The sequence below is a fragment of the Mobula birostris genome, chromosome 8, assembly GCF_030028105.1.
Source record: "Mobula birostris isolate sMobBir1 chromosome 8, sMobBir1.hap1, whole genome shotgun sequence".
NCBI lineage: Eukaryota > Metazoa > Chordata > Chondrichthyes > Myliobatiformes > Myliobatidae > Mobula > Mobula birostris.
The window spans coordinates 3,378,462-3,498,374 of NC_092377.1; the positions used below are offsets into that span (position 1 = coordinate 3,378,462).

A 119,913-nucleotide genomic window follows, 5' to 3' on the forward strand; every position below is an offset into this window, starting at 1 on the left:
AGAGCCAGGTGTGGAGCAGAGAGCTGCATTACTGTACGGTCTGGAAGCTGCACTGTAGGTGGGGAGGCTCAGCAACAGGTGGTGAAGCCTGCCCAACACGTCGCCGGCACCAGCCTACCTCCCCTCCAGGACATGCACCGTATACAGAGAGGTGCTGGAAAGGGGAAGTAACATCATGAAGAACCCCAGCCACCCTGCTCACTCCCTTCAGGGAGGAGGCCAGGTAGCATCCACATCCGGACCACCAGATCTGCTGATCTCCACCCCCAACCCTCTAACCCACACCTCCACACTCCCAACCACCAACACTTTATCATTCACTATCAGTCACCTTATGTACAGACACTCCTGCGTCTAGTATCACTTCATGCACATACAATCAGTTTACAAGCCAACTTGTGTATTTATATTTACTGTGTTTACTGTTATAGTGTTCTTTACCCTGTCTTTTTGTGCTATATTGGATCTCAAGTAACAATTATTTAGTTCTCCTTTACACATAGCATCCACGTCAGGACCACCAGACCCAAAAATAGTTACTTTCTCCAAACAGTAAGGCAGAACAACACCATAGGATGTAGGAGCAGAATTATGTCATTCAGCCTACTGGGTCTGCTCTGCTATTCAACCAGGCTGATCCTTTTTTCCCTCCTTCACTTCTCCCCGTAACCTTTGATGCCATGGCCAATCAAGAACCTATCAATCTCCGCCTTAAAAAACCCAACGAAAGGTCTTACATTCTAGACCTCTCCACAGTTGCTTGTAGAAAAAAACTCCGCATATTCAGCATCCTCTGGCTAAAGAAATTCCTCTACGTCCGTTTTAAATGGACACCTCTCTATCCTGAGGCTGTGCCTTCTTGTATGGGACTCTCCCACCATGGGAAAACATCCTTACCACATCTATTCTGCCTAGGCCATTCAACTTTCAAAAGGTTTCAATGAGATCCCCCCTCGCCCTAAATTAGTCATAGTCATACTTTATTGATTCCATGGGAAATTGGTTTTCATTACAGTTGCACCATAAATAATTAAATAATAACAAAACCATAAATAGTTAAATAGTAATATGTAAATTACGCCAGGAAATAAGTCCAGGACCAGCCTATTGGCTCAGGGTGTCTGACCCTCCAAGGGAGGAGTTGTAAAGTTTGATGGCCACAGGCAGGAATGACTTCCTATGACGCTCTGTGTTGCATCTCGGTGGAATGAGTCTCTGGCTGAATGTACTCCTGTGCCCACCCAGTACATTATGTACTGGATGGGAGACATTGTCCAAGATGGCATGCAACTTGGACAGCATCCTCTTTTCAGACACCACCGTCAGAGAGTCCAGCTCCCACAACATCACTGGCCTTACGAATGAGTTTGTTGGTGTCTGCTACCCTCAGCCTGCTGCCCCAGCATACAACAGCAAACATGATAGCACTGGCCACCACAGACTCGTAGAACTTCCTCAGCATCCCAGCAAGTATAGGCCCAGACCCATCAAGCGTTCCTCACATGATAACCCTTTCATTCCCAGAATCATCCTCATGAACCTCCTACGGACCCTCTGAAATGCCACCACATCTTTTCTTAGATGAGGACCCCAAAACTGTTCACAATACTCAAGGTGAGGCCTCACCAGTGCCTTATAAAGCCTCAGCATCACATCCCTACTCTTGTATTCTAGACCTCTTGAAATGAATGCTAACATTGCATTTGCCTTCCTCACCACCTACTCAACCTACAAGTTAACCTTTAGGTTGTTCTGCACAAGGACTCCCAAGTCCCTCAGCATCGCAGATTTTTGGATTTTCTCACCATTTAGAAAATATTTTGCACATTTATTTCTTCTACCAAAGTTCATGACAATGCATTTTCCAACATTATGTTTCATTTGCCACTTTCATGCCCAGTCTCCTAATTTGTCCAAGTCCTTCTGCATCCTACCTTCCCCTCCACCAATCTTTGTATCATCTGAAAACTTGGCAACAAAGCCAACTATTCCATTATCTAAATCATTCATATACAGCATAAAAGAAGTGGTCCCAACACTGACCCTGCAGAACACCACTAGTCACTGGCAGCCAACCAGAAAAGGTTTCTTTTATTCCCACTCGCTGCCTCCTACCAATCAGCCAATGCTCTAATCATACTCCTAACTTCCTGTAATACTTAGTAAGCAGCCTCATGTGCAGTACCTTGTCACAAACCTTCTGAAAATCCAAACATCCACTACATCCCTTTTAGTCTCCTTAAAGAATTCCATCAGGTTCGTCGGGCAAGATTTTCCTATAAGGAAACTATGCTGACTTTGTCCTATCTTGTTCTGTGTTACCAAGTACTCCATAACCTCTTCCCAACCATTGAGGTCAGCCTGCCTCCTTCCTTTCTAAAGAGTGACATTTGCAATTTGCCTGTTCTCCAGAACCATGCTATAGTCCAATGGTTCTTCGAAGATCATTACTACTGCCTCTACAATCTCTACCGCTACCTCTTTCAGAACCATAGGGTGCAGTTAATCTATTCTGGGTGACTTGTGTTCCTTTAGGCCTTTCAGCTTTTTGAGCACCTTCTCCCTTGTAATAGTAACTGCACTCACTTCTCTTCCCTCACACCCTTCAACATCTGGCACACTGCTAGTGTCTTCCACAGTGAAGACTGATGCAAAATACTTAGTTCATCTGCTACCTCCTTTTCCCCATTATTATTTCTCCAGCCTCATTTTCTAGTGGTCCTATATCCACTCTCATCTCTCTTTTATATACTTGGAAAAGCTTTTTCTATCCACCTTGATATAGTTTGCTAGCTTGTTTTCATATTTCATCTTTTCCCTCCTAATGATTCTTTTAGTTGCTTTCTGTAGGTTTTTCAACAGTTCCTAATCTACCTTCCCATTAATTTTTGCTTTGTTGTATGCCCTCTCTTTTGCTTTTACTTTCCTTGTCAGCCACAGTTGTACTATTTTGCCATTTGAGTATTTGTTTTTGGAAGGCATCTATCCCGCAGCTTCCTCATTCACCTCCAGCCACTAACCCACCCCTCCGCATGTCCAATTACAACTACTTTATCATTTTCTGTCATAGTCACCTTATGTACAGACACTCCTGTACCTAGTGTCACCTTACGGACAGATTCAATCTATGTATATAAACTATTATGTATTTACGTATCTATCCTATTTTGTTGACAATTATTGTTGGCAGAATCTCAGATGGTGCTGAGGAGGCGTACAGGAGTGAGGTAGATCAGCTGGTTGAGGGGTGTTGCAGCAACAACCCTGCACTGAATGTCAGTCAGACGAAGGATCCAACTGTGAACTTCAGAAAGGGGAAGTCGAGAAAACACACAACAGCCCTTATTAAGTGAGCAGTTTCAAGTTTCTGGGTACCAACATCTCTGAGGATCTATCCCCGGGCCCAACATATGAATCCAATTAAAAAGAAAGCACAACAGTAGCTAAATTTCATTAGGGGTTTGAGGAGAATCCGTATGTCACAAAAGACAAATTTCTGCACACATACCGTGCAGAGCATACTGGTTGTATCTGGTATGGAGGGGCCACTGCACAGGATCGGAAAGAGCTGCAGAAAGTTGTAAACTCAGCCAGCTCCATCGTGGACACTGGTCTCCCCACCATCGAGGACATCTTCAAAAAGGCGGCATCCGTCATTCAGGGTCCCCATCATCGAGGACATGTCCTCTTCTCATTGCTCCCATCAGGGCGGAGGTGCAGGAGCATGAAGAGACACATTCAACGTTTCAGGAACGGTTTTCTCCCCCCGCCATCACATTTCTTAATGGACAATGAAACCACAAACAATACCTCACAACTTTCTCCACTTTTTGCACTAACTGATTATTTGCATATGTATACTAATTGTAATGTATAGGGATTTTTTACTATTATGCCTTGCAATGTGCTTCCACTGCAAAAGTACAAGTTTCACAATGTATGCCACTGGTATTAAACCTGAGATTATTTATATTTATTGTATTTTTATTATTCTGTTATCTCAGTGGATTTTTTTTGTGCTGCAGCAGATCCAGACTAAGTATTTAGTCTTTTTTTAAAAAATACTTGCATACTGGCAATGACATTAAGCAATCCTGAACCTTACGTGCTTGGTGTGTAGAGGCCAGATTCAATGTCACAGCAGCAGAGCGGATAGCACGACACTCAGTTCCGACGTCATCCTCAAAGTGTTTGTGCATCTTCCCTGAGGAATGTGTGAGTTTCCGCCACGTGTTCTGCTTTCCTCCCACAAACCAGTTAACAGCTTATCATTGTAAATTGTCCCGTGATTAGGACAGGGTTAAACTGGGGGTTGCTGGACAGCGCAGTTCCAAGGACCAGAAGGACCTATTCTACACTTTCCCTGAATAAACAAAAAGCATACTTCACTGCTGCCCTCCCCCTTCCCACGACAGATCAATGGGCTCTGTCGGGCCGTGCAATGATGGACACTGACAGGAAGTCCACTTTATGTTGTCAAGCATAGCACAGCATCTTACCCTGCTGTTAGATTATTAAATTGTTCCCCTGGACTCTTGCCCTCACGATCTGCCTCATTATGATTTGCACCTTATTGTCAACCTGCAATGCACTCTCTGTAACTGTTGCACTTTACTCTCCATTCTTGATCACTTTACCTTGCACTACTCCTTGCACTGTAGCAAATCTGTAGGAACAGGGGACAAGACTAGCTACACAGACAAAATACTGGAGGAACTTAGCAAGTCAAAGACCATCTATGGAGGGGAATAAACAGTTTGCGCTTAAAACCGAGACCCTTCGCCAGGACTGATATCCTTCATTTAGGCCCAAAATGTTGACTATTTATTCACCTAAGTTCCTCCAGCATTTTGTGTGTGTTGCTCTGTATTTCCAGCATTTGCAGAATCTCACTTTATTAAGACAAGCTTTTCACTGTACCAAGGTGTGTGACTGTAATGATCCAAACCCAATTTCCCTACATTATACCATTTATTAGATCTCTCCAATCATCAAGATTGAAGGTGCAGTGGACAGCAAGTTAGACCATCATGGCTTGCACAGGGATGTGGACCAGCTGGGAAAATGGCAGATTGAACCTACTGCTGCCAAGTGTGAGGTGTTGCGCTTCCAGCAGGACCAGCCAGAGTAGGTTTCACACAGTGAACAGTAGGGCACTGAGGAGTGTGATAGAACAAAGAGATCTGGGAATACAGATCCATAATACCTTGAAAGTGGTGTCAAAGGTAGATAGGATCCTAAAGAAAGCTTTTGGCATTTTGGCCTTCATAAATCATGTATTGAGTACAAGAGATGAGATGTTATGTTGAACTTCTGTAAGACGATGAGACCTAATTTGGAGTATTGTGTGCAGTTTTGTTCATATACGTACAGAAAAGATATTAATGAGGTTGAAAGAGTACAGAGAAAACTTACAAGGATGTTGCCGGGTCTGGAGGACCTGAGTTATGTGGAAAGATTGACCAGGTTAGGACTTTGTTCCTTAGAACATAGAAGATTGAGAGAAGATTTGATAGATATACAAGAGGCATGAATAGGGTAAACATAAGCATGCTTTTCCACTGACTACAAATAGAGATTATGGGTTAAGAATGAAAGGTGAAAAGTTTAAGCAGAACACGAGGGGAAGCATCTTCAGAGGGTGTGGAGTGTGGATTGAGCTGCCAGTGCAAGTGGTGCGTGTCAGTTCCATTTCAGAATCAGAATCTGGTTTATTAACACCGGCATGCGATGTGAAATTTGTTTACTTAGCAGCAGCAGTTCAATACAATACATAATCTAGCAGAGAGAAAAAAATAATAAATAAAACATAATAAATAAACAAGTAAATTAATTACATATATTGAATAGATGATTTAAAAATGTGTCAAAACAGAAATACTGCATATTTAAAAGGTAGTGTCCAAAGCTTCAAAGTCCATTTAGGGATCAGATGGCAGAGGGGAAGAAGCTGTTCCTGAATCACTGAGTCTGTGCCTTTAGGATCCTATACCTCCTACCTGATGGTAACAGTGAGAAAAGGGCATGTCCTGGGTGCCAGATGTTTTTAATAATGGACGCTGCCCTTCTGAGACACCTAGATGGGCCCAAGGACCTGCTTCTGTGCTGCACTTTCCGATGGCCCTTTGACTCTATGATCTAACCACCACCATCTATATCTTCTTTTGTGCAACATACACAAAATACTGGAGAAACTCAACAAGTCAGGCAGCATCTATCAAATGGAATAAACAGTCATTTCAGACCTTTCATCAGGACACGAGATTTCTAGCATCTGCAGAATCTCTTGTGGTTATATTGATTATATCTTTTTTGCGATCACCTCATGCCCTTAAGTGACGATGTCAAAGTTCTGATGTTTAATATTCCCAAGCAACGCCTGAGGCTCCATCAAGGGCTCTCGCCGTTACTTTGCCAAACTAAACTCAAACTCATAAGTTTAACTATGTGAGCAGCTTAACCCTTCACCCATCGCAGAGCAGCTACTGTCTCGATCTGGTGCACGACTCTTGACACCAGCGTTCAATGCATAGTCATTTCCATAAGATTGTTACGTTGCATGAAGTTGCTACATACTGACGGCTGTTAATCTGGTGCAATGGCCAACAATTACTAACATTGTCGCTGCACTGGTGCAGCTCTTTATAAATAGTCTGAATCTATAGGAACTGTACACTAAAGCTAGCAAGCAAGGATGCTTGGGGAAATAGGCAGAGTTGGCTGAGGTTGCATGTACAAGTAATCTATCTTTTTGTACTATCGGTTACCTCATACTATTTTAAAGGTTTTAGAGACATCTTTATCTGTAACTTGAGTAGAGGGTAGAGAGATTTAACAGGATGCAGCCTGGATTAGAGAGCATGTTTTACGAGCAACACACACAAGGTGGTGGGGGTCCTTAATGATGGATGCTGCCTTTTGAAAATTAGTCTGCATCCTCAGCAATGTTCCCTCTAATTTTTAGTAGTCAGTGTGCACAAAAATCTTATGAAGTGGAAATTTTTTTCCTGTGACAAAAGTACGTACGCACTGAATGCACACATGGGACAGTTTATGTAGGTTCACAAAATATTTGACATAAAAATTGCACAGAACAACAACAAAATAACACATATTTAAGTCACACACACACAAAAAAGTGCTGGTGAACATAGCAGGCCAGGCAGCATCTATAGGAAAATGTACAGTTGACGTTTCGGGCCGAGACCCTTCGTCAGGACTAACTGAAAGAAGAGATAGTAAGAGATTTGAAAGTGGGAGGGGGACGGGGAGATCTGAAATGATAGGAGAAGACAGGAGGGGGAGGGATGAAGCCAAGGGCTGGAAAGTTGATCACAAAAGGGATACGAGGCTGGAGAAGGGAGAGGATCATGGGACAGGGAGCCTACGGAGAAAGAAAGGGAGAGGGGAGACCAGAGGATGGAGAGCAGGCAAGGAGTTATTGTGAGAGGGATAGAGAACCCTATTCCTAGTGGGGTGGCGGGAGGATGGAGTGAGAGCAGATGTACGTGAAATGGGGGAGATGTGTTTGAGAGCAGAGTTGATGGTGGAGGAAGGGAAGCCCCTTTCTTTAAAAAAGGAGGACATCTCCCTTGTCCTAGAATGAAAAGCCTCATCCTCAGAGCAGATGCGGCAGAGAGAGAGGAATTGCGAGAGGGGGATGGCATTTTTGCAAGAGACAGGGTGAGAAGAGGAATAGTCCAGATAGCTGTGAGAGTCAGTAGGCTTATAGTAGTCTCCAGAGATAGAAACAGAAAGATCTAGAAAGGGGAGGGAGGTGTCGGAAATGGACCAGGTAAACTTGAGGGCAGGGTGAAAGTTGAAGGCAAAGTTAATGAAGTCAATGAGCTCAGCATGCGTGCAGGAAGCAGCGCCAATGCAGTCGTCGATGTAGCGAAGGAAAAGTGGGGGACAGATACCAGTATAGGCACGGAACATGGATTGTTCCACAAAGCCAACAAAAAGGCAGGCATAGCTGGGACCCATTTGGGTGCCCATAGCTACACCTTTAAGTTGGAGGAGCCATAGGAGAGATTATTCAGAGTAAGGACTAATTCCGCTAGACAGAGGAGAGTGGTGGTAGAGGGGAACTGGTTAGGTCTGAAATCCAAAAAGAAGTGGAGGGCTTGTCCTCACCTACCACCCCACCAGCCTCCGGGTCCGACATATAATTCTCTGTAACTTGCGCCACCTTCAACGGGATCCCACCACTAAGCACATCTTTCCCTCGCCCTGCTTTCCACAGGGATCGCTCCCTATGCAACTCCCTTGTCCATTTGTCCCCCCCCATCCCTCCCCAGCGATCTCCCTCCCGGCACTTATCCGTGTAAGCGGAACAAGTGCTACACATGCCCTTACACTTCCTCCCTCACCACCATTCAGGGCCCCAAACAGTCCTTCCAGGTGAGGCAAAACTTCACCTGTGAGTCGGCTGGGGTGATATACTGTATCCGGTGCTCCCGATGTGGCCTTCTATATATTGGCGAGACCCGACGCAGGTTGGGAGACTGTTTCGCTGAACACCTACGCTCTGTCCGCCAGAGGAAGCAGGATCTCCCAGTGGCCACACATTTTAATTCCACGTCCCATTCCCATTCTGATATGCCTATCCACGGCCTCCTTTACTGTCAAAATGAAGCCACACTCAGGTTGGAGAAACAACACCTTATATTCCGTCTGGGTAGCCTCCAACCTGATGGCATGAACATTGACTTCTCTAACTTCCGTTAATGCCCCTCCTCCCCTTCACAGCCCATCCCTTACTATTTTTCCCCCTTTTTTCTTTTTCAATCTTTGAGTTTCAAATTGATAAGCATAACAATGATAATGATACAAAGAGATCGGGATTACATTAATGGTTAGCGTATACAGACACAGACTCCGAGTAACATATTTAATTTAAACCTCCCAATCTCTTAATAACTGAACATGAAAAAGATTCAGAAAAAAGTTTTTACCCCCTACACTAAAAAAAAACAAAGACTGGGCTGCCCTATTTCATCGGTTAGGATCATTATCTGTCATTAACTCCGCTCCTCCATACACAAACAAAAAGTTATTAAAAAAGATTCCGAAAAGGTCAACTTACATCATATGAAAATGTTGAATAAATGGCCTCCAAGTTTCTTCAAATTTATCCGAAGGATCAGAGGTTCCACTCCTAATTTTTTCCAAGTTTAAACATGTTATAGTTTGGCAAAACCATTGAAATGTAGTAGGGGGAACGAGTTAACATTTCTTCAGTGTGTGCTAGACACACTTTGATACAATTTAAGGTGGTTCATAGGGCCGATATGTCTAAGGATAAGTTAGCTCGTTTTTATAGTCATATAAATCTTGTCTGTGACAGATGTAATTCTGAGGAAGCTTCCTTGACGCATATGTTCTGGTCTTGCCCTCTTTTGGAAAAATATTGGAAAGACATTTTTGATATTATTTCAGTAGTTTTACATAATGATTTACAACCTCATCCTATTACTGCAATTTTTGGATTACCAATGATAGACTTCATTCATTTACCCCCTTCAGCTTGTCGTTTGATTGTATTTGTTACATTAATAGCCAGAAGATCCATTTCCCTTTTTTGTCTCTCTCTTTATTCTCTCTCTGTCCCTCTCACTATAACTCCTTGCCTGCTCTCCATCTTCCTCTGGGCTCACCTCCCCCTTTCTTTCTCCCCAGGCTTCCCATCCCATGATCCTCTCCCTTCTCCAGCCTTGTATCCCTTTTGCCAATCAACCTTCCAGCTCTTAGCTCCATCCCTCCCCCTCCTGTCTTCTCCAATCATTTCAGATCCCCCTCCCACTTTCAAATCTCTTACTATCTTTCCTTTCAGTTAGTCCTGACGAAGGGTCTCCGCCCGAAACGTCAACTGGACCTCTTCCTATGGATGCTGCCTGGCCTGCTGCGTTCACCAGCATTTTGTGTGTGTTGCTTGAATATAACAGTGACTAGTGGGGTACCGCAAGGCTCAGTGCTGGGACCACAGCTATTTACAATATACATTGATTATTTAGATTAGATTACGAGAACACTCAGTCCTCTTTTTACTGTCATTTAGAAATGCACACATGCATTAAGAAATGATACAATGTTTCTCAGAAACATTGGTCAAACCAAAGACCAACACTGACAGAACCACATAATTATAACATAATAGTTACAGCAGTGCAAAGCAATACCATAATTTGAAGAACAAACCATGGGCACGGTAAATAAAGTCTCAAAGTCCTGAGTCGATCGACTCTCGAGTCCCCGATAGCAGGTGGCAAAAGGGAGAAACTCCCTGCCATAAACTTCCAGGCACCCGTCAACTTGCCGATGCCTTGGAAGCAGCCAACCCTGAGTCCATCCATCTGAAAACTTCGAGCTTCCGACCAGCCTCTCTGATACAGCCTCCCGAGCACCATCCTCTGCCGAGTGCCTTCAACCTAGCCCCGGCCGCTGAAACACACAAAGCCGAGGATTTCGGGGCCTTCTGCCCTGGAGATTCCGGTTACCACACAGTAGCAGCGGCAGCGAAGTGGGCATTTCAGAAGTTTTCCAGATGTTCCTTCGTACTGTCATGTCCGTCTCCAGCAAATCAGAATTGTGCACGGTCCCCTACTTGACAGAAAACAGACATCATCACCAAAGTGACCGCTTTAGATGAAGGGATTAGAAGTAACATTAGCAAATTTGCAGATGACACAAAGCTGGGTGGCAGTGTGAAATATGAGGAGGATGTTATGAGAATGCAGGGTGACTTGGACAGGTTGGGTGAGTGGCTAGATGCAGTTTAATGTGGATAAATGTGAGGTTATCTACTTTGGTGGTAAGAACAGGAAGGCAGATTACTGTGTGTCAAGTTAGGAAAAGGGGAAGTACAACGAGATCTAGGTGTCCTTGTTCATCAGTCACTGAAAGTAAGCATGCAGGTACAGCAGGCAGTGAAGAAGGCTAATGGTATGTTGGCCTTCATAACAAGGGGAGTTGAATATAGGAGCAAAGAGGTCCTTCTGCAGTTGTACAGGGCCCTGGTGAGACCACACCTGGAATATTGTGTACAGTTTTGGTCTCCAAATTTGAGGAAAGACATTCTTGCTATTGAGGGAGTGCAGCGTAGGTTCACAAAGTTAATTCCCAGGATGGCGACTGTCATATACAAACAGAGAATAGAGGAGTATTTCAACTCCTTGGACCCCCGGCACATGTGGCGTGGCATACAGGTCATTACAGACTACAAACCACCTAGTACTGTGCCCCCTTCCAGCTCTGCTTCCCTCCCTGATGAGCTCAATTACCTCTACGCTCGCTTTGACCGAGAGAACAAGCGGATCTCCCACCTGGTGAACTGCCCCTCTCACTTTCCACCTCTGATGTATGCACCACCCTGAGCAGGGTGAATGTACGGAAAGCAGCTGGTCCAGATGGAATACATGGCTGTGTGCTCAGAGTCTGTGCAAGGCAGTTGGCCCGGGTCTTCACGGACATTTTCAATCTGTCCCTGGCCCAGGCAGTTGTCCCCACAAGCTTCAAGATCGCCACTATCGTGCCAGTGCCGAAGCATTCCACTGCCACGGGCCTGAATGACTTCCGCCCAGTTGCGCTCACCCACATCAGTGCAAAGTGCTTTGAGAGACTGGTTCTATCACATCTGAAATCCTGTCTACCCACTACCCTGGACCCCCATCAATTTGCCTATCAAACCAACAGGTCAACAGAGGACTCCATCTCCACGGCACTTCACTCTGCCCTGACCCACCTGGACAGCCCCAATTCTTAGGTCAGAATGCTGGTCATTGACCATAGTTCAGCATTCAATACTCTGATCCCCTCCAAGCTGATCATCAAACTTCGCCAGCTTGGTTTCAGTTCATCCCTCTGCAATTGGTCCTTGGACTTTCTGACTAACAGACCCCAACCAGTTCAGTCAGACAACCTCTCCTCCTCCACTCTCACCCTGAGCGTGCCTCAAGGTTGTGTGCTGAGCCCTCTTCTGTACTCCCTTTTCACCTATGACTGCGTTCCTGTACATGGTTCTAGCTCCATAATCAAGTTCGCAGATGACACCACAGTGGTTGGCCTGATCGCAGGGGATGACGGGACAGCCTACAGGGACGAGGTCCAGCACCTGGCCGCATGGTGTGCCAACAACAATCTGGCCCTTAACACCCAGAGGACCAAGGAGATCATTGTGGACTTCAGGCATGCTAGGAGCCATACTCACGTCCCCATCTACATCAACGGAGCTGTAGTGGAGTGTGTATCAAGTTTCAAATTCCTTCGTGTTCACATTTCCGAGGATCTCACCTGGTCCCTGAACACCTCCATCCTGATCAGAAAGGCGCAACCGCTGTACTATTGAGAGCATACTCACCAACTGCATCTCAGTGTGGTATGGCAGTTGTCCCGTATCGGACCGCAAAGCACTCCAGCATGTGGTGAAAACTGCCCCAGCAGATTATCAGCACCCAATTGCCCACCATTGAGAACATCTACCACAAATGCTGTCTGGGCAGGGCAAAAAGCATTATCAAGGATGCATCTCACCCTAACTATGGACTTTTAAACTCTCCTCCCATCCAGTAGGCACTACAGGAGCCTCCGGCCCCACATCAGCAGGCACAGGAAGAGCTTCTTCCCTGAGGCTGTGACACTGCTGAACCTCACATCACAGCACTAAGCAGTATTGCACCCATATTGTACTGTCTCGGTAATTTTATATTTGTGTGCTGTAGCACTTACTTTTTATTTGCAGTTATTTTGTAAATAACACTATTCTTTGCATTTCTGGTCAGATGCTAACTACATTTCATTGGCTTTGTATCTCTACTCAGCACAATGACAATAAAGTTGAATCTAATCATATGTTGAAAGATTGGAGTGACTGGGCTTGTATACACTGGAATTTAGACGGATGAGAGGGGATCTGATTGAAACATAAGATTATTAAGGGATTGGACACACTAGAGACAGGAAACATGTTCCCAATGTTGGGGGAGTCCAGAACCAGAGGCCACAGTTTAAGAATAAGGGGTAGACCATTTAGAACGGAGTTGAGGAAAAACTTTTTCACCCAGAGTTGTGGATCTGTGGAATGCTCTGCCTCAGAAGGCAGTGGAGGCCAATTCTCTGGATGCTTTCAAGAAAGAGTTAGATAGAACTCTTAAAGATAGTGGTGTCAAGGGATATGGGGAGAAGGCAGGAACAGGGTACTGATTGTGGATGATCAGCCATGATCACAGTGAATGGCAGTGCTGGCTCAAAGGGCCGAACGGCCTACTCCTGCACCTATTTGTCTATTGAATTTGCAGCCCGCAGATTTCCTCGTGTTTATGTCTTACGAGGATAGGTTGAGCAGGCTAGTGCTTTTCACTTTGAAATGAAGGAGGATGAGAGGTGACGCTAGAGGTGTACATGATTATAAAAGGCATAGATCGAGTGGACAGACAGAGAGCTCCGCCCCCAGGGCAGAAAAGGCTAATCATTTAAGGTGATTATCCTAAATTTCCCAGCGTCAGTGATATTAACCCTGATTCTGAATGGACAAAAGTATAGGTGGATGGGAGAGGTAGATGATTTACAAAGAGAATGATGGGTGTATGAAAGACACTGCCACAGGTGGTGGTAGAGGTAGATATACCAGGAATATTTTAAAAACTCAAATTGGTAGATGGATGATAGAAAAATGGTGGGTTATATAGAAGGTAAGGAATCTTAAGACCAGTTTAAAAGATCAGCATGTATTTTATGTTTAACCAATACATGGCTTGCTTACTCCCAGCCTGCTGGATAAAACCATCTGCCCAAAGGCATTGGATGGGGCGAACTACTGATTTTGAAAAGGCAAACAGCAGAGGTGTAAGTTTCATGATCAACTCTTGGTAGTGCTCCAATGAGGCAGCTTTGTCAAACTCTCCTTCCCGCCAAGTTTATTTACCTAGTGAGTTCTCATTTGTGATCCTCACTGGCGTTTATATACCACCCGAGGCCAATTATAGTCCATGCTTCAGATACTGCGTAATGCCATCACCAAACAAGAAAGAGTCCATCCCAATGCATTTTAAAATCATTTCAATTAGGCTTGTTTGAAGAAATCCCTGCCCGTTTATCATCAGCATATAACCTGTAGCACCAGAGGTCCTAACACACAAGGCAAGGAATGCCAGACCACATCAAAGTAAATCTGATCACTCAGCTGTTCTTCTCCTACCTGCATACAGGCAGAGGCTAAAGAGCAAGGTTCCAGAGATTAGAAAAACAAAGAGATCGTCGCAGGATTGCTTCGAGTCGGTGGACTGGGGCATGTTGAAGGAACCATGAAGGAGTACACCAGAGCTTTCAAGACTTTGTTAAAACAATTGTAGGTAAGCATCCCCACAAAATCAGCCTTCAGCAACCAGAAGCCCTGGGTGTACCATGAGATCCACAATCTGCTGAGGGCCAGATCAGATGTATTCACGCCTGGTGACCAAGAATGTCACGAGGTCTAGGTACAACCTCTGGAAAGCCATCTCATGGGCAAAGTGGCAATTCCAGACTAAACAATGAAGGATGCTGAACAGATGTGGCAGGCCTTGAATGCTATCACCTCTTATAATCAAGCAATAAAGGTGACATCAGATGATGAGATGATTGATGGTGTGGATAGCCAGAGGCTGTTTCCCAGTGCTGAAATAGCTAACACAAGGGGCCACAGTTTTAAGGTGCTTGGAAGTACATACAGAAGGGATGTCGGGGCTAAGTATTTCACACAGAGTGGTGGGTGCAACTGGATCCTGGACTTCCTCACTTGTAGACCCCAGTCACTTGAGATTACAGTAGCAACATTTCCTCCACGAACTCTATTAGCATAGGTGAATCATAAGGCTGTGTGCATAGTCCCCTACTCTAGTCACTTAACATTTATGACTGTGGCCAAGCACAGCTCCAATGCCATATTCAAGTTCATTGATGACAGCATTGGGGTCATCAAAGTTGGTGACAAACCAGCAGTCCTCAGAGAATCAGAAATGAAAGGGTTAGCAACTTTGAAATAATAGCACAAATGAATTTAGAGGACACGTCCTGTGCATGCAATAACAAAGTAAGGCAGTGCCTCTATTTCCTTAGAAGTTTGCAAAGATTTGGCGTAACATCTAAAATTTTGACCAAATTCTATAGATGTGTGATGGAGAGTACATTTACTGGCTGTATCACCGCCTGGTATGGAAACACCAGTGCCCTTAACCAGAAAATCCTACAAAAAGCAGTGGATAAAGCCCAGTCCAACAATGGGTAAAGCCTTCCCCACCATTGAGCACATCTACACGGAGCACTGTCACGGGAAAGCGGCACCCATCAGGGACCACCACCCAGGACATGCTCTCTTCTCGCTGCTGCCATCAGGAAGGTGGTACAGGAGCCTCATCATTGGGTTCACAATGCTATTTCCCCTCAACCAGACCTCTTGAACCAAAGAGGATAACTGCACTTACCCCATCACTGAAATGTTCCCACAACCTAGGGACTCACTTTCAAGGACTCCATCTCATGTCTCAATACTCATTAACAAACAAGAGAGAATCTGCAGATTCTGGAGGAACCCTACAGGCCAGGCAGCATCTAGGAAAAGAGTACAGTCAACGTTTCCAGATGAAACGCAGCCCTGCCGAAGGGTTTTAGTCCGAAACATTGACTGTACTCTTTTCCTAGATGCTGCCTGGCCTGCTGAGTTCCCCCAGCATTTTGTGCTTCTTAATACTCATTGCCGATTTATTATTTCTTTGTATTTGCAGTTTGCCTTTTGCACACTGAATGAATGCAAAGTTGGTGTGGTCTTCCATCGATTCTGTATGGTTATTATTCTATTATTGATTTATTAAGTATGTCAGCAAGTAAATGAATCTCAGGGTTGCATATGGTGACATATATACTTTGATAACAACTTTACTTTGAACATTGTGGCGCAGCCCTCCGGTGAAAATGATATCGTATCCGTTAAGTAGAGGCCGTGGACAATTCTGATTCGATGGAGACAGACGTGAAAGCACAGAGGAACAGCTGGAGAAATTTCTGAAACGCAGGTTCGCTGCCGCTGTTACTGGGCGACCGAGAATCTTCCGAGGGAAGGCCCCAAAATCCCCGGCTTTGCCTGCTGCTGGCGACCGAGATTGAGGTTGAATCGTTCAGATAGAGATGGTGCTCGGTACTCGGTGCCAGAGAGCTCATCGGTGGCTCGAAGTTTTCGGATGATTCAGAGTTGGACATAGCAGGGACAGTTTTCTTCTTTCTGTCTGCATGAGATGTGGGACTTTCGAGAGACTTTGAACTTTTTACTGTGCCATGGACTGTTCTTCATCAAGTTATAATATTGTTGCACTGTTGTAACTATATGTTATAATTATGTGGTTTTGTTAGTTTTTCCAGTCTTGGTCTGTCCTGTGTTTTGTGATATCACACCGGAGGAAATATTGTATCATTTCTTAATGCATGACTAAATGACAATAAAAGAGGACTGCGTGTCCTCATAATCTAAAAAAAGGTCTGTAGCGTAATGCTCTATATCCTCAAAGTACAGGTTGAAAAGACTAGACAGAGTGAATGTGAAGAAGATGTTTCCAATAGTGAGTCTTGAATCAGAGGGCACTGTTTCAGAATACAAGGATGTCCCTTTAGAACAGATGAGAAGGAATTTCTTTAGCCAGTGGGTGGTGAATCTGGAATTCATCGCCACAGGCTACTGTAGAGGCCAATTCATTGGGCATATTTAAATTGTTGGTTGATAGGTTCTTGATTCATCGGGGTGTCAAATGTTATGGGGAGGAGGCAGGAGAATGGGGAATGAGGAATGAGGGATAATAAATCAGCCATGATAGAATAGTGGAGAAGACTCGATGGGCCGAATATCTTATGGTCCTGTTTGGAAATAAATGCTCAAACTGGCATGCTGTCCGTGTGATAGCTGGAGCTGGTAATGGGGATGCAAGAAACTGAAGTAATTGTGACACATCTTATCAGGAAAATTAGCACGATTTAGAAAGCAGGTATAAATTATGATCAGTAAGCCAGGCTGACCTTTTTCTCCTTCACACTGGTGGAAAATCTCAGCCCCTATTCCTCATTGGTATCTGTGGGTCCAATGAAACTGACTTCAGAACAGAACCTGCAACTTGAAAACTGCCTCAAAAACCACACAATACAGAAGAACTTAAGCCCAAGCTAATACCAATTAGCATAACGCAGCAGAATGTAGAAAGTAGAACAAAAAACAAGGTCAGATGCATGCTTGGTATTGGAAAATAAAATGTCTCTTGTTCCGACATTCTCACGTCTAGCTTCATCTCAGTCTGAATGACTCATATTGAAACTGAAGACAAGGGTTTCTTTGGTGGAAAGAGTGGGCTCAATGAGTAAGCAAATTAAATTTTATTACAAAAATCCTTTTCACAAGCAGTAACACAATTTCAGCATAATACAACTTTGCAGCTGGCCACCCCTTTCTGCGGGAACCGGTTATTCCAGGAGACGGTCAACAAGAGAGGACCCAACCACTGCCTAACACGAGCAAGATCATGCGCCTTCAAAGGGTCACTGATGTCAGAAACTTGACCGGCAATGACACTCCTGCAATGTCAGAACTAACCGCACTGAAGTTCAAAAGAGCCTACTGTAAACTTGCAAACAGCTGTCAGTACAGCCCTCCCCTCCCACCTGGACAAAGGGCCACTCTGGACCGTTTTACTGAACCTTGACCTTCACCCCTGTTGGTCACTGGTTGATGTAGCACTGGATAATCAAAGGGGCCATGAATTAGCGGGACACTGCGGAGCGAAGGACCAATCATACCGGAACTATTTGAATTTAAAACTATTTTAGGAGCAAGACAAGAAACGGAGTATGATGCAACACCGTCCCAAGAGGATCTTCAGAAGGAAGCCTTTAAGCAGGGTTGATGAGCCATTTTGATGATTTAACCCTTTCAACACTTTGACAACCTCTTGAACTTGTAGAGATGTATATCCTGAGTTTAACCTTTCCACTTCCCTACCCACCTTTGCCATAGGCAGTCCCAAGCCAGCTGCAAAAGGAAGGAGGTTGGGGCATAGGCAAGCAACTCAATCATGTTAAAAACCCAGAGCTACAAGAATGCCAACAGAAGCTCCAAAGACCTCATCCCTGGAAGAGGAAGGATCTTTGTGGATGGGCTACAGCTGGGGATAACTTGACAGTCCAGCCCAAGACAGAGGACTCTGATGAGTTTCTGTTGGCAGACTATGTCCCAGTAGGAATGAGGGGCTGAGAAGAATTTCCCTACCTCTCAAACCAGTAGACCACCCCTTCCAGTGTCATGGCAAGCTAATTATGTCCCCTCCACCCACACTTCCCAGGACACTGATGGACAGCAGGTGTACTCTGAAATCCCTCAAACTCAAGTCTTCACGACAGACACAGGCAATATTCAGCAGTGCAATCCTGAAGAAATTAGGGTGTGTGTGTGTGTGTGTGTATATATATATAAAAAAAAATGTTTTCCTTCTTGAACCAATGGAAATCCCCCCCTCCCTGCAGACCACAGGGGACACATTTACCGGATACCTACATCGAGCTCAAGCTCTTGAAGTGCATTGAGAATGATCCAATGCAACAGGGTAGGGAAAATCTAATTTCTACAAAAATTGGCCAATATTTAAGCAGTCACAGCATGTCCTTTAGTCACACCCCACTGTGCTTTGAAATCTGTCTGATGCACAGGAGGTGCATGTTGAAATTGACTACTTCAGATCAGGAAGATGATCTGATCTGACACCATAATCTGGTTGTCTTCCTGCATCTTGTCGAGAGCGGCCTGCACCTCCTCCTCGGAAAATGGAACCTCGTTTCCTTTGTTGATTGAAGCCATCAGGGTTTGCATTCCGAGGGACTGTGCATGTACAGCTTTGAAAGCATCTAACAGGGCAGCTTTGAACACCTTCAACCTGTGCCGGGATTAAAGATAGCATTAGGACCACAAAACATTATAGTCACCCGCAGGAACGTGCCCCAACTACAACCAACGGCAAGGGAAGCAACACTTGTTTGACCGCTGCACAACTTTCCTACTAGACAATCTGCAATCCATACATTCAAGAATTCAGCAAGCTGACTTCCAGCAAAAGTTTGGGGGGGGGGGCGGGGTTTGAGCTTAAAATCTGCAAGGTCATGTCACAGCTCTATAAAACACTGGTTCAACCATACTCGGGAGTGTCCAGTTCAGTTCTGGTCACCTCATTCACGGACGGGAGCAGTATGGACGACTACGGTTCATGTGCCAGTCAAAGGGAATAGGTACAGTAACAGTTTGGTAGAGACTAGGAACTTTTTCTGTGCCGTAGTGTTCAATGACTCTAATTTGGCAAGGGGGTGAGAACCAGTGATAGGGCTGAAGATGGGGCATTTGGAATGATGTTGCGATAGTTATGGGGGGTTTCAATCGAGAGAGACTGATGGATACTTCGATTCCAAGGAAATTGCAGTGTCAGTAGCATCACAAGTGCACAAAGATGCAGGCAGACCGGGAAAGTCAGGTTCATGCTGGATCCCAAAGGAGTGAACTTGCAGAATGCCTACAAGATGGCTTTTTAGGGCAGCCTGTGGTTGAGCTCACTAGGTGATCAGCTATTCTGGATTGGGTATTGTGTAATGAACTGGAACTGATTAGAGAGCTGAAGGTGAAAAAAACACAACCCTCAGGAGGCTGTGATCACAACATGACTGAATTCCCCCTGAAATTTGAGAGGGAAAAAACTAAAGTCAGATGTGTTGTTTAATCTAGGCCAAGTATGAGGTGTTGCACTTTGGCAAGTCAAATGAAATACAATATACAGTTAGGTCTCCTGATAGCAGTGAGCTGCAAAGGGTTCTTGGGGTACAGATCACTGAAAGTGGCTAAACAAATGGATAAGATGGTTACGGAAATGTACTTTGTTACAACCTTTGAAGGTCCTTCACTGTCCACAAAACTCAACCAATTTTGATAATCCACCCATCTACATTTTTCAAATTATTCATATACTGTATATCAGAGAAACCCAATACTGATCCTTGTAGAATACCACTGGTCACGGACCTACAACCAGAATAAAAGCTTTTAATGCCTGCTGCCTTCTATGGACAAAACCAGTTCTGAATCTAAACTTGTAATTCATCCTGGATGTCATGCATTTTTATCTTCTGATAAACCCACTGTGAGGGACCTTATAAAATGTTTATGAAACTCCATGTAGATAATGCCCACTGCCATATCCTCATCAATGTCCTTTGCTACCTCTATAAAAATCTCAATCATTTCTACCGGTTAGTGCTCTTAAGTGATATTACATTGAAAGAGCCCATACGGGTCATGTACAACTGCCTGTAGACAAACCAGACCCAAAGAGTCACCTTCACCCTGCCCAAAATTGCTCATGGCTCAAAAAGTTGGCCCTGGTCATTCTCGGTGAGGAAGGAAAACCAAACATCCTCCATTGTGAACACGAAGGTATCTGTGAATCCAGAGGTGGTGTCCAGATGCCGATGGACTGACCTTTCTTCACTTAGCACAGTTTCAGCAGCTCCATCACCGACATCCATCCGCTCGCCAGCATCAGGGGTCTTTGGAGTGCGCGGCTGGGCTGAGGGGCATAGAAAATAATCCGATTATTTTCCCAATTTAGTCACGTACATTCATGTTCTACATCCAAACTAAAGCAGGGGTCTTAAAAGTCCAGACCTATGTACACCACCATCATAACACAAGCCTAACTTCATCCTACTCCCAGAGCTGGTGGAGCTTCACCATTCGGCCTGAATCAGAACACAAAATACAAGAGCAAAATTAGGTCACTTGGCCCATCGAGTCTGCTCCACCATTGCATCATAGCTGACTTATACAGTTAGAGTTGTTTGGAGCGTTTTTTTTTTGTCTTCATGGTGTAATTTTTAAACCAGGATACTGACTCACCAGCAGTTGGACCTTCCAGATACAGGTGTATTTTTACTACAATCAATTGAAACACCTCAATGGTGATTTCTAAAACCAATTGGCTGCACCAGTGATGATTAGATGCGTCATATGGGGGGAGGGTGGAGAGAAGAGAGGGGCGTGTGAATACTTAATGTAATCAATTACTTTTATATTTCTAATTAACTTTGATCACTTTTTTTTTCCCCACACACTGACACAAAAGAGACTTTTGTCTGTTGATCAGTGTCAAAAAGCCAAAGTAAACTCACTGTGATTCAATACTGTAAAACAATAAAATTTGAAAACTCACAAGGGGGGGGGGGGGGTGAATACTTTTCATAAGCACTGCATGTCCTTGATTGCAGGTAGCCTGGTACCAGGGATGTGTTGGACATCAATTATGTTTCTCCAGAGGTCATATTGCTCGGGTTTCGTCCTACATTCCAAAGATGTATGCACAAGGGTTACTGAGCTGTGGGCATGCTACGCTGGGACTGAAGCATAGGCACACTTGCGGGCTCCACCCAGCACATCCTCAGTCTGTGTAGGTCGCTGACACAAACAATGCATTTCATTGTAGGTACACATGACAATGAAGCAGATCTTAAAAAGAAAATTAAATTGAAATCTTGTCTTCATTTCCGAGGTGTATAGTGCTGCCCTGTCTGTGTAGACTCTCATTCAGCAACAGGAAGCCCTTAATTCAGTGCATTGGTTAATTCACCTTACACACCCAGGTCAGGTAACTGTGACAACACAACGGTAGCTACTCAGTCTGTCTTTCACAGGGCACATGCTCCTATGCAGTCCTGAAGAAGTTAGTGACAGAAGAAGAAGAAATGAGAACTCACTGTCTGGAGCCTCCTCCTCAGCATCACTGAAGTCGTAGGGGTCATACTGCTCATCCTCACCCAGCTCCCGTCTCCGCTTTCTGCCTTCACCACCCTTCGACTGGGGCTTCCTCCTGAGAGTGCAAAGAATCAGGATCAGACACAGGTTTATTCCCATTGATCATACATCGTGAGACATGGGCAGCCCGGCTAGGACAACACCAGCAATCACCATTCGGGATTCAATCCCACCACTGTCTATGAGGAGTTTGTAGGTCCTCCCCATGACCGTCTGAGTTTCCTCCCCAGAGCTCGGGCTCCCCCCCCCCCCACACCCCCAGAGCTCGAGCTCCCCCACCCCCTCCCCAGAGCTCAGATTCCCCCCTCCCCCAGAGCATGCTATGTTGCTGTGGGAAACATGGTGACACTTGCACATCCTCAGACTGAGCTGGTCATTAACACAAACAACAAATCTCACTATCTTTCAATGTATATGTGACAAATAAGGCTAATCTTTGGTTGGGCAGCACAGGCTCACTAGGCCGGAAGGGCCTGTTACTGTACTGATCTTCTGAATCAAATAGCCAACGACAATCTCACTACCTGGGCCCCCAAATGCAAAACCGATACACAATGCAGAACCATGTGCCCATCCACATCAGCAGGATCTTTACCTCTTCTTGCTGTCGCCATCATCCTGGGTCACCTCCTCTTCCTCTGTCTCCACGTCACTCTCATCTTTGCGTGATTTCTTTTGTCTCTCCAAAACCTGCACACCATAGACGAGTGTTAGGTTTATGGGAATTGAGTGGCTTTTACAGGATAGACTACGTTTCTCTGCAGTCATAACCATTTGTGCTACTTGGGTTATGTGCTGTGCGTTGCGGGCTGTTGGTAATGTGTTCAGCTCCTTTAGATCAGAGAGCTTATGACAAGGTAGGTACAAGTCTGCTTCTTGGAGATGCCTGCCACCTCACCATCACACGCAGCTGTTATTGGAAGCTCTACTTTGTTGCAATGATTAATGTGGCATTTGTTTGCAGGAAACACAAACACAAGGTTCTGCAAATGCTGGAAATCCACAGCATCACACACAAAATGCTGGAGGAATTCAGCAGTCAGGCTGCACCTATGGAGGGGAATGAACAGTTGGCACCTCAGGCTGACTCTTCAAAACTGGAAAGGAAGGAAGCAGAAGCCAGAAGGTGTGGTAGGGGTGGCGAGGGGAAGGGGTACTAGGTGAAGCCAGGTGAGGGGTAAGATGGCGGTTTGTGATTGGACTCTAGCTACTTTCCCTATAGCTATTTTGGGCAATTTTGAATCTAGGTGGCCTACAGATAGTGAACACTGAACTGCACTGAATATGGACTCTCTCGGTTTTTGTTTTTATATTGTTTTCGCTCATTCATTCTAGTCACCATTTGCATGGGGGGGGTTTCTCTGAATGTGTTTCATGGTTTTCTTTGCTTCGTGGCTGTCTGTGGAGAAGATAAACCTCCAGGTTGTATACTGCATACATACTTTGTTAACTAAATGTACTTTGAATGGGGGGGATTAAAGCAAGCTTCCAGCTTCTTTTTACGTTGTACGTCAATGGATAACAGAATTGATGACTTATTACAAACTTCGTGGACAATATGAAGATAGGTGGAGGGCCAGGTAGGTTTGAAGTAGAGACACTAAAGGAGGACTTTCTTTGCCTATTCTCCTGATCAAAGGGGCAGATGGAATACAGTGTCAGGAAGTGTATGGTCATGTACTTTGGAAGAATAAAAGGGTTGACTATTTTCTAAATGGAGAGAAAATTCAAAAATCTGAGGTGCAAAGGGACTTGGGAGTCCTTGTGCAAGATTCCCTAAAGCTTAATTTGCAGGTTAAGTCAGTGGTGAAGACGACAAATGTGCTGTTAACATTTGTTTCAAGAGGACTAGAATATAAAGCAAAATGTAAAATTGAGGCTTTATTAAGCACTGGTGGTATTGGGAGCAGTTTTGGGCACCTCATCTTAAAGGATGTGCTGACACTGAAGAGGGTTTGAAGAAGGGCTCACCAAAATGATTCTAGGATTGAATAGCTTGTCAAACGAAGAGCGTTTGTTGGCTATGGGCCAGTCTTCACTGGAATTCAGGAGAATGAGGGGTGACCCAATCAAAACCTATCAAGTGTTGAAAGACCTGGATAGAGTGGATGTGTAGAGGATGTTTTCTATGGTGGCAGAGTCTCGGACCAGAGGACACAGCCTCAGAATAGAGTGGAGGTGAATTCTTTATGAATATTTAAGGCAGAGGTTGATAGATTCTTGACCAGTCAGGGCATGAAGGGATACAGAGAGAAGGCAGGAGATTGCAGCCGAGAGGGAAAATGGATCAGCTATGAAATGGCAGAGTAGTCTCAATGGGCCAAGTGGTTTAATTCTGCTCTGTATCTCACGTCCTTATGATAGATGGAAGAAGGGCTGAAGGAGGAAGCTGATGGACATGTAATTAGGTGGAGGGGAGAAAGCAGAGGGAGTGATGGACAGATAAGAGATGGAATAAAAGGAGAGCCAGTATGGGGATTGGAAAGAGAAGGGGAGGGGTGAGAAATTACTGCAAGTTAGAGAAGCCAATTATTTATGTCATCAGGTTGGAGGCTACCCAGACAAAATCCAACTGTTTATTCCCTTCTATAGATGCTGCCTGACCTTCGGAGCTCCGCCAGCATTCTATGCATGTTGCATTAGTTGACACATTTGCGCATGGTCACATGCTCAATTAGGAATTGAGATTCTATCAATTTTTTCACCCAGGCAAAGAGTAAAATGAAAAGCAAAATGAGAGTGTGTGTACCAGCAGATTGCTTCCAAAGAGAATGCTGCCAGTTGTTCGCACACTAGGCTGAGGGTACACATGCTCTGCAGCAGAAAGCCGTTTCTACTATTGGCTGATAGAACATACCCTAATCAGGCTATGATGTTGTGCCACCTTTTAACCTATTCTTAGGATCAATCTTGTCCTCGCCTCCTACACTAACCTGTCATCTGTGTGCATTTCTAAAGAGTTTCCAACATGTTTCTACTATATCTGCCACCCCCCACCCTCTTAAAAACCTGCCTCTGACATCCGCCCTATACTTTCTTTTAATCTCTTTAAAATTATGTAGCCTTATGTTAGAATTTCCATCTCTGGCTGTCCGCTCAATCTACGCCACTTATCATCTTGTACATCTGTATCAAGTCACCTCTCCTTCACTCCAAAGAGAAAAGATCCAGCTAAATAACCACTCCTCATTAGATACTGTCTCTAATCCAGGCCAATGGACACCTTCTCTAAAGTTCACATCGTTCCAAGAATGAGGCAAAGAACTGAACACAACACTCCACGTGTGGTCAAACCAGTGTTTTTAAAGAGCTGTAACATTACCTCAGGCCTTCTGAACTCAATCCCTCGACTTATGAAGGCCAAACCACCACACACCTTCTTAACAATTCCACCAACTTGCGTGGCAACTTTAAGCGATCTATGGACACTGAGCCCGAGATTCCTCTGTTCCTCCACACTAAGAATCCTGCTAATTTTCTCCTCAGCCTTCAAATTTAGGCAACTAAAGAAAAGCACTTACACTTTTCCATAGTCATAGAACACTACAACACAGAAACAGGCCATTCAACCCATCTAGTCCATGCCAAAATATTAATCTGCCATCCCACTGACCTGTGCCCAGACCATATCCCCACCATCTATGTATCTATCCAAATTTCCCTCAAACATTGTGATCAAGCTCACATCCACCTCTTCCGTTGGCAGCTCATTCTACACTCGCTCTAGAGTGAAGATCCCCCATCATGTTCCCCTTAAACATTTCACCTTTCACCCATAACCTCTAGTTCTAGTCTCACACAACCACAGTGGAAAAATCCTGCTTTCATTTACCGGATTTATACCCATAATAATTTTGTACACCTCTGTTACATCCCTCCTCACTCTCCTACGTTCCACGGTACTAAATGGAGCTTCACATTAAACTCAATCTGCCACTTCTCAACCGGGCTCTGCATCCTATCAATATCCTGTCGTAATCTATGGTAACCTTCGACAACATCCACAACTCCACCAAACTTCGTGTCAGCTACAAACTTATACACACGCCCTTCCCCTTGCTCATCCAAGTCATTTATAAAGATCTTATGAAAGAATATGTCAGGAACGCACTTGGACGAACACAAATGCTCACAAGCCTTTACCTTCTTGAAGTAAGCAAACTGAACCAGTTCGACAGCGGCTTCAGCATCTTGGAGGTCAATGGATTTGCTCATCCTGGCTTTTGCGTGGGCAGTCGACAACCTGATCAAGGTCTCCAGAGTTCGGGCAGTGACCGGTGAAGTCTAAGCGGAAAGTGTGGTGGGAGAGGAAAGACTGCTCATTAAAAAACCCTCAGCCCTTGGTAGAAATCCACTGCTGATCGCACCAACATGAGGTGCAGCCAGCACAATTGCATTAATTCTCACCGTCCACAACAGTGCACTGACTACAGGAGGAAACCTATTAAATATAAAAGCAAGGAAGTCATACTGACACCTCTGAACCTCCGATGAGGACTCTCTGAAGCTCAGGATTTATAAGGCATTGATCAGAACACACTTGGGAGTATTGAGATCAGTGTTGGGCCACTTATCCAAGAAAATATGTGCTGACATTGGAGAGGGTTCAGAGGAGCTGCCCCACCTTACCTCAACTTTTCTTTCTTTTTATGCATTTTTAATTTAGCTTACAATATAGTAATTTTTAAAAATGTATTGCATTGAACTGCTGCTGCAAAGTTTACATTTGTTGGTGACAATAAACAATTCTGATTCCTTACAAACACATGCAGTTGACATGGTGGATGGAAGGGCAGACAGTAAATGTTGTGAAGACTATGAAGGAGGGATTGATCTTGGAATAGGTTAAAAGGTCAGCACTACACTGTGCCCCAAAGGGCCTGTACTGTCCTATGTTCTATGACATAGTTACAAGAGATGGGCTGGGAGGTGGTGTCGTCTTGTTAACTGTGGGAGTGAGCGGATGCGAGATCAGTGAGGGTGATACACACTGTGTAGGAGACAGTGTCAGTACAGTTGCTGATGCAATGGAGAAAGGTGCCGGGGTAGGTTTGGAACAAGAACTGCCCTACATCAGCAATGAAAGGGCAGCCTATCAGAAGCACCACAAATCCTGCTAATCCTGCTAATCCACAGGAATGGGATCCTGTGAAAAGAACGAGAGATGATTTACATGATAATGAAGCTTAGATTGATTGGACAGCCAGAGACTCTCTCCCCCCCACCCCCGCCACCCCAGGACAGAAATGGCAAATACAAATAAGCATAGTCTGGAGGAAGTATGGGGGGGAAGAAGGGGTGCAGAATGTCAGATGTAGGCTCTTTACACACAGCCTAGTAGGTGCGTGTAATGTGTTCCGGGGTGGTGGCAGAGGCAAGTGTATTAGAGAGATTTAAGAGACTTAAAAAACACATGGTTGGTTGGAAAAAAGAGAGCTCCATGTAGGAGTGATGGGCTAGATTGACGTTGAAGTACGTTAAAAGGCTGGCCCAACATCACAGGCTGAAGGGTCCGTACTGTGCCGTGCTGATCTACGCGGCGACAGGCCCGTGCTGTCCTGCGAGGGGACAGGCCCGTGAGCTGAGTCTCCTGCTTGTATTATGCAATCACGCTAAACAAGGTAACTGGATCTCCCAGAGGAGATAGTCACATCAGTCACAGTGATCAGTAACCAAACAGAATAGGAACGAGAAACTGAGAAAGAACCTCTACAAAGCTCACACACCCGAGCCACATCGGAACTCATCTGGTCCTGGCTACGCAAGCTGGAGTACTCCTCTGCAATGTAGTTGGCTGCTTCTGTGGTGAGCACAGGTTTGACAATCTTTGCGACGTGGATGTATTTGCGCATGAACTCCATGCTGACGATCTTCTCTCTGAAACACAGGAAATTAAAGGGTTAACCTATGAGGAGCGTTTGATGGCTCTGGGCATGTACTCGCTGGAATTTAGAAGAATGGAGGGGTTATAACAGATGTGAATCTTAAGGCTCTATTCCCTAGTTCTCGTCTCACTCACCAGTGCAAACAACTTTCCTGTCTCAATTGTTCCATTTATAATTTTTGTTATTTATATAATATTATTGTCTTTCATAATTTTATATGCTCCACAAGATCCTCTCATTCTTTTTACTTCCAGCCAGTATATTCCCAGACGATTCTCAATAGGCTCACTCTGTCACCTCTGGAATCGACCTCATGAACCTCCTCTACTCTGCCTCCAAAGCCAGTACACCTTCCTTGCCCAAATTTACCCAAGCCCGAGACAGAAATTGTTCACCCACAAAACCACCTAACCTTTTCCTTTCCCACCTCTGTGCATTGTTGTAATGAACTGATTTGTTTTGTACCTCAGAACACAAGACAGAAAGCTAATCGTCCAATCTTGCATTCAAACCCGGGGATCTCCAGGATCATGTTTGGTTGGCAAGGTGGATCTACAAGTTACTTGCACAGAGGCAAGGCAGACCACTACTAATAACATGCCATACAGAATTCAGGTGAGGGTCGCCGGCTGAGATAGTGACCTTAGTATGCGAAGTCAGCTCTGGCACACTGGGAAGAGGCTATCTACTGTGCGATCCAACAGCCAGAAAGGCAGTCCTGTAACACTCCATAGACAGCGAACGGCATGACGAGACAAAGCAGTAGTTATGGTCATCCGCTGCAACCAAGGAGGTCGTGATCACCACCTGCACCACTGGAGCCGGTTGAGAAAGCAGAAATGTCTGCCTGTAATGGTCTTTTCACTTTAAAAATTCTCCTGCACAGGTTAAACACAATGGACAACACCACAGAATTCAGGAGAAACTTTACTCTGTAGCATAGGAAGCGCCTGTATCAGCTCACCGAGACAAAGTGGTAGTGATGATTGAGGGAGAACAGAACAGAAAGTGTCAATGAGTAATGACAACCACAAATACCAACCAGCAAGATCAAATGGCATGCTGGTGTGCCGTAGATAATTCAGTGAAGTGGTGTTGCATTGCCAACTCATTTGTTGAGGACAATTAATATACTGGACTAAACCTGAATTAGAGGGCATGCCTTAGGAGTGAGTGCAGAGGATGAGATGGGTGTACAAGATAAGAGGCATTGATCAAATAGACGGTCAGACTTTCTCCCCCAGGGCAGAAATGGCTAATACACAAAGGGCCACGATTTTAAGGTGAATGGGGGGGGGGGGGGGGGGGTGGAGGGGATAGACGTTAGATGCAAGTTCCTTACAGAAATTGTTGGGTGTGAGGAATGCCCTGAACATGGGTAGTAGCAGAGCCAGATATTAGGTACATTAAAGAGGCACACAGATGACAGAAGAAAGAGGGTTATGTAGGAGCGAAGGGTTAGATTGATCTTAAGAGCAGGTTAAAGGGTTGGCATAATATCACGCACCAAAGGGCCTGGACCGCCATATGTTTATACATTTACCCAGTTCCTTGGCCTCAACTGAACCTGCCTCTACCACATCTACAAGCAATAAACTTTAAACCCCAACCACACCCTGCAGACCAAAGTTTAGCCATTTCCTCCTTTTCATTTGAACCTGTGACTGCTCCAAAGGAGAACCTCCTGACCGGCTACATATGGGAACGCTGCCCCAACCCAACCCAACCCACCTCATTGTGCAAGCTTCTGTGAACATCGCCATTCAGGGAGGAAAGTCCTCCTCAGATCCCCTCACTTTTCTTCCCTCCTCCCCTGCTCAACGTTTCTATCAAGGGACATTCTAATGCAACTCTGCCGCAGTCAGTCCAAAGCCCAGGGCTGAGAGGGGAAGGGTGTTGGACATGGGGCTAGCAACCCCACCCCGTAAAAACCCAGTGCTATGGAAATGCCAACAGAAGCTCAACAGACGTCATCCCTGAGAGAGGAAGAATCTTTGAGGATGGGCCACAGCTGGACACAACCTGAAAGGCCGCTTCAGGACAGAGGACTCTGGTAAGTGGCTGTCAGTGACCTCTGCCCCGGTGGGTCAATATCGGTATATTTCAATGCTAATTCCTGCCCTTATTTAAGCCAAGCTGCTGTCCTCATCACATCGTATTTCAAGTGTCCACATCCCCGTTCAGTTTGGTTTCCCACATTCTCTGGCCCACAATAAAATTCTTAACCCAACATAATCGAGCTTCTACACTCTGGCCCTAATTTATGCCCTCTGCTTATCCTCTGACTAAACAAAAAATATCCAATGATTGTGACAGAATACGTGAAGAGAGACTGCAACATGAGCAACACACAAAATGCTGGACAAACATAGCAGGTTAGGCAGCATCTATGGAGTGGACACGTGGTCAAGTGGTTAAGGCACTGGACTAGCGACCTGAAGGTCGTGAGTTCGAGCCCCAACGAGACAAGGCACTTAATTACACATTGCTCTGCGACGACCCTGGTGCCAAGCTGTATGGGTTCTAATGCCCTTCTCTTGGACAACATTGGTGTCGTGGAGAGGGGAGACTTGCAGCATGGGCAACTGCTGGTCTTCCATACAACCTTGCCCAGGCCTGCGCCCTGGAGAGTGAAGACATTCCAGGTGCAGATCCATGGTCTCGCAAGACTAATGGATGCCTTTATTATGGAGTGGAAGAAACAATTGACATTTCAGCCCGACATCCTTCATCAGGACGGAAAAGAATGACTTACTCTGACTGCTTTCCCCTCGTCTCGTATGACTGTTTGTAAACTGCAGGGCTGTGTAAACTTGGAGAGGAGGCCTTTCAGCCTATATTCATGCTAGTTAAAAAGGCAGGGGTTTAGTTTTGAACTGCTCAGATCTTGTGTGTTGGGTTAACTGTACAACAGAGGAACAAAGTCTCGACTGGTATTAGTGCAGTTAACTCGAAGTGAATGTTATCAACGATGGAATCTGAGCCACTGATCTGATGTGGTTAATGTCAGCGTTGTCTACATCCACTATCAGATTGTAAATTGCTGAGCCGGTAACCATGCATCCTCTGAATCACTACCTCCTGGGCAACGTTACGCTGGCGTGCACTAAACAGCAGCAGTTATTTGTCAGCTCTTGGACTGAATCACCAGTGAGTGACTGTACAACATAAAAATCAACATCCTTCCCAATAAACTCAGCTCTAGCAGGCTCTGAAGTGGGAGTGGGAAGTGTCAGCAAGGTTAGAACAGGACAGGAGGCCCTTCTGGAGCGGTCTGCCCCATTAAAGTGATTTCCAAACACATTCAATACTTATTCTTTCACCAGCCCCCTCTAATCTGTACACTCTACTTATGAACTGCCTCAGCTTGGCACAGCAACTGCTCTGCCCGTGACCGCAGTGAAGTGCAGAGCTCTGGACAGAACGGAAATCAGCCTCCTCTCCATGAACTCTGTCTACACTTCTCACTGTCTCAGTGGAGCAGCCACATGTTCTCACTGTCTCAGTGGAGCAGCCACATTGAACCCATCCCACTCGGACATTCTCTCCTCCTCCCCCCGCCCCCCCCCCCCCCGCCCAGGCAAAAGCCTGAAAGCACACACCACCAGGCTCAAGGATAGCTTCTATCCCACTGTTAATCAGACTACTGAATGGACCTCTTGTATGATAAGATGAACCCTTGACCTCACAATCCACCTCATTACGATCTTGAAACTTATTGTTTAACAACACAGCCCTTTCTCTGCAGCTGCTACACTTTATTCTGCATTCTGTAACTGTTCTACCTCAAAACACTAATGATTTGATCTGTATGGAAGGTACGAGAGCAGCTTTTCACTGTATCTCTGTACCTGTGACAACAATAAACCAATTCCAATGTCCCTATAGCAAATCACAATCACAAGAGATTCTGCAGTTGCTGGAAATCCAGAGCAAAACACACACATGCTGCAGAAACTAAATTTAGGCAGCATCTATGGAGAGGAATGAACTGTAGATGTTTTGGGCCAAGATCCTTCACCGGGAATGGGAAAAGGGTCAGAAGCTGCAACTAACAGCATGACTTGTTGAGCTATAGAGATTACAAAAGAAAGATTAACTATTTGTTACATGTACATGGAAATGGAGAAATGCGACATTTAGGTCAAGGACTAACACAGGCAGAGGGTGTGCTGGGAACAGCAACAAGTGTTACTATGCTTCCGACACCAACACAACATGCCCACAACTCAGTAACCCAAACTCATATGTCTTTCGAATGGGGAGGAAACTGGAGCACCCCAGGAAACCAAAGCTGTCACAGGGAGAATGCACAAACTCCTTACAGACAGCAGTGGGAATTGAACCTTAATCTTACAGCTGCAGGCCATATTGGGCACTTGGGGAGAAGTTTGGAGTTCAACCTCGATTTCTTCTGTACATCCACACAGGGAGAGCGTGGACCTTCCCCAGGTGTTCCAGTTTCCTTCCACAGTCTAAAGACCTACAGGACAGTTTAATTAGTCGTTGTAAGTTGTCCTGTGATTGGGTTACAGTTAATCAAAACTGTGTGTTTGCTGGGACAGCATGGCTCAAAGGGGCCAGAGGGTTTTATTCAGTGCATAACTGTTAAATAAAAGTAACTGAGCAACTATTCAACCTCAATTACCAGTAATACAGTGAAATAATCAGCACAGGAGCAAACAAACTTGATTATCACTTTCTCACAGGCCCATTGGTTCAGAAGCTGACAAATGCCAAGTTAAACACAGATAACCACAATGAATCTATCAATCAAGGATGTTTGAAAGCAAGATGTTTATCAAAGTTCAAAGTAACTTATTTTATTAAGGTACGTGTATGTCAACATGTACTACCCGAGATCATTTTTGCAGGTAATAACACAAAGAAATACAATAAAATCAATGAAAAACTACAGTAATACTGACAACATGTAGAGCCCTTGAAAGTAAATCCACTGGTTGTGTTCAGTGATCAGTTCCGGGGCAAGATGATTGAAGTTATCGCTGTAGTTCAGGAGGCTGGTAATAACTGATCCTGAACTTGGTGTGGTACCGGAAGCTCCCGTACCTCCTTCCCGACGGCAGCAGTGAGAAGAGAGCATGGCCTGGAAGGTGGTCCTAGGTGGACTCTTGTGGCAGAGTTCCTGGTTCTTTCCTAGATTCTAAAACTTCACTATTTTCCGCAGAGCCCAAACAGTTCCCACTGCGGCGCCCAAAGACAATCCATAGAGGAGTTGCCTCATGGAACAGGTCCCTCCAGCCCAAGGAGCCTGCTATCCATGTGCCCAATTACCCCACTAAGCTGTGCACTTGTGGAACGTGCGAGGAAACCAGAACCCCACACAGGCAAGGGAGGAATGTACAAACTCCTTGCAGACAACTGTGGGAATTGACCCAAGGTTTCTGGTGCTGTAATTGTTGCACTAACCGCCATGCCATTGTGTCACCCGACTGCCCTCGTCTCATTACTACCAACAGAAAGGAGGCACAAGCGCCTGAAGACACAATAACTCAGCAGCTCAGGCAGCATCGTTGATTTTATTTTGGATTTCAGCACCTGCAGAATCTTGTGTTTATGAAGATCCTACCTCAACATTTTAGGAACAGCTTCTCCTCCATCAGATTTCAGAATGAACAACGAGCCCATGAACACCACCTCTACTCTTTGCGAATTACGTATCCAAATTTAATTTAATCTTCATTTAAAGTCTTTATTCTGCTTTGCAATGTCTTGCTACCTCACTAGTTTTGCTCTCCTTTTGTACCACTGGTTTATTTTTAAAATATCCTGCAGATGCTGAAATCCAGAGCAACACACACAAAATGCTGAAAGACTCAGCAGGGCAGGCAGCATCTATGGATGCTGGGACGAGACGCTTCTCAAGACTGGAAAGGAAAGGGGAAGATGCCAGAACGAATATGTGCGGGGAGGGGAAGGTGATAGGTGGGTAGGAAAGGTAAAGGGCTAGAGAGGAAGGAAAGTGAATGAGACTCCATTGACCAGAGAGGAGACAAAAACACAAAACAGCAGCAGACCACCAACTGGCATTGTAAGTCTGCGCCATTTAATAGGATCAGAGGCAGACTGATGCACAGAAACAGAAATATAGGCCGTTTAACCACTCAGCCATTTTCACAAAGCCCACACTCACTTCATTCCCCAGTCTCATCTGCAAGCCAGACAACTTACAGCAATTAGCCCACCAACGTACGCGTCTGAGGCAACACCCACACACTGACAAAAACACAACTCCACACAGACACGACTGAGAGTACAAGGCTTCAGTAATGCCACTGATCACCTGGCTGGCACACCAACAGATTCCTACTCTGTTTCCTCTGACAAACAGTCATAGAACCCTGCAGCACAGAAACAGGCCCTACATCAAACTATTGATCTGCCCAGTCCCATTGACCTGCACCCAAACCATAGCCCTCGAAACCCTCCGCAACCACGTCCCTATCCAGATTCCTCTTAAACGCTGAATCGAACCCACATCCACAGTCAGCTTGCTCCACGCACTCACCACCCGCTGAGTGAAGTTTCTACTCTTCTCCCCCCCATAAACATTTCACCTTTGACCGCTGGCTCTAGTCTCAGTCAAGCTCGGTGGAAAAAGGCCTGCATTTACCCTAGCTATACCACTCGATTTTGTATACCTTTATCAAATCTCCCCTCATTCTCCTGGGCTCCAGGGAATAAAGTCCTCACCTTGCCAACTTTCCCTGTAACCCAGATTATGTCCAAAGATAGCTAGGGGACCAAGCATTGAATGATCATGCAGTTATCAGGGGGCTTAACTTTTTGGTTATTGTAGGAAAGTATAGGGGGCTGACAGAAGCAAGAGCCTGCAGAGAGAATAGTCACAGCCTGTTCAGTGTCCCATATAACTCAAGCTCTCCAATTCCAGCAACATTTTCCTTGCCCTCTCTAGCTTCCTTCAACATAGTTAGGAACAGACAGCATTTAACTGCAGCAAGGGGAAACATGAGGCTATCAGGCAGGGACTTGGAAGTATAAATTGGGAACAGGTGTTCTCAGGGAAATGTACAGCAGTAGTATGGAAAACGTTCAGGGGATATTTGCATGGCGTTCTGCAGAGGTACGTTCCAATGAGACAGGGAAAGGAAGGTAGGGTACAGGAACTGTGTACGAAGGCTGTTGTAAATCTAGTCAAGGAGAAAAGAAAAGCTTACAAAAGGTTTAAAAAAAAAGCCTCAAAAAAACTAAATAATGATAGAGCTCTAGACAAATATAAGGGAAGCAGGAAGGAGCTTAACAATGAAATTAAGAGAGCCAGAAAGGGGCCATGAGAAGGTCTTGACAGACAGGATTAAGGAAAACCCCCAAGGCATTCTACAAGTATGTGAAGAGCAAGAGGATAAGATCTGAGAGAATAGGACCAATCAAGTGTGACAGTGGAAAAGTATGTATGGAACTGGAGGAGATAGCAGAGGTATTTAATGAATACTTTGCTTCAGTATTCACTATGGAAAAGGATCTTGGCTATTGTAGGGATGACATGTAGATATTAAGAAAGAGGATGTGCTGAAGCTTTTGGAAAGCACCAAGTTGGATAAGTCACTGGGACCGGATGAGATGTACCCCAGGCTACTGTGGAAGGTGAGGGAGGAGATTGCCGAGCCCCTGCCGATGATTTTTGCATCATCAATGGAGACAGGAGAGGTTCCGGAGGATTGGAGGGTTGCAGATGTTGTTCCCTTATTCAAGAAAGGGGGTAGAGGTAGCCCAGGAAATTACAGACCAGTGAGTCTTACTTCAGTGGTTGGTAAGTTGATGGAGAAGATCCTGAGAGGCAGGACTTATAAACGTTTGGAGAGGCTTAATATGACTAGGAATAGTCAGCATGGCTTTGTCAAAGGCAGGTCGTGCCTTATGAGCCTGATTGAATTTTGAGGATGTGACTAAACACATTGGTAAGGTAGAGCAGTGTGTGTGTGCCCCATCAGTCGTGGTCGACCAAGGGTACTGCGCCTCTGGTAGTCACTGGTTTGTTGAGCAGCGTCGACTTTGGCTATTGAGGTCGATCCTGGAACAGCAAGCTTTGCCACAGTTGCTACATGTGTAGGGCGTCGTGGAATTGTTGTTCGCTGTGCTCTCCGCTTCTCAACCTGACTCAGGATCACTCTTTCTCCTCGCTCTAGATGTTGCTGAAGAATACCTCGCCATTTTTTTGTGGTCATCTGCTGTATTCTCCCAACACTGTGTTGATTTTTAAGGCTTTCATGTCGCGCATGCAGAGGTCCTTGAAGAGAAGCTGGGGTCTACCAACGCTCCTCTTGCTAGTTCTCCATAGAGCAGTAGATGTAGTGTATATGGATTTCAGCAAGGCATTTGACAAGGTACCCCATGCAAGGCTTATGGAGAAAGTAAGGAGGCATGGGATCCAAGGGGACATTGCTTTGTGGATCCAGAACTGGTTTGCCCACAGAAGGCAAAGAGTGGTTGTAGACGGGTCATATTCTGCATGGAGGTCAGTAACCAGTGGTGTGCCTCAGGAATCTGTTCTGGGACCCCTACTCTTCATGATTTTTATAAGTGACCTGGATGGATGGGTTAGTAAATTTGCTGAATGCACAAAGGTTGGAGGTGTTGTGGATAGTATGGAGGTTGTCAGAGGTTACAGCAGGACATTGATAGGATGCAAAACTGGGCTGAGAAGTGGCAGATGGAGTTCATCCCAGATAAGTGTGAAATGGTTCATTTTGGTAGGTCAAATATGATGGCAGAATATAGAATTAATGGCAAGACTCTTGGCAGTGTGGAGGATCAGAGGGATCTTGGGTTCCGAGTCCATAGGACACTCAAAGCTGCTGCGCAGGTTGACTCTGTGGTTAAGACGACATATGGTGCATTGGCCTTCATCAATCACGGGATTAAGTTTAGGAGCTGAGAGGTAATGTTGCAACTGTATAGGACCCTGGTCAGACCCCACTTGGAGTACTGCGCTCAGTTCTGGTCGCCTCACTACAGGAAGGATGTGGAAACCATTGAAAGGGTGCAGAGGAGATTTACAAGGATGTTGCCTGGATTGGGGAGCATACCTTATGTGAATAGGTTGAGTGAACTCGGCCTTTTCTCCTTGGAGCGACAGAGAATGAGAGGTGATCTAATAGAGGTGTATAAGATGATGAGAGGCATTGATCGTGTGGATAATCAGAGGCTTTTTCCCAGGGTTGAAGTGGCTAACACGAGAGGGCACAGTTTTAGGTGCTTGGAAGTAGGTACAGAGGAGATATCAGGGGCAAGTTTTTTTTTAAAAAACGCAGAGAGTGGTGAGTGTGTGGAATGGGCTGCTGGCGACAGTGGTGGAGGCAGATACAATAGGGTCTTTTAAGAGACTCCTGGATAGATACAGAGCTTAGAAAGATAGAGGGCTATGAGTAACCCATGGTAATTTCAAAGCTAGAGATATGTTCTGCACAGCTTTATGGGCTGAAGGGCCTGTATTGTGCTGTAGGTTTTCTATGTTTCTATAGAGACCAGACCAGCACACAATACTCCACACCGTAATACAGCACGCAAGACACTTGCAACTTTCTACAGGTGTACCATGAGGAGCATTCTGACTGGTTGTATCACCATCATGCCAGTCCATGGCCTCCTGTACTGCTGTGATGATTGGAGGAGTAACACCTTATATTCCATCTGAGTGGCCACGAACATGAAAATCCATTTCTCAAGCTTCTGGTATTGACCTCTCCTCCCCACTTCATCATCCCCCATTCCCATTTCCCCTTCTCACCTTAACTCCTTACCCACCCACCACCCCCCTCTGGTGCTCCTCCCCCCTTCCCTTTGTCCTCTCATCAGATTCCCCCTTCTCCAGCCCTGTACCTCTTCCACCAACCCACTTCGCAGCTCGTTACTTCATCCCCCTCTAATTTCACCCATCACCTTGTAGTACTTCCTCCTCTCCCCACCCCCCACCCTCTGACTTCTCACCTCTTTTCTCCCCAGTGCTGATGAACGGTCTCGGCCCTAAACGTCAACTATTTTCTTTAGCTACTGCCTGGCCTGCTGAGTTCCCCCAGCAAATTGTGGGTGTTATTGCATCACCATCTGGTTTGGAGGCACCAATTCAGCCAGTTCCATCATGGGTACTCACGTCCCCACCATCAGGGACAGCTTCAAAACGTGAAGCCTCAAGGTAGCTGTCCCCAACACCCGAGACATGCTCCCTTCTCAGTGCTCCCATCAATGATGGTGGTACAGAATCCTGAAGACAAAGTCAGTCTTTCAGGAACAGCTTCTTCCCCTCCGCCATCAAATTTCTGAATGGACAATGAACGCTACCTCGCTATTTTATTCTGTTTTTGCACATTCTTATCGTAATTCATAATTATTATGAATTGCACTGTATTTGCCGCAAAATAAATTTCACAGTATGCCAGTAATTCTCAACGCCCCATCTCTTATACTCAATGCCCTTTCCAATGAAGGCCAAGTTGCTACCTCAGCACCCTGGCTACCTGTGTGAACACTTTCAGGGGACTCTTGTTCTACAATACTCAGGGCCCTCCCATTCACTGTGCATATCTGCCCCGCTTTACCTTCCCAAAATGCATCAGTGAATCAACTCCAATCTACCTGCCGTTTCTTAGACCATCTCTCAGATGACGCACATCTTGTTGTGACCTTAGACCATCACACCACCATCTGTAAACTTAATAACCATGCCACTGGCAGTACTATCCAAGTAAATAGCATTGGGTGGGAGGTCATGTGTTATGGGTGAAAGGTGAGAAGTTTAAGGGGAACATGAGGGGAAACTTCACTCATAGGGTTGAGAGTGTGGAATGAGCTACCTGCACAAGTGGTGCATGTGAGCTCGGTTTCAATGTTTAAACAAAGTTTGGATAGGTACATGGATGGTCGAACGTGGAGGGTTGTGGCCCTGGTGCAGGTCGATGGCAGTAGGCTGCTTAAACGTTTCAGCGCAGCCTAGATAGGCTAAAGTGCCCGCTGCTGCTCGGTACTTTTCCATGACTAATGACAAACCTGAAGTAGCTGTATCACTTGTCACAGGCACCAATCTGACTCAAGTTCAGTCCACTGTCATTCAACTGTAGACATGTACAGTATACTGGCAAACAATGCAACATTCCTCCAGACCTATATGCACAATACATACATAACTCACACACAACACGCAAAGTAATATTACCAGTAGTGAGCAAATTCATGACACAAATTAAAAAGTAAACAGTATAACGCTACTGGCACTTCATACGTGATGAGAGCTGGATGGTGACAGGAAGTTGAGCAGTCTTACAGCCTGCTGCAAAGAGATTGGTGGATGAGTGGGAGGGATCACGCCCTGGGTACACAGTATTTCTGATAAATATCTGATGGGTGGAGATAGTGCCAGTAGCCCTTGCAATTTGGCCCTTCAAACTACGCAGCCCAGCAATTCCCCAATTTAACCCCAGCCTAATTATGGGACAATTTACAATGACCAATTAACATACCAACCAGTACATCTTTGGACTGTGGGAGGAAACAGGAGCACCCAGAGGAAATCCATGCAGTCACGGGGAAAACATACAAACTCCTCAGGCGGGGGGAATTGAAACCAGTTCGTCTGCATTGTAAAGTGCTTGTTAATCACTATGCTACCATGCCGCACAAGAAACTTATGATCAGAGGCCTTGGGATGCCCAACTCAAACGATGAAGCGTCTGGTCAGGACGCTCTTCCACCAAAGAAGCTTTGTATCCAATTGACTAGCTCACCCGGGACCCCAAATGATCTATTTTGCAGACCAGTATACAATCTGAATCTTTGTTAAAATCCATAGATTTATTCAGCATGGAAACAATCCCTTAACCCAACTCACCCATGCCAATCAAAATGTCTGTCTAATCTGCCTGCATTTGGACCACAACCCCTCAAAGTTTGTCATTCTTTGTCTTCACCCCATCACCCCTACCAGGGCATCAGCAGCTCACCGGAGTCCTCTCTTGGGCTCACCTTTCGAGTTGTCCCCAGTTCTTGCCTATCCACAAAGGTTCTTCCTCTCCCAGGAATGAAGTCTTTGGAGCATCTCTGGTGTTTCTGCAACACTGGGCTTTTAAAACAGAAAGTGATTGCTAGCCCATGCCAAATCCTCCTCCTTTCACAGCCAGGCTTGGGACCGACTGTCCATGGCGGAGGTAAACCGTCCCCGTTCATGTACCCAAATGTGTGTTTTTTTTAAATCAGAAATTAGTGTGGCAGTTTGCTTATCGCTTTTACAGTGCCGGTAACCCAGGTTCATAAAAGGACCAACACTGGGTCATTTGAACTAACGAGTCTGCTCCACCATTCCACCGTGGCTTGATTTACTATCGCTCTTCTGCCTTCTCCCTGTAACCTTTCACCCTGATTTATCAAGAACCCATCTATCTCCTGCCACTGCCTGAAAGGAATGCATTTTCTGTACTGATGTTATTAATGAGGGCAGCTGGGGGGGTGGGGGAGGGTCCCTAATATTGGATGCCACCTTTTAAAACATTTACATGTTATGTCAGGATATCCTGCTTTGCAGTGAATTTGAGGCTTTCAGTTAGACACATGAATATGTAGGTGGCATAACACTATTACAAAGCCAGGGGCATGGGCTCCATTCACACCGCTATGCATAAGGAGACTGTACCATCTCTTCATGCCCACTTGGGTTTCCTCCGGGTGCTCTGGTTTCCTCCCACCTCCCAAAGAGCTAGTAAGTTAATTGATCACATGGGTGCAACTGGTTGTTGAGGGGGACCTCAAAATTAAACCCCACAAAACAATATGAACCAGTGCTGTATGAACACACCATGCAGAGAACTTAGTAAATTGTGTTGTTTCGCAGAAAGAACCGAGAGCTGTGGTATATTTAGTATTAGAAAGTCCTGTTCTGTGGTTTCATTAGAAAGTATCACTTCATTATAGATAAAATAGGACATTCACATGTTTCCGGAAGGTTTTGGCAATAGTGCTCAAAAGTGCACTTTCACATCACACACTCTCCAATTGACAAAATGAAGGACTGATCACCTAATTCCAGAGAATCACTTCATGCAGAGGAAGGAAACAGCTTCAATAAATTCAGCAAACAGTCCTGAAATGAGCAGTAAAACCAGCTCAGACATTCAATCCATTTCAAAAAACTGCGGAGTGCGGTAGAACAGAGGGATCTGGGAATGGATTGTTGAAAGTAATGTCACAGGTAGATGGGGTCGTACAGAATGCTCTTGGCGTATTGGCCTTCACACAGCGAAGTACTGAGTACAGGAATCGAGATGTTGAAGTTGTACAAGACACTGGTCAGGCCTGTTTTGGAGTACTGTCTGCCGACATGGTCACCTACCTACAGGAAAAATATCAGTAAGACTGAAAGAGTGCAGAGAAAATATACAAAGATGACTTGAGCACGAGCTATAGAGTAAGGTTGAATAAATTAGGAATTTATTCCCTAGAACATAGAACGAGGGGAGATAATATATAGGCAGGGTATAGGTGAGCAGGCTTTTTCTGCTAAGGTTGGGTGAGACGATGTCCAGAGATCATAGGTCAAGGGTGAAAGGTTAAATATTTAACAGGAAACTGGGTGGGAACGTCTTCACTCAGTAGTGAGAGAGTGGAGTGGTGGATGCGGGTTCAGTTCAACATCCATGAGAAGCTTGGATAGGTACATGGATAGGAGGGGTTTGGAGGGCTGCGAGATGGGTTGATGGGACTAGGCAGTTCAGCATGGACGAGAATGGCCAGATGGACCTGCTTCTGCTGTAGGGCTCTATGCGTCTAAAATGTCAACAGCAAATAGAGGTCAGAGCTCAACAAAACATTTGCTAAACAGCTAACAAGCTCAAAGCTCTGCACCTCCATCTAACTGGTATCATCATCAGCCCCAGGAGAGTCAGAAGGAACATCAAACCCCACTCCCACTACCTTTAACTCCATAACCCTCCACTCCTTTGTAGAAGCAGAGCAGACATTTCAGCAGGGAAAGAGTGCTCACATGTGCAGGCAGTACAGTAGGGTAGTGTTTAGCATGATGTTATTATAGTGCCTGTGATCATGGTTCAATTGCCACTGCTGGCGGTAACCTGGGCCACTGGCACGGTAACAGTGTCACTAATGCACAGACAGCCACAGGATAGTGTGGTTATATCCAATGGTGATTAGCAGGGAAAAGATGGACAGAAGAATTGACGTCCTGATGAAGGGTCTCAGCCCAAAACACAGAGCCATTATTCATTTCCATAGATGCTGCCTGACTTGCTGAGTTCCTTCAGCATTTGTGTGTTACATCCAAATTGGTTACCTGATGGTTAGTTCTGACCAGAAAAGCACAAATACACAGACACTGGGAGACCGCTGACAGTCAATTAACTCTACACTCACTCCTGCAGCTAGTAGACTTACTTTCGTCTCCTGGCTCCATGAAGAAGGTTGTCATGTTTTTCATAAACCTGAAGCTCCTGTTCCTCATCCTGCAAGGCATCCGGGTCCTCTGTCGCCAGGGCGTCTACAGCACTGCCCAACGGCAAAGCTAGAAGAACACATCACACGTCAATGAGTGGTGCCATGATATTCAGCCATACCAGTCAAACACACATTTACCCCTCAGCTTGGGCGAGACTAGAACTGGAAGTCATGGGTTAACGGTGAAAGGTAAAATAGTTAAGGGGAACCTGAGGAGGAACTTCTTCAGAGGGTGGTGAGAGTGCGAAATGAGCTACCAGCATAAGTGGTGAATGTGGGTTCAATTTCAACATTTAAGCCAAGTTTGGATTTATTTTAGCACCTGTCTTAAAGCTAGATTCTTTAAAGTAAATTTTAACTTCACCTCTCTTGTAAAACTCTACCTGTAGCCACATCAGTTTGTGGTTAATTTGTGGTTAAGTTGTTGTACAAAGGGGGTGGGGGGGAGGGCACTGAGGGTACCGCCCGGGGTGGTGGGGGGGGGGGGGGGGGGGAGGGCACCACCCAGGTGCAGGTCGATGGGATTCGGCAGCAGTCACCAATTGGGGTGTAATTCCCACTGCTGTCTGTAAGGAGATTGTATGTTAGTCCTGTGACCACGTGAGTTTCCTCCAGGTGCTCCAGCTTCCTGCCACATTCCAAAGACATATGGGCTAAGAGCTGGTAAGTTGTGGGCATGCTATGTTGGCCCCAAAAGTATGGTGGCAGTTGTGGACTGCCCCCAGCTCAGTCCTTGGGACTGTGCTGGACATTCACCCCGAACAATGCAAATTAACTGTATGTTTCCATGTACGCGTGATACATAAAGCTAATCTTTACCTTTAGGGGGAAATGGTATCTTTGCCTATTTGTAAATGGACACTTGATAAACCAGGGTACTCCAGTCGGCAGTAATACAGAGAAAGTCACAGCAGCCTTGAGGAGTGAGGGCAACTCCTTACTGGCAGACAGTGTGGGTAATGGATGAGAAACAAACTCCTCACCTCCTCCCTCCCAACCACTTGGTCCTACAGATTCAAGAACTCACCATCACCATCTTGCTCTCCTGCGGCTCTGTACCTGTGCATTCGCAGCACGTGTTCAGAAACCGCGCGGTCCTGCTCCGGGTCCATCTGGTCCAGCATGATGAAGAGCAGGTCAAAACGGGACAGCAGTGAATCCTGCAGGCCGATGTTCTCCATCGGAGTTTTATACTGGTTATACTGGGGGAGAAAAAGAGACACACACAGATCAAACAGGACAGCAGCGAATCCTGCAGGCCAATGTTCTCCATCAATGTTTTACACTGGCTATACTGGGGAAGGAGACAGTTCAACAGAAGGAAAGTGATCCAACCCTCAAGGAGAAGCAAACACTTGAGCAACTCTGCGATAGGACAAAGAAAAATTGATTAACTTAAAAGCAGTTCAGTTCTGGTTGCCTCATTATGGAAAGGATATGAAAGCTTCAGAAGCTGTAGCGATTTATCAGGATGCTGCCTGGATTAGAGCACATCGTATGAGGATCTTCTCATTACAATCAGGAAGGTGGTACAGGAGCATGAAGACAGTTTCATGAAGTGTTCGTTTACATACACATGCCGGTGGGAGTGTGGAACACACTGCCAAGAGTGACAGAGATATTACGGGTATGCAAAAGGCTCTTAGATAGGATCATGGATGAAAGATGAAATGGAGAGTTATGTGGGAGTGAACTCAGAGGACCACAACCTTGTCGTGGTTTGGAGATGTGACAGGATCCTGAATTACTCCTATGAACTGTGCTCGTTTGCCCCCATTAACTGTGCTTTAGAAAAGAGAGAGTTATTTAACATCGATATCTTGTTTTGAAGAGAGAGAGAGAGAGATGAAGACTAACTGTTGGACTGTCACTTTAAGGCACGAGGAAGAACGGGCTAACTTTTGGATTTCTGCTGAGTTGGAGAGAGAGAGATGGCACTGAGCAGCTCGTAAGTTGCTACGGTGACCTAAGGATTTCCAGCAGTGTGTTGATACTTCCCAAGGACATTTGCCTGCTTGTGATTTTCTTAAACAGAGAGAGGAAGGAGGAGATATTTGAGTGTCAGTTGATGCTCAGCACGGGAAGATAAAATAGGAGGTCAGATGATAGACCTCAGACACATGTTTTGGACACTGAATGAGCATGGTTGTGCCCGCAGAGAAAAGTGAGTTTTGGAGGAGCGATCAGTTGCTTTTGCAGTGAAAAGGAAGGGGGCTGTCCGTGTGTCCAACCTCGCCTGGGGGATAGCTCCACCACAGAAAACCGGTCCCCTTTGTTAAAGTCACACTCGGTGACTTTTAAAGGATTTCGGAGGACAACGAGAAGATCGACGGCATCAGCTCACCTGAAGACTCAAATCTCTCCATCACTACTCAACTCAATACCACGAACTGAACTTTACTCATCATCGTAAGACTGTATCTTTTTAGCCCTAGACTTAAAGAAGCTTGATTTTCATATATTTCCACACTTGATATATTTACTTATATATAATCATTGCTAACCTGTTTGATTTATCTACGTTTACATTACTGTATTGCATAGTCACTAATAAATATTAGTTTATAGCAATACTGGACTCCAAAGTGTTTTCCATCTCTGCTGGTTCTTTATTCCTGTCACGGAGTACGTGACAGGAGGCTTGTGTGCCTTAATGACCCAGACAGCAATGTTGGTTGGAGTCAGGGCTTTATGCTTTGGTTCTTAGGGTCACCCATGTCGAACGGGTGAAAGGGCAGAGGCCAGTCCACTGGATCTCTAGATTTGCGAGTTCATCTCAGTCCTAACAACCCTGAGTGGTCAAACAAAACTGTTAGGGAAACAGAATGAAGAATACTTCTACATTTGAGCAGCCAAAGACAGACAGAAAGGGAGAAGCTGCATCACTGTCCTACAAGCTAACAGGGAGAAAGTACATTGGGGGGGAGGGGGGTTAGACCAATCTTGGGGTAGGATAAAAAGTCAGCACATGGGCCGAAGGGCCTGTACTGTTTTATGTTCTATGATTCATTACTGAACACTAACAGCCTAATTACTCCTGATAGCAACATCTCCCTGCCATACCCATCCATTGTAACCCATGTTTACTAGGCAGAAGCTGGAGTTCGAGACAACGAGCACTGCCCTGCCATACCCATCCACCGTAACCCACGCTTACTGGGTAGAAGCTGGAGTTCGAGATGACATCATCTCCCTGCCATGTGATTCAGTGGTGAGAAGGCTACCTTTCATAGACAACACACATCTACAGTCATTATGATTTGGGTTCAACCAAGCAAGAAAGTTGGAATGTTCTGATGAGGAAACATCAATTGTGGTGAATGCTGTGTGGGGCAGTAATCATTTGCCAGTAAACAACAGATCATACACTTGCATAAAATTACATGGGCTTGTTCCAGTGGTAGCTGGGTGTATTGCTTTAACCACAGCTTTGAATTCCCATCACAAGCCCCAGGTCAAACTTCTCCAGAAGAACATCATGAACAAACTGGCAAATTCAGTAGCATTGTCACCTACTCCTTGAAACCATTCATCTGCACAAACTCCCTGCGATGGGGATCCTCCGAGCATCGCCCCTTGTGCTCTCCTCCGCACCCTCTCACAAAAAACCCCAAACCCAACTACTATCTTTCAAAAATCTGACCTCATCTAGTTCTCTCAAATCTTCCCTAACATCCCACTAGGCTGAAAGCTACAGCACATTAGCAAAACAAACCCAATTGTCTGACACAACATTCCCAAGTTGGGCAAATGGCTCCATAACTTTAGCTGAAGCCAAAACATTAGCCTAGGAAGTTTAATTATAGGGCATACTGTGTTTTCAGAAAAAAAACTGCTATAATAACTCAAAGCATATCAGCAGAAATACAAACCATGTTCTTAACCAGGGTATTACAACAGTCACAACTTATCACTAACATTACAAATAAAAACACTCAACAACTCTCCAAGCAACAGGATCCAGTAACAAGGCAGCCTTCCGTGCCTAAACACATTACTCACAGAATGAGAATATAAAGAATTAAAATAAAATACCAGTGATGGGATTGGATACCCTCACTGATATACCAAAGGTGCCACAGGTAGATAGGTTCATACAGAGTAGAGTGCTTTTGGCACACTGACCTTCACAAATCAGAGTATTGAGTACAGAAGATGGGATGTTATGTTGAAGTTGTATCAGACACTTGAGGCCTAATTTGGAGAACTGTGTACGGTCACTTACCTACAGGAGGATATCAACAAGATTGAAAGAGCGCAGAGAAAATTTCTGAGGATGCTGTTGGGACTTTAAAACAAAGATTGAATAGGTCAGAACTTTATTCCCTGGAGAAGAGATTCGCCAGAGGCATACAAATTTACGAGGTATTGATAGGGTAAATGCAAGCAGGTTTTTTTCCACTGAGATGAGAACATTTGCAGATGCTGGAAATCTATGCAACGCACACAAAATGCTGCAGGAACTCAGCAGGCCAGGCAGCATCTGTGGATATGAATAAACGGTTGCCATTTTATCAGGACTGAAAAAAAGGATTTTTGTTTTAAAGATTAATAGTTTGGCACTAGATGGGGCTGAAAAGCTTAGTTTTGTGGTGTAGCTTTGTATGCACCTGCAGAGTAAAAAAGTGTGACTGATTGACTCCAGCCTGCATTGGTACCACATGCCCTCACCTTTCCATAGACAGGATTGGCTGCAGCCAGCACGCTGCACCTGGCATTGAGCCTGGCGTGGATGCCAGCTTTAGCTATGGTCACACGGCCTTGCTCCATCACCTCATGGATAGCAGTACGATCCAGGTCAGACATCTTGTCAAACTCGTCAATGCAGACGACTCCTCGGTCAGCTAAAACCATGGCACCAGCCTCGAGACGTCGCTCTCCTGGGAGAGGGGCAGAGCAGACGATCAGAATTTCATGGCTGAACAACAGATGGATGTGGCTCCAACAGTTGGCAAATCAACAAGTAATGAGCATGAATGAACCACCCATGGACAAGTTAAACATCACAAATAACTCACTCCAACACTCAGCAGGGTTATAAATGCCAGCCTTGCTGGCATTGCAATCGCAAACTAAAGCACACAAGCAGCCCTCTTTCATTAGGAGTGTGAGGAGAATTGGGACATCAAAAACTAGCAAATTTGTACCATGGAGAGCATTCTGACTGATTGCGTAACTATCTTATATAGAGGGGCCTTAGAGAGAGGAGAGAAGGGTGCAGTGGATTATAAACTTAGCTAGCTTCATCATGGGCACAACCCACCCCTCAAGAAGATGAGCTTCATTCATCATGAAGGACCCTCACCAACCAGGACAAACCCCTTCACACTGGGGAGGAGGTACAGGAGCTTGAAGAAACTCCACTTTTAGGAATAGCTTATTCCCCTCCAGCAGCAGATTTCTGAACTGTCCAAGAACATTACTTCACTATTTTTTTGTTCCTTTTGCACTATTTACTTTTTAAATATATCTTTATTCTGATTTACAGTAATTTTGAATTCTACTACAGTTTAGCTCCTGCTAGGGTGATAAATGGCAGTAAAGTCAAGGGGAAAGTTCCAGACAAAGTGATCTGTTGAAGCTCATCAGTAGAGCTGGCGGAAGCAGTGAAGGTAGAGGAAAGCTGGAGTAGTGAGGGGTCCTGAGTCATCTTGCACTCCATGCCACTGACCCCTGACCTCAATCTGACAAGGACGGTGCAGTGGCTGCCCATGCATCAGCCTCCCCATGTTAAACAAATTCTCATAGGCGTGCTCCATTAAGGGAATGCACCCTAACATCCCAGATTATGTGAATCCCGGACTGATCTCCACGAACATACAAAGACTCACCATAGACAGCCCCTTAGTAGATCGTCATACTTGACCCAGGTGATCCTACTACTACCTTATGTTTATATGTTGCTCTGCACTGCTGCAGCAAAACAAAATTACAACTTGTCAATGGTAATAAACCTGATTCGATACCCACTTTGTATAAACAGATGAAAGAAAATCATTTCAGCGCCACTCAGCTTTTCTGCAGCAACAATGAAACTCCAAAGCCACCACCAAAATACTATGAATTAGATTTCCCCCTCTCGACTTAAGTTCATGCCCTCTCGTATTTGACACTTCCACCCCTGGGGAAAAAACCCAGACTAAGTCTGCAGACAATATGCAGATAGGCAGGTTGTTTTGAGAAAATAGGCTACAGAAGGACTTAAAACAGATTAGGAGAATGGGCAAATAAATGGTGATGGAATACAGTGTTGGGAAGTGTACGGTCATGCACTTTGGTAGACGAAATGAAAGGTTTGACTATTTTCTAAATCAGAGAAAATACAAGAAACTGCAGTGCAAAATCACTTGGGAGTCCTTATGCAGGATTCCCTATAGGTTAATTAGCAGGTTGACTCTGTGGTGAGGTAGGCAAATGCAATGCTAGCATTCATTTCAAGAAGACTAGAATATAAAGGCAAGGATGCAGTGTTGAAACTTTATAAAGTACTTTATAAAACTCTTGGAGTATTGTGAGCAGTTCTGGGCCCTCATCTTAGAAAGAATGTGCTGAGTTCACGAAAATGATTCCAGGATTGAACAGCTTGTCAAATGAAAAAAATTTTTTGACTCTGGGCCTGAATTCACTAGAATTCAGAAGAATGAGGGGTGATGGTGAAAGGCCTTGATACAGCATATCTGGAGAGGATGTTTTCTATGGTGGGAGAGTCTAAGACCAGAGGCCACAGATACAGAATAGAGTGGCGTCGTTTTAGAATGGAGATTAGATTAGATTCAACTTTATTGTCATTGTGCCAAGTGCAGATACAAAGCCAATGAAGTGCATTTAGCATGAGGAATTTCTTAGCCAGAGAGTGGTGAATCTGTGGAATTTTTTGCCAGACAGCTGTGGAGGTCAAGCCTTTATGTATATTTAAGGCAAAGGTTGATAGATTCTTGATTGGTAAGGGCATGAAGGGATACAGGGAGCAAGGAGGAGATTGGAGCTGAGAGGAATACAGAATCAGCCACGATGAAATGGTGGAGCAGACTTGATGGTTCGAGTGGCCTAATTCTGCTCCTATATCTCATGGTCTTATAAATATAAAGAACATGAGATTAAGAGTTAAAAATAAGTCCATAGGTTATGGGAACAGTTCAGTGGTGGGTTGAGGAAAGTTGAGAGAAGTTATCCCCTTTGGTTTAAGAGCCAGGTAGTCGAGGGGTAATAATTTTTCCTGAACCTGGTGGTGTGGGTGCTGAGGTTCCTGTACTTCCTTCCTGATGGCAGCAGCGAAAAGAACACATGATCTGGGTGGTGGGATCCCTGACGACGGATGCTGCTTTCCTGTGACAATGCTTCTAGTTGATGTGCTCAATGGTTGGGAGGGCTTTACCTGTGATGGACTGGGTTACTCTGTCAGCACCACTAAGAATTGTATAAACCTCTGTTAGATCTCCCCTCAGCCTCCAATCAAGGTTTGCCCAGCCTCTCCTGACAGCCACCCATTATCAATAAAGCAAAGGAATGAACCGACCGGCTGTGAACTGCAACAGTTTCCCCTTACTACACGCTATCACAATGATCACTGAACTCGCGCACGAAATGTTTTGTTTTGTAGCAGCAGTGTAATATACAGCAAACATAAATCATAATACAGAGTGTGTGTGTCTGAATACAAAGTGTAAAAAGGAAAGCAAGATGAGGTAGTCTTCATGGGTTCATTGTCCATTCAGAAATCTGATGGCGGAGGGGAAGAAACAGTTCCTCAAATGTTGAGTGTGTACCCCCCCTCAATGGTAGTGATGAGAAGAGGGCATGTCTTGGATGACAAGGGTCCTTAATGATAATGTCGCCTTCTGTTAGGAAGGGTTGATGCCATCAGGTTGCATGAACTACCCTGCTTCATCCCCCTTTACTGGGAAAATATCAGACCTCATCAGAACCTGAACTCTAACTGGTAGTTGAAGTGTTAATGAAATGGGAATTCATGTCACATTTTTATACAATAACATCTTTAGCACTTACCGCATATTCTCGGGAGGAAATAGATTTACTATATATAGGACATTTGGCTACACCCTGCTTCTCCCCGACCACCCCACCCTTAGCCACAGGGCTGGTCGGTAGCTTAGCAGCTGCTTAACACAGGGGTTTGTGGGCTTCACAGGCCGAGTCAGCAGTTCGCTGCCTATCCACTTGCCCTCGAGAAGGTGGGGGTGAGGGTGAGCTGCCTTCTTGACATGCTACAGTCCTCAAGATGACGGTAAGCTCACAATGTTGTCAACAACAGAACAGTACAGGCACTTGGGCCCATCACATTGTGCCGACCTTCTAACCTGCTCCAAAGTCAATCTAACCCTTCCCTCCACATTTCTATCAAGCACGCATCCCTTAAATGTCCCTAATTTATCTGTCTGTACCACCACTGCTACACAACTTCCATAGTCATGGAATACTCCAGCATAGAAACAGAGCCATTTAGTCCATGCTGAACTAGATATCTGCCTAGTTCATCTACCTGCACCCAGACCACATCCCTAGGCTAATTTCTCTTAACTGTTGAAATCAAGCCCGCATCCACCATTTGTGCTGGCAGCTCGTTCCACATTCTCACCACCCTGAGTGAAGTTCCCCTCATTTTCCCCTTAAAACATTTCTCTTTAAATCAAAGTATTAAGTCCTGGACATCTAGTCGGTCATTTCTAACAACCTCACTTCCCTTGGCGCTTTAAAAAAGATTTTTATGAGTGGAGATGCCTCTCTATCAAAGGAGGTGTATAACACTCCTTCCCTCCGCTAGCCTGCAGGTTACCCTTCGGCAGAGTGTAGCACCTGCTTAACCCCCAGTCAGCATCACGGGAAGTCATGAGAGCAACTGGTGCACATCACAAGTCACTGACATCAGGCAGACAATGTCTGAAGAATAGTGCTGATGGCTGGGGTCACCCGGCAGTGTCTTTACAAGACTAGAAGGTGGCAATGGTAAGCCATTTCTGTAGAAAAATTTGCCAAGAACTATCATGGATAAGACCATAATAACCAAAGTCATACAACTTGGCAGGTAACGATGATGGCCATTGCTAATCAATGTGCTAGGATACAGAAGCTCTGTACCGGAACAGCTTCAACGACACAGCATCATAGAGGAGAGGTGACGGCTCAGCAAGGTAACTGGTAACACTGCACCCTTGTGTGGCAGAAATAAACACTGCAAGCAGCAAAGACTCAGATTCCGGGTACCCTGCAGTTCCATTCCTCCAGCAGGAAAAAGCAGACTGTACCTACACTAAACTTCTGTACAGAGATTTCTTCTGAATTGCACGTAAATGCAATTGCGGAGAAAGCATGGCAGCTCTTCTACTTTCTTCGTAGTTTCTGCAGGAGGTTCTGCAGGACATCAAAAATTTTGACAAATTTCTATAGTTGAGTAGCAGAGAGGGTGTTGCCTGGCTGCATCACAGCCTGGTATGGAAACACTAATGCCTTCGAATTGAAAATCCTACACCAGGTCGTGGATTTGGCCCAGTACAACCCAGGCAAAGCCCTCCCAACCATCGAGCACATCTACGTGAAATGCTGTTGTCAGAAAGCAGCCACCCATCATCAAAAGATCCTCAACACCCAGGCCATGCTCTTTTCTCAATGCTGCCATCAGAAAGGTGGCACAGGAGCCTCAGGACTCTCACCACCAGTTTCAAGAACAGTTACTACCCCTCAAACATCAGGCTCCTGAACAAAGGAGATAACTACACTTATTGCCCATCCATTGAGACGTTACCTCACTTTAAGCACTCTATCTTATTTCATGTTCTCGTTATTTATTGCTATTTATTTATATTTGCATTTACACGGTTTGTCGTCTTCTGGACTCTACTTGATCTTTCATTGATCCTATTATAGTTACTATTCTATAGATTTGCTGAGTATGCCCACAGGAAATGAATCTCAGGGTTGTACGTGATGCCATACATGTACACTAATAATGAAATTTACTTTGACTTTGCAGTGAAACGGGGACACCTCTTTTTCCCATATAGGGCGAGAGAGAGCCTGCGGTATGTCGAATTAGGTGAACAAGTAGTCTTTGGGGTACTGTAAGTCTGTCTCCATGCATGCTTTGCTACACGCCTGAGTGCCCGGTGGGGGTCGCCCATGCTTTTTGCTGGTGGGGGGGTGTTGTTGCTTTGCTGCTGCTGGTGTGTGGGTAAGGAGAGCTTGGGGGGAGGGGGGGCTTTGGGGGTCCAACATTTAACTGTCATTCACTCTGGAGCACTCCTCTGTTTTCGTGGATGACTGCGAAGTAGTAGTATTTCAGGATGTATATTGTATGCATTTCTCTGACATAAGTACCTTTGAAAAGTATATACATAGACTGACTGTACAATATAAAGTGACACGAGGCAACGTGTAAGTCGTGGTGATTGGGGATGTGGTGGGATGGGTTACTGGCTGGAGGTGTTGATCAGCCTTACTGCTTAACATAGACTAGTACAGCACAGTACAGGCCCTTCGGCCCACAATGTCGTGCCAACCCTCAAACCCTGCCTCCCATATAACCCCCAACCTTAAATTCCTCTATATACCTGTCTGGTAGTCTCTTAAACTTCACTAGTGTATCTGCCTCCATCACTGACTCAGGCAGTGCATTCCACGCACCAACCACTCTCTGAGTAAAAAACCTTCCTCTAATATCCCCCCTGAACTTCCCACCCCTTACCTTAAAGCCATGTCCTCTTGTATTGAGCAGTGGTGCCCTGGGGAAGAGGCGCTGGCTATCCACTCTATCTATTCCTCTTATTATCTTGTATACCTCTATCATGTCTCCTCTCATCCTCCTTCTCTTCAAAGAGTAAAGCCCTAGCTCCCTTAATCTCTGAAAAGTAACTGTTTATGAGTCTGGTGGTCCTGACGTGGATGCTATGTAACCTCCCTGATGGAAGTGGGACAGTCTGTGATCAGGCTGGTGGGATCCTTCATGCTTCCAACTATAAAATCTCTGTACATCTGCCCATTTAACGAGCACACATTCACCATTGCCTCCAGGTCTGTCAGTGGGCAGACCAAACAACAGCTTACCGGTTTCCTGGTCAGTGGTTACTGCTGCAGTTAAACCCACCCCGGTGGAACCTCGGCCGGTGGTTGGAATTGCACGTGGTGCACTGAATAGCACATAACGCAGGAGCTGCGATTTAGCCACTGACGGGTCGCCTGTCAGGAGGAACACACAGGAGAGTAAGTTGCACAAACAGAAAGATACTCCATAATCAGTTGGCTATATCCAACATTTCCCAAACAATGCAATGTTTACAGAACACACAAAATGCTGGAGTAACTCAAGTCGGGTGGCATCTAAGGTATTGCCTAAATAGTCAATACTTCAGGCAGATACCCTTCACCAGGACAGGAAAGGGGGAGGGGAAGGAGGACCAGCTAGTAGGTGACAGGTGAAACTAGGTGGATAGGGGAGAAGGAAAGCTGAAGATGTTAGGTTGAAAATGATAAGGAAAAAAAGAGTGGACCATGGGGAAAAAGGAAGGAGAGGCACCACAGGGAAGTGAAAGGCAGGTGAGGAGAGGCAAGAGGCCAGAATGGGGATAGAAGCAGATGGAAGGGGGGAGGGAAAAAAATTATCAGAAGGAGAAATCAATGTTAGTGCAATCAGGTTAGAAGACCAGAATGTGAAGGGAAGCCATCCATGTCACCAATGTACAAACACAAAAAGCAAAGGCACGTGCACATGCACACTACAGATATCTTAATACCACATCCAACTGAATGCTCCCTTTATTTCAAAGGTAGCTGCTCTCTTTACCCATTTGCTCCATGTTTGAACCAAAGTTGCGACAAGGAGCAGGCTGGGCAAGGATAGCAGCTTTCCTGAGGAAATCTTCAATTACAATCCACAGTTCAAAGTACTACCACATGCAATCTTGAGATCATTCATCTTCTTACAGCCACAAAACAAAAACAATTGAATCCATGAAAAACCCCCACACAGACTGTCAGAACAGTGAAATAAACAAATGGTGCAAACAATTAAAAAAAAATAAAACATTAAACATGAACCACAGGGCAAAACCACATCACCGGAGGCAGGTCAGCACTGATGCGGGAGTAGACTGTCAAGACTTCAGCACCTCATTTCTGATGGGAGTGGTGAAAAGAGGGGGAGACAGGTCAGGAGGAATAGTCTCAGTGGAGGTCCTAGCAGGCACAGAGTAGTTCATCCTCTGCCCTCGGACTCAAAGCATTAACAGGACTCCCGATGAATGGTCTTGGCTGGCTTTCCATCCATCAATGCTGCTGGACCCGAGTTCCTCCTAAGTTTTATGTGGTTTTTCGGGTCTTTACCATTGAAATATTCTATGTAATACAAATTTCACAGCTACTGCAATGCAGATTTCACTTGATGATTTTTCATTTAACAAATACAGTAGGAGCATTTAAGAGCCTCTTGGATAGGCACATGATGTGAAGGAAATGGAAGGATATAAATATTGTGCAGGCAGAAGGGATTACTTTAGTGGGGCATTGGATTACTAGGCCAGCACAACATTGTGGGCCAAAGGGCCTGTTCCTGTGCTGTACTGTTCCCTGTTTTATAATTCCACTGCAGCTCCGTCTTTACAGTCAAGGATGGACCAACTCTGAAAGGGACCTGGCGTAGACGCATTGATCTTCCTTCCACACGACAAATGCTCCTCGAGAGGTGTGGGGGAGCAGCATGGTGGCGCAGCAATTAGCATAAAGCTATTAACAGCACCACTTCCTGCTGGTGTTTGTACATTCTCTCATGTCTGCAGGGGTTTCCTCAGGTGCTCCCACATTCCAAAGGAGCATGGGTTAGTCAGTTATCTGTAATTGGATGGCATGGGCTTATTGGGCTAGAAGGGCTGGTTACTGGGATGCATCTCCAAGTAAAGAATGACAAAGATCTAACCAAATGCTACCATCCAAGAAGCTCTGCCAATGACTATACTGGGGGTGGGGCAAGAACTCAAAGTTAACCTTACGAGCCACACGTAGCTCAGCCAAGATTAGCCTTGAAGACATCCAACAATACAACAGGCATACTGTACCTATTAGAAGGATGTTGATATCACCCCGAATCCGGCTGCCGTTCTCCAGGTGTTTCTCGGAGCCACCCAGCAGCAGGCAGAGAATGGCTTTCTTGATGTAGTCGTGTCCATGAATACTGGGAGCCAGGGACCTGGCCAGCTGATCAAAGATGTCCTAGTGCAGAGCAGGAAAACACGACGGATGTAGTCAGAACAACTAAGTGGGCAGCATGATAGCACAGTGGTTAGCACAATGCTTTACAGCACCAGTGACCTGGGTTCAATTTCCACAGCTGCCTGTAAGAAGTTTGTAAATCCTCCCCATTACTGCATGGGTGGGTGCCCTGGTTTTCTCACACAGTCCAAAGGCATATTGGTTGGTAGATTAATTGGTCTTTGTAAATTGTCCCACAACTAGACTAGAGTTAAATTGAGGGTTGCTGGTTGGCACAGTTCGAAGGGCCAGAAGGGCCAGTTCCGTGGTGTACCTCCATAAATAAAATTTTAATCAGTGCAAGACCAAAAGCTCATATGAAACTTTTTCTTCAGATTCAGATGTATCACAAGCAATGAAATGCATCATTTGCATGAACAAGTCCAAGGATGTGCTGGGGCCCCATGCTTCCAACACCAGTATAGCATGCCCACAACTCACTAATCCAAGCCCATACATCTCCTGGTTTCCTCCCACATTCCCAAAGACAAACTGCTCTTACAATGTCTTAACGTAAGCATGCTGCGCTGGTGCCAGAAGCACAGCAACACTTGCAGGCTACCCTGAGCACATCCTTGGACTGTGTTGGCTGTTGACACAAATGGTACATTTCACTGCATGATGTACATGTAAAAAACACTGTTAATCTTTTAAATCTTTCGGCTGGGGGAGGAAACCGGAGCACCCAGAGGGGACGAGGAGACGGGGAGAAAGTACAAACTCCTTACAGACAGTGGCGGGAATTGGGCCGCATTCACTGTAAAGCAATCGCGCTAACCACTATACTTCCATACCGTCCTTCATCAATACCCAATTTGACTGAGGTTTCAGCACTGAATATTCCTGATGTACATCAATGATTTGGACTACAGTATTAATGGATTTGTGGGTAAATTTGCTGATGATACAAAGATAGGTGGAGGAGCAGGTAGTGTTGAGGAAACAGAGAGCCTGCAGAGAGACTGAGATAGTTTAGGTGAATGGGCAAAGAAGTGGCAAATGAAATACAATGTTGGAAAGTGTATGGTCATGCACTTTGGTGGAAGAAATAAATGGGCAAACTATTATTTAGATAATAGTGGAATTCAAAATGCAGAGATGCAAAGGGACTTGCGAGTCCTTGTGCAAGATACCCTACAGGTTAATCTCCAGGTTGAGTTGGTTGTGAAGAAAACAAATACAATGCTGGCATTCATTTCTAGAGGTATAGAATACAAGAGCAGGGATGTGATGTTGAGACTATAAGGCACTCGGAGTATTGTGTGCAGTTTTGTGCCCTTATTTTAGAAAGGATATATTGACATTGGAGAGAGTTCAGAGAAGATTCACAAGAGTGATTCCAGGAATGATAGGGTTACCGTGTGAGGAACGCCTGGCAGCTCTTGGGCTGTATTACCTGGAGTTCAGAGAATGAGGGGGGATCTCATAGAAACATTCCGAATGTTAAAAGGCCTGAACAGATTAGATATGGCAAAGTTATTTCCCATGGTAGGAGATTCTCAGGCACAACTTCAGGACTGAAGGACGTCCTTTTAGAGCTGAGATGCAGAAAAATTATTTTAGTCAAAGGGGGGGGTGAATCTGTGGAATTTGTTGCCATGAGTGGCTGTGGAGGCCATGTCATTGGGTGTATTTAAAGCAGAGATAGATAGGTTCTTGATTAGCCAGGGCATCAAAGGGTATGGGGAGAAAGCAGGGGAGTGGGGATGACTGGAAGAATTGGATCGACCCATGATTGAATGACAGAGTAGACTAAATGGGCCAAGTGGCTCCTATGTCTTATGGTCTTATAATGGATGTCACCAAAACACAAAATAATATTGGCATTACTCTGGGAATTTTTAAACAAGAGGCTGAGCTGATGCTCTAAAGGATGATTCTGATTCCCAACACACTGCATTTTGGGTCCATCAATGGGGCAGGTTGGAGGAGCTCAAGCAGGACCAGTTACAGATCCTCACGGGAAAGTTAACCCAGCTTGGGAAGGACATGAAAAAAACCAGAAGGAAGAGAAACCAAGTAGAAATGGAAAATAGAAAAGTACAAACAGAATAGATACCGAAACAAAAGAATATTGGCGTTGCCGGATCTTGAGGACCTGAGTTACAGGGAAAGATCGAATTGGTCAGAATTTACTCCCTCTAGAACACAGGAGAATGAGGGGAGATTTGACAGAAGAACAGAAAATTATGAGAGGTATAGATAGGGTAAATGCAAACAGGCTCTTTCCATTAAGATTGCTTGAGACCAGAACTAGAGGTCATAGGTTAAGGGTGAAAGGTGAAACATTTTAAGGGAAACACAAGGGGAAGCTTCTTCACTCAGAGGGTGGTGAGAGTTTGCAACAAGCTGCCAGTGCAAGTGGCAGATGTGGGCTTGATTTCAACATTTGAGAGAAATCTGATTAGGTACATGGTTGGGAGAGGTATGGAGGGCTATGGTCCAGGAGCAGGTCGATGGGACTAGGCAGATTAACAGATCGTCACAGACTAGATGGGCCAAAGAGCTTGTTTCTGTGCTGTATTGTTCTATGACTAAGCAGCCAGAGGCAGAGAACTGAAACTGATAAAAAGCCAAATTTAAAGATAATATTTAAATACAGTTGCATACACTAATGGGCGAATTACCCAGTTATGAATGTGTAGCTGTTAAGAGCTAATTGTCAGTACAGGAACGTAGCAGCAATATTACTAAAGCCGGGAACTAAATATTCCAGAGTATTCAACATTTAGGAAGGAGGATGGGCTGACAAAAAAAAAGTAGAGTAGCTGTATTAATATGGGTCGACATCTGCACAGTAGCTTAAAACTATTTTGACACGTCCCTTTGTTTCGTTCTTCTGCTGCTAATCAGCCTCATTAATCTCTAAAACAGACCGACCGCTTCAAGAAAGGAACATCACCATGGTGATCACCCATCAGATGTGTTCTCCCTGCTCCCCATCTTTCCCCCACTCTCTCTGCAACTTAACGCCAAGTTCCATTCTCTTATTTACAGTTGGCAGAAAGGGTCTTCAATTTAAGCGTTAACTCTCTTGCTCTTTGTGTACTCCCTTCAGATTTCCAACGTGCCCAATTTCAGAAATAATGGCTGACCAACCAATGGGATTTTTGGTTGACGATGAACCTGGTCAGGAACCAGTGAAGTGGATTCTGGTTAATTGGGACACATTTGGGATCAGTACAGTTTGGCCCAATTAATTGGCTGCCCTAATTAGCTGAAGTTCCATGCAAACATTTAAAAAAATGTATTTAAAAAACTAATTTTAAACTGAGTAATGTATAAATAAATGAAGTACAGAACTAATTATACTACCAATACTACTACAGCACTATAAAACTGTATATTAGTCCTCAATAGTTAGAGGAATTCATCCAGTGTACGCTATGTTCTTTTGACTGACTATAAATGAACAATTGAGCCCATGTGCGGACCTTGTCAAAGGCTTTCTGAATATCCAAATAAAGACCCACCAATTCTCCTTTATCTAGCCTATTATTTCCTCAAAGATTTCCAGCTGATTTTTCAGATAAAGATTTTCCCATAAGGAAACAATGCTGACTTATCATATACCTCCAAGTACCCCAAAGCGTTACTCTTAATAATGAACTCCAATGGTTTTCCAGCCAGAGATCAGAGCAACTTGCCTACAATTAACTTGGTTCTGCCTTCCTCCCTTCTTAGAGTGGAGAGATTTGCAATTTTCCAGTGCTCCAAAACTATTTCAAAATCAATTGATTCTTGAAGATCATTAGTACTGCCTCCACAATCTCTTCAGCTACCTTTTTCAGAACCAGGAGATGTAGTCCATCTGGATAAGTGACTTATCTACCTTCAGACTTCTCAGCACCTTCTTGCAAATAGTAACACCAAGAATATCTGCCCTGACACATTCGCATTTCTGGCATTCTGCTAGTGTCGTCCATAGTGAAGGCTGACACAAAATAACAGGAATTCTGCAGATGCTGGAAATTCAAGCAACACACATAAAAGTTGCTGGTGAACGCAGCAGGCCAGGCAGCATCTCTAGGAAGAGGTGCAGTCGACGTTTCAGGCTGAAACCCTTCGTCAGGACTAACTGAAGGAAGAGTGAGTAAGGGATTTGAAAGTTGGAGGGGGAGGGGGAGATCCAAAATGATAGGAGAAGATAGGAGGGGGAGGGATGGAGCCAAGAGCTGGACAGGTGATTGGCAAAAGGGGTATGAGAGGATCATGGGACAGGAGGTCCGGGAAGAAAGACAAGGTGGGGGGGGGGGGGGGGGACCCAGAGGATGGGCAAGGGGTATATTCAGAGGGACAGAGGGAGAAAAAGGAGAGTGAGAGAAAGAATGTGTGTATAAAAATAAGTAACAGATGGGGTACGAGGGGGAGGTGGGGCATTAGCGGAAGTTAGAGAAGTCGATGTTCATGCCATCAGGTTGGAGGCTACTCAGACAGAATATAAGGTGTTGTTCCTCCAACCTGAGTGTGGCTTCATCTTTACAGTAGAGGAGGCCGTGGATAGACATATCAGAATGGGAATGGGATGTGGAATTAAAATGTGTGGCCACTGGGAGATCCTGCTTTCTCTGGCGGACAGAGCGTAGATGTTCAGCAAAGCGGTCTCCCAGTCTGCGTCGGGTCTCGCCAATATATAAAAGGCCACATCGGGAGCACCGGACGCAGTATATCACCCCAGTCGACTCACAGGTGAAGTGTTGCCTCACCTGGAAGGACTGTTTGGGGCCCTGAATGGTGATAAGGGAGGAAGTGTAAGGGCATGTGCAGCACTTGTTCCGCTTACACGGATAAGTGCCAGAAGGGAGATCAGTGGGGAGGGATGGGGTGGACGAATGGACAAGGGAGTTGCATAGGGAGCGATCCCTGCGGAATGCGGTGGGGGGTGGGGAGGGAAAGATGTGCTTAGTGGTGGGATCCCGTTGGAGTGGCGGAAGTTACGGAGAATAATATGTTGGACCCAGAGGCTGGTGGGGTGGTAGGTGAGGACCAGGGGAACCCTATTCCTAGTGGGGTGGCGGGAGGATGGAGTGAGAGCAGATGTACGTGAAATGGGGGAGATGCGTTTAAGAGCAGAGTTGATAGTGGAGGAAGGGAAGCCCCTTTCTTTAAAAAAGGAAGACGTCTCCTTCGTCCTAGAAAAATACTTCAGTTTGTCCACCATTTCTTTATCTCCCATTACTGCCCCTCCATTTTCCAGCAGATCAATAAGCATTCTCACCTCTTTTTTTACTCTTTATACATCTAAAACTTGTGTACCCTTATATTATTGACTAGCTTACCATTATATTTCATCTAATCTCCTTGTGGCTTTAGTGAAAATTTGTTTTGCGGCATCAGTACAGCGCAAGAAAAAAATACTATGAATAACATTAAAATGAGTGTAAGAAGAGCACAACAGTGAGGTAATGCTCACGGGTCCAGAGGGCTACTAAGCTTCACTCATTAACTCATCTGAGGATTGAAGTATTCATGTTACACTGTGTTCCTACCATTTAAGGAACATCAGCTGTCCTTCTGCGGTTTGAAGGGCATCTGTTTCATGAGATTATATTAAAAGTACATGCTTGTCATCACCAATTCCCCTCCACCACCCATCGTCAGCCCCTCTTACCTTTGAACGCGATTTGCTGAATTTCTTGATTTTGGCCACATCGTCTGCAGAAAACATGGGAGACACCTCCTTACTCATCATCTTGACATGGCACGCAATCAAAATCGTCCTGAAGAAAACAAAGCATTCATACTTACACAGGGTCCGTTCTCCTTATTATGCAAAGATTAGCTTTCCTTTGACAGAGCATGACAAACAGAGCAAAGGTAATCAGAAATTATCTGAAAAGAAAATCAGTATCAGTTTAAAATCACTGCCATATGCCGTGAAACTTGTTGCTTTTTAGTAATAGTACAGTGCAAAAGATGTATTATAAATTACAAGAAATATATTTTTAATAAAATATTACACAAAGAGCAAAAGTATTGAGGTAGTGTTGCATTCATTATCCATTCAAACGTCTGATAAGACCACAAGACATAAGAGCAGAATCAGGCCATTCAGCCCATCGAGTCTGCTCAACCTTTCCACTATGGTTGATCCTGCCTTCTTGCCACATCCTTTGATGCCCTGACTGATCAGGAAACGATCAACTTCCAACTTAAATATACCCACGGACTTGGACTCCACCGCAATCTGTGACAGAGCATTCCACAGATTTACTACTCTCTGGCTTAAAAAAAATTCCCCTGTTCGAAAGGGTCATCCCTCAGTTTTGAGGTTGCGCCCTCTAGTTCTGGATACCTCCACCATAGGAAACATCCTCTCCACATCCACCCTATCCAGTTTCAACAGTCGGTAAGTTTCAATGAGATATCCCTGCATTCTTCTAAAATCCAGAGAGTACAGGCTGACCACAGAGTCAGCCTGTAAATTACCTCCTGGGAGTCTTGGCCGAGGACTCCCAAGTCTCTGCACCTCTGATGTTTGAACCTTCTCATTTCGATAATAGCCCACACTATTGCTCCTTTAATCAAAATGCATCATCATAACCATATAGTCATACTTTATTGATCCCGGGGGAAATTGGTTTTCATCACAGTTGCACCATAAATAATAAATAGTAATATAACAATTACAGCACCGACACAGGCCATCTTGGCCCTTCTAGACCATGCCGAACTTTTACCTAGTCCCACCGACCTGCACTCAGTCCATAACCCTCCATTTCTTTCCTGTCCATGTTGTTCCTTTAATCAAAATGCATCATACATTGCCCACTGTATTCTATCTGCCACTTTGTCCAAGTCTTTCTGCAATCACATTGCTTCCTCAGCACTACCTACCCCTCCATCTATCTTTGTATCACCCGCAAACATTCCATTATCTAAATCACTGAATGTGAGTAGTGGTCCCAATACCGACTCCTGAGGAACACCACTAGTCAGTGGCAGCCAAACAGAGAGAGCCCCTTTTATTCCCACTGATTCCTACCTATCAGCCATTCTACTATCCATACCAGTATCTTTCCTGTAATGCCAGAGGATTATATCTTGTTAAGCAGCCTCATGTGTGGCACTTTATCAAATGCCTTCTGAAAATCCAAGTAAATGATGTCCACTACCTCTCCTTTGTCCACCGTTTGCTACTTTCTCCAACAACTCTTAACAGATTTGTCAGGCAAGGTTTCCTTTTACAGAAACCATGCTGACTTTGATTTGTTTTATCATTAGTTGCCAAGTACCCCGAAACATCCTTAATAATAGACTCCAACACTTTCCCAACCAGGGGTTACGCTAACTGGTTTATAATTACCTTTCTGTTGCCTTCTTCCCTTCTTAAAGGCATTTGCAACCTTCCAGTCCTGCAGGACCATGCCAGAATCAAGTGATTCTTGAAAGATCATAACTAATACATCCGTTATCTCTTCAGTATCCTCCCTCAGGACTCTGGGATGTAGTCCATCTGGCCCAGGTGACTTATCCACCTCAAGGCCTTTCAGTTTGCCTAACACTTTTCTTTGCAATAGCAATGACACTCACTCTTGCTCTGTGACACTCACAGACCTCTGGCACACTACTAGTGTCTTCCATAGTGAAGACAGATGCAAAAATACCCATTAAGTTCATTCTTTGTCCTCCATTACTACTTCACCAGCATCATTTCCCAGTATCAACTCTCACTTTTTTTTTTACTCTATATAAATGAAAAAAACTTTGTATCCTGTTCTATATTATTGGCTAGTCTGCCCTCATATTTCATCTTTTCCCTTCTTACAGCTTTTTTAGTTGCCTTTTTTAGGATTTTAACAGCTTCCCAATCATCCAACTTCCCACTCACTTTTGCTACTTTGCATTTTATGAATCCTTAACTTCCATATCTGCCACAGTTGCCTACCCCTGCCATTTGAGAACAACTACTTCTGTGGGACATACATATCCTATGCCTTGTGAACTATTCACAGAAACTTCAGCCACCTCTGCTCTGCCGTCATCCCCACCAATATCCTCCTCCAATCCACCTGGGCAAGCTCCTCTCTCATGCCTCTGTAACACTCTTTATTCCATTGCAATACTGATACACGAGTTATGCTTCTCCCTCTCAAGCTGCAGTATGAATTCAATCATATTATGATCACTAAGGGTTCCTTTACATTAAGCATCCTAATAAGACCTGGGTTATTATCTAGAGGGGAAGAAACTCTTCCTAAAATGTTGAGTCTTTAGGCTCCTCCTCGTGGGCAGCAATGAAAAGTCCCGAATAGGAACCCTGAACGATTGGTGTAGTCTTCAAAAGGTATCAAGGTGTCCTCTGGTGGGAAGCTGGCGGTGTTTACAGCCGTCTGCAACTTTTTCCCGCCCCTCCACACCAGACCCTGGTGCAACCAGTAAGAATGCTGTATATGAGGTGCATCTGTAGAAAATTTGTAGAATCTTTGGTGACATACCAGATCTTCTCACACTAATAAAATAAGGCTGCTGGAGGGCCTTCCTTGTAATTAAACGCATGAGAAAATTTTCCATGAAATTTAGTGTCACTATAACAATGGGTGGTGAGATTGTGGCATTCAGTCCCTGTTAAATGGGCAAGAATCTTTATTGGGAGGAGCAACTGCATAGGATCAGTAAAAGCTGCAACAGTTATATCATGAGCACTAGCTTCCCCAGCAGAGGACACCTCCAAAGGCATTCCTCAAGAAAGCAGAATCCATCATTAAGGCCCCTATCACTCAGCCGGCTCCATCATGGGCACTAGCTTTCGCAGCAGAGGACACATCCAAAAGGTCTGGCCTCAAGACAGCAGCATCCATCATTAAGGCCCCTATCACTTAGGACATGCCCTCTTCATGTTGCTACCATCAAGGAGGTGGTACACCAGCCTGAAGAGACACACTCAACGTCTCAGGAACAGCTTCTTCCCTTCTGCTATCAGATTTCTGAATGGGGAGTGAACCCACATCTTTTTATTTTTGCTTAGTGTTTTTATTTGTACTAAATTAAATTCTTTATATTTCTTACTGCAACGTATATTTTTATTATATTAAACTCGACTCCGATTCTACTGGTGTCGCCACTTTCAAAGAACGATGGACTTGCACCCCGAGAACTCAATGATACTGAAGCAGAGGCCATTGTTATTGATGTTTAACACTCTCAGAACAGTGAGGCTTAACAGGTACCATGGAAACACAACGCTATTAAAAGCATCGGATTTCAGATTTCAATCCCGACAGGATCTGTTTGTATGTTCTCCCGTAAGTGTATGAGTTTCCTCTGGTGGCCTGTTCCCTCTCACTGTCTAATTGGTCATTGTAAACTGTCATGTGAATGGGCTAGGATTGAATAGGTGGGTTACTGAGAGACGCGCCTGTTGACTGTACCACATTTTATCTCTAAATAAATACCCTATATGGCTCATGTAGATCAAGCTTTTGGTTCATTGGTTCATAACTTCACAAAGCCAAAGAGAAATTCTGTGTTGCTTTCAACCACACACAAGATCCTAAACACACAGGCTTACTTCAGTACAGTGGAGTTGATCCAGAAATGTCAAATCTGATGGAATGGTGCAGACAGAGATACTTAGACCTCAAATACACACGGCATCTAAGGGTACCATCCTAATATGAGCAAATGGGGTTAGTGTCGATGATGAAAAGGGTCAGTGTGGACGTGGTGCACAAAGGAGCTGCTTCTGTGTTGCCCCACTCTGGCTCCAAGACCATTCATTCTAGATCTCTGCGTGCAATGGTTCTAGCCAGCTTTCTGACTCTACAAGTCACGTTCTTCAGCCAAACAGGTTACAATGACCCTTTTCTTAATCTACACTAACCCCAAGGTACACTACATTTCAAAGTCATCTGGACTATATTTTATTAGGAATTGGAGAAGACTCAAGTTTTTACAGGTGTAGCATTGCAGAGCATTTTTACTGGCTGGTACGGAGGGGCGATTGTACAAGATTGGAAAAAACAAAGTTGTAAGCTCAGCCAGCTCCATCATGAGCACTGGCCTTCCCAGCATCAAGAACAGCTTCAAAAGGCGGTGCTTCAAAAAGGCAGCATTCATCATTAAGGACCCCTATCACCCTGGGCATGTCCTCTTCTCATTGAGACCAGAGAGATGGTACAGGAGCCTGAAGACACACACTGCATGTTTCAGGAATAGCTTCTTCCCCTCTGCCATCAGATATCTGAATGGACAGTGAGCCCATGTCTGCTACCTCCATTTTTTTGTCTTTTTGCACTATTTCATTTAATTTTAAAAAATACACTTACAATGTGATGCACTGCAATGTACTGCTGCCACAAACAAATTTCACAACACCAGTGATGTTACACCTGAAATTTGCTGATATTACGATTGTTGGCAGAATTTCAGATGGAGACAAGAGGTCATACAGGAACGAGTTACATCAGCTAGTTAAGTAGTATCTCAGCACTCAACGCCAGTCAGACCAAAGTGCCGAATGTTGACTTCAGGAAGGGTAAGACGTGAGAACATGAATCAATCCTCACCAAGGGTTCAGAGGTGGAGAGAGTGGATCTATCTCTGAGGATCTAACCCGGTCCCAACATATCGATGCAGCTACAAAGGAGGCAGGACAGTGGCTATACATCATCAGCAGTTTGAGGAGTTTGGTTTGTCATCTAAAACACCCAAACTTCTACAGAGGTACCGTGGAGAGCACTCTCACTGGCCTGGTTATGGGGGCGGCTTCCGCACAGGATCGACGTAATCCGCAGAAAGTTGTAGAACTAGTCAGCTCCATCACGGGTACCAGCCTCTGCAGGATCCAAGATATCCTCAAGGTGCGGTGTATCAGAAAAGCAGCTTCTATCATTAAGGACCCCCACCACCCAGGATGTGCCCTCTTCTTATTGCTACCATCCGGAAGGTGTTACAGGAGTCTGAAGGCACACACTTAGCAATTCAGGAACAGCTTTTCCCCCCCCCCCTCTGCCATCTGATTTCTGAATGGACAGTGAATCCATGAACACTTTGTTTATAATTTCCGTTTTTGCACTATTTATCTTAATATAAGGTTCCTTAAGGTTGTTATTGCCAGGGGTGATAATGGGACAACCTCCCACTACCTACTTAACGCTCCCAATTGTGTGTACCTCAGATAGCCTCCGACAACCAAGTCCAGCTCCTGGCTTTCACCTGTTTCTACTCACAAGAAAGGAAGCAAAGGCAGATTACTGGCACCTTAAAACCAGCCGCTTTGGGTAATCGGGGCTCGTCAGCCTTGATTGGCAACTCATTTAGAAGGAAAACCCTGATCTCAAATCAGAGCGGCTATACTCACTCATGGGGAAGGTTTCAGGAGTAATCCCAGAGGGAAAAAACCACAGCTGGAGCTCCTAGGGCAGTCCTATATTGAGTTCAATGCTGACTGGCAACTCCTTCAACGCTGTTGGTGCCAAACTGTATCGGTCTCTGCCGTTCCTTTGGGTGGAGAGGGGGACATGGACACCAGCTTGCTCCCCTACTGTACTGCCCTGGCTTGCGTATCTACACAGCTAGAAGACAACACTCATGGTCAAACCTGACCGGAGGCCTCAGAGACATCTTAACTTAACTATTTAATATACATAGCTCCTTACTGCAATTCAGTTCTGATTTTCTATATTTATTTTGCATTGCACTGCTGCTGCACAGCTGATAAATTTCACAACACATGCCGGAGATAGTAACCTGATTGCTGAAGAATTTATATTCTGTTATATTGTTCTATATCTACTCAGTGTCAAGCAAAAATACTCTCCTGTAATCTTCTTAGAATGCCTTCCTCTCACCCTTAACGAAACTTATGCTTCTGACACCACACCCAGGGAAATGCGTTTGTTTGTGTGATGTATTTTCTAAGAACGCTGACTACCGAGGGCAAGCGGTGCCCCCTGGTGGTGACTGAAGCATTAATGCTGCCTTACCTGAACGTGCCAGAGGTGTAACCATTCTTCTTGCCTGGCAGGCAGCGGTAGGTACCTACCACCTGCACCCGGTCACCCGGCTTGACCACATCCACCAGGTCGTTGTCCAGGATGATGTCAACAGAGCGAGGCAGCTGTCCAGCGGGAGCCTTCTCCGGCATCTCCTGAATGGTGATGGTCTGGTGGTCTTTGTACGAAGACAGCCCAAACTCTGTCTCAAGGGGATTATTCTCCTCGTCCTAGACAGGTTAAAGCCAAAGTAAATTATCAAAGTACATACGTGTCACCACGTACTATCCAGAGATTCAACTTCATGCAGGCATTTACAGGAAAATAAAATAAATTTCTGAAAAACTGTACATAGACTGACAGACATACAAAATGGAAAAGAGGACAAATTGTATAAGTAATGAAGTTAAACAAAAGAAAATAAATAATATTGAGAACACGAGTTGCAGAGTCCTTGAAGGTGAGTCTGTAGGATGCGAGTTGAGGGGAGTGAAGTTATCCAGGTTGGTTCAGGCTAATAACTGTGCCTGAAGCTGGTGGTGTGCGACCCAAGGCTCCTGTACCTCCTGCCCAATGGCAGCAGCAGGAAGTATGGCCTGGATGGTGGGGGTTCTTGACGGATGCTGCAGTGCTCCTGGTAAATGCACTCAGTGTCGGGGAGAGCCCTTTCTGTGATTGATTAGCCTGAATCCATCACTTTTTGTGGACCCTTCCATACCAGGCCATGATGCAACCAGTCAGGCCGCTCTCTACTGTGCATTTCGAAGTTTGTGAAGTTTTCAGGTGACATGTCAAATCTATGCACACTTTAAAAAAAAAAGTTGGGGTACTCTCCTTCCTTCTGCGACAGATCAGAAGTCGTACAATTCCTCATCAGAAGTCTAACTGGGTGTTGAATGTGTCTCCAATATTCTCTCAGAAGCCATGGATGTCCCATATCTGACTGTGAGAACGTGTTGTGCACGCAGCTGATTGAATGTGTAGTGAATCAACTGAGCCTCTTGCACGCAGATGCACTTTCTTTTAGCACGTTTTCAACTGCGTGTTTTTCAATTTGGTGGGCCTGCTTCGTTGCCCCAACACTGCAAGTAGCCCAGCATGCATAATTACCAACATGACTCAATAAGAACACTATTCTATAACAGTGACTCCAACCAACATGGTAGAACAACCTGACTTTCAAATCTAGATGCTACATGAGCTCAGCAGGTCATGCAGCATCGGTGGAGGGAAATGGATCAAGGCTTCCATGCCAGCCAGTTCCACCTGAAACTCTGTGCCAGAAATGCCAAGCAAGATCAGAATCACAACATCAGAAAGAAGCTCTGCACCGTGGAACAAGGTCAACGGACAGCTCACACAACAGAAAGGCTCAATTACTCCTGAAGGAGAGAGCAAAGATACCCCAACGTAAGCCTGCATTCAAGATGTGCTATGCAACATTTGAATACAATTTTCATTGTGTTCTGAGGAAAGTATAGAGGGGATGTCAGAGGTAGGTTTTACACGGAGAGTGGTGGGTGCACGGAACCCACTGCTGGGGGCATGGGGGAGGTTGGTAGAAACATTACAGATGTTCACGGATGATAGAAAGATGGAGGACCATGCATGAGACAAAGTTTGGACTGACCTTGGAGTAGGTTAAAGCCTCAGCACATCATTGTGGGTGAAGGAGCTGGACTGTTCTGTGTTTCTCCAATGGTGAAGAGGAGGGGACATAATTTCAAGGTGACTGGAGGAAAAGATGTGGGGAAGGTCAGAGGTACAGTTTGTTCTTTTTTAAAAAAAAAAGTGATGGGTGCCTGAAATGTTACTTCATTTCCAACTCTGAAAAGCAGTAGCTCAGATGGAAACAGGACAACCCCTGCTCACTGTACATCAGCAGCCTCACCTTTGTTGGGTAGATGGCACTGGAAGGGAAAGCTTCCAGAGAAGTCATGTCCGTGTACTTGCGTTCAATGGTTTTCTTTGTGGCAGGACAATAGTGGACACTTCGAACAACTTTTGGACGTACCAGTGAACCTACGCAGGATACAAAACAGGCTTAGATCCATTGATTTATCAGACACAAACCATGAAATACACGGTTTTCGTGAACAACCGGCACAACTTAAGGATGTACTGAGGGATTCAATCAGGTTTACTATCACCAGCATACATCACAAAACCTGTTGCTTTGCAGCAGTACACTGTCATACATAATAAAAACTATAAATTTATAGTACATGTTAAAAAAGCAAATGAAAAAGCACAACGATATTGCCGCAGTCTATGCTCTCACTGTGCCCGTGTGGGTTTCTGCCAGATGCTCTGATCTCCAACTCCACGATGGATGGTCCCAAGCCTGGCCTCAAGAGGAGAGGTGTTGGGCGTGGGCTGGCAAATGCATCCAGTGAAAACTTACTGTCACAGAACCTCAAAAGAAGTCTCCCTGGGATAGGAAGGAGAAGATGAGATAACTTGAAAGACTGGCCCAGGACAGAGGACTACTTCTTTCTTTCTTTGTCCATCGTCATCGTCGATGAAGACCTCGACACCATTAGATGATGTCAAGACTAGAGCTTGATTTGGATTTAAGTGAGGGAGAGTTGCGCGGTGTCAGCCTCACTTTCTCTTCCCAATTCCCATCTGGATCCAGTGGCAAGACAGAGTCTAGACTGCTGGAGATGGGACTAGGCTCAGTGGATGACCAGGACATCTTCTGTGTCTTGTCCTGCTCTACACGTTCCATGACGCTTGCAGAGACTGCCTTCTTGACCATTGGACCTTCCATAGGTCTCGTCCGCTCAATCCGCCGGAGAGTCTGTCTTCACATACTGGGATAGACAACTCCCTATCTCACCGAGGGTTTGAGACCCGTCGGCTACCCTCACCTGGTTTAGCCGACTTGTCGAAGCCATTGCCCGGGGTGTGGCCGCTGTCGCATGCAAACAGCTACGGGGAGCCACAGGTGAGAGCTGAGTGCCAGGTGGGGACCTAAGGTGGACTAACCGCCCTGAAAAGGACGCGACATGTTCCCCCACCAGAGGTGCTACCCCTCCCTGACACCCCTTACACAGAGGACTATGGCAAGCTGCTGTTGGCGACCTATGCCCCAGGAAGGGTAACGTGCAAGTAAGCTCTGGTTTCCTCCTATATTCCAAACCTGTATGGATTAGGGTTAGTTGTGGGCATGCTACATTGGTGTTGCAAGTGTGGCGATACTGGCAGGCTGCTCCCAGTTCATCCTGGGACTATGTTGGTCGTTGATGCATTTCACTGTATGTTTCAATGTACAGTGTCTATAAAAAGTACTTCCCCCAAGTTTCATGTTTTATTGTTTTACAACATTGAATCATAATGGATTTAATTTGGCTTTTTTTGACACTGATCAACAGAAAAAGACTCTTTCGTGCCAAAGTGAAAACAGATCTCTACAAAGTTATCTAAATTAATTAGAAACACAAAACAAAATAAAATAATTGATTGCACAAATATTCACTCCCTTTAATACAACATACAAAATCACCACTGGTGCAGCCAAATGGTTTTAAAAGTCACAAAATCAGTTAAATGGAGATCACCGTGTGCAAGTTAGTGTTTCAACTGACTGTAGTAAAAATACACTTGCAAGGTCCAAGTGCTGGTGAGTCAGTATCCTGGGAAAAACTACACCATGAAGACAAAATAACACTTCACGCAATTCTGCGAAAAGGTTATTAAAAAGCTCCAGTCAGGAGATGGATCCAAGAAAATTTCAAAGTCACTGAATATCCCTGGGGGTATAGTTAAGTTAATCATCAAGAAATGGAAAGAATGTGGCATAGCTGTAAATCTGCCTGCAGCAGGTTGTCCTCAAAGCCTGAGTGGCTGTGCATGATGGGGACTAGTGAGGGAGGCCAAGAGATCTACGACAACTCTGGAGGAGTTACAAGCCTCAGTGCTGAGACGGGAGAGACTGCACATACAACAACTGTTGCCCAAGTGCTTCATCAGCAGCAGATTTATGGGAGAGTGGCAAAGAGAAAGCCACTGTTGAAAAAAAAAACTAACATGAAATCTCAGCTAGAGTATGTCGGAAGGCATATGGGAGACTCTGAAGTCAGCCGTAAGATTCTATAGTCAGATGAAACCAAAACTGAGCTTTTTGGTTAGACTAAATGCTATGTTTGGCATAAGCCAAAGACCACACATCAAAAGCTCACCATTCCTACTGTCAAGCAGTGGCTGCATCATGCTGTGGGGATGCTTTACTGCAGCAGACCCTGGATGGCTTGTGAATGTAGAGGGTAAAATGAATGCAGCAATATACAGGGAAGTCCTGAAGGAAAACCTGATACAGTCTGCAAGAGAACTGCCACTAATCTGTTTTCCAGCAAGACAATGATCCTAAGCATAAAACCAAAGCTATACAGGAATGTTTTAAAAACAAAGTTAATGACTTGGAGCGGCCAAGTCAGAGTCCAGACCTCAAGCCAATTGAGAATGTGACTGGACTGAAAAAGGGCTGTTCACTCATGATCCCCATGCAATCTGACAGAGCTTGAGCAGTTTTGTAAAGAATGGGGAAAATTTGCAGCTGATAGAGACCTGTCCACACAGACTCAAGGTTGTAATTGCTGCCAAAGGTGCATCTATTAAATACTGACTTGAGGGAGTTAAGTAATTCTGGAATCAATTATTTTGTGTTTAATAAATGTAATAAACTTATACCAATTTGTTCTCACTTTGACACAGAAATGTCCTTTCTGTTGATCAGCATCAAAAAAGTCAAATTAAATCCACTGAGTCATTGTAAAACAACAAAACATGAAAACTTCCAGGTGGGGTGGTGAATACTTTTTATAAGCACTGGGGATGTGAGAAATAAGGCCAAGCTTTTGATGCTTACACTGTTCAGAAGAACACAAGAACACCCCTTTCCCAACATCCCACACACAAACACACCTCTAACCCCAGGACGGAGATTTATAACAAGGTTATCCATTTCACCGGATGATTAATCACTCAAATTCCTTCCAGAGAATGACTCTTGGAAGATTCAGCCAGCCTGGGGCAGCTGCTAACCAGCCCCTTGTGGAGCCATGAAATCACAGCACGTGCCCAAACCCCTTAGACAAGTCGTTCAGCTTTTAGGGTGTGAGCTTCACTCATAAGGCCAACATCCCCATTTGTCTCAAGAAGGGGTGGCACTGAGACATCCTGAACAACTCTATCCACAATGCATTCGGGGGGGGGGGGGGGGGACCTTTCAGGATTTAGATGCAATAAAGAGCAGAGTTCTGTTGCCATCAGGATGAGAGGACAGGCAGCAGTGTTCCCAGGCACAGTCCCTTCTCGGTGGTGAAAGCCCTGGTCTGGGGTAGTGCTGACAGAATCCCAGGGGATTAACTGCAGTTCATTTGCAGACAGTGGGACCGTGGTCGGGGGTAGTGCACCGATCGAATCAGATTTATTATCACTGACCTGATGTGGTGAAATTCTGTTGTTTTGCAGCAGTCATCATCATTGTGCACTGTGTTGCAACATGGTCCCATGACCATGATTGTTCTTGGCAAACTTTCCGATGGAAGTGGTTTGCCACTGCCTTCTGGGCAGAGTCTTTACAGAACTGGTGACCCCAGTCATTATCAGTACTTCTCAGAGATTGTCTGCCTGGCCTCAGAGGTCGCATAACCCAGACTTGTGGTATGCACCAGCTGCTCACACAACCATCCACCATCTACTCCCATGGCTCCACACGACCCTAACAGGGAAATCAGCAGGTGCTACATCTTGACCATGGGTGATGTGCAGGCCAGCAGAGGGAAGGAGTGGTTACACTTCTTTGATAATCGTGTCTCCACCCCACCACCCAGTAGTACAGTGCAGATCACAACAAATTACAAACCACGATGAACAGGTTACAACTTTACTCACTGCAACATAGGAGAACGAGGGGAGATTTGATGGAGGTACACAAAATTATGAGGGGTATAAATAGGATAAATGGAAACAGGTTTTCTCCACTGAGATTGGGGGAAACTAGAATGAGAGATTACAGATTAAGAACGAAAGGTGAAACGTTTAAGGGAAGCATCTTCACTCAGAGGGTGGTGTGTGGAATGAGCAGACAGCAGAAGTGGCGGATCCAAGATTTAAGAGGTTTGGACAGATACATAGATGTGGGGTTGTATGGGGGGGGGTGGTAATATGATCCAGTTGTGGGTCAATGAGTCGTCAGAATAATGTCAGCATGGATTGGATGGGGCGAAGGGATTGTTTCTGTACTGTAGTACTGACTGACTATAAATCATGAAATAAATAAAGGATAACAGCGCTCATGGACTGTTCAGAAATGTGATGATGGCAGGGAAACAGCATTTAGATGTTATCACCATCTGTAGTGGCTCTGGTCTCCCCATGAGGAAGTGGCAGAGGGATGTACAAGCTTAGTCATTAATACTGAGAGGGTGACGGCATTGTAATCGGTATACAATGGCCTGACGTTATGTTTCACTGTTGTCTAGGTGCTTCAAACAAAGCTGACTCTGACTTACAGAATACTCCACGTGGTTGTCAGTGTGTGCACAAATATCTATCCAACTCAGGAACAAACCAACAATAACAGAGTGAAAAGCCAAAACAAAATCATTGACATTCAAGGACCAAAAATCTCTGCCATTCTAAAAGAAATTAATATAATCGCCTCATCATAGGAAGGATGTGGAAGCTTTAGAGAGGGTGTGTGGAAATGTACCAGAATGACGAGAGACTTATGAGCATATGTTTTGTGAGTAAGGGCTTTTCTCTGGAGCGAAGGAGGATGAGAGATGACTTGATAGAGATGTACAATATGACAGAAGCAGACTGAGTCGACAGCCAGACTTTTTCCCTAGGTGGAAATAACTAATATGAGGGGACAATTTTAAGGTGATTTGGGGGGGGGGGGGATTCCTTTAAAAAAAAAACAGGATGGTGGGAGCACAGAATTCACTGCTGGGGTGGTGATGCAGGCAGATACATTAGGGAGACAAACTCTTAGACAGGTACATGGATAATAGAAAATGGAGACCTATGTAGAGGATTGTGGGTTAGATTGATCTTGGAGTAGGTTAAAAGACCAGCATAGAATTGTGTGCTGAAGAGCCAGTACTATGTTGCAGTGTTCCAAGTCAGATTATGTTTGACTCAAGGCAATTTGATTCCCAGCCTCCCATGTACTGAACAATTTCTGACAATGAACCAAGTTGCCAAAAGCCATAGGAAACAAAAACAGGACACCAATTGACAGAAGCACTGTGCAGAACTTTTCAAAGATCAATGCAGCGCAAACCTAGCACTTCATCAAGCATCAGGACAAGTGTAGAAAGTGGTCACCTCCAGAGACTCCATACATGTCCCACAGGGCAGACTGCAGATCAGAAAGGTTCACCGTGCAGGTTGTCAAGTCAGAAACAGGCCCAGTTAGTGCAGAGCCAACACTCTGTATAGTCACAATAACCTGGACCATAGCCCACCCTTCCATGTAGCTATCCAAACTTTTCTTAGATGCTCCAATCGAACCCACAACCACCGGCTCTGCCAGCAGCTTGTTCCACACTCCATCACACTAAGTGAAGATATTTCGCTGAGACATTTCACCTTTCACCCTTAACCCATGACCACTAATTATATTCTCATCCTACCTGCTTGTATTTACCCTATCTATACCCCTCATAATTTTGTACACCTCTATCAAATCTCCTCTCAATCTCCTGGGCTCCAGGGAATCAAGTCCAAACCTGTTCAACCTTTCCCTGTAACTCAGACCCTCAAGTCCCAGCAACATCCTTGTAAATTTTCTGTTCTTTCGATCTAAAGTCAACCATCAAGTACATTCACAACCATTTTAAAGATTAATCCTAATTCTGTTCCTCCCTATATTTCTCACCAAACTCCTTGTACATTTTCAGGGGTCATGAAAATTGTGCAATACATTTTGTATGGTTCTTTAAAATTGTCATAGTTGGGTAAGGGGGGGGTGGTACTGGGGTCAGGCTCCCACTAGCGATTAAATGCTCCCAATGGCGTGCCTCTCGAATAGCCTCTGAAAATTAAACGCTCCCAATGGGATGCGTCTCGAATAGCCTCTGAAAACCAAGTCCAGCTACTGAGCCTACCAAGCCCAGCTGAACACTTCTACTGACAGAAGAGGCAAAGGCTGGTTACTGGCACCTTAAAACTAGTCACTTTGGGCAGAGGAGGCTTGTTAGCCATGGTTGGCAGCTCAGCTGATGTGGAACACATGGGGAAGGCTTTGGGAGTAAACCCCAAGGAAAAATCCGGAGCTGGAGTCCTTAAGGCAGTCCTATGTTGAGATCACCACTGACTGGCAACTCCTGTCACACCGCTGTGCCGAACTGCAACAGTCTCTGCCGTTTCTTTGGGCTGAACAGCTGTATGGAGAGCTGCTGTACTGGCACCAGTTTGCTCTCCGTATCATACTGCCTGGCTTGCACAGCAACATAGACAGCTAGGACGCAGCATCCATTTTCAAACCCAGTGGAGGGCCTCCCAGATTTGGCATATACTTTTATATATCCATTCTCACACCGTGAACCCATGAGACCAAAGGCAACACAAATAAGGACTTACATTTGACCACAATCCCCTCCACACAGACGATGTTGCTGAGGAAACGCGAGGTCAAGGTACGTGGACTGACATGCTTGGAGCCAAAGCTGCCTTCCAGGCCAATGTAGAAGTCCTCAAACTGTTTGGCATAGGTGGCATCGATGGAAGCAACAAAGTCCTTCAAAGCACGCTGGAAGGCCAAAAGCTCCTCAAAAGAGTTGTTCAGTAGCCTAGAAGAGGGTATTAGAGGTAAACAGTTACTTTGTGGATCGATATTTATTTTAATTTTACTTAGAGATACAGCATGAAACAGGCCTTTCTGGCCCAATGAGCCACACATCACAGCAACCCACCCACTTTACACCAGGCTGATCACAGGACAATTTACAATCACCAATTAACCTACCAACTGGGAGATCTTTGGACTGTGAAAGGTAACCAGAGGGCCCGGAGGAAACCCACAGTCACAGGGAGATCATACAGATTCCTTACGGACAGCAGAATACTGCACAAGGACTCCCAAGTCCTTTGTTGCACAGTATTTTGAAATCTCTTCCTGTTTTAGAAAATAGTCTGCACACTTCCTTCCAAGGTGCATGTGCTTGCACTATATCCCATCTGCAACTAGTTCACTCATCCTCCTAATCAGTCCTTCTGTAGCCTCTCTGCTTCCACATTACCTGCCCTTCCACATATCTTCATATCATCCACAAACTTGCCCACAAAACCATCAATTCCATCATGCAAATGATTCACATACAATGCTAAAAGAAGTGGTCCCTACACCGACCACTGTGGAAAACCCCTGGTCACCAGCACCCAACCAGAGAAGGCCCCCTTTTTCACAGCCTTTACCTCACGCCAATCAGCCAATCTTCTAACCATGCTGGTATATTTCCTATAATACAATTGGCTCTTAACTTGTTAAGCAGCCACACGTATGGCCCAGTCCATCACAAAGAGGCACCATTATCTTCTTAGCACATCAGCTTAGTTTTTAATGTTTCTGCTACAGTGTTTACAGATTGTCGGGTATAATGTGGCCATCACTGAATCGTGGCTGGGTGCCCAAGGTTATATATTGTGTCAGAATTCTTTGAGATTACAAGTAGGATAGATAAAGGGGATGCTGTGGAAGTTGTACATTTGGACTTTGAGGCCTTTGACAAGGTGCCACACGAGGCAGCTTACCAAGTTAAGAGCCCATGGTATTACAGGAAAGTTACCTGTATGATTACAGCATGGGCTGATTGCTAGGAGGCAGCGAATGAGAATAAATGGACCCTTTTCTGGTTCGCTGCCAGTAACTAGTGGTGTTCCGCAGGGGTTGGTATTGGGACCACTTCTTTTTATGCTGTATATCAATGATTGAGATGATGGACTAGAATGCTTTGTTGCCAAGTTTGCAGATGATACGACGATTGGTGAAGCAGCAGGTAGGGCTGAGGAAACAGGAAGGCTGAAGGACTTAGATTAGGAGAATGGGCAAGAGAGTGGCAAGTAAAATACAACGTTGGAAAATGCATGGTCATGCACTTCAGTAGTAGAATATGCAGACTATTTTCTAAAAGGAGGGAAAACCCAAAAATCTGAGATACAAAGGGACTTGGGAATCCATGTGCAGAGCATCCTAAAGGTTAATTTGCAGGTTGAGCTGGTGGTGAGGAAGGCAAATGCAATGTTAACATTCATTTCAAGAGGTCTAGAATAAAAGAGAAAGGATGCGATTCTGAGGCTTTATAAAGCTCTGGTGAAGCCTTACCTTGAGTGTTGTGAACAGTTTCGGGCTCCTTATCGAAAAGGTGTGCTGGCATTGGAGAGGGTCCAGAGGCAGTTTACAATTATGATTCTGGGAATGAAAGGCTTATCATACAAGGAGCGTTTGATAGCTCTGGGCCTGTACTTGCTGGAATTTAGAAGGATGAGGATGGATCTCATTGAAACCTTTTGAACATTGAAAGGCCAAGATGGTAGATGTAGAATGTAGAAAGGATGTAACCCCACGGTGGGGGAGTCTAGGACAAGAGGGCACAACCTCAGGATAGAGGGATGTCATTTAAAACAGATGCAGAAAAATTTCTTTGGTGGGGAGTAAGTGGAACAGGCCACGTTGTTAGGTCTCTTTAAGGCGGAGATTGATAGTTTCTTGATGGCCCAGGCAAAGGTCCAGGGGAGAAGGCCTGGGACTGGGGCTGAGGAGGAAAGGATCAGCCATGATTGAATGGCAGAGCAGACTCAATCAGCCAAATGGCCCAATTCTGCTCCCATATCTTATGGTCTTAATAAAACAATCGTGAAGCAACAAGTTTTGTGCCTCTTCCCTGACTTCTGAAAGAACCTGGATTTTAAAAAATCAGAATCCAACATTCATAAACACAAGATATTCTGCAAGATACTTCCAGCATCTAGATACTTACTGATGAGCTCTTTTCTCGTTCTTTCTGCGAAGATCATTAATGTTGACAATCAGTCGGTACAAGTTTTGATTGATCATATCGCTAACCTTGCTCTGATAAATCCCCTGATCTTGCTGTAAAAACATTTCAAAACAAAATTATATTTGCTGCTATAAGCCTAGCATCACCTTAGAAAACTAGAGATACCAACCGACTATGAAGAGCGTTCCAACTATTTGCATCACCGTCTGGTATGGGGGGGGGGGGGGCACTGCACAGAATTGGAAAAGGCTGCAGGAAGTTGTAAACTCAGCCATCATGGGCACGAACTTCCCCAGCATCCAGGCACCATCAAAAGCCGATGCCTCAAGAAAGCGACATCATTGAGGACCCCAATCAATCAGGGCATGCCCTCTACCCGTCGCTACCAATAATGAGCCCGAGGACAGATACTCAACATGTCAGGAACAGCTTCTTCCCCTGTCATCAAGTTTCTGAATGGACAATGAGCCATGGTACACCACAGCAATACCTTTTCCTTTTTTTGTACTTTTTTTTAATAAAAAACTATAAATTACAGCAAGTATATATTATACATTGCAGTGAACTGTTGCCAGAAAACAACACATTTCATGATATGTACATGACATGATACTACACAGGAGATTCTGCAGATGCTGGAAATCCAGAGCAACACACAAAATGCTGCAGGAACCGAGCAGGTCAGGCAGCATCCAGGAAAAGAACATTGGGAGGTGATAGGTTGAAAAGGCAAAGGATTGGAAAAGAAGGAATCGATCAGAGTGGATCATGGGAGAAAGAGAAAGAAGAGTGTTACTGAGGAGGGTGGGCGAAGAGGTGTTAGGCAGGTGAGAAGTAGTAGCATGAGGCCAGAGTGGGAAAATGAAAAAGAGGGAAAAGGGAAAGGGATCGGGATCATCCTTGTCAGACACACATCCATCATTATACAAGATGACAGGAACACGTCACATGCCATCTGTCCATATTATTGCCCAAGAGATGGGAAAGAAGAGTGATCTTGGGGTCTGAGTCCGTTGGACACTCAAAGCTGCTGCGCAGGTTGACTCTGTGGTTAAAAAGGCATACGGCGTATTGGCCTTCATCAACCGTGGGATTGAGTACAAGAACCGAGGGGTAATGTTGCAGCTATACAGGACCCTGGTCAGACCCCACTTGGAGTACTGTGCTCACTATAGGAAGGATGCAGAAACCACAGAAAGGGTGCAGAGAAGATTTACAAGGATGTTGCCTGGATTGTGGAGCGTGCCTTATGAGAACAGGTTGAGTGAACTCGGCCTTTTCTCCTTGGAGCGATTTTAGATGAGAGGTGACCTGACAGAGGTGTATCAGGCATCGATCGTGTGGATAGTCAAGAGCTTTTCCCCCCCAGGGCTGAAATGGCTAGCACGAGAGGGAATAGTCTTAAGGTGCTTGGAAGTAGTTACAGAGGAGATGTCAGGGGTAAGTTTTTTGTATTATGCAGAGTGGTGAATGTGTGGAATGGGCTGCTGGCGACAGTGGTGGAGGTGGATACGATAGGGTCTTTTAAGAGACTTTTGGATAGGTATATGGAGCTTAGAAAAATAGAGGGCTATGGGCAACCCGAGGTAATTTCTAAGGTAAAGGCATTTTCAGCACAGCATTGTGGGCCGAAGGGCCCGTATTGTGCTGTAGTTTTTCTACATTTCCAACATCTTTCAACTGCATCCACACTCTGACCAAAGGCATTGCAGATGACAGGACCCCAGCGCACAACACGAAGATTCTGATCAAAAGATAGTTCTAAAACTACCCACTCTCGCCAGGAAGGAGGTACAGGAACATCAGGAAAGGGACTGTCAGACTGGGTAACAGCTTCTTCCCTCAGGCTGTGACACTAATACCTACTGTGTGTTTACCTGTGCTGTGTTCTACATGCATTTTGAATGATATTTTATTAATGTATTGATGGTAATATTTGGCTTTATGTGCTGTGCTTTGTGGGTGCACAGTGGTCCAGAGGAACAACATCTAGATCTACGTATGTACAGTCAGAAGACAATAAAATTTAAAGTGAAGACAGGCAATTCGGGAATTATGCCAAGAATTTGGAACCAAAGTCACAGTTCAGAATACTAATAAGCAGGACTGACACAAGGGATTGTGGCCAAACTATTTCTTAACTAATGGCCAGAGCAGCGGCCAAGATGAACTGAACAGATTGAGGGATTGACTGGCCCTCGTTTATCCAGAGCCCAAGGATTCAACTAACACAGATGCAGAAAATATCCACAAGGATGCGGCCACAACTGGAGTGCTTCAGAATCAAGTTTGCTGTCGCGGAGATGCTGTTTTGTGGCAGCAGTGCAGTGCAATAGATACATTTTCATTAGGAATACATATAAACAAACTCAATGCACAAAGACAGCAAAGTATTCACGGTTCACTGTCGATTCTAACATCTGAGGAAGCTGTTCCTGGAACTTTGGGTGTGTGTCTTCAACTCCTGTTATCTCTTCCCTGATGGTAGTGATGGTTTGCGTGATATAGGGAGAGGAGGAGTGGGTTAGGACGAGTGCCCTAATTCTGCTGCAATATCTCATGGTGTTAAACCACTACCGGAGAGCGCAGAACAGCACGGGTACAGGCCCTTCAGCCCACAATGGTATACCAAATCAATTAGTAATCAAAAGGCCAACTAAACTAGTCCCCTCGGACTTAGCCATGTCGGAGGATAGGACTGGGGGGGATCCTCTCCCCAATGACATCCACTGACACCGGGGGCCTCCGACCCGACCACAACAGTCCTTCCCAATACTGCTCCCCCACCGGCAGCTACCGGGGGATCCACCCTCCACCCCATGGACTGAACACCGGGAATGCTCCCCATCCCACCAGCGGCGTGCAGGGTGCCTTCACCCCGGGGCCCGGACCCCGGCTGACCTGGGTGCACATTACCACCCAGCCCGCCGAGCTCCCTTTTCCTCCCCTGGCAGCAGCAAGCCCGAGCCCTGTCCCAGGCCCTCTCTCAGCGCACCTCATCATCCAGGAAGTCCAGGTACTCCCGTTGCGCCTCCCTCAGAGCCGGCTCGTCCGCCATGGTTCCCTCCTTCCAGCTTCAGCTTTTCGCGCCAAACGTCTGGTCACATGTCTAGGACGTCCTCCTCAAATTAACATATCTGGCGGGTAAGGCGCTGCACCAATCGGAGGGCGAGTTCGTATTCTAATTGCTGCTGTTAGCATAAGACGGTGGTTCGTTACGTCACCTCGTAGCCCCGCTCACTGGCCCGGCGCTTGTGAAGCCGTCAGATTGTTGAGGGAGGGCCTCGGGCGGTAGCCATATAGTCCTACTTTTATAAAATTTCAAAGAACATTTATTATTAAAATACATAAATGTCACCATATACGATATTGAAGACACTTTCTTGCGGTTATGTACAGTAAATGCTAAGAAACAGAATAAAACCAATTCAAAAACCACACAAGAATGATAATGTGCAAAAGACAACAACCTGTGCAAATACAAAAGAAAATAAATAATAATGATAAATATATAAGCAATAAATATCGAGAACATGAGATGAAGAGTGCTTGTAAGAGTCAAGAGTACTCAGAGGAGAGAGGGCAAGCAGCCAGAAGTCTTGGTACATGTTGGTGCCAATGACACAGACAGAAAAAGAGAGGAGGTCCTGAAGGAAGATTACTGGGAGCTAGGAAGAAAATTGAAAAGCCGAACTTCCAGAGTAATAATCTCAGGATTACTGCCTGAGCCATGCACTAATGAAGGTAAGAATAGCAGAATTAAGCAGATGAATGAGTGGCTAAGTAACTGGTGCAGGGGGCAGGGCTTCAAATAATTGGATCATTGGGATCTATTTTGGGGGAGGAATGACTTATACAAAAACGATGGGTTACACCTGAACTCAAAGGGTACTCATATCCTGGCGGGATTGTTTAATATAGCTGATAGGGAGGGTTTAAACTAAGTTGGCAGAGGGAAGGAAACCAGGGTGTCAGGGTCGAGGAAGAGGAAAATAGAAATAAGTCAAAGATGGCAAGAAGGACAGGCAGGTGAATAGGCAGGATAAGCGGGAGGAGAAGATCGCAGTGCGCACGGCCTCTCCGGAGATGAATATCTGTAATCTGTCAAGTAGGATGCCGTGCACAATTCTGATTTGATGGAGGCAGATGTGACAGCATGGAGGAACATCTGGTGAAACTTCTGAAATGCCTGGTTCGCTGCCGCCGCTGCTGTGTGATCCGAAATCTCCGGAGGGGAAGGCCCTGAATCCTCAGCTTTGCCTGTTGCCCGGCAGCCGGGGCCGGGGTTGAAGCGCTCAGCAGAGATGGTGCTCGGTGCTCGGTGTCGGAGGGCTGGTTGGAGGCTCGAAGTTTTCGGACGGACTCAGAGTTGGACTGTGGTCAGGTGCTTCCAGGGTGCTGCATCAGCAAGTTTGCGGCGCTGGAAGCTCATGGCAGGGAGAGCTTCTCCCTTCTACCGTCTGCATGAGATGTTGGGCTATTGGGACTTGGAGACTCTTTTTTTTTACTGTGCCCATGGTCTGCTCTTATCAAAGTATGGTTTTGCTTTGTACTGTTGTAACTATATGTTATAATTATGTGGTTTTCATCAGTTTTAGTCTTGGTCTGTCTTGTGTTTCTGTGATATCATACCGGAGGAACATTGTATCATTTTTTAATGCATGCATTTCTAAATGACAATAAATGAGGACTGAGTGTCCTCATAATCTAATCTAATCTAATTTGCTGTGTGATAAAGATATAGCAAAATCGGTAACACATACTGATCTAAATGTACTGTACTTAGTGCATGCAGTATTAGAAATAAAATGGATGACCTTGTAGTACAGCTATAGGTTAAAAGATATGACATTGTGGCCATCACCGAGTCATGGCTAAATGATGGATGTGATTGGGAGCTGAATGTCCAAGGATATACAGTGTATAGGAAATGTAGATAACGAGAGAGGTTAAGGCCAAAATAAAAGCAAAACAGACGGCGTACAAGGAAGCAAAAATTAGTGGGAAAACTGAGGACTGGACGACTTTTAAAAACTTACAGAAGGAAACTAAGAAAGTCATTAGGAAAGAAAAGATGAATTATGAAAGGAAGTTGGAAATTAACATAAAAAAGGATACTAAGAGTTTTTTTTAAATATATGAAGAATAAAAGAGTGACACGGGTATATATAGGACTGATTGAAAATGATGCTGGAGAAATTACAATGGGTAACAAAGAGATGGCAGAGGAACTAAGTGAATATTTTGCATCAGTCTTCACAGTGGAAGACATTAGCAACATACCTGATAGTCAGAGGTCTCAGGGAATAGAATTAGGTACAGTCAAGATTACTAGAGATAAAGTGCTTGGGAAGCTAAATGGACTAAGAATAGGTAAGTCTCCCGGACCGGATGAGGTGCACCCACGGGTTCTGAAGGAGGTGGCTTTGGAGATTATGGAGGCATTGGAAATGATCTTCCAGGAATCTATAGACTCTGGCATGGTTCCAGAAGTCGCAAATGTTGTTCCGCTGTTTAAGAAAGGAGGGAGGCAGCAAAAAGAAAATTACAGACCTATTAGTCTGACATCGGTAGTTGGAAAGTAATTGGAGTCGATCCTCAAGGACGAGGTTATGAAATACCTTGAGGTGCATGACAAGATAGGCCCAAGCCAACATGGTTTCATGAAGGGAAGATCCTGCCTCACCAACCTATTAGAATTTCTTGACGTAATCTCAAATAAGATTGACAAGGGAGAGGCTGTGGATGTTGTGTATTTGGATTTTCAAAAGGCCTTCAATAAGGTGCCGCATAAGAGGCTGCTTAACAAGACGAGAGCCCATGGAATTACAGGAAAGATATTGGAATTGGTGGAGCATTGGCTGATAGGCAGAAAGCAAAATGTGGGAATAAAGGGATCCTATTCTGATTGGTTGTCAGTTACTAGTGGTGTTCCACAGGGGTCGGTGTTGGGGCCGCTTCTTTTTACAATGTATATCGATGATTTAGATGATGAATTAAATGGTTTTGTGGCTAAGTTTGCGGATGACACCAAGATAGGTGGAGGAGCAGGAGGTGTTGAAGAAACGGAAAGGTTGCAGAGAGACTTGGTCAGTTTAGGAGAGTGGGCAAAGAAATGGCAGATGAGATACAATGTTGAGAAATGTACAGTTGTACATTTTGGAAGAAGAAATAATCTGGCAGATTATTATTTAGGTGGGGAGAAAATTCAAAAATCGGAAGTGCAAGGGGACTTGGGGGTCCTCGTGCAGGATACCCTAAAGGCTAACCACCAGGTTGGATCGGCAGTAAGGAAAGCGAATGCTGTGTTGGCATTTATTTCAAGAGGAATAGTGTGTAAGAGTAAGGAGGTGTTGATGAGGCTCTATGGGGCACTGATGAGACCTCATTTGGAATACTGTGTGCAATTTTGGGTCCCCTATCTTAGAAGGGATGCAGTGGTGTTGGAGAGAGTTCAGAGAAGATTTACGAGGATGATTCCTGGAATGCAGGGGCTAATATATGAGGAGCGTTTGTCGGCTCTTGGACTGTATTCATTAGAGTATAGAAGAATGAGAGGGAATCTCATAGAAACATTTCGAATGTTGAGAGTATTGGACAGAGTAGATGTGGAAAGGCTGTTTCCCTTGGTGGGTGAGTCCAGGACAAGTCTTAGAATTAGAGGGTATCCATTTAAAACAGAAATGAGGAGAAATTTTTTTTAGCCAGAGGGTTGTGGATTTATGGAATTTGTTGCCACATACAGCTGTGGAGGCCCGATCATTGAGGGTGTTTAAGGAGGAGATTGATAGGTATCTAATTAGTCAGGGTGTCAAGGGATATGGGAAAAAGCCAGAAATTGGAACTAAATGGGAGAATAGAATTAGCTCATGGTGGAGTGGTGGAGCAGACTCGATGGGCCGAATGGCCTACTTCTGCTCCTTTGTCTTGTGATCTTGTGAAGTTATGGGAAGAGTTCAGAGTTGGGTTGAGTGAAGTTATCTCCTGGCGGTCAAGGGGCGTTAAGTGTTGCTGACCCCTCTTGAGGAGATCCCTCACACAACAAAGCTGAATTCTTCATCTCCCAGTCTACCTCATCGTGGCCGTTGATCGCATGCACTTTCTCTGTAGCTGTATTTTAACATTATGTTCTGTAACACACAAAATGCTGGAGGAACTCAGCAGGCCAGGCAGCATCAATGGAAGAGTACAGTCGACGTTTTGGGCCGAGACCCTTCAGTAGGACTAGGAAGATTTAAGCTTCTTCAGGATAGGCATCCCGGGAAGAGATTTTGCAGTGTAGTAGTTCAGGGCCTCGGCCTGAAATGTCGACTGTACTTTTTTCCATCGATGCTGCCTGGCCTGTTGAGTTCCTCCAGCATTTTGTGTGTGTGTGTGTTGCTCGGATTTCCAGCATCCGGAGATTTTCTCCTGCTTGTGACTATATTCTGTTTTCAACCACGTCCGCGTACTTGTGCATGGTATGATCTGTCTGGATCGCATGCAGACAAAACCTTTCCATGTTAGCTTTCGTGTTAATTAGTTTGACACAAGATTGCAAAGGGCTTGAATCAAGTTTTATAGCATAAACACAGGAGATTTAACAGTTGCATATGTCATGAAATATGTTGTTCCACAGCAGCAGAGCAGTGCAATAGATAAAAATCTATAAACTACCATAAGAAATATCTATATATATAAATAAGTAGTGCAAAAAGAGATCAAAAAAAGAGAAAGTATGTTGAGGTGTTCGTAAACACGAGGAAATCTGCAGATGCTGGAATTTCAAGCAACACACATAAAAATTGCTGGTGAACGCAGCAGGCCAGGCAGCATCTATAGGAAGTGCTACAGTCGATGTTTCGGGCCACACATTTTAATTCCACGTCCCATTCCCATTCTGATATGTCTATCCACAGCCTCCGCTACTGTCAAGATGAAGCCACACTCAGGTTGGAGGAACAACACCTTATGTTTTGTCTGGGTAGCCTCCAACCTGATGAACGTTGACTTCTCTAACTTCCGTTAATGCCCCATCTCCCCCTCGTACCCCATCCGTTATTTATTTATTATTATTATTGTATATATATTTTTTTCCTCTCTCCTTTTTCTCACTCTGTCCCTCTCACTATACTCCTTGCCCATCCTCTGGGCTTCCCCCTCCCCCTTTTCCTTCTCCCTGGACCTCCCGTCCCATAATCCTCTCATATCCCCTTTGCCAATCACCTGTCCAGCTCTTGGCTCCATCCCTCCCCCTCCTGTCTTCTCCTATCATTTCAGATCTCCCCCTCCCCCTCCCACTTTCAAATCTCTTAATAGCTCTTCTTTCAGTTAGTCCTGATGAAGGGTCTCGGCCCAAAACGTCGACTGTACCTCTTCGTATAGATGCTGCCTGGCCTGCTGCGTTCACCAGCAATTCTCATGTGTGTTGCTTGAGGTGTTCATGATAAGTGTGAGTGTTCTTGATGGTAGCGATGAGAAGAGGGCATATCCTGGGTAATGAGGGTCCTTTGTGATGGATGCCGCCTTTTTCAGGCATCATCGTTTGAAGGCTCCTGGACACTGGGGAAGATAGGTGTTGAGTTTACAACTTTCTGCAGCTTTGTCCAATTCTGTGCAGTGGCTCCTCCATAACCAGACGGTGGAGCAACCAGTTAGAATGCTCTCCATGGTACAGCTGTAGAAATTTGCAAGCCTTTGGTTACTACCATGCCTCCTCAAACTCCTCATGAAACAAGTAAAAGAAGAGCAAAAGTTAGGTGGGATGAGAATAGGTTCTCTTAAGGATCAGTACCTTCATTTGTGTAGGACCAATGGAGATGAACAAGGAGGTTGATGGGAAGGTAGAGAGGGACAGTTCACTCCGTCACCACAGTCAATACGCAGGATGACACGGAAGTCACTGTTGACACTGTGGCCAGAGCAGAAACCTGACCAAAGGGTTTCAAGCCAGAAGTTCCAGGACAGTTGGCTGCCTGCAACATACGTGCTTATAGAAATCAAGTTCAGGTTGAATTGTCATTCAGCCATACTTGTATATTCATAATTACAGCCAAACAAAGCAGAGTTCCTCTGGCGCCAAGATGCAAAAACACAGTACCAACAGCCATAAACAGCACAAAGCATATATCAGAGTTCAAAGAAAATTTTATTATCAAAGTACATATATGTCCCCATATACAACCAGTTATTTTCTTCTCGGCATACTCGATAAACCTGTAGAATAATAACCATAACTGAAAGACCACCCAACTAGGGCGGTCAACCAGACTGCAGAAGACAACAAACTGTGCAAATACAAAAAGAAGAAATAATAATTGCAGGGTCCTATATAGGACTCTGGTCAGACCCCTCTTGGAGTACTGTGCTCAGTTCTGGTCGCCTCACTACAGGAAGGATGTGGAAACCATAGAAAGGGTGCAGAGGAGATTTACAAGGACGTTATGTGGATTGGGGAGCATGCCTTATGAGAATAGGTTGAATGAACTCGGCCTTTTTTCCTTGGAGAGATGGAGGATTAGAGGTGACCTGATAGAGGTGTATAGGATGATGAGAGGCATTGATCACGTGGATGGTCGGAGGCTTTTTCCCAGGGCTGGAATGGCTAGCATGAGAGGGCACAATTTTAAGGTGCTTGGAAGTAGGTACAGAGGAGAAGTCACGGGTAATTTTTTTATGCAGAGTGTAGTGAATGGGCTGCCGGTGACAGTGGTGGAGGCAAATACGATAGGGTCTTTTAAGAGTCTTTTAGACAGGTACATGGAGCTTAGAAAAATAGAGGGCTATAGGTAACCCTAGTTAATTCCTGAGGTAGGGACATATTCAGCACAACTGTGTGGGCTGAAGGGCCTGTATTGTGCTGTAGGTTTTCTATGTTTCTAATAATAATAAATAAATAAGCAATGAATATTGAGAACATGAGATGAAGAGTCCTTGAAAGTAAGTCCATTGGTTCTGGGAACAGTTCAGTGATGGGGTGAGTAAAGTTGAGTGAAGTTATCCCCTTTGGTTCAAAAGCCTGATGGTTCAAGGGTAATAGCTGTTCCTGAGCCCGGAGGTGTGAGTTCTGAGGCTCCTGTACATTCCTCCTGATGGCAGCAGTGAGAAGACAGCACATCCGGAGTGGTGGGGGTACCCGATGATGGATGCTGCTTTCCTGCGACAGAGTTTCAAGTAGATGAGCTAAATGGTGGGGAGGTTTTATCTGTGATGGACTGGGCAATATCCACTACGTTTGGTAGGATTTTCCATTCCAAGGTGTTGGTGTTCCCATACCAGGCTGTGATGCAGCTAGTCAATATATTCTCCACTACACATCGATAGAAGTTTGTCAGTTTTAGACATCATTACGAATCTCCACAAGCTCCTAAGTAGAGGCACTAACATGCTTTTTTAATAATTCCACTTACATGCTGGGTACATACCAGGTCCTCAAAAGAATAACACTGAGGAATTTAAGGTTGCTAACCTTCTCACCTCTGATCCTCTGATAAGGACTGGCTCATGGACCTCTGTTTCCTCCTCCTGAAGTCTATAGTTAGCTCCTTGGTCTTGTGAGGTTGTTGCTATGGCACCACTCAGCCAGATTTTAAATCTCCCTCCAATATGCTGATTCATCACCACCACTGAAGGCAGAGCGGAGTAATGTTGCCGCTAAACGGCCACTCCTTTGTTTGCATCTTCGGAAACAGCTCGATTTCCATCTTTAATATCTCTATTCTTCCCTTTCAGGGTTCTTTTGAAGACCCTAACCTGGAGTTATACACAAACTGCGGTTCTTAGTGGTTCTTAATGGGGCCTGGTCTCGTGGTTACACAGCTGGCCGTTGTTCGGCACGCCAAGGGCTCGGCCGAAGAGTTCGGCTCGGCTTTGGAGGCCCAGGATCTCGGGGCTCTGGAGACGGGCGGGTCGTAGGTCAGTGTCCCGGACGGGAGTGTCGTGGCAGCTGGAACATCTTTGGCTGTGTGCCCAGAGACCTGAGACCTTTGGGCACAGAGCTCGAAAAAAGCGACACAACGGACTCTTAACATCATAAACCAGCGAGTTGATGGTTATGTCTCCCTTCTCACTGTGAAACGGAGACATCTTTTTCTCCCTTATTAGGGAAAGAGAGAGCCTGTGGAAGGTCGAATGCCAGGTGAAGAATGTAGTCCTTAGAGTACTGCAAGTCTGCGTCTTTGCTGCACGCTTGAGTGCTCGGTGACAGGTGTCGATGCTATTTTTTTGCCAGTGGGGAGAGGGGGAATCGTTGCTTTGCTGCTGCTTACGCGTGGAAGGGGGGAGCTGGGGAGGTACTTTGGGGTTCTAACAATGAACTGTCATTCATTCTTTTGGGCACTCCTCTGTTTTCGTGGATGTTTGCGAAGAAAAAGCATTTCAGGATGTATATTGTCTACAGTTCTTTGACATTAAACGTACCTTTGAAACATTTGAAACCTTTGATTAGGCCTGCTACAGTGGTGGCATCAACAAACTTGACTATTATTTTGGAGCTGTGCTTAGCCAAACAGTCATAGGTGTAAAATGAGTAGAGCAGGGGGCTAAGCACATAGCCTTGTGGTGCCCCTGTGCTGATGGAGATTGTGGAGGAGAAGTTGTTGCCAATCTGAACTGACTGAGGTCTGTAAGTGAGGAAATCCAGGATCCAGTTGCTCAAGGAGGTAATGAGGCCCAGCTCATGGAGCTTATTGGTTAGATTTGAGAGGATGATGGTATTGAATGCTGAGCTTGCCAGGATGCTGTTCGTTAGGATGCTATGTCAACAAAAACACTCAGACACTTCTATAGATGTACCGTTTAGAGCATTCTGACAGGCTGCATCACTGTCTGGTATGGAGGGGCTACTGCACAGGACCGAAAGAAACTGTAGAGGATTGTAAATCTAGTCGGCTCCATCTTGGGTACTAGCCTACAAAGTACCCAGGTCGCCTTCAAGTGGTGGTGTCTCAGAAAGGCAGCGTCCATTATTAAGGGCCTCCAGCACCCAGGGCATGCCCTTTTCTCACTGTTACCATCAGGTAGGAGGTGCAGAAGCCTGAAGGCACAGACTCAGTAACTCAGGAACAGCTTCTTCCCCTCTGCCATCCGATTCCTAAATGGATATTGAACCCTTGGACACTACTCACTTTTTCAATATATATTTCTGTTTTTGCACGATTTTTAATCTCCAATATACATATATTGTAATTGATTTACTTATTTATTTTTTTCTTCTTCTATATTATGTATTGCATTGAACTGCTTCTGCTAAGTTAACAAATTCACGACGCACGCCAGTGATAATAAACCTGATTCTATTCTGATTCTAAAGAGCATCCTGATCTATGCAACTTACCGTCCGGATATCCGGAGTTGAGTGAAGAGCCTGTTGCTCCAGTAGGCAAATTGGAGTGGACCCAAGTCAGCTCTCTGGCAGAAGTCAATATGTTTCATTGCACACCATCTCCACGGCCTTTCTGTAGCAGACAGCAGCACGGTCTGCACCGTTCAGCTCCTCTGCCAACAAGCAACTTGCTGATGGGGTGGGCCTGCACGACTTGGTTCTTAATGTCCAGCAGGGTCTTACAATTACAAAAAAGATGTCTCAAAAAGATAATAACATAAGACCATAAGATATAGGAGCAGAATTAGGCCATTTGGCCCATCGAGTCTGCTCCACCATTTTATCATGGCTGATCCAATTCTCCTGCTTTCTCCACAATCTCTTCATGCCCTGACCAAATCAAGAATCTATCAATCTCTGCCTTAAGTATACATAAAGATAGCTTCTACAGCTACCTGTGGCAAAGAACTACACAGATTTACCATCCTTCGGCTAAAGAAATTCCTCCTCATCTCCCTTATAAAAGGATACCCCTCTATTCTGAGGCTGTGTCCTCTGGTCTTAGACTCTCCCAACATAGGAAACATCCTCTCCACATTCACTCTATTGAGGCCTATCACCATTCGATAGGTTTCAATGAGGTCACCACTCATTCTCTGAATTCTAGTGAATACAGGCCCAGAGCCATCAAATGTTCTTCAGGTGACAAGCCATTCAATCGTGGAATCACTTTAATGGACCTCCTTTGAACCCTCACCAGCTTCAGCACATCCTGTCTAAGATCAGGGGCCCAAACCTGCTCACAATACTCCAAGTGAGGCCTCAGTAGTGCTTTATAAAGTATCAACATTACATCCTTGCTTTTATATTCAGGTCCTCTTGAAATGAATGCTAACATTGCATTTGCCTTCCTCACCACAGACTCAACCTGAAAACTAACCTTTAACGAATCCTACACAAGGACTCTCAAGTCTCTTTGCGCCTCAGTTTTTTTTGTATTTTCTCTGCATTTAGAAAATAGTCAACCCTTTCATTTCTTCTACTAAAGTGCATGACTATACACTTCCCAACACTCTATTCCACCCTATGCCCAAGTGTGCCATCATCTTGCTGGAAGGATGACATCTATCCTAAAAGGCCATTGCCTCACTAACTTGTGCATTGGTCAGCTCCATCCCGAGCTGCTGAGTTAAAGATCAAATGAGACTGGGGAACCTTACTACTGGTCAGCAGCAGAATGTGGAGCAGCTGGAAAAATAGCAGATGGAATGTAATGCAGACAAGTGTGAGGTGTTGCTCTTTGGGAGGACAAACCAGGGTAGGACTTACAGAGTGAATGGGAAGGGAAAAGTATCGTAAAACAGAGGGATCTGAGAATACAGATGCATAATTCCCTTGAAGTGGCAACACAGGTAGATAGGGTCATAAAGAGAGATTTTAACAGATCGGCCTTCATAAATCAAACTACTAAGTATGTTGAAGATGTGGTTGAGGCTTAATTTGGAGTGCTGGGTATAATTCCATTCACATACCTACAGGAAGGATATCAATAAGATTAAAAGAATGGAGAGAAAATTGACAAGGATGTTACTGGGATGTGAGAACCTGAGGTATAGAGAGAGGTTAGAGTTTTATTCCCTGGAACGCAGGGGAATGAGGGAGATCAGAAACAGAATCAGGTTTAACATCACCGGCATGTGTTGTGAAATTTGTTAACTTAGCAGCAGCAGTTTGATGCAATACATGATCTAGAACAAGAGGGAAAAAATAGAATAACAATAATAATAAATTAATAAGTAAATCAATTACAGTATATGTATATTGAATAGATTAAAAATTGTGCAAAAATGGAAATAATATATATTTAAAAAGTGAGGTAGCGTTTACGGGTTCAATGTCCATTTAGGAATTGGATGGCAGAGGGGAAGGAGCTGTTCCTGAATCGCTGAGTGTGTGCCTTCAGGCTTCTGTACCTCTTACCTGATGATAACAGTGAGAAAAGGGCATGCCCTGGGTGCTGGAGGTCCTTAATAATGGACGCTGCCTTACTGAGACACCTCTCCTTGAAAATGTCCTGGGTACTTTGTAGGTTAGTGCCCAAGATGGAGCTGACTAGATTTATAGCCTTCTGCAGCTTCTGTCGGTCCTGTGCAGTAGCCCCTCTATACCAGACAGTGATGCAGCCTGTCAGAATGCTCTCCATGGTACAACTACAGAGGTTTTTGAGTGTATTTGTTGACATACCAAATCTCTTCAAACTCGTAATGAAGTGTAGCCTCTGTTTTGCCTTCTTTATAACTGCATTGATATATCCTCGGAGATCTTGACACCCAGGAACTTGAAACTGCTCACTCTCTCCACTTCTCATCCCTCTATGAGGATTGGTATGTGATAGAGGTATACTAAATTATGAGGGGTATAGATAGGATAAATGCAAGCAGCCTTTTGCACTGAGGTTGTGTGAGACTAGAACTAAAGGTTATGGGTGAAGGGTGAAAGGTGAAATGTTTAAGGTGAACCTGAGGGGAAATGTCTTGACTCAAAGGTGGTGCAAGTGTTGAACGAGGTGCTAGTGGAATTGATGGATGTGGGTTCAATTGCAACATTTAAGAGAAGTTTAATAGGTACATGGATGGGAGGAGTTATGATTCAGGTGCAGGTAGATGGGACGAAGCAGAAGACCTGGCTGGCACAGAGTTGCGATTGGCCTGTTCTGTGGGGAATGCTCTATGACTCAAGATTCAAGATTGTTTAATGTAATTTCCCATACACAAGTGTAAAGGGGAGCAAAAAACCCACAATAAGACAAAGAACACAATAATAAAAAAACAACAAATGTAAATACTTATGTCCATAAAGTGACATTAGACACAAGAGTGTCAGTACATAAGGTGACTGACAGGAAATGATAGAGTAGTAGTGGTTGGGAGGGTGGAGGGTGGGTTACTGGCTGGAGGCATTGATCAGACTGACTGCTTGGGGAAAGTAACCACGCTTGAATCTGGTGGTCCGAGTGTGAGTGCTACAGTACCTCCTCCCTGTTGGGAGTGGGACAAACATCGATGAGCAGGGTGGGAGGAATCCTTTATAGAACATAGAACATAGAATAGTACAGCACAGTACAGGCCCTTCAGCCCACAATGTTGTGCCGACCCTCAAACCCTGCCTCCCATCTAACCCTACACCTTAAATTCCTCCATATTCCTGTCCAATAGTCTCTTAAACTTCACTAGTGTATCTGCCTCCACCACTGACTCAGGCAGTGCATTCCACACACCAACCACTCTCTGAGTAAAAAAACCTTCCTCTAATATCCCTCTCGAAATTCCCACCCCTTACCTTAAAGCCATGTCCTCTTGTATTGAGCAGTGGTGCCCTGGGGCAGAGGCGCTGGCTGTCCACTCTATCTATTCCTCTTATTATCCTGTACACCTCTATCATGTCTCCTCTCATCCTCCTTCTCTCCAAAGAGTAAAGCCCTAGCTCCCTTAATCGCTGACCATAATCCATACTCTCTAAACCAGGCAGCATCCTGGTAAATCTCCTCTGTACCCTTTCCAATGCTTTCACATCCTTTCTATAGTGAGGTGACCAGAACTGGACACAGTACTCCAAGTGTGGCCTAGCCAGAGTTTTATAGAGCTGCATCATTACATTGCGACTCTTAAACTCTATCCCTCGACTTATGAAAGCTAACACCCCATAAGCTTTCTTAACTACCCTATCCATCTGTGAGGCAACTTTCAGGGATCTGTGGACATGTACCCCCAGATCCCTCTGCTCCTCCACACTACCAAGTATCCTGCCTTTTACTTTGTACTCTGCCTTGGAGTTTGTCCTTCCAAAGTGTACCACCTCACACTTCTCCGGGTTGAACTCCATCTGCCACTTCTCAGCCCACTTCTGCATCCTATCAATGTCTCTCTGCAATCTTTGACAATCCTCTACACTATCCACAACACCACCAACCTTTGTGTCTTCTGCAAACTTGCCAACCCACTCTTCTACTCCGACATCCAGGTCGTTAATAAAAATCACGATGTCAATCTGGTTACTCTAAATCTCTCAGGAAACCTCAGTGGTTTTGATTTGAAACATGAGTTTTTAAGGCAAGCTTTAGTCCCTTGGCACGGCAGCTGTAGTTGCTTTGTGAAGTCACCTTGTGACTGTGATGTCAGGTATTGGGAAAAGCGTGTCTGTGCAAGCTCTGTCTTTGTTTTTCCACAATAACTCATAATCAATGACCACGTACGCCTGCAAGCAGCGGCCTGAATCTACCTCGATCACTTCTTGGCTTTCCTGTAGTTGGGGGCGTGCCCCTCCCATTGTATCAGTGAGCTGAACTCTCCTTGTGTCAGTCACCTGGTCAGTACACGGCAGCGAGGCTGGTGGGCAGGGGAACAACATCACATTTATACCGTCGGTGGACATGAAGCTGTGGTTACGAGTGCAGAGTTTGCGTGTGAGAGAATGTAGATATGTGTTTACACTCAGCCACAATGGCCTATGTTGGAGGGTGGTGCAGAAAGCATATGGTGTATGGGCATTCATTTGTCAGGGGATTAAATTCAAGAGCACGAGGTAATGTTGCAGCTTTATAAAACCCTGGTTAGACCACACGTGGACTGTCATGTTCTGTTCTGGTCGCCTTATTATAGGAAGGACGTGGAAGCTTTCAAGAGGGTGGAGAGGAGATTTACCAGGATGCTGCCTGGATTAGAGAGGGCGCAGAGGAGATTTACCGGGATGCTGCCTGGATTAGAGAGTGTGTCTTATTAGGAAAGGTTGAGCAAGCTAGCTCTTCTCTCTTTGCAGTGAAGGAGGAGAGATGACTAGATAGAGGTGTGTAAGATGATAAGGGGCATAGATCGAGTGGACAGCCAGAGACTTTTCCCCAGGCGGAAATGGCTAATACAAGGCAGCATAGTTTTAAGGTGATTAGTGGGGATGTCAGAGGTAGGTTTTGCACTCAGGGAGTTGTGGGTGCATGGAATATGCTGCCAGGGTTAGTGGTAGGCACATAGAAATATGGAGAGCTATGTGGGAGTGAAGTTTTAGATTGATCTTGGAGTAGGTTAAAAGGCTAGCACAAAATAATGGGCTGAAGGACCTGAACTATGCTGTACTGTTCTATGTTCAATGGTGAGTTTAGAGTCACTTGTCAAACAGGCAAGACAAGGGAAGCAGTTTTCTCCTCTGAAGGACTCATGTCATTGTTATTGACACCGACGTAGATTCCAAATTAACACAGACAAAATGCTGGAGAAACTCTGCGGGTCAGGCAGCATCTATAGAGGTGAATAAACAGGCAATGTTTTGGACTGACATCATTTGGCAAGACGGTGGGACCAAGGACTCAGTGCAGACTCAGCAAACTAGAAATGTCTTTAGATCAATGAGATCATATGGGAATCAACCAAGTACAGAGTCCACACCAAGGTGAAGCCGTACCAGAGCTGTGTCCTGTCCACATTCTTATGCAGGTCAGAATGTCGGCGCGTGACAGGGAGCCTCCTTGCCAAGCTGTCATCATTCCACAGGTGAGGCTCAGGAAGATCCTCCGTATTTTCTGGACAAAGATTTCCAACCACACCCAATTCCCTCAGTGTCACCATGAAAACATGGCCACAATCAGCATGAGGAAACGCTGGAGATGGATTAGGCACGTAATGAGAAGAGAGGCTAACTCCATCAAGACAGAACTTCTTCAGACCCCTGAAGGGCAGAGGAAATGTGGGAGACCAATGACAACTTGGCACTGTATCACAGAGGCAGAAATGAGGACCCTGAACCACACCTGGGCACAATAGAGAAAATGGCCAAGGACAGGCAGGGATGGAGTACCTTCATTGCTGCCCTAAACACCAGTGGCATAACGGGCAATGTATGTTTTGGGCTGAGACCCCTCATCAAGACCAAATCTATTTAATTCCCTGATGTAAATTTGCAGTAGTACACACAAAATGCTGTAGAAACTCAGCAGGCCAGGCAGCATCCATGGAAAAGAGCAAACAGTTGACATTCTGGGCCATTCTGGTCCAAGAACTGTTTGCCCTTTTCCATGGACGCTGCCTGGCCTGCTGAGTTCCTCCAGCATTTTGCGTGTTTTACTTTGATTTCCAGCATCTGCAGATTTTCTCCTCTTTTAAAATTTGCAGATCTGGATTAACAATTAGCGGTATTTGTATCACGTACATCATGTACAAGAGGAGAGGCTGTACTTGATGTGGTATTGGGAAATGAACCTGGTCAGGTGTCAGGTCTCTCAGTGGGAGAGCACTTTGGAGATAATGATCATAATTCTATCTCCTCTACCATAGCATTGGAGAGGGATAGGAACAGACAAGTTAGGAAAGTAGTTAATTGGAGTAAGGGGAATATAAGGCTATCAGGTAGGAACTTGGAAACTTAAATTGGAAACAGATATTCTCGGAGAAATGTACGGCAGAAATGTGGCAAACGTTTAGGGGATATTTGCGTGGAGTTCTGCATAGGTACATTCCAATGAGACAAGGAAAGGATGGTAGGGTACAGGAACCATGGTGTACAAAGGCTGTTGAAAATCTAGTCAAGACGAAAAGAAAAGCTTATGAAAGGTTTAGAAAAGTAGGTAATGATAGAGATCTAGAAGATTATAAGGCTAGCAGGAAGGAGTTTAAGAATGAAATTAGGAGAGCCAGAAGGGACCATGAGAAAGCCTTGGTGAGCAGGATTAAGGAAAACCCCAAAGCATTCTATAAGTCTGTAAAGAGCAAGCGGATAAGACGTGAGAGAATTGGACCAATCAAGTGTGACAGTGGAAACGTGTGTATGGAACCGGAGGAGATAGCAGATGTACTTAGTATTCAGTACTTAGTGCTTCAATATTTACTACGGAAAAGGATCTTGATGATTGTAGGGATGACTTACAGAGGACTGAACAGCTTGAGCATGTAGATATAAAGAAAGACAATGTGCTGGAACTTTTGGAAAGCATTAAATTGGATAGGTCTCCGGGACGGGACGAGATGTACCATAGGCTACTGTGGGAGGCGAGCGAGGAGATTGCTGAGCCTCTGGCAATGATCTTTGCATCATCAATGGGGACAGGAGAGGTCCCAGAGGATTGGAGGGTTGCAGATGTTGTTCCCTTATTCAAGAAAGGGAGTAGAGATAGCCCAGGAAATTATAGACCAGTGAGTCTTACTCAGTGGTTGGTAAGTTGATGGAAAAGATCCTGAGAGGCAGGATTTATGAACATTTGGAGAAGCTTAATATGATTAGGAATAGACAACATGGCTTTGTCAAGGGCAGGTCATGCCTTACGAGTCTGGTTGAATTTTTTGAGGATGTGACTAGACCCATTGATGTAGTTAGAGCCATAGATGTAGTGTATATGGATTTTAGCAAGGCATTTGATAAGGTACCCCATGCAAGGCTTATTAAGAAAGTAAGGAGGCATGAGATCCAAGGGGACATTGCTTTGTGGATCCAGAAATGGCTTGCCCACAGAAGGCAAAGAGTGGTTGTAGACGAGTCATATTCTGCATGGAGGTCAGTGACCAGTGGTGTGCCTCAGGGATCTGTTCTGGGACCCCTTCTCTTCGTGATTTTTATAAAAGACCTGGATGAGGAAGTGGAGGGATGGGTTAGTAAATTTGCTGATGACACAAAGGTTGGAGGTGTTGTGGACAGTGTGGTGGGCTGTCAGAGGTTATAGTGGGACATTGATAGGATGCAAAACTGGGCTGAGAAGTGGCAGATGGAGTTCAACCCAGATAAGTGTGAGGTGGTTCATTATGGTAGGTCAAATATGATGGCAGAATATAGTATTAATGGTAAGACGCTTGGCAGTGTGGAGAATCAGAGGGATCTTAGGGTCCGAGTCCATAGGACACTCAAAGCTGCTGCGCAGGTTGACTCTGTGGGTAAGAAGGCATACGGTGTATTGGCCTTCATCAATCATGGGAATGAGTTTCGAAGCCGAGAGGTAATGTTGCAACTGTATAGGACCCCGGTCAGACCCCACTTGGAGTACTGTGCTCAGTTCTGGTCACCTCACTACAGGAAGGATGTAGAAACCATAGAAAGGGTGCAGAGGAGATTTACAAGGATGTTGCCTGGATTGGGGAGTATGCCTTATGTGAATAGGTTGAATGAACTCAGCCTTTTCTCCTTGGAGCGACGGAAGATGAGAGGTGGCCTGATAGAGGTGTACAAGATGATGAGAGGCATTGATCGTGTGGATAGTCAGAGGCTTTTTCCCAGCTCTGGAAGGGCTAGCATGATAGGGCACAGTTTTAAGGTACTTGGAAGTAGGTACAGAGGAGTTGTCAGGGGTAGGATTTTTACACAGAGAGTGGTGAGTGTGTGGAACGGGCTGCCGGCAACGTTGGTGGAGGCAGGTATGATAAGGTCTTTTAAGAGACTCCTGGATATGTACATGGAGCTTAGAAAAATAGAGGGCTATGGGTAACCCGAGGAAATTTCCAAAGTAAGGACGTGTTTGGCACAGCATTGTGGGCCAAAGGGCCTGTATTGTGCTGTGGGTTTTCTATGTTTCTATGAAATATAGAAACATACGGTGAAATGTGTCAACAACCAACACAGTCCGAAGATATGCTGGGGGCTGCCTTCAGGTGCCTAGAACATAGGAACCCTATCCCTTACGTCACTGGAATGTGGGAGGAAGCCCACATAGTGACAGGGAGAGCGTACAGACTCCTGCGAGACTGTGGCTGGAATTGAACTCCGATTAGTCATCGCAGGTATTGTAAAGCGGTTGTGCCAGTCACTGTAAATGGAACACCTTTTATTCTGTTGTCCTTGCTTGTACTATTTCAATATCCGAGGTGTATGGGGTGCCCAGGGAGGAGTAGCGCCTCTGCGGAAGGGTCTTGTTGTGCCCCTTCTGGGGCAGCTCACGCACCTTTGAGTCGCACCGGTCTTACCTGCGGCTCCAAGTAATTGTTTGCAGTGACCGCAGCCACAGCCTGCTACAGGCGGGCTAAACCAGCTGAGGGTGGTGGGTGGCTTTATACACCGGTGAGATAGGTACATGGCTAAACTAGCGCGTGAATTCAGCCCTGGTACACTGGCTAGATGGGATCTAGTCATAGTCATAGTCATAGTCATACTTTATTGATCCCGGGGGAAATTGGTTTTCGTTACAGTTGCACCATAAATAATAAATAGTAATAGAACCATAAATAGTTAAGTACTAGTATGTAAATTATGCCAGTAAATTATGAAATAGGTCCAGGACCAGCCTATTGGCTCAGGATGTGTGACCCTGCAAGGAAGGAGTTGTAAAGTTTGATGGCCACGGGCAGGAATGACTTCCTATGACACTCTGTGCTGTGCGTGAGATCCAATGGCCGAGAGCATTTGTACAATGCTCCACGGAGAGCGAAGGGCATGGCAAGGCACAGAAGATGTCACTGAAAGCAAGGAAGGGCCTACTTTGTGATGACCACTCGGGAGTGTGGAACGGCCCCAGGGCAGTGGCTGTCCCACTTTAAAGACTCTCCCGCACAGGTCTCCTGCCACCTTTGGACACAAAGCACAATCAGCAACTTCAATGACGCTCTGATGTCACTGTGTGACATAATAAACCAATTTATCTTTGCAAAGTTGTAAGTCACAGATAAGATCAATGGTCACAGTTCTTTTTCTCAGGGCAGGGGAGTATAAAACTAGAGGGAACAGGTTTAAGGTGAGAGGGGAAAGATTTCAAAGAGCCTGAGGGGAAATCTTTTCCCAATGAGGGTGATGCATAACAAGTTTAGAAAGGTTCAGGGGGACATGGACAAAATGTAAGGAAATTAGACCAATTTAGGTCAGTTGCCTGTATTATTAGTCTGACTTGTCAACATTTAAGAGAAAAACACACACGAAACGAGAGGAATAAACATTTCAGGCTGAGATCTTTCATTAAGTCTTGGCCTGAAATGTTGACTGTTTATTCATTTCCATAGCTGACCTGCTGTGTTCCTCCAGCATTTTGTGTGCGTTGCTCTGGATTTCTGGCATCTGCAGAATCTCTTGTGTTTAACACTTAAAGGTAATTTGGATAGGTACATGAATGGGAGAGGTATGTAGGGCTCTGGTCCAGATGTGGGTCAATGGGACTAGGCAGATTAATAGTTTGGCACAGGGAAAAAGGGCCGAGTGGCCTGTTTCTATGCTGTAGTGCTCTTTGACTCTGTGACTGTAGCTTTGCTAAACGTCTTGATGGATGTGGGCATGTGGGCTTGGGTCTTTTCGCATCAAGTTCAAGTTTATTGTCATTCAACCGTACACGTGTACTGCCAATCAAAACAACGTTCCTCCAACACAGTACATATAACTCACACACACAACATAAGGTCATTTCACCCAAAAAATGATCAGATAATAAGATGCATTGAGGACATCAATTAAAAGGTAAATAGTATACCACTACTGATGCTTCATACTGAATGTAGTATCTACTCTAAGAATCCAGTTTGCATCAGAATGTAGCTCCTAGCAGAACTCCCCCCCCCCCAGTCCTCCCACCCCAACCTACTCCAACTGAGGAACCCGCTGGGTGCAAAGCTGCAATGCTAATCCACTGTAAATTCCCCAATCACAGCATCCCACCCCCCCAGCCCCCACTACATGCACATTCAGACAGAGCCTGATTCTCTGCATTTTACTGTCTCAGACAAAGGGTTTGGGTACAACCCAATAGTCTTTGCTGTCAGAACTGGCGGTGCAACTGGACTCAGGCACTTTGAAACTGGAGAGAGAGAGAGAGACAGACAGAGGGAGGGAGAGAGAGAGAGAGAGACAGAGAGAGAGAAAGAGAGACAGACAAAGAGAGACAGAGAGAGAGAGACAGAAAGAGATAGACAGACAAAGAGAGAGAGAGACAGACAGACAGAGAGAGGGGCAGTGAGAGACGGAGAGAAACAGATAGAGAGAAGGAGACACAGAGGCAGAGAGAAGAGAGATAGGATTGAGACAAAAATAGAGACAGTGAGAGACAGACAGAGATAGAGAGTAAGAGAAAGAGAGAGAGATAGAGACTAACAGAGAGGGAGACAGGCAGAGACACTGAAAGAAATTCAGTGAGAGACAGAGAGAAGCAAAGATAGAGACAGAAGCAGATAGAGAAGAGAGAGAGACAGAGAGAGACTGACACTGACATACTGACAGAGAGACAGACAGACAGACACTGGCGTACTGACAGGGAGCCAGTTGCTTTAAGAGAGTCCGATCGGCTCGGGGAGAGTGGACCCAGGCACCGGCCCTCTCACACTCACACAACCACCGCTTTGTCACTGTGGGTTTCCATGGAGATGCTCGGACAGAAGAGCTGGGATGTGCGCAGTCTCGGCGAAGCCGGGCTAACCCGGCCGGTTACTAATGAGGAGTTCGCTCACCTCAGCCCGGCATCAAAGGCTCCTCTCGCTCTCTCCCCGGAGAGAGCCCCGGCGTCTGCCCGCTGCGTTCCGTCGTGCCAGGCGGCTCTCTGATTTAGAAACTGTCGCCGGGAAATTGGCCAATATCCTGACTTATTTCAGTTCCCTGTTGTAAACTGTGGGTTTGGGAGTTGTCTAAACTTTCCCGACCAATCCGCTCTTTTGCAATTCGCACCCAGGAGACGTTTGAATCCGAAGAATGGCGTCTCCGCTGTAGCTGGGGCGGACGGAGAGACAGAGCGCCTGAAGAGGGAGTGCAGACTTGGTCTGACCAGGGGCATAGCAGGTCAGTAAACCTGGGACAAAGTGCAGGATAGAAGGATAATCATGTCCGGGAATCACAGGAGTGAGGGGACTGAAGGTTTTCGGCGTGTGTGCCGCCTCTGTGCTGTTTTGCCCGTCTCTGTGCTGTCGTGCCAGTGTGTGTGCCCATCTTTGTGTTGTGCTAGTGTGTGCGCGCCCGTCTCTGTGTTGTGCCAGTGTATGTGTGCCCATCAGTGCCCATATCTGTGTTGTCGTGCCCATGTATGTGCCCATATTTGTGTTGTGCCCGTGTGTGTGCCTGTCTCTGTTGTCGTGCCCGTGTGTGTGTGCCCGTCTCTGTGTTGCCTTGCCAGTGTGTGTGCCCAATCTGTGTTGCCTTGCCCGTGTGTGTGCCTGTCTGTGTTTTTGTGCAGTGTGTGTGTGCCCATCTCTGTTGTTGTGCCAGTGTTTGTGTGCCTGTCTCTGTTGTTGTGCCTCTGTTGTCGTGCCTGTGTCTGTGTGCCCGTCTCTCTGTTGTTGTGTCCCTGTGAGTGTGTGTGCCCATTTCCATGTTGTGTCCCCATGAGCGTGTGTGCCCGTCTCCGTGTAGTGTCCCAGTGAGCATGTGTGCCCGTCTCCGTGTTGCTGTGTGTGTGTGTGTGCACGCGCGCACGCATGTCTAGATTCTGGAACAGTGGCGGTGACTTAAATTGAACCATTGCATGGTGCAGGGGCTTGGGAATCACCCCGAGGTTATTAACAAGAAGAGACTACTTTTGAATTTTGATTCAGGAGTAGGGAAGCCGATTGTGAGCAGATTATAAAGTCATCTACAGGAAGAGGAGATGAAAGGGAAGGGTTCGAGATGGTTTCCTGACCCATTCTTGTCTGGTCTGGACTACTAGTGGACTCAGGAATGACGAAGAAAATATCACCTGTCTGACAAAGTTGTGGGCTAGGATACTAGGGCCAAATGTTCGCCTCCTTCTCCATAGGGCAGGGTAAGTTGATGAGACATAGGAGCAGAACGAGCCCGCCTGGCCCATAGAGTCTGCTTCATCATTCCATCTTGGCTGCTTTATTCTCCCTCTCAGACCAATGCTCCTACCAGTAATCTTTGATGCCCTGACTAACCAAGGAACTATCAACCTCCACACAATGAGTTGGGCAGCATAGCCGTCTATGTCAGTGAGTTCCACAGATTCAGCACCCTCTGGTTAAAGAAAATCCTCCTCATCTCTTTTCTAAATGGACATTCCGCTATTCTGGGGCTGTGCCCTCTGGTCCTAGACCCACCCATAATGGGAAGTGCTGCAACTGTAACGAAAACCAATTTCCCCCAGGATCAATAAAGTATGACTATGACTATGAAACATCTTCTTCACATCCACTCTATCTAGGTCTTTCAATATTCAATAGGTTTCAATGAGATCCTCCCTCATTCTTCTAAACTCCGGTGAGTACAGGCCCAGAGGCATCAAATGTTAACCCTTTCATTCCTGGGATCATTCTCATGATCCTCCTCTGCATCTTTTCCAATGCCAGCACATCATTTGTTTGATAAGGAGCCCAAAACTGCTCACAATACTCTAAGTGCAGTCTGACCAATGTCTTTTAAAGCCTCAGTGTGACATCCTTGCTTTTGTATTCTAGTCCTCTCAAAATTAATGCTAACATTGCATTTGCCTTCCTCACCATCGTCTCAATCTGCAAGTTAACCCTTAGGGAATCCTGCACAAGGACTCCCAAACCTCCTTGCACCTCTGATTTCTGAAGGAGATGCTGAAACAGCCATCAGTTGGGGTTTACATTAACACTTCAGTCCAGATGTTTGATGAAAGAAGAGAAACCTATTATGACCCAGTGGCAGGCTATTTGGCCCATTGGGTGCTTGCCAGCCACCAGCAGGATAAAGCATTGAGTTCCATTGCCCCTGTACCCACCATTACACATTTATGTTTCTATCTTGTGTCTGTACCTCCCCCCAGTTACTTTCACACTTGATCTCTAGCTGGAGTAAGTGGTATAGACAGTTAACTTACCAGAGTATCTGGTTAATGTTAATGTGATTGGACGAACCAGCCAAGGTAGTGTAGAGGTTAGCTATTTCAGCTCAGGATGTCAGGAGTTTTACAACAGGACAGAGTAGCGCCTTCAACCTCCGCCAACCCCAGTTTAACCCTGGCCTCATCAGGGGACAACTTACAATGACCGATTAACCTACTGACTGGGGGGGGAGCTGGAGCACCAGAGGGAGGAATGTACAGGCTCTCTACAGAATGGCGTCAGAGTTGAACTTTGAACTTCGGAGTGCCCCAGGATGGCACAGTGCTAGCCGCTATGCTGCCCGGAGTTCCGAGTTCAACCCCAGTTTGTACGTCCTGCCTGTGACCACCTTGGTTTCCTCTCGGTGCTCTGCTACCTTCCACAGACCAAAGACCTACCGGTTGGCAGGTGAATTGGTCATTGTAATTTGTGGCTAGGGTTGAGTAGGTGGGTTGCTGGTGCACAGCTTGTGCTAAGTACCATCGATGTACCTTGTCCTATGTTCAAAGTTGTACCTGGGGCGTGACAGTGGAGCTGGAGGTCTGAACTAAATCCTGTGTTTGTCCTCTCCTTCCTTAGGTGACCCGGATGGTGATGGTGTGTGAAACGAAACTAAAGAAGCCTCTCGGCCGCATCCTGGAGCGGTTCTGCCCACAGCAGGTGTTGCGGGAGCTCCTGCCCGAAGTGCCAGGCACTCTGCGAGACTCTGACGTCCCTGAGCTCTTCCGCGAGCCCTTCATCTGCAGCGGCTACCGGCCGGTGGGCCGGGCCTGGAAGTACTATGCACTGAGCCTCTTCCTGTGCCACAACGAGGCGCTGAACGTGTGGACGCACCTGCTGGCCATCCTGGTGCTGCTGGCCCGTTTCTGTGCCTTCCTGTGCACGGCTGTGCCCCTGCCCGTCCTCTACGGACTGCCGCTCCACTGCTTCATGGTGGCCTGTCTAATCTACCTGTCGTGCAGTGTGCTGGCCCACCTCTTTCAGTCCAAGTCTGAGTTGGCACACTATTCTTTCTACTTCCTCGACTACGTGGGAGTGGGTGCCTACCAATACGGCAGTGCGCTGGCACATTACTACTACTGTGCTGAGCTGGACTGGCTGCGTGTGATGAGGCCCTTCTTCCTCCCCGCCGCCGCCCTTCTTGGCTGGCTCTCCTGTCTTGGCTGCTGCCTCTCCAAGATGCATTTCAAGCGGCCGTACCCCACCCGCCGCAAGTTGTGCCAACTGGTGCCTGCCTGTCTGGCGTACATGCTTGATATCAGCCCTGTGGTTCACCGCCTAGCCGGATGCTGGGCGGCCGGCTGTGCGGACCCGGCCGCCGTTTACCACGGCCTGCAGATCGCCCTCTTCCTGGTAGCCTCGGCTTTCTTCTCCTGTCCCGTGCCGGAGAGGTACTTCCCGGGCAGCTGTGACATCGTAGGGCACGCCCACCAGATCTTCCACACCTTCCTGGCCCTGTGCACACTGGCCCAGATGGAGGCCGTGCTCCTGGACTACTGGGGCCGCCGGGACGTGTTTGCTGTCCGCGGGGACCATGACTCCATCTACGCTGCCTGTGGCCTCTTCGCCCTTTTGCTCCTTGGGTGTGGCTGCTCAGTGCTGTACCTGCGCCACGTCCTGCAGCAACGGCTGAGGAAGAGAAGTGAATGAGGGCCGATCCCGCGGGGAACCTAGACTGTGCTCTAACAAATTAACATGGTGTGTGAATAGATTCATGTGCAGAGCCTGGCGGACTCCCAACTTCCATTTGTCTTTATTGGTCACCTCGACGTGCGGGGGTGTGAAAGGGGTCAGCCCCTGTTGGCGGGTGTCTGTGTGCTGCTGGTGTTGGAGGTGGGGCTAGGGAAGGCTGCAGTGAGGGGCTTCACTCTCTGTCTGACACTGGAAGTGAGTGTTGGGACCGCCTGCAGGGAGTTCCACTGTGTCTGACATCCAACAGTGTGTGATGCAGTGGGAGCTTCATTCCATGTCTGACCCCAGGAGAGTGTGATTGGACAGTGTGGAGGGATTTTCACTCTGTCTCCGATCTTGGGCGTGTGTGATACGACAGTGTGGAGGAAGTATCAATCTGTGTCTGACCCCGGGAGTGTCTGGTGGGATGGTGCAGAGGGAGTTGTGTCTGACCCCAGGAGTGTGTGATGGGATGGTGCAGAGGGAGTTGCGTCCGACCCCAGGAGTGTCTGGTGGTATGGTGCAGAGGGAGTTGTGTCTGACCCCAGGAGTGTCTGGTGGGATGGTGCAGAGGGAGTTGTGTCTGACCCCAGGAGTGTCTGGTGGGATGGTGCAGAGGGAGTTGTATCTGATCCTAGGAGTGTGTGATGGGATGGTGCAGAGGGAGTTGTGTCCGACCCCGGGAGTGTCTGGTGGGATGGTGCAGAGAGAGTTGCGTCTGACCCCGGGAGTGTCTGATGGGATGGTGCAGAGGGAGTTGTATCTGATCCTAGGAGTGTGTGATGGGATGGTGCAGAGGGAGTTGTGTCTGACCCCGGGAGTGTGTGACAAGATGGTGCAGAGGGAGTTGTGTCCGACCCCGGGAGTGTCTGGTGGAATGGTGCAGAGGGAGTTGTATCTGATCCTGGGAGTGTGTGATGGGATGGTGCAGAGGGAGTTGTGTCTGATCCTAGCAGTGTGTGATGGGATGGTGCAGAGGGAGTTGTGTCTGACCCCGGGAGTGTCTGGTGGGATGGTGCAGAGGGAGTTGTGTCTGACCCCGAGAGTGTCTGGTGGGATGGTGCAGAGGGAGTTGTGTCTGACCCCAGGAGTATCTGACAGGATGGTGCAGAGGGAGTTGTGTCTGACCCTGGGAGTATCTGACGGGATGGTGCAGAGGGAGTTGTGTCCGACCCCGGGAGTGTCTGGTGGGATGGTGCAGAGGAAGTTGTGTCTAACCCCGGGAGTGTCTGATGGGATGGTGCAGAGGGAGTTGTGTCTGATCCTAGGAGTGTGTGATGGGATGGTGCAGAGGGAGTTGTGTCTGACCCCGGGAGTGTCTGGTGGGATGGTGCAGAGGGAGTTGTGTCTGACCCCGGGAGTGTCTGGTGGGATGGTGCAGAGGGAGTTGTGTCTGATCCTAGGAGTGTGTGATGGGATGGTGCAGAGGGAGTTGTGTCTGACCCCGGGAGTGTCTGGTGGGATGGTGCAGAGGGAGTTGTGTCTGACCCCGGGAGTGTCTGGTGGGATGGTGCAGAGGGAGTTGTATCTGATCCTAGGAGTGTGCGATGGGATGGTGCAGAGGGAGTTGTGTCTGACCCCGGTAGTGTGTGAGAAGATGGTATAGAGGGAGTTGTGTCTGACCATGCTGTCCCTGCCTGGAGGGTATTTTATTCTATCTGCCCCGTATTGACCCTGCTGTAGTGGTGTCTGGTGGTTCAGTATTGAGGGACTATCACTCTGTACCTAATCAATGCTGTACAATCGTGATGTGGAAAAGAGTCCTTACTCTGGGCAAATCAATCTCCCTGCCTAATCCAGTCCAGTCTTGGTCCACAATTCTACAGGTTACACATCTGAGGGCTGTTTATGTGTGGTGAGTCTCTTGCTTCAACCCCCACATTAGGTTTGAGCTCCAGATTCCAACACCCCTCAGCTTCATTTAACCCTTCTATCACTCTGCACCCGTACCCTCAGTACCAGTGCTTTACTGGATGTAAGGGGGGCAGGGTGGGCGCCATGGCAGGGTAGCGGTTAGCGCAACTCTTTTGCAGCTCGGGGCATTGGAATTCGGAGTTAATTCCAACATCCTCTGTAAGGAATCTGTTTGTCCTCCCTATAAACCCCCAGCTGCTCCGGTTTCCTTGCACAGTGCAAAGACATACCGGTTAGTTGGTTAATTGATCAAAGTAAATTGTCTTGTGCTTAGGCTGGGGTTAAACCTGTGGTTTGCGAATTGGGCCTGAGAGGTCAGTTCCATGACGTATCTGTAACTGAGTAAATAAACGAGTGGCCGTGGCAGGATTGGGGCTGGCCCAAAGCGTTACGGTACCAGCGACTGGCTTTCAATTCTGGCTGCTGTCTCTAAGGAGTCCGCATACTCGCCCCGTGACCGCATCAGTTTCCACCGGGAGCTCCGGTTTCCTCCCACAGCCCAAATACATACAGATTAGGGAGGGGAAATTGTCAGCATGAGATGTGGGTGCTGAATCATGGCAATACTTGTAGGCTGCCCCTCGGACAGTGTTGGCCTTTGAAGCAAACAACTCATTTCACTGTGTTTCAATGTACTGTACATGTGACAACACTAACCACTCTTAAGTAAGATTGCAGGGGACACACACTCAGAGTAGTGGATAAGGAAAAAGATTGTCTAAGGCTGGATGTGGACCAGATGGAAAGCTGGTCAATGGAGTTCAGTCCCAATAAGGGCAGGTAATTTTTTTTCCAGGATGTCAAATAAGGATAGGACTTACACAGTGACGGGAACAGGGCCCAATCCATAAGCTCGTTGAAAGTAGCAGCAGAGGCTACCAGGAAAGATGTGAATAAGATTGAAAAAGTTGGGGTGTTATATTGAAATTGGATGAGATCTTGGTGAGGCCTACCTCTACAAGCTGCCAGCCAGACATGCTGGGTGTGGGTTGATTGTAGCATTTAAGATGTGTTTGGATATGGAGGGCTGGGATCCAGGTGCAGGCAGAATACTAGTTCCACATGGACTAGATGGGCTGAGGGGCCTCTCTCAGTGCTGTTGATTTGTATGACTCTGGGGTGGCGAAGATGGCTTGGAACACGTTTGCCTTCATGGGATACGGCTGGAGAAGGTACAGAGGGTCCCTCCCAAGCGGTTTGGTTTAGAAGGCTTTAGTTAAGGGAAGACATTGATTAGACTGGGCTTGTTTCACTTGGTGAAAACGAGGCTGAGGGAGTGACCTGGCCTGATCAGGCCAGGTGGAGTATGGAAAACAAGAGGCTTTAAGGTGAGATGTTGGTGATGTAAAGAGGCTGTTAGATGATATCTGGAATACACTGCCAGAGGAGGTGGTGGAATCTGTTTCAGGTCATTTCTGCAGGTAGACTGTGTCCTGTACACAGGTGATTTCCTTTTCCACTTGTTTTGAACGCAAAGTTGTCAAGGAGACTGTTCGCCTGCTCGAATTGTTCAGCCAATGTGAGATGTATATGTCCCACTGTTGTATGAAGCAAGTCCTCAACACCACCTCGGCCGGTTCCCCTGGGGATCTGGCAAAGCTGAATCGAGCTGCGGTAGTGTAGTGTTCAGTGTGATGCTATTACAGTTCTTGGTGTCGGAGTTCAAAGTTCAATTCTGATGTCATCTGTAAGGAGTTTGTATGTTCACCCCGTGACCCTGTGGGTTTCCTCCGGGTGCTCCAGTTTCCTCCCACAGTCCAAAGACGTACTGGTAAGTAGGTTAATTAATCGTTGTAAATTGTCCTGCGACTAGGCTTGGCTGAGAAGATGGGCGAATAGACCAAAGGGTAGAGTGGTGGCTGATGAACGATGATGTCAGCACACAAAGTGGCTCGTTCAAAGCACCAGCAGCAAGGTGGGGTGCCTGTGAGACAAACCAGAGGGAGTTTTTAAAAGCTTTTCATGGGGTGACAGTGGACCAGAGCGGAGTGTTACCTTTCTCTGAGCTGTCCTCACATCTGGGGCTGAGAATTTATTTATTTAGATATATAGCATCGAACAGGCCCATCCGGATCCATGAACCACTTTGCTCAGCAACTCATCTATTTCAACAGCTCCTACCCCCCCCCCCCCCCACCAGGGATTCAACCACTCACCCATACACTAGGGGCTGCTTCTGCCTTGGTAGTGTGAGTTTCAACAGAGTAGGAGGAGCTTTCTGTGACTGTAGCCCACATGCAAATAGTGTGATAGGAGTGTGTAGAGCCAACGTTCCCAACCTGGGGTCTGTGCACCCATTGCCTAATGGTATTGGTCCGTGGCATAAAAAAGGTTGGGAACCAGTGTGTGGAATGAATTCTGCTCTGTTAGTTATGTATGCTGACCCTGACCTGAAAGTCTGTGATGGGACAATGTGGAGGAAGATTCACTCTGTGTCTGAACCCAGGAGTGTGTGATGGGATAGGTCACATGGAGCTTCACTCTGTGTCTCACTCTGGGATTCTGTGATGGGAGTATGGAGATGGAAATTTGCTCTGTATCTAACCTACTTGGTCCCTGCCCTAGAAGTGGGTGATAGGACAGTGTGGAGGGAATTTTGCGTTTAACCAATACTAATTATAATAGATTAATGTTCTGAAATCAATTTACAAATCGATGTAGATGGAAAGGGTGACCTGCTCCATTTCTCAATTGAAGTTAAAATTGTGTGATATCTTCACCTGACCTGTTGGTTTGGGGGATTTCCTGTCAAAGACTGTGCAAAGGACAGGTCTACAATGTGGCCGACTATACCTCGAGCACTTTGTGCGCAGGGTAGGTGAAGTCAGGGGACAAAGTCAACAGAAGCATCGCACTGCTGACAGTAACATCAGTCTGAAATGTTTTGTTTCACTTTTGGTTGAGTTATTGGAGTGTAGGTTCCAGCCTCCTGGGGAACTCTTTCACACAACACAAACAGAGGAAGAACGGTATTGGTCAGTTTGTGTCACTGAGATTTCCATGGAGAATCAAGGTGTAAAGTAAATATACTATCAAAGTACATACATGCCATCATGTACAGCCCTGAGATTCATTTTCTTGTGAGAATTCACAGTAAGAAGATCAGTGGAATCAATGAAAGACCACACCACCAGGACAAACAACCCATGTACAAAAAACAACAGTGCAAATACAAAAAGGAAAAAAAAGAGAAATAACAATAATAATAAATATGGAGAACATGAGATGATGAGTCCTTGAAAATGAGTCCATAGGTTGTGGGAACATTTCAGTGATGCGGGGAGTGAAGTTATCCCATTTGGTTCAAGAGCCTGATGGTTGAGGGGTTATAACTGTTCCTGAACCTGGTGATGTGAGTCCTGGGGCTCCTGGACCTCCTTCCCGATGGCAGCAGTGAGGAGAGAGGCTGGCCTGGGTGATCGGGGTCCCCGATGATGGATGCTGCTCTCCTGCAGCAGAACTTCGTGCAGATCTGCTGAATGATGGGGAGGGCCGGAAGAATGTTGAGGTTATGGAGATTAAATTGTGATGGAGGGAGAGGTAATGTTTAGAGTTGCCAGTGACAAGGTCAGACCATGGGCTCTGGGAGGAGCGTGCTTGACTGTGGGAGACGTTTCTGTGCATGGGCGGGGGGATCGACGGATGGGCTGTGGCAGGTTTAGTGGCTGGGACGGAGAGTCCATGGGCAGGGGGAAGAGATTCAGTGGATAGGAAGAGTTGGTGATGGAAGAGAGTGTCCGTAGGTGTGGGAGGGGATTTGGTGGGGTGGGGGTGTCGGTAATGGGGAAAGTGTCTGTGGGTGTGGGAGGGAATTCATTGGGTGGGGTGAGTCAGTGATGGAGAGAGTGTCTGCGGGTGTGGGAGGGGACTCAGTGGGTCGGGGAGAGTCAGTGACAGGTGAGGGTGTCCATGGACTGTAGGAGGGGGCTTAGTGGGTGGGTGAGACGGTGATGGGGACAGTGTCTGTGGGCGTGGGATGGGATTCAGTGGGTGAGGGAGATGGTGATGGGGAGAGTGTCTGTGGGCTGTTGGAGGGAATTCAGTGGGTGGGGAGATTGTCCGTGGGTGGTGAGTGGGGACTCGGTGGGGGAGTCAGTGGTAGGTGAGAGAGTACCTGGGATTTGGGAGGGGAAAGATTCCGTGATTATGGAGCATGTCTTGTGTGCTGTGGGAGGGGATTTGGTGAATAAGGAGAGTTTGTGATGGGGTGAGTGTTGTTGGGCTGTGAGGGTGTGGGATTTGGTGGACGAGGAGAGTTTGTGATGGGGTGAGGGTTGGTGAACGAGGAGAGTTTGTGATATGAGGTGACTTGTTGGGCTGTGAGGGTGTGGGATTTGGTGAATGAAGAGAGTTTGTGATGGAGTTGGGTGTTGATGGGCTGTGAGGGTGTGGGATATGGTGGACGAGGAGAGTTTGTGATGGAGTGAGTGTTGATGGGCTGTGAGGGTGTGGGATATGGTGGACGAGGAGAGTTTGTGCTGGGGGTGAGGGTTGGTGGGCTGTGAGGGTGTGGGATATGGTGGACGAGGAGAGTTTGTGATGGGGTGAGTGTTGTTGGGCTGTGAGGGTGTGGGATTTGGTGAACGAGGAGAGTTTGTGATGGGGGTGAGTGTTGTTGGGCTGTGAGGGTGTGGGATTTGGTGAACGAGGAGAGTTTGTGATGGGGGTGAGGGTTGTTGGGCTGTGAGGGTGTGGGATTTGGTGGACGAGGAGAGTTTGTGATGGAGTTGGGTGTTGATGGGCTGTGAGGGTGTGGGATATGGTGGACGAGGAGAGTTTGTGATGGAGTGAGTGTTGTTGGGGTGAGGGTGTGGGATATGGTGGACGAGGAGAGTTTGTGCTGGGGGTGAGGGTTGGTGGGCTGTGAGGGTGTGGGATATGGTGGACGAGGAGAGTTTGTGATGGGGTGAGTGTTGTTGGGCTGTGAGGGTGTGGGATTTGGTGGACGAGGAGAGTTTGTGATTGGAGTTGGGTGTTGATGGGCTGTGAGGGTGTGGGATATGGTGGACGAGGAGAGTTTGCGATGGGGGTGAGCGTTGGTGACATGGCGAACAGCCCCGAGGTATGGGAGTAGGTGCTGGTTTCGGAGCTGGCCATGTGCGAGAAGCGGTGTGGTGGGGGGCACACCTGAGGAATGTGCTGTGAGCCATGGGACAGGGTCAGTGAGTGCCCAGTCCATGCTGAGCTTGGAAATTCGGGAGCTATTCCGGAGATTTTCCGTCTTTGGGCCAGTACTGGTCTGGAGTCTCAAAAATATTCACACCTGATTGACTGGGGAGCGAATGTCACATGTAACAGCACAGAACATCAGAGCAACTGATGGGCCAAATGGCCTAATTCTGGTCCTATATCTCACAGTCCAGCAAATAAAATAGTATTATTAGGCCATTCGGCCCTTCATGTTGGTTCTCCTGTTTAGTTCGTTTCCTGCAATTATATTCTTTCATTCCCTTAGTAGCTAAAAATATCATGCTCCACTCTCCTCGATCAGATTTCACCTTCTTCAGCCCTTTGCCTTTTCCGCCAATCCCCTCCCAGCTTCTCACTTCATTCCTCCTCCCCATCAACACACCTTTCCCCTCACCTGCTCTTACCTATTGTAATGTTGTCTATCACCTGCCAGCTTGTACTCCTTCTTCCTACTTTGCTTTTCTCCACCTTCCTTTGCAATGCTGAGAGAGTCATAGAGCTGTATAGCACAGAAACAGGCCCTTCAGCCCATCTAGTCCATGCTGAACCTAGTCCCGTTAACCCGCACCCAGACTATAGCCCTCCGTACCCTCCCCATCCAAGCCTCTCATAAATGTTACTATCAAACCCATATCCACCACTTACACATCAGCTGATTGCACTCTCACCACCCTCCAAGTGGAGGTTACCCCCTATGTTTCCCTTAAATATTTCATCTTTAAACCTCAAATATTTCATCTTTCACCCTTAGCCTATGCCCCAAAAGGTTGTCTGTTCATTCCCCTCCATAGATGCTGCCTGACCTGCTGAGTTCCTCCAGCATTTTGTGTGTGTTACTCTGGATTTCCAGCATCTGCAGAATCTCCTGTGTTTATGAACGCTGTTCCCTCGTCTCAGCACACCCTGGAGATTTATCCATTGTGATGTTTTTCAAAACACCTTGCCCCTCCTCCTTAAGACCAAGTTGCTCTACACCCCTCTGATCTCCTCGGTGCAAAGTATTCAAAACCCAGAGTAAATTTGTTATCAAAGAAATCTTCACCCGACCTGTTGTTTGGCAACAGCACAAGGGACAGGTGTACAGCACAGCCAACAATAAATCAGTGGTATTCTTTTGAGAGGACCACAATAGTCTGGTAATGCTGAGGCTTTATAGGGCATTGGTCAGACTGCACTTGGAGTGTTATGAACAGTGTTGGGCCCCTTATGTACGAAAAGATGTGCTGGCACCGGAGCGGGTTCAGAGGAGGTGCACAAGAATGATTCTGGGAATGAAAGGGTTAACTTGGGAGTGTTTAACAGCTCGGGGCCTGTACTCGCTGGAGTTTAGAAGAATGGCGGGAGTTGGCATCTCATTGCTACATAATCGAATATTGAAAGGCCCGGATACAGTGGATGTGGAGATGGTGTTCCCTATCGTCAGTCCGGTAGCGTAGTGGTTAGCACAATGCTTTACTGTACCAGCAACCTGAGTTCAATTCCTGCTGCTGCCTGTGAAAGGTTTGTACCTGTGACTGTGACTGTGTGGGTTTCGTCTGGTTTCCTCCCACAGTCCAAAGACATACAGGGTTGGTATGTTAATTGGTCAGTGTAAATTGTTCTGGGATAGGCTAGGATTAGATCAGGGGACTACCGGGTGGTGCTGCTGGGAAGGCTGATTCCGTAAAACCATAAGACATAGGAGCAGAATTAGGCCATCCGGTCCATCGAGTCTGCTCTGCCATTCAATCAAGGCTGATCCATTTTTTTTGTATCTCCTCCACATCCCCACTCCCTGGCCTTCTCCACATAAGTTTTGACACCATGCCCATTCAAGAACCTATCAATCTCTGCCTTAAATACACCCAACGACTCGGCCTCCACAGCTGCACGTGGCAACAAATTCCACAAATTCACCACCCTTTGTTTAAAGAAATTTCTCCGCATCTGTTTTGAAAGGGCGCCCCTCTATTCTGAGGCTATGCCCTCTTGTCCTAGACTCTCCCACCATGGGAAACATCCTTTCCACATCTACTCTGTCTAGGCCTTTCAACATTTGAAAGGCTTCAATGAGATCCATCCTCATCCTTCTGAATTCCAGTGAGTACAGACCCAGAGCCATCAAATGTTCCTCGTATGATAACTCTTTCATTCCCGGAATCATCCTTGTGAACCTCCTCTGAACCCTCTCCAATGCCAGCACATCTTTTCTAAGATGAGGAGCACAAAACTGTTCACAATACTCAAGGTGAGGCCTCACCAACGCCTTATAAAGCCCCAGCATCACATCCTTGCTCTTGTATTCTAGACCTCTTAAAATGAATGCTAATGTGGCATTTACTTTTCTCACCACCGACTCTACCTGAAAGTTAACCTTCAGGGTGTTCTGCACAAGGACTACCAAGTCCCTCTGCATCTCAGATTCCTGTATTTTCGGCCCATTTAGAAAATAGTCTGCACATTTATTTCTACTACCAAAGTGCATGACCTTACATTTTCCAACATTGTATTTCATTTGCCACTTTCTTGTCCATTCACCTAATTTGTCTAAGTCCTTCTGCAGCTTTCCTGTTTCCTCAACGCTACCTGCCCCTCCACCAATCTTCATGTCTATTCCATCATCTAAATCATTTATATACAGCATAAAAAGAAGTGGTCCCAACATCGATCCCTATGGAACTCCACTAGTCACTGGCAGCCAACCAGAAAAGGATCCTTTTATTCCCACTCTCTGCCTCCTACTAATCAGTCAAAGCTCTAACTTTGCTGTAATACCATGGGCTCTTAACTTGGTAAGCAGCCTTATGAGTGTCACCTTGTCAAAGGCCTGAAAGTCTGAATATACAATATCTACTGCATCCCCTTTATCTATCCTACTTGTAATCTCCTCAAAGAATTCCAACAGGTTTGTCAGGCAGGATTTTCCCTGAAGGAATCCATGCTGACTTTGTACTATCTTGTCCTGTGTCACCAAGTACTCCATCACCTCATCCTTAACAATTGACTCTAACATCCTCCCAACCACTGTTGTCAGGCTAACTGGTCTATAATTTCCTTTCTGCTGCCTTCCTCCTTTCTGAAATAGTGGAGTAACATTTGCAATTTACCAGTCCTCTGGCACTATGCCAGAGTCTAATGATTTTTGAAAGATTATTTCTAATGTCACCACAATCTTGAATGCTACCTCTTTCAGAGCCCTGGGGTGCAATTCCTCTGGTCTGGGTTACTTATGTACCTTTAGGTCTTTCAGCTTTTCGAGCACCTTCTCTCTTGAAATAGTAACTGCACCAACTTCTCTTCCTTCACACACGACAACATCAAGCACACCACAGTGAAGACTGATGCAAAATACTCATTTAGTTCATCATCCATCTCCTTGTCACCCGTTATTATTTCTCCTGACTCATTTTCTAGTGGTCCTATATCTACTCTCATTTCTCTTTTATTTTTAACAAACTTGAAAAACGATAAGATATAGGAGCAGAAGTTGGCCATTCAGCCCATCGAGTCTGCTCCACCATTCAGTCATGGGCTGATCCAATTCTTCCAGTCATCCCCACTCCCCTGCCTTCTCCCCATACCCTTTGATGCCCTGGCTAATCAAGAACCTATCTATCTCTGCCTTAAATGCACCCTATGACTTGGCCTCCATAGCTGCTTGTGGCAATGAATTCCACAGATTTACCACCTCCTGACTAAAGTAATTTCTCTGCATCTCAGTTCTAAATGGACGTCCTTCGATCCCAAAGTCGTGCCCTCTTGTCTGAGAATCCCCTACCATGGGAAATAACTTTGCCATATCTGATCTGTTCAGGCCTTTTACATTTGGAATGTTTCTATGAGATTCTCCTGAACTCCAGGGAATACTGCCTGAGACTGCCAGACGTTCCTCATACCCTTTCATTCCTGGAATTATTCTTGTGAATTTTCTTTGAACCCTCTCCAATGTCAGTATATCCTTTCTAAAATAAGGGCACAAAACTGCACACAATACTCCGAGTGCCTTATAGTCTTAACATCACATCCCTGCTCTTGTATTCTATACCTCTAGAAATGAATGCCAACATTGCATTCGCCTTCTTCATCACTGACTCAACCTGGAGGTTAATCTTTAGGGAATCCCATACAGGGACTTCCAAGTCCCTTTGCATCTCTGCATCTCTGCATTTTGTATTGTCTCCACATCTATATAATGGTCTGCCCATTTATTTCTTCCACGAAAATGCATGACCATACACTTTCCAACATTGTATTTCATTTGCCACTTCTTTGCCCATTTCCCTAAAGTATCTAAGTCTCTCTGCAGGCTCTCTGTTTCCTCAACACTACTCGTGCCCCCACCTATCTTTGTATTATCAGCAAATTTAGCCACAAATCCATTAATCCCATAACCAAAATCATTGACTTACATCCTAAAAAGCAACGGTCCCAACACCGACCCCTGTGGAACTCCACTGGTAACCGGCAGCCAGCCAGAATAGGATCCCTTTATTCCCACTCTCTGTTTTCTGCCAATCAGCTAATGCTCCACCCATGCTAGTAACTTCCCTGTAATTCCACGGGCTCTTATCTTGCTAAGCAGTGTCATGTGCGGCACTTTGTCAAAGACCTTCTGAAAATCCAAGTACACCACATCTACTGCATTTCCTTTGTCTACTCTTCTTGTAATTTCCTTAAAAAAATTGCAGCAGGTTTTTTCTTTCAGAAAACCATGCTGGCTTTGGCCTATCATGTCATGTGCCTCCAGGTACTCTGTAATCTCAACAATAGATTCCAACAACTTTCCAACCACTGATGTCAGGCTAACAGGTCTATGGTTTCCTTTCTGCTGCCTCCCACCCTTCTTAAATAACGGAGTAACATTTGCAATTTTCCAGTCATCCGGTACAATGCCAGAACCTATCGCTTCTTGAAAGAACATTGTTAATGCCTTCGCAGTCTCTCTAGCTACTTCCTTCAGAACCCGAGGGTGCATTCCATCAGGTCCAGCAGATTTATCCACCCTAAGACCATTAAGCTTCCTGAGCACCTTCTCAGTCGTAATTTTCACTACACATACTTCACTTCCCTGTCACTCTTGAATGTCCAGTATACTGCAGACATCTTCCACTGTGAAGACTGATGTAAAATATGCATTCAATTCCTCTGCCATCTCTGCATCTCTCATTACAATATCTCCAGCATCATTTTCTATTGTTCCTATATCTACCCTCAACTCTCTTTTACCCTTTATATACTTAAAAGAACTTTTAGTATCTTCTCTGATATTAGTCACCGTCTTCCTCTCATAATTTATCTTTTCCTTCCGAATGAACTTCTTAGTTTCCTTCTGCAAGTTTTTAAAAGCTCCCCAATCCTCTAACTTCCCACCAGCTCTGGCTTCCTTGTATGCCCTCTATTTTGCTTTTACTTTGGCTCTGATTTCACTTGTCAGCCTGGTAGTGTCCTTCTTCCCTTTGAAAATTTCTTCTTATTTGGAATACATCTGTTTTACACATCCCTCATTTTTCAAAGAAGCTCCAGCCATTGCTGCTCTGCTGTCCTTCCTGCTAGTGTCCCTTTCCAGTCAACCTTGGCCAGTTCCCCTCTCATGCCATTGTAATTTCCTTTATTCCACTGAAATAGCGACACATTGAAATTTAGGTTCTCCTTCTCAAATTTCAAAGTGAACTTGATCATATTGTGATCACTGTTTCCTAAGGGTTCCTTAACCTTAAGCTCACTTATCACCTCCGGATCATTGCACAACACCCAATCCAGCACAGCTGATCCCCTAGTGGGCTGAACAACAAGCTGTTCTAAAAAGGCATCCATTAGACATTCTACAAATTCTCTCTCTTGAGGTCCAGTACTGACCTGGTTTTCCCAATCCATTTTCATGTTAGAATCCCCAACGATTATCATGACATTGCCCTTCTGATGTGCCTTTTCTATCTCCTGCTGTGATTTGTAATCCACATCCCGGCTGCTGTTTGGAGGCCTGTATACAACCGCCATTAGGGTCCTTTTACCCTTGCCATTTCTTAACTCAACCCATAAAGACTCTACACTTTCTGATCCTCTGTCATCCCTTTCTAATGATTTAATATGATTTCTTATACACAGGGCCACACCACCCCCTCTGCCTACCAACCTATCTTTCTGATACACCATATATCTTTGGACATTCAGCTCCGAATGGGAACCATCCTTTAGCTAAGTTTCAGAGATGGCCACAATGTCATACTTGCCAATCTGTAGCTGAATTTCAAGATCGTCCATTTTATTTCTTGTACTGCGTGCATTCAAATACAACACTGTCAGTCCAGTATTTGTTGCTTTCTGTTTTAACTGCACCACGCCTCTATTGCCCTGTAACTCATTGTACTAGCTGTGATTAAGCCTCATCTCCTACCTGTCCTTTCTATGATCTCTGTTGCGCACTATCTTTGATTTATTTCTGTTTTCCCCTTCCTCAGCCCCATCACTCCAGTTCCCACCCCCCTGACAAATGAGTTTAAATCCTCCGGAACAGCTCTATTGAACCTGCCTGCTAGAAAAAAACTTCTACTACCCACTTTGATATTATTTGCTAGCTTGCTTTCATGTTTCATCTTTTCCCTTCTAATGATTTTTTTTAGTTGCTGTCTGTACGTTTTTAAAAACTTTCCAATCCTCTATCTTCCCACTAATTTTTGCTTTGTCGTATGCCCTTTGTTTTGCTTTTCCCTTGTCAGCCACGGTTGTAT

The 119,913-nt window shown here is 45.7% G+C and overlaps 2 protein-coding genes across 5 annotated transcripts; one reads left to right on the forward strand and one right to left on the reverse strand.

Annotated features, from left to right (window-relative positions):
* Positions 1-17,360: 17,360 nt before the first annotated feature.
* Positions 17,361-102,198, reverse strand: mcm3 (minichromosome maintenance complex component 3). Of its 4 annotated transcripts, none has more exons than XM_072264709.1 (19): positions 102,104-102,198; positions 90,729-90,954; positions 81,411-81,720; positions 78,395-78,507; positions 75,999-76,207; positions 69,295-69,425; positions 67,395-67,633; positions 61,079-61,187; positions 55,275-55,428; positions 53,272-53,403; positions 46,885-47,093; positions 43,241-43,415; positions 42,154-42,280; positions 27,580-27,730; positions 25,997-26,137; positions 22,449-22,543; positions 21,796-21,908; positions 20,525-20,612; positions 17,361-18,938 (listed from the first exon to the last, which is right to left on the reverse strand). In XM_072264709.1, exons 3-19 carry the CDS (start codon positions 81,471-81,473, stop codon positions 18,740-18,742), a joined length of 2,448 nt encoding a protein of 815 aa, XP_072120810.1. In that variant the 5' UTR covers positions 81,474-81,720; positions 90,729-90,954; positions 102,104-102,198; the 3' UTR covers positions 17,361-18,739. The 4 variants fall into 4 exon arrangements, with proteins under 4 accessions (XP_072120810.1, XP_072120809.1, XP_072120811.1 ...); XM_072264708.1 differs by having other exon boundaries at positions 81,411-81,723; XM_072264710.1 differs by lacking the exon at positions 90,729-90,954 and having other exon boundaries at positions 81,411-81,723; positions 102,104-102,193.
* A 58-nt stretch (positions 102,199-102,256) lies between these two features.
* paqr8 (progestin and adipoQ receptor family member VIII) lies at positions 102,257-111,227 on the forward strand. Its single transcript, XM_072264712.1, has 2 exons — positions 102,257-102,428; positions 105,011-111,227. The coding sequence occupies exon 2, from the start codon at positions 105,020-105,022 to the stop codon at positions 106,079-106,081; it is 1,062 nt and encodes a 353-aa protein (XP_072120813.1). The 5' UTR covers positions 102,257-102,428; positions 105,011-105,019; the 3' UTR covers positions 106,082-111,227.
* The last annotated feature ends 8,686 nt before the right edge of the window (positions 111,228-119,913 follow it).

Coding starts and splice junctions, on each gene's coding strand:
- mcm3 (XM_072264709.1), bottom strand. CDS start 81,473: ATGGCGGACGAGCCGGCTCTGAGGGAGGCGCAACGGGAGTACCTGGAC. Junction 61,188..67,394: donor TACACCTCTGGCACGTTCAG/GTAAGGCAGCAT, acceptor TGTTTTCTTCAG/GACGATTTTGATTGCGTGCC. Junction 43,416..46,884: donor CCAATCCTGTCTATGGAAAG/GTGAGGGCATGT, acceptor TTTCTCCCCCAG/TATAACCAGTATAAAACTCC.
- paqr8 (XM_072264712.1), top strand. CDS start 105,020: ATGGTGATGGTGTGTGAAACGAAACTAAAGAAGCCTCTCGGCCGCATC.